Raw genomic sequence first — 104764 nt, forward strand, 5'->3', positions numbered from 1 at the left:
ATTATCAATTACCATTGCCAAACTTTACTCGTAAAATCCATATAAGTTATATGAAAAATACAAACGATATATTATTATTATGATAATGATGTGATCGATTTTAATAAATTATAAATTACATTATAAGTAATCAAATTTAATAATTAAAAACAATTTAATATCAAATATTATACAACATTAATTGAACTTTAATGCTCATAAAAAATGAATGTTATCTTCAAATAAACTTTTTTGTCGAAGTTTAAAAAGCTAGGGAGAAATCTTCAATTAGAATTCCTATTTTTATTTTTTGTTTTGGCCCTGTGGTCGATGCTTCCAAAAACTAATGGAAATAGTTAGTGTTGATGATGCTATTGTCGAAAATTGGAGTAATTTTTACTAGGTACCACAGATGATGACAAACAGAAAAAATAATAAAAATAATAAACATCATACGTCATTCAGAATTTTAAGTGATACTCGTATTATTAAGATGCAATGCTTTTGACGAAAATTAATTTAAATTACTATATTATTAAAGGTAAAGCAAATATTACTTAAATAAAAATTGTAACATAAAGTACACTTTTAACAATTTAGGTTGACAAACCATTTTCATTCGGAATCATTTTTCATACCAATACAATGATTTTATATCATTGAATTCAAATCTTATAAAGCTTTTATAGATACTAGATAGGTATTATTATAATATATTATATATAAGTATATATAAAATATAAATTATATAATATACCGTTATAGATATTATAATATATTATTATTAAATTATATAATAAATAATGCACAAAACTTGCCCAACCTTTTTTAATTATTAAAAATGTAAATTTTTAAAATAGATATTTGATGGTAGTTGACAATACTCGTTGCTACTTGCAAGTTCTGGATATTAGATACAAGTTCTTGTTACTAGTTGAAAATATTTTATCGTTGTTGCAAGTACTTGATTCTCGTTACATGTAATTTGTCTTCATCGCATGTGCATTGTCCTCGTTGGGAGTACTATATATTATATTAAAATATCACATATAACATATTATTATGTATTGTACTGTAGAATAATAATATAATATTAAATTAATATAGCCATCTACGCGTCGATGTACTAAAATTGCCTATACGCCACGGCGTCCAACGAATATATTAATATTATTACTAAACATAATTTAATATTATAATATTACGTTCAGCAAATTTAATCGCTGTACTCGCTGCCAAGTTTATTCACTGCTACCTTAAGATCGCTCAAAGCAATAGATCAAGTCTAGCTTCTATTCATCATAATTTTAACATTCATGCTCGTCCGAAAATAAAGTTTTTTTTTCGGAATGTGAAATAGCCTTGCATATAACCTCAATATGTCTATAGCTACTAACAATACCTATTCGTAACTTACTATAAACAGTAAAAGTCGCACCGTCACCGTGTGATGACTCAATTGGCAATTTCTACAAGCGAATTTTGATAAATAATACTGTTGCACCATATTACATTGTTTGACAATTTCGAGTTTTCAACAAATTTTGTCAAAGCTTGATTTTCAAATACATACAAAAAAAATCCTGCTTATATTCTTTAATATCTAAGAATGTTGAGTAATTTATAATCCAAAACTTATTTGAAACTTTCTATTACATTTTTAAGCTTTTTTATCGAACAATAAATGTTTTATCGATATTTAAATTTAAAAAAAATAATTAAAAACACAATAATTTCTATAAATAGCTCAAAAGCGTTAAAATCTTTTGAATATTATACCACGTATTACAAATAGTTATGAAAAAACTTAGTGAAAAATCCAAGAATCTATATAATTGAATATTCTTTTTTTTTCAATAAAATAAAATCGTTTGTATCAAAAGCTGTTTTTAAGTAAAATTCCCGTTTTTCCTAATATTAGTTTTTTTTTCAATCATTTATAAATGTACATACTTGAAATTGTTTGCTTCTAAAAAAGATAGGTACTAAACTCGATAATCTAATGATTGTTACTACTTGGAAAGGACACAGGTAACAAATAACACACACACATCATTGAAAAATCAATAAATTCATAGCTCAGCTCAAAATGTATTATATATATACGAGGTGAATGGTGATTCATTTAACGAATAACACTCTTCCATCCTATATTTCAAATAAATAAATAAATAACGTTTCAGACTTTTAGTTCATTTCATTCCCACGGTGATAAGTAATTCAAAACACCATTTTTGGAAAATATTTTTTACTATTTTTTATCATTATAATTTCCTAAGTATTTTACTCTTTCAGATGATGACATATATGTACTTTTATATCATATTCCATAGTGGAATATTATTTGGAGTATTTCTGTTTATAAAAATCAAATTTCAAACAATTAGTTTTTTGATTCTAAGGCTTGAATTTTCGACGAGCTGTATCGAGGACAAATATTTTCGGGGTACCTACACCTCCCTGTGGGTACGACCGTACCACACCGGAACCGCTCATCATCAATTTAAATACTTAAAACTCATACACCAATAGTTTAAAATTCAACTTTTATGTACATCAAATACTACGAAAAATAATCTGTTTTGAAATAAGGAATTATAAATGCATGTTAACATAAAAATAAATTAAAAACAATAGATAACGATAAAAAAATTTTCTCTACGACTTAAGATTTTAAAACAATTAGTGACATACGTTAAACGAACCACCCAGTATTTTGCAAAATATATTACCGAAGTACAGAACTATTTTCAAAATACCTAAATTATTGTAATTAAATACCTATGGTACTGAACTACAGTCTACTATAGATTAGCACAAAATTATCAAATCCCAACATCGTAATTATACTAGTATTCATACAAAGGCGTACTGCTCACTCAAGAATCTACCATGTATTTATAGGCACTGCTTAATGGGGGTTTCATCAGAAAGTTAGTATGCAGTTGCTCTTAACGCTGTAATGAATTTTCGGAAAAGCTCGCAATACAATAGTATGATTAGGTAACAATTTGTTAACGGCGCTTGAGATTCTACAAATTGCAATACATATCGAATGCTGTAGTAATTTTTTGTAAGCACTTAACATGAATTGCAGTGGCAGAGACACTGCACCATACCATTTTCATATTTAATAAAAATAATATCATAACTCACTTTAAAATATAAATGTAAAAATAAAAACTCTAAGTTCACTAAATTATATTTTTACTTATAAACTCAATATAACAACCAATATTAAATGATAGATTTAACTCTGTTAATGTTTCAATGTTTGATATCACAGGGAATTGACAAATTTTGTAATAGATCACTCATAATTAATAGGCGTGCGCACGGGGTATGTAGGATACGGAGTTGGTAAATTGAGTCCCAAATGACCCTAACTCGGCAAATTGAGTCCCGGGTAAAAATAGGTAGTAGGTAAGTTGAGTCCCGGAAAAAATAAGGTAGTAGGTAATTTGAGTCCCAGGGAAAAATGATTTATATGCATTTAAAATTTAAAAATATGCACTATAAAATTTTTATTTGTGATTTGTGGACAATTCATTGACTGCATGTATATGATTTTGAAAATAGCAACATGCATTTTTATTAATTATATAATTATTTTTTATGCAATAAAAATACATGTTGCTATTTTCAAAATCATATACATGCAGTCAACGAATTGTCCACAAATCACAAATAAAAATTTTATAGTGCACATTTTTTAATTTCAAATGCATATAAATCGTTTTTCCCTGGGACTCAAATTACCTACTGCCTTATTTTTTCTGGGACTCAACTTACCTACTACCTATTTTTACTCAGGACTCAATTTACCGCTTTCAAAATGTACAACTTATCTCGGACTCAATTTACCTAGCCCCGTAGGATATGCCGCTGCATAGACTGCGACTTCACTTAAAGGACCCATGTTTATCATACCAAAGCATTTTTAATAATATCTATATGTTAAAATTGTTTAAAGACATTTAATATAGGATATAAATACTTAATCTTTAAGAAATAATACAGTTTCTTTTAATAAATATAATTCAAATTTCAAACTACTTATTTCTACAATGCATTGTTTAATATTCTATTGTAAAACTATGTGTGATTTTAGATTTTGAGAGAGCAATGAAGCTAAGTAGTATATTTAAAAAAACTTACATTGTAGAATATAGATCAAATTCTATATGTGGTAAAAGAAAATGTTTAACGGCTCAGAATCGTTTTTAGAATAAATTATTTATTCTTTCTTTTAATTCAATAAAATTATGTAGAACGTATCTTAAGTGCAATAGAGGTTAGGTTTTTTTTTTTTTTTTGAGAGCACCCATTTTTCTTATTGCATAACCTGCGAATTAAGTCTGCGCACTCCTATGAGATCGCTCAATAATATCGAACATATCAGAGTTAAATGCATTTTTAGAACGCCTACTACTCACCATTTAACGCTTTTGAGAAAGAGAGACAAGCCCAAAGCTTAAATTTTGAAAACAAATGTTCTCACCTGAATAATTAAATGTCTAATTAAGATATAATTAATATGTTAGAAGGCCAGAAGGAGGGGTATCCTCAAAATATTGCTTTTAAATAAGGTGGACCTCGGAGGGTCATCACTCCTAAAATTCAAGAACCGCAGACAATGCATTCGGATATGTAACGCCATCTTAACTATTAATTAGATAGCTGATTGTAAATCGACATTAGTAATCGATAAGGCTCGGATAAGTTGACACTATTACACTCGGAAGTCACACTGGAGTCCGTCGATTAATAAAAATACGAGAAAAAAATAAAAATCTTAAACAGCATTTAAATATTATAAAAATTACATTTATTTCTAATCGTAACATTGTCAATAGTATTTATAGTACTCACTATTTTTTTATATATATATATATATATATATATAAATATAATATATTAACATAAATTATTGATTTATAAAATAAAATAATATCGTTGTAATAAATGTTTTGCGTTCGCTTCCGCGTAGTAAGTTCTATATACCTAATAGAATAATAGAATATAGTACCTAATAATATAATATAATAGACGTAAGACTTGTATCAAGACAGGCGGACCGCTAAAACAGTAAAACATCGTAAGATTCATTAATAGAAATTAGAAAATAATATAATATTTAGGTATAACGTGCATTTTAGATACGAAAAAAAAAATAACCTACAACTATATAAAGACTAGATCAGTATTTTAAAATGAAACATTTTTATAATTTTAATATTATACAATTATAATATAATATAATATTTATGATTAGGTACGTAGGTATACATAATATATATTTAAAGATAATTTCTTCTCTCTTATGCCCATAATATTGCGATGGACATGACGTGTGTATACTTTCGCAATATTAATAATTTACAAAGGCCTACCAGTGGACAAAATCATTTCAGTCTTTTCAATTTTTTTTATATATATAATTGAATATATTAAATATTACTCGAAAACCGCATTTATACAATAAGATGTGGGCGTACGATTCATTGACGATACATGTGTCAAATATGACGGGAAAACAAGAGAGTGGGGGAAGGGGTAAATATGTAATTAATTTTAAAAAAAAAATAATAATAATAATAATAATAATGGATAAAAAAAACACAAAGAGGGGTAAGTATAAATAAATCGATATCTTGGTGTAATCATATCTTACAGGTATGGTAAAAATTAACAAATCATTGAGCAACAAAATATGGGCAGTTTAATGGTTTAGGTAGAAATATAAAAAAAGTAAAAAAATTAATCGCGACGAAATAAACACGCACACATACACACACACACACAAACGCTAGCTAATGGTCGTTCAGGATAATAAGTAAAGTCGAAACACGTAAAAATACAAAATACAAATAGGTAGGTACAATAAATTATTGAAATAGTTGTGTGCCGAAATTACTGCTTACGGGAATATCTGTCAACGCACGCGCGTAAGTAATAAAAAAAATGTATAAGTAGAGAACAGGCACTCGGGGTTCGGGACTTGAATAATACTTTACTGCTGTCGATAGCAAGTTTATTATTACATCGTAAGTGGAGTGTGTTTTTATAATAATAACATGAATATAATAATTAACACCCAAAAGAATTGATCACGAAAGGTATAAAAAAAAAAAAACGACGTCGTGAACTTTCCAAAAACCAGTGAAAGCGATAAAAAACATACGTGTAATGATTTTAGTATTAATTATTTTATAATTTACATATTAATTGTTTTTCTTTTTTTTTTTGAGGACCACCTCTACGCTCTTATGTATACTTGTAGATTATTATGTGCAGTTCAAACAATGTGACGGAATGCGTTAAACAAAGGACGATTATGAAGAAACTATTTTTCTATGATTCTAATTTAGTAATTTGTATGCCAAGGCGAAGTACAAACTGTTGATATATGTATTTTTTTTTTTTAAACTGAACGCTTGATGATTGCCAAATGTAATATTAAAGTGTCTCCTCATCCTAATCAATCGCAATGAATCGAAATATTTTCGATATATGCTTGAAAAAGTTGCAATCCGAGAGGCGACCACACATAAGCGATATACCTACTTGATAAATATGATAAGAAAATTTAAGTATTTTCTACGTTCGCTTGTCAAGTACAATAATTGTATGAATTATTCATGGTAAATCTGATCAATAATGGTGAAATATAAAATATTATTATCATTCCAAGATGGTAAAAATTACAATAAAGTTCACCTCTAGACGTTCTTGTTGGTCTTCCATATCGGATATTAGAAAAAAAACGAAAAATCTGCCAACATCGAAGTCACATTACGCATAGGTAATACACGTATATAATGCAAAATGTTTAGGTATACACTTTTTTGTTGTTGTTGTTTTCAAAGATATTATTCTTATAAGAGAAAGTATAATATTATGTCTGTACAGTCAAAACTCAAAATAATAATAATAATAATAATAATAATAACCATAATCATAATCAAAAAAATAATAAATAATTTCGTATAGAAAAGAATATTATATATATATATATAAATCGTTAAAGGAATGTGACGCCGCGGCGCCCGGGCGGTATTTTCGTAGAACAAGCGAGTAATTAAATACATAATATTTATATATATATATAGTATAGTTATATAGGTAGTAAGGTAGTAAGTAGTGCTGCGTGTAGAACAATACGACTACACACACATCAGTGGCGGCAGCTCAGTGGTGACTGGCGACGGCGGGCCGACAAGTTCTATCTCTGTATGACGTTGAGTATGTCCTTGAGGGTGCCGTCCAGTGTCTGGAATATAGTCGAGTGGTCAGTTTGTTGGCGGCCACCGCCCGCGGACCGCATTTGCCGGGACTGCGATTCCAATCTGTTGAGTAGCTCTCGCAGGTGGAACCTGAGGTTCGGTGGCGCGGCCGTGTCGGCGTAGTTCAGGCACGAAGAGTGGAAGCCGCCCACCTTGTCGGATAGCGACAGCCAGCCGGCCGACGTGACGGATGGAGCGGCGCGCAGGGCCCTTAGACTACTGTCCACCGTCTGCCACTGTTCCAAGATGTTGGACGGCGACGCGGCGCCCGGCGTCGCGTATATCGCGTTCGACTTGTTGGTGTTGGTGGTGGTGGTTGACGACTTGGTGGCGGCGGCGGCAGCAGCGGCCGCCGCCGACGACGGCTTCACCGGCACAACCGGCCGGTTATCGTCGTGCGGGGGCGGCCAGACGCGTCTCTCTTTCGCCGCCACCGGCACCGCGACCTCCGACGGCGGGCTCTCACCCTCCCAAAGCTTCTTCAGGCTGCTTATGCTGCCGGTACTCCGACGCTTGTCGTCGCCGTCACCGTCAACGACAGACTCGACCAACTCACCACCGCCGTCTTTTTTCTCGTCGATTTTCACTTTTTTCAACTGCGATTTGATCTCCGCGATGTTGTTGTCGATGCGCTGCAACTGCGGTTGCTGTTGCTGGTGATTGTGGTGATGTTGGTCGTCTTTAGCGACTTGCACCTTCCTGAGACCGGTTTTGAAATCGACCGGAGACACGGGCCGCTGCTGTTGCTGATCGTCCTTGCCCGCAGTGGTCGTTTGTTTCTTGTCGCCGGCCGCGGAGTGATGTTTCAGTTCCATCATTTCCTTCATGATGTCCGGAACGAGACTTTTCACGTCTCTGCCGGCGGCGGTGTCTTCGTCCGACGACGGCGACACTTCGGCAACTGCGATGTTCTTTTTTGACATGACGGGCGACGGTTCGACGACGACGACAGCCGCCGACGCCGATTTTCCGTCATGCTGCAGCCTGTCCTTGCGCGCCGCCGCCACGCATTTCAGTCTGGCCGGTTCCGATTTGGCGCTGTTGCACGAATCTGTCGACGGTTCCCTGTGCCGGAGACTCACGCCGAATCGGAACGTGGACATCTCCTCGTGGTCGAGGTCTTCGGGAGGCGGCGGCGGCGGGAACTCCAGGTCTGCGAGGTTCGGCGGTGCCGGTTGGGCGCGTACCGTCCTCGGCGATGACGGCTGAAAATTCGTCGACGAGTTACTCCTAGTCATATTACCTGGTTGCTGGAATGGCCGGCGCAACGGCATGTTGGTGCTGCGGTGCAGGCTGGCCGGCGGCTTGGCGGTGCTTGTCTCGGCCGACTCGCCGTTGCCGTGCCTCAGCGACTCCAGGTACGCGCCGATGCGCGCACCTTTTGGCAACGTGCCGTACCGGTTGATTGCGCGCTTCACGTTCTGCACTTCAAGCGCCGCGACCTTCGGCGTGTCTAGGTTGCCATTGTCTCTTTGGTAAAGTGGGTGTGACGCTTGGTGTTTGGACGTCTTTTTGGTCAAGGAACCGCGGTGCACTCGGTTTAGCTGCGGTATTTGAGTACATTCGTTTTCGGTTTCCGCCGGTTCGGCACTTTCTTCGCTGGCGCCATCGCTATCGGCCAGGCTGTTCACAACGTTGTGCAGCTCTTTGGTAATTCCTGCAACAATATTTAACGCAAAAACAACATTTAATAAACATAGATTTGAAGGATTGTCCACCAAAGAATTTTCCTAACACCGCTTATAAAATAAAATATTATATGTACAATGTAAAAGATTATGATAGAGCTCATGAGTACTGATCGGAGAAAATGAACAAATAATTGATTTGCAAGAAGCAGACTTTACATAATAATTTATAATGCATGCAAAATAATAATATATTAGTACTATTTATCAATTATAGACCCCCCCCCCCCCACACACACACAAGCTATATAAATCTAATTTTATACATGAAATATTTATCAAGGTTTATGTAAGCTTATGATTTGTGTTAGTTGCTAATCAAATGTCATATTTTTTATATTAAATTTGAAATGTCTTATGTAGATGAACAAACTTTAAAATTTAATTTGATTGATTAATTTATGTATTAAGCCTATAAAGGTAACAAAATTTATATTGACTTAACATTTAATATTGATAATATATTAAATGTCAATTAATATAATTAATAAAAATATAAAATATAAAATTGAACTATTATTTTTATCTTTTTTGTCTTAAACAAACCGTTTGGTGGAAAGTTATCTTCAAAAAAATGTTGAGGAGGAAGAGACATGGCTGCATCATTTTGATCAGCCATAACTGGACCTCCATAATGTGAATCCCTAAATGAACTGCATGATGACAACAAACTGAAAATTTTAAATGTCACAAGATTTTAAAATAATTGTAAGATGGCCAAAAATATAACAAAACTACCTGGTACGTTTGGGTGGAGCCGGGGCAGTTTTTCCACGTTTATTTGTTGGGCGTCGTAATTGTACAAGGCTTCCTTTAACCACTGGCCCACCAAATGTAGACAAATTACGTTCAACTTGTGTAATTGCTTCTGAAAAATATTTTGCATTTGTAAAATATATGTAATAAACTTTTAATTTAAATTATAAAATAATTTACCATTTGACTCCAAAGAGGTACCCATGATATTAGAACTATTTCCGTGAGATTTTTTATGTGATAATTGAGGCGTTGAGCTCCCTTGTAACTGTTTTTCCACCTCTACAATGAATAACAGGCCACTTTTTTAGTACAAATTTTTCTTACAATATACTATTATAAAAATTAAATAATATTTTTACCTTCAATAATATTGGATTCTTGAAACATATTTTCCAAGGCATGATGGATTTCTTTAAAAGTTGGCCTCTCATTTGGAGCCCACTGCCAGCACTGTTTCATTAGCTGATAAATATTTGGTGGGCATCCAGGTGGGCAATCCATTCTAATATTAAGATATGTTCGTTTTATTTTAATCTAAAATTCTCATCATTTAAAAAAATATGTATTTCCATACCTGTATCCTTTTTCTAACATATGATAAACATCAGTTAAATCAACACCAGGATATGGTGACATACCATACGTAGCAATTTCCCACAATAAAACACCAAATGCCCACACATCAGACTATAATGAACAAACATGTTAGTTTAAAAATTAAATTAAAATAAACTAAAAAAAGCATACTTTGGTTGAAAATTTGTTATAAGCCAAGCCTTCTGGCGCAGTCCATTTAATAGGAAATTTTGCACCTGCATGTGCTGTGTAAGTGTCGTCCCGCATTAATCGAGCCAGGCCAAAATCAGCAACTTTAACAAGATGATTTTCACCAACAAGACAGTTACGTGCAGCCAAATCCCTACAAAAAGAAATTATGAGCAATTGACTACAACAAATTAATATTTTAAAAAAATATTCACCTATGAATAAACATGCGACTTTCTAAATAACTCATAGCACTAGCTATTTGAGTGGCCATATACATGAGAACAACTGCATTAATATTTTCCCTATTTCCTTGCCGTAAATAATCCAATAGATTTCCTTTACTCATGAATTCTGTTATTATATAAAATGGTGGTTCTCTAGTACAAACACCTGTACATATTGAATAGAACAAAAAAATAATAATTAAATACAAATATTAGCATGTTAAACTATTATAATACCTAGCAATTGAACTAAATTTGGATGTTTCATTTCCTTCATAATGGCTGCTTCTTCTAAAAAATCTTTGAGTGCCATTGTGTCTTCCTGTAAAATTATTAAATTCATCGTGTTGACCAATGTTGTAAATTAACAATAAATGACCAAATATACAATATACAATTTTATCACTTATTAAAACAATTAATTTATAAAAATTCCTAATAAATATAATGAAATAAGTAACCTTTAAGGTTTTTACTGCAACAGTCATATTATATCGTTTCCAAACAGCTTCATAAACATCACCATATTGTCCACCACCAAGTTTGTGTCTCATAACAATATCTGTCCTATTAATTTCCCACTCATCGGGTTCAGGACTAAGTGCAAACACTGTAGGCTTGTTATGTTTAGGAGCTGGATATAAAAGTTGTGTAATTAGACCATCAGAATGCATTGAATGATGATGAACTAATTCAGCAAGAGTGTTAAAACGACTCTCTGTAGTCACATACACCTAGATATAATATAGTATGTTATAAATACCATTTTGATTTAACAATTTAAAAGTTGAAAAAATGATATACTTTTCCATCAGAAGTATCTTCATTAATGCGATAATGGTAAACACGTCCTTCATATCTTAATGATATAGATCTTTGACCTGGAGAACTTTCGCTTTCCCGGACTAAAAAGCTACCATTTATTCCAGAGCTTAACAAATATTCAGCGGCATTTCTTGATATAGGACCATGATACCAAGAATGTTTCTCCAATGAGTTAACGGGTGTAACATAGTTTGATGGTACCCAACCAACTTGTCCTGGTGATGCATGTGCCTCACACCATTCACCACTTTTGTTGTAAGATAAAATACGAACTTGTTCTCCTAAACAAAATTAATAAAAAGAAAACGTAAGAAACATTATTTATAACTAAAAATCAATAAGTAATTAATTGAAAAACAACCTTTTTTAAGACTAAGTTGGTTATCACCGCCTGCTTGAAAATCATACAAAGCAACAAATAACTGTGGATCATCATCTTCTTGGGATTGCAATAAGTTTTCTTTTGATGTCCATCGAATTGAAGATTCTAAGTTGCTTGAAATTGTACCACCAATAGAGCCACCAGAACTTCCACCACCTGAAGGAATGGTCCCAGGAGGATCACCATCAGGAAGATCTGGTATGTGAGGTAAAGGTCGACTTTGTAATAATGCTTCTGAAAAAATAAATTGTATTTTTAAATTATTAAATAAATTTAAAATACCTAAACATTTAGTAACATTTTTTTAAATAAGTTAGATATAAAAATAGAGTTTTTAAATGAAGTTAAAAATTATTAAATAAATGTAACTAGTATTCACTTAATTTATTAATATGCATTTTATAGTAGATGAAGATGGTAGGTAACTATAAAACAATTTTTATTTATTCAAACAATATTATTTTTAACTGATTCTACAATTAAGTAAAAGGTAAAATTAGGTAAGTAAAAACAAGCAATGTGATTGGCCTACAAAAATAATTTATAAATGTACCTACTCATATCTGTTAGTCAACAAGATTAGTTAGATAAATCTTATGGCTAATTGTAAAGAAGATCAATTTTGTATCTGACTATATCAATCACATTGCACAAAAAGTGATTGTTTTCTTTTGAGACAAAATATATATCAGGATTATTCTAATTTATAGCTTACAATATATTTTATGTTGATATAATATTATATTTTCTGATTGATTAATACCTATAAATCTTTATACATTCTAGTAAGTACATTTTATATCAGTATAATACAGTATAATTTTTACATTATATCTAAAATCTGATCTATTTAATTATCAATATATTTTCCTTAAATATATATATTTTTTAAATTTACAAAATTAACTAGAGCAGAAAATTTCAGAAATTAGTAAGAATCTTTCTTTGAGATGGCTATTACTTTCAAGCAAAATGAAATTATTATCAAGTACAATCACTAAGTATTTACATTATTTCTGTCTACCTACATTTTTAAACGTTATGTGTTTAAAACATTGTACTTAGGTACAAGTTTTTATCTGTATATATGATACAAAATAACAATATTAATATCACCAATATTTTTACCATATATTTAAATTTAATATTAATTATTTTAAGTACTATGTACCTATTTTAATTATTGTTATTGCAAAAAACTATAATTATTTAGTACTTAACATAAATTCAACATATGAGGTAACTATATTCCAATATACATTAAGTAATACATGGTAACCTAATTTATTGTGTTATTTAAACTACCTTTATTTTTCAGTTAAGTAGATCTAATGTAATGTTTAGATTATGCTATTATTTTGATTAAATAGGTGAGGTTTGGTAGGTATGTGATTAAATAATAGGAAGACTTTTTTGGTAATTTAATATTATTTTTGTACAAATCTTATTCTTATATCATGAATTATTCCCCTTAATTTCTGGTATATAATCAAAAATAGGTAAAAAAAAACAAGATATGAATTCAGTAAACAAGTGTCGGTTTATAATTATTACCAATAAACTATTAAATACATATACGTTTAGCTTGTAATAGGTAATAAACCATAAACTTCTTTTTATAGGTACTTAGGTATAAAAAATGTATAATTCATTTGTAGATATTTTGTACATGAATTGTTGAATGTAACATAATCCCCTATCAGTTCTAGATAGATTAATATAAAAATGTAGGTACACTTAAACGTTGTTTATATTTTACAAGTGTTAGTTACCTATTATACTCAATACCTATCAGAAAGTGTGCGTTGTTAATATTGTAAATATTGCTGTACACATATTTTAATACAAAAACACATACAAATGTGTTTCAGATCAAATAGAAAACCTACCATCTTGTTTAAATTTTTTTTATTTACTCTTAACCGTTAACCTCGCACCATGATAAATATTGTAACAGATTTTGATCCAATAGTAGGCATGACGGATAACATTTTATGTTATAAAATAGTATAGGCATAGTGAGCAGTATAGTCACCGATAGAATTTGTGACTCATGTGCAACGCATCTTTAATGACACATACCTATTAATACCTAACAAACGAGAACTGTTGCTCACCACTATGTTCGGTGAATATGTTCAGCCCTTGGTTCTTGCCGTCTTTGATGTTGGAAAACCGCGGCTTGGACCTGATGCTGCGCACGGTCAGCGATCCAGAGGTCAGGGCGCGATCCTTGGTCTGCTGCGCGCCCATGGTTAGAGACCATTACCCGGACAGATGGACGGCGTTCAATCCGCGACGGTGGCGGACACGCATAGGGTAACACGTCTGAGCGAACGTTGGCCAAATACCGATTGTCCGGCGGGGCGCATTGCCGCGAACACCGAAACGGGACGGCCGCAGATCGCACGCACGCAACTTCCGCGCCGACTTAACTCGGCAGTCGGCTGAGAAGCCGCAACAGCGACGGTAACTTGCGCGAGAAAACTCGCGGCGGCCCGACGAACTTTTTACAGATTATTGTCACTACACAACTGCTCGTTGTTATTAAAAAACGTGAATTATTGTTGTTGTTATTGTTGTTATTTGAATGACGTCCGCCGTCAATCGTAGTCACTTGACAGTCGACTTCGTTTGCGGCGATATTGTACTGAAGTACGGTGTCTGATTTTCTTCTCCAGTTTTCTCGCTTATCGCTTATCACCCGTAACACCCGCGTATGCTCCAAGTTTTCGTCTATACCCTGGTTCGTTGTTGATAACCAGTTACAAGACAATCATATGATCACAGAATAGATTAGTCCATAGTGTTAATTCATCGACTAACGTCCAACTGTTATCAAGCTGTCTCCGAGCTAACGCAAAAACTAAATATTTATATTATTAGTTATTACAAAACAGTGCGCAACATAAAGAATTTTCAGATGTTAAATTATTTGTACTTGAATTAAAGTTATATCATAAATTAATTACCCGTACGACTTACATAGTTACATATTCGTATAAAGTTCACTCAAATGGTAAGTCTTGACATCACACGAAGTATATTGTCCCTAATAATATTCGTTTTGTCACTTCACAAATGAATATGATTATGATTTTTGACGCAAATCGATTTTATACTTGCTACCTACCTACCTACTTACTTTGAAAAAACAACTTGTCTTGATAGGGAGGTAATTTATGATTACTAATACTAAAATAAAAATATTTGTTTATTAACCATCATAAATAAAGTTATTAGCTGAAAATCTTATTTTAAAGAAATAGAAATTACTTATCTATTACTAGTTAAAATTCTCAAATTTATCTGATGTTCAACAGGCTTTTACGCCATCATTACTAACTTACATTAATTTTCAAATACTTGCTTTTATTCAACATAAACTTTATATTTAAAGTTGATTTAATAAATAATTATTAGTTCCTTTAGAATCATAATAATGTATTTATTTTTGCTTATAAAAATAAATGTTTTCTGCTGTATGTGTAGATATATTTTTATAGAATAAACAAAAGCTATGTTTCATCACATTTCTAACTTATGAATTTATTAGATTTTATTGATTTTATGCTTCATAATATTTTGACTTTTAATGTTTTTAAGTTATTATTGAAATTGTGTTAGTTGTACTCGTATTAGTCACCTTTAAACATATTCCCAAGTATCTTAAGTTAGGAAAAAAAAGTTGACACAGGTTTAATAATTGTATACTTATTTGTATAACTTATTTTGTTTTGAATGCATACAAAATCCATAATTTTTTTATGAATTGGTTTATATTCAACTCTGTCCTAAAAAAAACTGCAACAAAATATTTGTTTCTCTCACAAAAAACATTTTTAAACTGATTACTTACAACAAGTTAATAATTAAGTGTTTCTTTCAGTTGTGTGCGCCAGTTAAAAGTATATTAGCTTTCCAGTCTAGAACAGTTTGTTGTGTTGCTATAAAATCAAATGGCATAATATATCCAAAACATACAAACTTCGCAATTTCTAAGCGCTATGCTGTCACAGACTTTGTTGGTATTAATACTAAAAGTAAGATTTCTGATTTTATTGACAGATTTCAAATTATGAATCCATTAAATAAGGCTGTAAGTAAACATACCATAATATTATGCAATAAACATGTTTCATGTTATTATTTTAGTAATAACTTTCAATAATTTTTTTAATGTTGGTATTTTATAGAAATATGAAGCAAATAGTTGGATTTTATATGAAAAATTGGTTGATCAAATTCCTTTTGATCAAATCATGACAAGTAATGAGTTTTAAATTAAATAATCTATTCACCTGTTCTAAAAACTATTTTCTTTTTCAGAACTTGACTTGCCAGATACATTTAATTCTTGGTTCATCATAACAGAACTACACTTATGGATGATATTTGTTCGTTTAATGAATGAAGGCACTCGAGGAACAATGATTAGAAATTTTATCATGGAAGCATTATGGAATGATGTTGAGTTTCGTTCTAAAAAATTAGCAACTGTAAGTTTTGTTTGAGACAAGTTTATTTTGTATAACTAAAAAAATATACACATATTTATGACTCATATTATATATTATGTGGTATTATATTACATTTTAACATACAGATCTATTAATAATAAGCTTATATTGTTCGAGAAAAAAAGATTTTATCATAATTTTTAAGTTACGTAATTACTAGTTAACAAAAAGGAACTTTTAACATAATAAAAAATATACTAATAAATAATAATTTTAATATTATTAGGTAAGTTCAGATATTCGGCATCGTCAAATAAAGGAATTGAGTGATCAATTACGAGGAGCATTAGTAGGTTATGATGAAGGATGGCTTAGTAATGATATGGTCTTAGCCAGTATGGTATGGCGTAGAGTATTCAATAAAGAATGTAATGACCCAGAAAAAATTGAATTAGTAGTGAAGTATATCAGGAAACAGGTAAAATAAAAAATATATTAACTCTTATGGTAACTTTGAGTTTCAACATTTTATTTTATATATTGTTTTCAACAGATGTCCATTCTTCAATTGCAAACTTTTGATAGTTTATTTACAAAAAAAGATGTCAAGTGGATAAAATTTATATAGAATTATAGTAAAAAGAAAAACAGTGTATATTATATATATATTACCTAACCTAATTATAAATTAGATATTTAAACGATCAATAATTAATTACGTTTTGTGTAAATCTCACAAAATTCATTAAGTGTGTTGTCAGCAATTCTATCAAAACTGTCAGACATATTTATATTGTCTTGAACTACCACTTCTTGATCGGACTTTCCATGAACACTATTTTCTGCTAAATGTAGACTAGCAGATAAATTGGCTGACAACACATGTTCACTGTCTTCCAGCAAGGTAAATTCCCTCAAATCACTAGAATCCAAACGATCTAAGCTTGAGAAAGTAGCTTCCATAAGATTAGGCTCATTATTGCCTTCTGTTGGACACGGTAAAGGTGTTATAGTGATGGTAGTTGGTGGAGCATAATTTTTTTGAGATGTTGGAGTATGACTACTAAGTGTAGGTAACACTTCTGTAATAGTGCAACCACTTATTGTGCCACAATTAGTTTGAATTCCTGTACAATTTCATTAAAACTATTAAAACGACTTGAAATTAATGTTTAAAAAACAAACAAACAATATTATTTTTGGATAAAATTTGAAATTTTATAAATTGGTGATTTAAATCACAGCCAACATTGAGTATATCAATAACGTAAATATAAATAGCAATAAAATTAATATTCAATTTAAAAAAAAAACTTTTGGGTCTAATTTTTGTAATGTATAACACTGATTCAAATTAAATAAATAAAAAAATTTATAAGAGTTAACTATTGATATTGATGAACTTAAAACAATCAAAAATCATACTGACTTTTATCTTAGTCTTTTTTATCAATTTTCATAACCACAAAGTTTTGTATACCTAGCAGTACTGTATTAACATACAATTTTTGGTCTAATGCTGGTTTAATATTAACTAGTATATATTCTAATATGTATATTTTTTTATCTTCATAATATTCCTACAACGTCAGATAGAAGAAAATTAGTTTACCTGTAGGTGGACGAACAGTGGTTTTCAGTAATGTAGTTTGCCCATACATTGAGTTAGAATTTACATTTGGAAATTGGTATTCAAGTGGTGAAGGTGTTCTTGAGTTATACAGAGGTGAATGCTGACCAAGAACACTTGAATTTGAAAGTGGATATAAACCACTATAAGGATTGGGACTAGTTTCTATACAATAAAAATGAGTGAATGTTAGTTTTTGAACATAAATGTCTAATCTATAGTTCAAACCTGGTTCTTCTTTGATTGGTACAGAAATAGACAATTGGTCAATAACCATTCCATCAATAAAATTAGAAGATTGAGCCATAAGTCCTAAAATAATATAATTGGTAATAAAAACAGTATTTGTTACTATTTAAAAATGACAAAGCAATAGCATGCAAATTTTATTGTTAGAAACACTTACATTAAAAAGCAATTACAATTGGTAAATTAGAAACAAAAATAACATTCTATACATTAGAAATCACATCATAGAGCTATAGAGTACTAAAGATGATAATAAGAAAGTTACTTCAGAAAATCTATTTAGAAAACAAATATACAACTAATACAGGATGGTATACCAGGTGTATCAAATTATATAATTAAAATAAATTCACATTGAGTTCTAAATTGATCTTATACTTACTTTCAAATTATTAGAGCTTGGATAAGATAATTTATAATTCTAATTCATAAACTTGTACAAAAAATTTCTTATCAGAGCTAGATACAAAATTAATAAACCGAAAAATTGTGATCTAGGGGTTCGATCTAATGCTTGAATATTTCACCAAAAATATATCGATGTCTCGTTTGATTTTAAATGAGGGGAATGCAGCAACTGTGAAATTATGAAATATTATTTGTTTTTACATTTATCAAGTTTCAATTTAATTTGGGAAAAATAAATGATTTAAATATTTATGTGCTGCATAAAGAACATATATTTCATATCAAGAATTGCAATACTTGGGTTTTTTTTTTAAATAAAATAAAAACAAAAAAAAAATACACATTATATCCCATCCAGCATATTGAATTCTACTTTAGAAAACCACATATAACCAAAAAATACTCTACCCTACTTTTTACTTACTTATTATTTTCTTAATTTTATTTGTTCATTCTTCTCCTTGTATTTTCACATACTAAATATTAAATAAACTACAAATTTATATATATATATATATAATATACGTATATATACTTGAACATATAAAGAAAAGGAAAGAAACACAATTAGGCTTGTACAGAGATATACACATTATCACATGTTCGTTAAATTTATAAATACTAATATCATGCTAATTAAATGAAACTGACATAAACTGATTGACACCGGCACCGAATAGTAACAATTTTTTTAAATCACCTTACAACGCCCAGGGTTGTTTATAAAAGCTTAATGTCATTTATATTATATTTACTCACTAGGGTCACTCTGTAATTGCCTCAAAAGTTCACTTTCGCTAGATAATTTCTGTCTTTTCCTTTTCAACATGGCTGGATCTATAACGCGCAATAAACAAATCAATAAACATTGCATAAACTTAAAATAATAAAATATATTTTTGAACATTAACTTGGCTTACAATATTTAACTGCAATATAAAAATGTATACCCATAAACAATATTAGAAAAAGAACATGAAAATTATGATCAAAACAAATTACACAATTATTTATATAATGAAAAAAAGGAAAATAAATGTTAATATGTTAATTTATTAAAACTATGGACTAGATCTTAATTTACTCTATTCTTATAATTAAATTATACTCAATAATCTAAGTAATATTTAATTGTTAGTACAAGCAAAATATTTCAATAATCACTGCCAGTCAATAATTAAATTAAATTATTTTAGAACCCTGATACGTTTATTATTTTTAATTTCAACAATTTGTTAGGTAATCAATGTTGAGCAAAATGATGATAGTTAACTTTTTCTTTTGATTACATTATTTAACAGTTGTAACTGTGCCCCCTTCCACAGTGCTATAATACATAGATGATTCGTCAAACTCCGACATGGCTGCATGAGGTGCTACAGAAGTATATAAGGCATAATTTTCTGCTTCTGTTAAAGGAGTGTCATTAATAGGTTCATTGATACTACTATTAGACGAACACATTGATTTACTTCTTTTCCGCATACTCAATAACTTATGCAATAGTTTGATTTTTGATGGTTTTTCTTGCACTGTAGGAAGATATTTTGTTGGTCTAGGATTTTTTTTAACTCTTTTTGGAGGCAATGGTGGCGCAGTATTATTGTCAAACTTTGGTTTAGAACTGCTAGGAGGTCTGGGTGGTAAAATTGACACATCCTCATAACTCTGACATCTTTCAGGTATTGAACATGGATTTTTAAATGCCATTTGAAGACTAGAGTAAGTTCCACGCAAATCTTCACCCATAATCTCTGAAGACGAACTAACTGTATCTTCTTTATTCTCTTTATTAATATCATAACATATTTCCTCGTTGACCTCCATAGGTTCATCTTTAATTTCTACCTTAATATCTTCATCCTCATTATCTTTATTTTTATCGAAAACGCTAAGCGGTACTTTTTCTTCTGGTTGATCATCTGCCCAGTAGTCATTGAAACTTTTTTCTGGTAGCCTATCATATTTCTGAGGGGACATACCTGAATCGACCGGAGTGAACAAAAATGGACGAGCTTCACTAGACATGCCATCTGAAGGTCTTTTTAACTGAATCCATACATTTACTGGACCGTCAATCTAAATTAAAAAAGTAAAAGGAATATTTTGTTTTATGCAGTATGACTAAAATATTAAACTTTAAATGTAATAAATTGTACATTAAAAGTTATACAATTTAATAATTTAAATTTACCTGCAATATTTTATATTTTGGAGTCCTAAAACTAATAGCTACTTGTTTATGTACATCTGAAGCTTGAAAATCAGCATACCCTTCCCAAGTGCATACACCATCTTTTTCCTCAAAAAATCTTACTTGTATATCATCTAAATCAATAGCACATTATAATTAGCCCATTATAAACTTATTTTTTATTTTTATTTTTCACCTTTTGTTACTTTTTCACATAATAATATGATTTCTCTACCACCTACAACTGAAGCTGCTGCATCACTTAATCTACATATTACTAAATCTGACATCGCTTCTAAAAATAATAAATTGAAGATTATATAAGTTACTTAAAATAATCACTGTTGAATGCTAATAATTGTATTAGTTGAAGCAAACTAACTTTTATCATAAATTGGATCTGATACAATTGGTTCAAGGATACTATATTTTCCTTTTTGTGTACCACCAAGAAATGCTTGAAAACACAACCTTACTGCATTTAAGTCAATTGAAGTTGGATTCTCTTTATGTAAAAATCCAGCTGTAAAAATAAATATACATAATGTTCTATTCTAATGCTTTTAAAATATTAGACTTATAACTAGGGCTCTTGGTTTGGTACGTGTATTGATATACATGTGTACACGTTGTCCATACCTTGAATAGTAAAATGTATGAATACCCGTGTATTTAATTACACATTTTTTTGAAGTTTATGTATACGTGTATTAAAATTACCCGTGTTTTTAAAGTCCAGTAGTTTTTATAAACTTTAAATAAAAAAAATTAATTATATTGTCATGTAATTTTGATACGTGGAATACTATTTTTGTGGTATTATTACACTGAGTTTAATGTAATCTAATGTCTTTTGTGATGACGTAATAATTGCCAGTTACAAATAAATTTACCAATTATTATTGTTTTAGTTATAATAATATGTTTATATTAAGAGGATGCTACACAATCATGTTTAGCTCAGTTAGTTTAAAATTTAGAGTGAATCGACCTATTATGAAACTTGATGTTTAGAACATTATCTGTGTTTGTGTGTGGGGTTTTTAAGATAATTCAATTTTGTAGCAAGTTATACTTATATAAAAATGCTCATAACTCACTTAAAAACTAAATTATAGTAAAAAATAAACCACATACAAACACAGATAATGTTCTTACCATCAAGTTTCATAATAGGTCAATTCACTTTTCTAATTTTTAAACTATTGGAATTAAATGTGATCTGATAAGTATACATATTTTGTTATGTTATGCACTTGTAAGACGGAGACAACAAATATGTGTCTAGTGTCATCTTAAGTATAAAATGTTTAATATTATATTATATACACGATATTCCTATAATCCTATATTATACAAAATGGCTTAAGATAATAACATTTATGTTTTTAGTTTTTTTATTTATGTATGTATTTTTAAACATTTAGGTACAGGTTTGTAAAAAAAGAAATTACAGAGGAAAATACCTTAAAAATGTTCAGAAAAATAAACCTACCTAATATTATTTCTACCTTCAAATTTGATTGTAAAAAAAATGATGTATTTTTATAAATGTCTTACTTAAATATTTGTATGATGACATGTGATGGGGGGAGGGGTTATTGTAGGGCACTAACTTTTGGACTCCACCTTTTGGACCTTCTTTGGATCAAGAAAGACGGACATTAAAAACACTTCACATGGGCACACGGATTCTATAATATGAACTTTAAATACACGTGTACTTTGATTACAGACTTAAACAATGTTTTGTTAAATACATGTGAAATAGAGACCTCTACTAATAACTAAATAGTATTTGGATATGTTTAATAATTAACTTACTTCTAAATGGATCTACTCTTATTTCTTCTCGTACTTTGAGTGCCTCATCAATATCTTTTCTTTTTACACACTGTATTCCCAAATTCTGAAAACTAGCTGTCATTGATTCGTTATTGATTTCTATAGTACAAATTCCTCTTTTGCAGTTATCACGTCCTACAAGGTTATGGGGGTGAGGTCTATATGGTCTATCTTTTGTGACACATGATACTACAACAACAGCCCTGCCTTTATAACCTACTATCTGAAAACCAAACCACAAAAATTATTGTCATAAGAAAAAAATATGTGACAACTTAATAAAAATAATTTGTAGTGACATTACTTGAATTGTTGGATAGGTTTTATTTTCAGAGCTACTATTAACTCCAGGTATACTTCCAGCTGATCTTCCTTCACACTCATATCTAAACCTCAAAGCTTTTGAAGCAGGCTGTTCGACAATCTTGATATATGGTGAAGTTGGAGGTCTTCGCCCATTATTTGATGATGGACCGTCCATTTGTTGCACAGTGTCAGTTCTTACGTGCTCTTCAATGACCTCAACTAAATAAAAATTAATTTTGTCATAATAAATTATGGTGATATTGTTTAAGAGTAAATTATTTTAAGATGAGTTAAAATAAGTTAGAAATACATACAGTATCTACATTATCTAATACATAGGTATATCTCAATTATTAGTTATTGCAAATAATAATAGTTATAATGAAAATATTTTTAATATAATATTAAGTTATGGAGAATAATGTTGATATCAGTGCTGAATCCACAATTTATTTGCTCTCAGTAACCCAAGCACAACATACCAAAATTTCGAGCAAAATTTACTTTTAGCAAAAACACAACAGTGTGTTACATTTCATTTTAGTGTGAATTTACTTTATCGAGTTTTAAGGGCATTATCTATGTTGCTACATTAACTCATTTTACAATGTTTTAATTTTCATGCAATCTATAAACATTTCTTAATTGTAATAATTTACATGTCCATGACTTACATAAAGATTAAAAATCATGAAATAACCATCGTAACAATTAAGGTAATGTTCGAAACTTAAATATGATAATTGATGAATTCACTCTAATTCTAAAAGTAACAAAATAGGGTTGTTCCCACTGAACGTTAAATTGGTATGTTTCACCTAAGTCAAAAAAAATAAAACAAGTAGTGCACAGACATCTCTTAAATAACAGTTTAAATAGTTTATATCAGCTGTTTCCAAACTGTGCACTAGGGGCGGCACCACGAGGACATTCTAAGGATACCGCGGTCTAAATAATTTGAAATGTATAGATTTTTTTTCAAAAATTAGTTATTAATGTGTATTTTTTTGTCTTGCCTTTTATAGTATTCATAGCAGGGCACTATGACTATATTTGTTCAAAAAAAGCGTACCACAGAAAAAAAAGTTTAACTAAAATACTTACCTATTCAAATAATTATTTATTTAATGGTAATGATTAAATTATAAGAAACAAGTTGTAACTACCAATAGATACAACAAAATATTAATTTTTAAGTATACTTATGTATCTATCTAATATTACTGATATTACTTACACTGAAGAAAATTAATTTCAGTTTATTAATATATAATATTATATGTACCTATTGAACATCTGTATTTCCATTAGTTTAAACAATTAAAATTATATATTGATTGCAAAAACACAATAATGCACTAGACAATACATGGGTAATTTAACAATGAAGCGTGCACAAGCAATACAAATTAACAGAAAACAAATGGGTACAAATATTTAAAAAAATAAGAATATCAACATAAAGTAAATTCAAAAACAATTAAATACCTAACTATAAGATGAATATTCTTCAGTTATTATTATTATTATTATTAATTAACGCCAATTGGCAATTACATAGTTTTTAATATAATATATACAAGTTTAAAATAATAACATAAATGTAATAAATGTATAAAACTAAGATAGAGAAAAAATGTTTATAATAAAAAATAATAGTTTTAGGTGGTGCACTGGTGCAGTTATAAGTTAATTTTCTGATCATGAAGATTTTGTAATCACAGTATTTTTCAAATCCCAAAAAAATTAAGACCCAAATATTTTGTTATCAATTATAAATAGTATAGGTAGGTATGACTAAAAAATAAATTGAAAATATATGTTTAAAATAAATATTATCTATCTACCTATAATATCAATATAATATATTTGTTTAACCTTTAAATAATGAATAATTCTTTTTTTACTTACTGACATCACTTAGATGGAGATCGGGAATATTAGATTGATTATCATTCAGATCCATAATCAATTGGTTCACAATTTATTAACAATTACAATAACAAACAAGCGCACACATCTGAAATCAACTAAAGTGAGTTACAAAATCATACCAACAAATATGTGCAGTAAAAGCAAATGAACAACATTAACAAGAATTGAACTACGAGTCTATATCAAATGAACGGAACACAATAATAATAGAGAAAACATACACAAAAAAAAATCGCATGCCAGTATAATTGTCACATGAGAGACATGTACACATTAACTAAATACCTACTATGATGAAAAAAAACAAGACAGAAGCCCCGCGCACACGTTAACTAAACAGTACAGTAAAGAAATACAAGGCAGAAACCCCGCATATACGAGAAGGTGGCCGCAACATGCCAGCGTCGAAAATAAATAATTTATTATTCGTTCGTGGAGTGTGCACGGTGTAATTGATATTTTGAAAATTCGATTTACCAGTGTTATGCAGATAAGGGGCATTATTTGTTGCCCGACGATGCGGTTTTCTGTACTCTTGTCTACTCTCTTCCCGGGTGGTAGCGAAGACAACGACGACGACGACGCCGCGATTCGCAGGACTTGTTATAACAGCGGAACAACCAAAGCAGTAAAGTGTAAAAATAAAACTTCAGATGTGCGACGTGAATGAGATACGAGACAAGAAAAAAAAATGAAAACGAGAAAAAAAAACAAAACAAACTGATAATGGAGGGAGAAGCTGCAGCAGCTGGTGATGGTGAGTGGCGACGATCGAGCGCCAAGACGAGCGCGCTGGCCGCTCGAGCCGACGACGCGCAGGGTGCCAAGACCTGTAGCGGAAATAGTCGGCCGCGCAGAGTTCTATGGTGCCACAGTCATAGAAAACTAGGAAAGTGTTTCACAGTGTTTCCAGATAGTCCGTGCCTCCGTGGTAGTCGTCGACCGCCGTAGTGCCGAACAGTCTCCGATGACAATAATATCATGTTATTATAATATTATGATAAATTAATACTTATTTACTTACTAATAAACGTATAGGTAGGTAGATAGGTACCTACGTAAAAATATTTAATTGTGTACATATTGTATTATGTGTTGTCTCATGTGTATAGCTAAACGCGTATAACACCTGCAGCTACGTCCTATAATCTATGTACACACACACATATATGTATATATATGTATATAATTTGATATAAGTACCAATGTTTTAGAATAATAAGCGAATGTTCGATAGAATTCGGAGTGACCGTATCACCGAATACTTATTACCAGATTTGTCTCGGCGACTGGCGACTGCATATAAATAGATGGGTATACTTGACGTTACAACGTGAAAAATAATTTCAATCGTTTCACTTTCAATATAATCAAATGATCGCACGTATGATATAATACTATACTCTATAAGTCTATAACATTATTTTAAAATTGATACAAATTATTATTCATTTTTTTTTTAACCAAATCATAAAAATAATGTTTTTTGTTTTTTTACATTTATATAAATATTGGAAATGATATAATATGTAAAAATAAATATTTTAAACTGGATATTTTCCAATAATTTAGGGAACGCCAAATCCCTTTCCCCCGCGTCTCGATTACCAGCAACGTATTATATTTTCAATTTAACTATGAACAACATTATGACTTCCGGCTAGATTAAAATGCTAGGACGTCGAGATATGCTTACTTTATATAGTCGTGAAAAATGTTCAGCGATAATTAATAAACAAATAAAAATACTGTATTAGAAATTAATAAATTATTATTATTACCTATTGCTTAGCTACTTATAAATTATAATATTATTTTATTCAGTGATACATACGGCATCAAAATTCGAGTGATTTATAATTTCGCATTAAGTATAGGCAAATTTGATTTCCATATAAGATTCAACTGATGTCATTCTTATAATAGATCATAATATAATAATATTGAAGATTAATTTATGTGTACGTACCCAAGGCACATCAAAACACGAATAATATGAATATTATAATTTATAATACTGCGACGTACGTTTTTAAATCAAACAACGCGTGCGAACTGATCGAATAAATTATTCCATTGACCATTATAATGGACCAACCTACCAATTTCATACCTATATAGTATACATATTCTATAATGATTTCTCTATTAATCATTATAGTTTATCACTGCTTGTCCGAATGTGATATGTGAATTAAAATTAAAATATTAAACGATTTAATATGATTATAATATTATAATACCTATCTACTAGCTACTACGCCATCTACTGCAGTCTACAAATTAATGCAGTTTATTCTTTTATATTATAATAATACTGCATAGCAACTTGCGCAACTGCAAAAGTACTTACTGCTAAGTACTAAGCATAAAGAATCAAGATTTTGAAGAAGAATTCGATACTTGTCGACAGAGAATAGTTACCTACAGAGACTCTTATCGAAGTCTAAGTCCGATACATGTCGGTACGTATAGGTATCGCTTCTATACATATATTGAACGTGTAACTTCTTGAACACTCAAAATTAGTTCGAATTAAAAATCTTGTATATTATATCCTGCAAACCGCGTTAGTGCGTTACCTACGTTGATTAATGTTATGTAGTATTGTAGTTATGACAGTTAAGTACATATATTTCTCTAAAGTCTAAATAGACAGAATATTGATAAGGTATCAAATTTTAATTACAATAACGATTTGTTTTTGTTTTGTATCTATTATTATTATGATTAAAAATTATATCAATACTCAATTTATAAATTAATATATTATGATATTTCTATATTGTATGATTTTTAATTATTGTAGTTTCATTAAAATTAACATAAAAATCGCTTTAATGAACTGTGGTAAATTTCAAGTATCTATTGCAGTAGGTACCTAGCTAATACCTATAGGCTATAGCTCTATAGATATAGCCATACCTATAGGTGATTTCGGCATTTAGTCGGAAGGTAATAGGTACACTAACACAGTAACACGTAATGATGAGTAGTGGCTAATGAGTAATGGCTATAATAAATAATAGTACTATTAATAAGAGCTTGACAAAACTTAGTGCATCAACTGCATCATAATGGGCGCAACTAAATATGTTGTATGTACCTATATTAGCATATTGTATAAATTATGTATAACAGCCAAACCGGTATATTTCTACGATTACACTGTACCTAATATTGTACCCATATACCTATTTATACGAATAGGTATATAATAAAGACTTGCCTTTATAATAAACAAGAACGCACACTACGTCACTATACTGCACATCTCATATTGTAAATCGTCACTATTACCTAATGCCTACACGAGTTTAAATAGTTTCACCATACTTTACCGTCTATTACCTATATAAGTTTTCAGGTGCGGACTTGCTAGGATGATACAGCATCCCTTGCCCTAAAATCTATTCAATCTAAAATTTGATCTAATTTGTACAATTTTGTTTGAATATTTGTTGTAACTTGTACCTATATACGATTTTTTCTTATTTTCAATATTTTATATACATAATCTACATATTTTGGATTAGCTCCACACATTTTTATTTGCCCTTTGAATTATGTAGCATCCTGTGCCCTTTTTAACCGGCCTGCGCCTGTAAGTTTTACAAATTTACACTGATAGTAATGATACGCGATTGTGCTTGTGCCTATAGCTATAGGTTATAACTTTTAACTTATAAGTATTAGCTATAAGTAGTACTTTTGTAATACGATTATATATTAATCATTACAATCAAGAATCAACTTAACTAATTGAATACCTACCTATATATATTTTTTTAAACAATTGTAAGTAATATTTATGGTTAATTTTATAAACGTTCAATCAATGGCCAAACGAGATTTTTTTTAAATTGCAGAGTTCATATATAATAGCGTTTAATATCTAAAATAAATTAGCATAATTTCTATGATTTTGCAACGATTAAATAAAATGTAGTTCCCCACACAGCACAAATATATCCAGTGGATGTACTTTTCAGATATCCATAATATCCATTAAATATTTATGACCTTCGTAATCGTAATCATCTATCAGATATCCAAATGCAGTGTCGTGGCGAGGTAAAAGTTACATGTGGGCGAAGTAGACTTAAAGAGGCCCTTTTAAAATTTTTTTTAACTTCTGTCATATTTCTCTATGGTTAATTATAAAGCCCTATGGAACGCGAGGCCCTTTGAGGTGTGAGGCCGTGGGCAATGGCCCACACCGCCCACGCCTAGCGCCGCCACTGTCCAAATGTCCGTTTTTTTGGCATTTTTAGATATGCGATTTCAATAACCATTAGTTATCTGTTTGAGTTAACCATGAGATGTCCTATGTTATCTAATGGATAACCATTTTTAACCAACAAGTTATTATTTATGTACTTATACATATTATTATATCCAATGGATGATAATTTGAGATATTTTTTTAGGTATAAGAATACAGTAACAAATGTAGATAACTGTTTTAATGAATAACAACGAATTTAACATATTCACTTACAATATTTTTGAACATTTAGGTACTTATTATTATACAAAAATAAATAACAAATATCCAGTCTTTGAATTGCGCCTTATCACAATATTATAAAATGAACACATTCACAATTAGCCGATTTCTTTTTTTAAAGATCTTAAAAAAAAAAAAGAAATCGGCTAATTCGGCCTGATATTATAAGAGTATCCGAATAGGATCAACAAGTTAAAGCCCCCACTTTAGTGTAAATTACTATATTGGTGAATAAACAATATAGGAACGGGTGGGCAGTATTGTGATGAACAGTTCACATCCGTTCCTGGTTTTTGCATAGGACTCGACTTTAATGACTAAATTCAATGATAATTCATTATTTGTATACAAAATCGATATTTTTTGTCGAAATTAATATTTTATATTATAGTTTATAATAGTTTATAAAAAAGTCCCTATGTAATTTTTAAGTTTAAATAGGTTTCTATATAATAACAAGTTATGAGAAACCTCGTAAAGCTCAGAGGTGTTTAAATTTAAAATTTGATGCATGCATTAAGTATTATTTGTAAATTACCGAGATGAATTTCGTAAAAATTTAAATTTTTAATCCTTAAAACGCAATTTTTTACATTTGATAGGTATCTAATGATAAGGATTTTTTTTTTTTAGAAATTTCAATATTAATATTGTTATGAGTTATATATAATATATTATATTATGAAAACATTGACAATGTTTACAAAAATAAAGAGTCAATCACGACAATCTAGTCGGTCTTGAATTGTATACGAAATAAACAAATAAAATATTTTAAAAACAAACACAACTACCTAATTAAACAATGATGATATAAATATGAAATAATTAATATATTTTTGTCACGCCTGCACCGAAAGTTTGGTTTTCGACCACGGTTGAAGCGTTGAAAATCAACCTTTTTCCGTCCAGCGAGCGGAAAAGAGGGAATCCCCAAAGTGCCGGACGGAAAAGAGGAAATCCCCAAAAATGCCGGGGGGAAAAGAAGAAATCCCTAAAAGTGCCGACCACCGGGAGTTTCTGGTTGTGCAGGGGATCGCGCCCGGCGGCCGGCACTTTTGTGGATTGATTTCTTCTTTTCCGCCCGGCACTTTTGGGGATTTCCTCTTTTCCGCCCGGCACTTTGGGGATTTCCACTTTACCGCCCGCTGGACGGAAAAAGGACGCTTTCGAACGCTTCAACCGTGGTCGAAAACCAAACTTTCGGTGCAGGCGTGACAAAAAATATATACCTACCTAGGTCCTTACAAAATATAAACTTTTGGTTACATCTTAAATTTATACCTAGTATAACCTCCTAGCATGACGCATTAACATTTAAATAAAAATATGTCTTCCGTGAAATTGTTTTAGTAGAATTATAGTCTACAATTGTTGCATAGATCCAGTGGCGTACCAGGGGGGGGGGCTTAGGGGGCTTCAGCCCCTCCCATTGGCCATGTTTTGGAATACATTTTATATTATAAAAGACAAAGTAAAAAACGGTATTGAATACAACGTATTATCTTTAGTAACAATGACCTAGTATAAGCAAAGCATAAACGTTATGTTTATTATGGTACCGAATACCGATATAGATTTAGCCCCCCCCCCCCCCCCCCCCCATTCGAAAATCCTGGGTACGCCACTGCATAGATCCCTGCATAACCTTTTCCATGAACGCAGTGGCGTGACAAAAAATAGTATGTGTGGCTCGCGGGGGAATGCCATTTCATCAGTCTTGTGCAAAACTGCGAAATACGGCACTCGCCTAGGACACGACGCCCGCGACTGAAATGGCTCAGTTCCCGGCTCCCGCCCTTGCCACACAATATACTATTTTAAAATTATTGAGGAACGAAGAAAGGAACAACTATACCTAGTCTATAATAGTTATCTTAAAGAAACGAAAACCAGTGGCGTAATTTGGAGTTGTTTCTGCGGGATATAAGGTTATATTATCGTCCAAGTGAGGGGGGGGGCTATGCTCCAACAACCTCCTTTATTACTACATATAAGTATATTAGATAAAGTATAAATATATTATTTATGTTATATATTCCGTTATTGTAATAATACTCTTATTAATTAAGATATACTCAAAAGACATTTCATGTTGAACACTTATGCTCAGACTTTTTTTTGGAGGGGGGGGGGGGAGTTACAATTTAAAAAAATCATATGATAAGGCTTATTTGTTTCTTCTTACTTGAAACGCAGAAATACTCCACCAAAAGCAACGCAATTTTCTACATCGTTCGATTATCAGAAAACCTGTAATTAAATATTGATTTAACAATGAATAAATCTTTTTTTTAAGTTCTCTGGTGGTGGGGGGGGGGGGTGAACTCAAGAACTCTCCAGCCATAAATACTACATTTTGCTCAGCCAAGGATGTCAAATTAAACCCATTATAGCCACAGCAGCATATAATCAGAAGGATCACATGGAATTTTCAACAAATTGTAGGCTATTGACAAACTGCAAAAATCGCTGTTGAACCCTTTTGAGTTAACTAGTATTCATCTAATTAGCAAATAAGCGCGATTTGGGGTAGAAACCATGAAGGGACTTAGCCCATCCCATAACTTGTATTAGTAATAAGTCCTTCATTACTTATCTAATCTACATAATTCAGTAGGTACCTATCTAAATTTGAAAAGATTATTCTTTGAAGTTAAAAAAGTTAGGTTCATTATTCATGTGTTTAATGGTAAACTACTATGGAATAGATATTGAATCCGCCCACAGAACATAAAAAAGGTTTAATAATAGTATTACTAATTACACATTACAGATACAATTTCAATTAATCAAGATTTTTTGTATACCAAAGTTGTCCAGTAAAGTTGAGTAAGCATTATTTTCTTTAAGGTTGATTGTTTATGGAGTACCTTGCAATATTAGACTAATGACAAAAAACCAATATTTAACTGGTAAAAAAATATACGGCCAGTTCAAAAAATGTCATATTAAAATTATTAAAATTCATGGTTACAAAATGTCAAGATAATGGTATTTTTAAATTCTTAGAAAATAACTAAATTGGATCAATTTGTCTGAAATTGAACTATATCTTGATTTTAAGAGGATGTTTTTGGTCAATTTGACCTGCAACATACTCAATGTTCACAGCAAGCCTAGAGTTATTTTTTAATTATTCGAGAAGATCTGTTTGGAGGTGCTATAGAATTACATTATATTTAAAATATAATTAATTACTAATTCAATTAAGAAATAATTAAAATGTACACACTTGCACAAATTATTAAACAACTAAGTAGTAAGAATACTCTTTACTCAGAATCAGAATTGTATTATTATTGACACTTATTATATATAAATTAAATAATTTCGACACATTACTTTAATAAATATATTTATTTCCATATAGAAAGAATTAATTATAATTTATACTTGATTACCTAATACAATATACAACATAAACTATAATACATTTTTTTACATCAATAAGATTTTTTTGTTGACAAATTAGGTAGAATTGGTTAAACTAGCCATTAAAAGTTCAATTTTATTTAAAAAGTTTTTACCTTCCATTTTGTCCCACCTAACTTTTTTAAACGAACCTCCCAAATTTTCCCATTTTCTTTCTTTCACCAATTGACCTCCAAAGAAGTCTTTTTTTGGAGAATGTGCAATACCCACACTGACATTGCCTTGTGGTTCACATTTCACAGATATTAACCTGAAGTAAAATGTAAATGATTCATTTTATAAAATAATACGATTATTTTTACAAATATTATCTTTTAATCTTACCTATCTCCTATTGGCGAAGCTAAGAGACAAGAGCTAGCATTTCCCATAGGCTCAACTGGACCTAGACCAAGGTGAGAAGAACTAGCTAAAAATTGCCATCCTTGTGTTTTAGCTACAGACTGTACGCCCATTATTTGATGTTGATAAATCTATTACAGATATGATATTACATATAATTAAACACAAACATAAATAGTTATAAATATTTTTGATAAATTTAAAATAGTTAAGATCTATAATTACTTGACAAAAAATGAGATCTCTTAATTCTTGTGGTTCATATGATAAATACATTACTCGGCCATCTCGGCAAATACATTTTAACGATTTTTTCATTACATGAACAACTAACGAAGTTCGACAAATACAGTCAAATCCGTGTGACACAATAGTAACTTTAACACAAGCTTGAGTTGGAGAGTTCAATGAATTCCAATGTGAAATTATAATTGGGTCTTTAACCTATGAGAAGTACACAGGTTATAAATATTCTTAGTAAATATAATAAAATAAAATTACTTCTTTAGCTAGAGTATCAATAACATATTCTGTACGTAGCCTCATAAAAAAATGTTGAGCTTGTTCTATAATTTGTTCTAATAAAGTTTGACTGAAATTTAAAAAAAAATAATAATAATTTAACTCTTAAATTATATATATATATTTATACTTTTTAGACATTTCTAATAATTCAAAACGATCGGCAGCATTAGGTCCAGCAACTGCACGACGTTTACTTGGACCCAATGGCCCTGAAGAAGGATGAGGAAATGGTTGATGAGTATTTCTGTGATGTACTTCTCTTAAAAGTTGATGCAGAGAGTGTTCTAGTACATGATCATGATCAGTTTTAGATGGTAATATAGTATTAGGGTTACCATTTGTTGAACTATGACATAATCCAATTATTAACTGGATACCAGGAAATACCTATAAAATAATTGAATAGTATGATATACAATTATAATTCTATAAGATAATTTTTTTTTTTTATGTATAATTTTTCATTCACATACTGTAGCTGAAATTTGATTTCCAACAACCATATGTGGTATGGTTGCTTGCAATTGAACTGCTTCTTTGGCAAGCTGATTGAACAATTCTTTACAAAACAATACATTTTGTGCAGCTTCTAATTTTTGTTGCCAATGCATGTCTGGATTAGGAGTAGCTGGAGCTGAACCCAGTAGATTGAATGAAGTGTTAAAAATATTTTCTTGATCTAAAGAATCAAATTTAAAAATATAATTAGTTTTTTAAAAATGCATGAAATCATATTAATACAATAAATAAAAAGTGGCTTGGTGAGGCACGGTCGTACACTCAATCTGCGAAAACGCACTGAGCATACGTACCGGCAGTTGCTAGCTCCCGGATGGGTGACCACCCGGGATTTTCAGCAACATATCCTTGCCATACATACACAAACACGTGTTACAACCCTACCCACTTAAAACCTACAAACAAACCGGTGTTTCCGAATTGCGGACAAAAACCGTAAAAACATGTGAGTTGCGGACAAAATCTAAAAAGGTAACATACAAATTGCGGACACAAATATAAGATACCAACTGCGGACAAATTACCTATTATTATTCTTAAGTCACCCTAATATATATCAATTTATCGAGGCCCTAAATGAAGTACAGACTAGTAGCTATACGAAAATGAATTGTTCTGCAGTGCGAAATTTAAAACGAGCAAAAATAACTATTGAAAAGGAGGCATTTATTAGCAATCAAATTTTGCAATATTCATGTGGTGAAATCTGTAGAATATCATATATACAGGCTGTTTCAAAAAAAGTTTTACCAAAAGATCTATAAATACTATGACGATAATCTATAAGTATTTTATAAACAATTTTTGCTACAAAATTAAAACATTAAATAATTTAACAACATTTTAATAATAACGATTGCTCTTTTACAAGACACAAATATTTTTAACCCTACCTACCAACTTTTTGGTAGCTTGTCCTAAGTCCTCAAAAAGTGGTAAAGGGAAATATTTGTGACCGCAACTCACCTGATTTGAGAATTGTGTTGGAGAAAAAAAACTCTGTATGCAACTAGTACTACGATAACGAAACTCGTGTCCGCAATTGTTATGTTAGAATATTGACCTGAATAATTTCGTCCGCAATTAGTATGTGTCCAAACAAACATACAAAAATAACCCCTACCGGACCACACCACACCCAATGGCCCATGTTGCCGCAGGTTCTCCTTACAAAAATAAATAAATAAAAAGTTTTTATGAAAACTTAAAAACCAACTTTGGATTCAGTTAAGATGTTAAATATATTATAAAATTAATATGATAACAGCTAAAAAATATTACCATGTTTGTAATTTGGTATTATTTTTTGGTAAAGTAAATATGGTTTGGGATATGATGGTAGGGGAAGGTGGGTAGGTAATTTGGTATATTCTTATAAATTAAATAAATTAATAAGTTGTTATGGCACCGCTCTGTAATAAATCTTAGTTTAATGCATGACAAATATTTAATTATTGATAAAAGAAAATGCATTTAATTACCTTTTTGGCATAATACCATTATGTAAGATACTCCTTGTAGTTCAGTAGGTACAGTCACTCTAAGTGCTGATGGAGATTTGGCGATTGAAACATTCTGACTAGGAGAGGATGATGGGCTACTAGAAGAAATTCCAGTGTTTGATTGAACATCATCTTCTGCTTTTGTTACTTCAAACATACCACTTTGTCCAAATTTCGAACCAGCTGCAGACATAAATATTTAATTTATTTATAATTTTACAAATTTTAATGGCACACAATATTTTTTTTATAATTATGTTCTAAATTAAAATGAAAAATGTTATGAAATATTAATTTTTTAAATGTTCAAATAATGCAAGGCCATCCAAACCAACTAATAGGTCAACTACAGTCAACATTTCTTCCAGAAAACCCTACTCGGTCTTAATCGTAATTGGTCCAGAGACTTTCTCAAAAACTGAACATAAATTATTTAAGATTCATGTAAAGATAGCTATACTGTGAGCCTCCCTTTTCACCACTCTATCACTGTTATTCCACCCTCAAATTTACTCATTGTACAAATAGTATAGATTTTAAATATTCAATAAATGTTATTATAAAAAAATGTTTAAATAGCTCATAATTATAAATATATATTTAAATAATATAAAATTAGTTTTTAATACAATATTAATTTAAATCAATATTATTATCAAGGCAGAGCAAACATCTCACACTATTTAACATACACAATAATTAATATGCAATACACATAAACTCAGTGGTCGGGAGTAGTGCTCTTATTATAGCGATGCTATAATAGCATGCTACTTTATTTGTAGCGTCACTATATTAACCTTATATAGCGAAATACTATAATGCGCTAAAAATGTACAGTTAGCATACCAAAAATTATCACTATTTTGTCACTACCTACAATATTTTTGATGATTATTAAAATATCTATGATGATTTGATTTGTTAATTTATATTATGATAATAATGAGTGTATTAGTGAAGTTTTTGGTTTTAATCCATCTTTTTTAAATTTATATTTGATTGTAAAAAAAAAACCAACTTCTAACTTCTACTCCAACTTAAGTTACTATTTTTACCAAACCAATTTCTAACTTAATTATATTTTAACTTGGTTATTTTTTATATTAAGTAACTTAAATTTAAGTAGTTGAAAAAAGTGACTAACTTGTCTAGCTTAGTCAAGAGATGATATCCTAACCCCTTTCTATATGTGATTTCCCATTGATATGTATGTTAAAATGTAAGATACATTTATCTAAATAATAGCATTAGACATTTAAGTCTAAGCTTTAAGATTAGCCAAAAAATCTAAACCTTTTATGATGGTGATATAATAAATCTACTTCAATATAATTTACTATCAAAATTCATGAGTTATCAGATATCATAATATATTGACTTTTTATTTGGACAGCTAAATATTTGTTTAAAATATTAAATTTTGTAATTAATAATAATTTTTTTTTTTATGAAAATAAATTAGTAGTTTGTGGCATTTTGATTTAAGAGGCCTCAACATTTTCTTGCAAAACGAGATCCGGTTCAAGATCTGACACTAAATGAGTAGAAACCTTAAAATATGATAATACAAAAAGCCGAGTGACTATATAAGGTGTAACAGGACTATTTAACAAATTTCCATTATAAATACTATTATATTTGTCAAATAGTACTGTTACATTCTGTATAATGGTAACACAATATTTTTATATGATGATACTATTTTTCATATCAAACAATATCCTATAAGGGGTTAAATTCTCTTTATTTTTTTATTATAATACATGTTAATTTACTTTTTTTATATAAATAATTAACTAAATTTAATTATTTTCCTATTTCGACAGTATTAACCAACAATTTTATGCCCGAAAATTTTTTAATTGCCCTGTACCACACTACCCTTAATGATGGCCCTGATCAACGGTAACTACATATTTACTTTTATTACAATTATAAGGAATTAAATTGAATTAAATTACCTGTTTTATAACTTAGGTCACCAATAATGGCCGTAGAAACTTTTTTTAACCTCCAATTTTGTCGTAATCTTAATAACTCAATATGAAAGTCAGGAGTAGTTCTGTTTCTTATGAATTCATTCTGACTACTTCTTAAACGGTCTACAGCTGACATTATTATATTTGATGCACTAGCTAATGCCTAATTTCAAAATAAAATAACATTAATAAAATAATTAAAAGTTATTATTAAACTAGCATCTTTTATTGAGTACTGTATATTTGTAATGAATTTATGTATAATTTAGAGGTGAGTTTATATGAAAAGTCAAAAAAATCAACTGTATATTTTTTCTACAGTTAAAAATCTATATAATCTTTAGTGGCCAATGATTAAATCTAACTTAACTAGAAATATCATCAAAATCTATAATGAATATTCATAATGTTGATTAAATCATTGAACAGCATATTTAGTTTTGTTATTTTCTTTTTAACATAAGTAAGTAATTTAACTGTTTCAAAATAAATATTATAAAGGAATTCTTGTCATATACAATTTATGATTAAAATGAGTTTCAATAAATTTAAGCACATGCCACTGATGAAAACAACAACAAATTGGAAATGGTCGAAGGTTTCATAAATATAGTATTAAAGAAAATCATCTAATATATATTGTCAATAGATAATCATCCAAGTATATAAACTATATATAGTATAAACTGCCTTGATTTTAATTTTATTTACAACTTACAGTGGTACTAACAGACATTTTATTTTTTAAATAGTAGCAGACATTGATCGGTTACCACTATTGACACTATAAACAATAAGTTGAGGATAGAAGAGTGCATACAAGAATATTATTATTGTATTAATACATCTCAAGTTTGAATTATGAATTTATTTAATGTGGGGTGGTTAAATTTGAAAAAAAAAAAATATATAAATAAGTTAGATTAATATAGATAGCTGTATATTATTGTAGACAAACTTATTATGTATAATATATCAATGTTAATATAAATTAAATATATTTAAGGGAAATACAACAATTAAAATGGTTTGGATTAACCATAAAAATTTGTATATATCTTAATAATATTAATAATAATAAAAGTTTTAAATTTTCACACCTTTTTGCGGAGATAAATTTGAGCCATTGGTTTGGTTTCGATTGATTCAGTAGGGATTGGATCAAGTATCATATATCGTTTTTCTTTTGTAACAGCTAACACATCTGATATAACACAAATCTCTGTTGCTGCTCTCCTTTAGTAAAAATATTAACAAATTAATAAAGTAAATTGTATGAATAATCTTAATGTTATGCTTACTTTAGTTTAGAAACTACTGATTCAATCCATCCAGATACAGGGACATTAGGAGATGGCTCTTTGGATTCTTCTTCACTTTTGGTCTCTACTTCTTGTTGTTTAGTGTCCTCATCAACCTTACTAAAGTCAATTCTCTGTGCAAGCTTTGACAAATTATCAGACATAGACAATGCCCTTTTAAAAAAATAACCAATAAAACAATTAAATTCGTTTTGAACAAGTTTTCAAAATTTATAATTTGAAATTGAACATGCTTACGGTTGATAGATTTCCTGACCATCATATGAAATTTCCTGAATTATATTTTCGGCTTGAGTTTCAATACTTATATTTACACTTGTAGAATACGCCATGATAAATAATTTACGAATATAAATTTAAATTATTAAATAACTAAATTACTAATTAAACTTTAAAAAAATGAATTATAAAAGTTTCAAATATTGTCATTTCATTTAAGATGAAAATTATAAATAAATGTTTTCACCGGCTTCACCAAGCATACTTAATTTCATTCATCGCTCATTATGGATGAACATAAACATGAAGTAACAACAAGCAAGTACCAACTAGATTACCGTCGTATACTCGTATCGTAATATTCGTAATTCGTAATCGTAAGTTTGATTCGAGATTCAGTTTTGAGTACCAAAATGACGACCGATGACTTGGTCGTGAGTAGTGAGTGAAAGGGTGACCATATCGTAAAATGGTAAATACACCGAAAATTAACATTTTTCCTCTGTTATCATTAACACTGATTTCTCACTGATAGTGCGCTACCGGTGGGTTTATTTGGCACATTTAAGTATTTCACATATTTTTACTAGCATCGAGATACAGCATACATCTCGATGACTCATTACAGCTGAAAAATGTCTGTTCTAAAGTAATACGATAAACCGTACTAGTATATTATGATAATTATGTGCTATGTAGGAATTAAAAATATTAAATTTTAAAACGTGTTTAAGTACAATGATCAACACATTTTGGAATCAAAATTAATCAATTAATCTAGGTACTCTTTAGCTTTAAATCTTCGAACCTAAGACATCAAGCTTGTGACCCTGAAAGTGAAACTTATAACAAACTGTTTACTGTTAAAAAAGTCAGAAGCTAGTTATTTTTTTTACTAATGTTTATCAATTTAACAAACTTAATATATTATGTACTTTATTTTGGGTAGATCTGCAAGCTTCTAAAATATTAAGTAACCATATGGATCGTTATTGTTAAATCTTTATAATGAATACATTTTTTTTTTTACTTATAGAAATATATTTTTATTTAGTTACATGATCATTTTAAGGCATACACTTGCTAATGGACTTTATTTTACAATGTTAATTATCTTAACAATTTTAATATTACAAAGTACTTCAAAAAAAAAAGAGGCCAACAACATTTCAATTCATTAGAAATTTTTTAAGAATACCTATGCAGTAATATTTTTGCAGAAGTTTATTTTGGGATGTGATCTTTTGGATAAAACTCAGGTTTCTTTGCTGTATATCATGTGATTTATCAGTAATTACTAGGACTTAAATATAATGTTGGTTCCCAAACTTCAAAATGTATTTGACTGATATTTTCAATATACCATGTAATTCAGTGTTTATCAGTTGATCAATAAACAGTAATTTAATGTATATATGCCCATATTTTGTAGCTTAAATGTTAGAGCAAAATGTATGTTCTATTCCTAAATCAAAAAGCAAAAAAAAAAAATTAAGAAATATTCATTAGTAGCATACAAAAATGTTGTAGTCATCCCGTCTACAAATTGATACATGATGAACATGATAATAATATAATAAGGACTTAAGAACATTAAAAAAAAAAATTAACATTTGTTAAACATTTTTAATCATACCAATAAATACAATGTTATTTAATTTGAATAGTAGTATAATTATTAAATTAATGATGAGTAACTAAAAATATAAAATATATTAATAGGGGGTAGGACTATTAAATAGTATATACCTAAATAAAAATGTAATGAAAAAAATAAAATAAATAATTATTATACACATAAAATTTAAAAAAAAATATTATTTATATATTGAATTCATTATTAATTAACTTTAATAAATATATATTAGATCAAATTAACATTATTACTGTTTTTTTAAAAATATTAAGTTTTATGATTTATAAAGTGTGACTTAAATTATGTATGTAGTCGTAGTGTAAAGACCTACAACATAAATTCAATCAACAAAAAATAATAATAATAAGATTATATTAACTTTAGAAGTCAATAATATGTAAACAATATTTCAGAAACAGTATAATTCAAATAACTTTATAATTATTTTTAATAACTTGAACATAGTACGTTTAAAAGTAACATGAAACTGTGTTCAACTTAATAATTATTCAAAAATTATAAGTCTCGATCATAATAATAAGCCATTAAAATGTAATGGGGAGGAGAACTTAAAATTTTTTTTGTAAAAACAAACATGTTATTATTTAAAGAAAAAAATGTAATAAGAATTACTTAAGGGAACCATAATTTAAATCAATGATAAACGATTTGATAACATCATAAATTCATAACATATTAAATAGATGAATCAATAATAACAAAATGTTGAATGATTAGGCCACATTTGATTTAATTTAGACCCAATAATTTTCTAGTGAAATAAAAGTAAGTCCAGTATGTTCATAAAAAATATTGGAAGATCTATTTTAATACAATTATTACTAATTACTAGTTGGATTATTGGGATCTTTTGCATCAGACTTGGTATGTCGTTTCTGTAAAGCAGCAGTTAAGTCTTGTCTCAATGCTTCTTTATTTTCATCGTCAGCATTTAATGGCACTACACTACGTAAGCCATTCATTATATCACAAGTTTTTCCAAAGTATACTTCGTTCAGAGTATTACGCATTTTATTCTCCATATCCTCAACCATACGTCCAATATTAGCTATATGTGGTGACGAATCTGACACTGGACTGTCCATTTCTGTTTGTCTGGTCAAACTGCCTGCCAGGCTCATACTACCCGACACAGCTTTATTAGTCTGCAACCACAACATAACTGTTGATGTGAGTTTATAATGTGCATTACGACCAGTATTTTTTTCTTGGACTTCAACTACATGTATAGAATCCCAAGTACCACGAACTTTCTTAGATCCATCTCCTACCTTTTTGATCAATATAACACCTAAAAATATTAATTCAAAAAAAGTTATTTATAAATTTTATTGTTTTTATAAGAAAACTTAAAATTATGGTAAGTTGTAATAGGTATTGGGCTATTTTTTTTTTTTTTTTTTTTTTTAATTTTAATTAAATAATATTCAGATAGTAAGAGAGTATAGTAAATTATAAATTAATCATTTTTATTTTTTAATCTGTCAAAAACTGTTTCTACAAAAAGGGAAAAAAATAAGTCAATAAAACAATTAAAATTTCAAAAAAATTTAATCTATTTTAAATTTAATTTATTGAAGTTCAAAAAATCAATAAACTTAGAACGTTATAAGAATACAAATATTTTAAGATATAATTTTTATAAAATTATTATTGTTGTTTTGTTACAACTTGAAACCACATAAATAAAAATGTTTAAAAACTTATTTTTAGAACAATAAGTGTTCATTGAAAAAACAATAATTTGGTAATATGTACACATTATGTAGTTTGTACTTAAATCACTATTATTAATAATAATTACAAGATTGGGTACTATTTATATAAAATTTATAATATTGTAAAGATAATAATAAATTGTTATTACCAGCAAAACCCTGGTCTAAATCCCACAGATAAACAGAAGATACACCACCTTCAAAATACATTTCTCTATATTGATCAAAAGCCATATTAGCGTCTATTTCCAGCTTGCGCAACTTTTCAGTTGGGACAGCACCATCGTCCAGCGGTGGAAAATATGTATTACTCCAAGGTGATCTAGAACGGTGATGGTAGAGCAAAATGATTAATTTATGTCGTTCAAAATATATCATTTATATTATCAATCAACTTACCTGTATGAATCCCCGTCTCTGTTATAATCACAAAGTAAAAAATCTTTGCCAACTTGCTTGTCCCGTATGATTTTTAGTGGCTGATCAACAGAAGACAACAGATCTTCGCACAAACTTGGAACTAGGTCGATGAGATCACTCAAGTGCTTTTCAATTTTTTGAGGCGGTAAACGCCGCATAAGATCCAGTGCACAATCCATTTGAATGTCAGACTAATAAAGGAAAATAATCGAATTTCAACGTCAAATAACCGTTATAATATATTATATAATAATATTATGTTAGATGTGTACCAAAATGATTGTAAAAGTAAATAGACGAGACGTTAACACTTACCATTTTAGGGCTGCGATCACAAACACACGAGAAACAGGTAATACTATAGGACAAACAACCAACCAAAACCGATTGCCAGACGGCAACGAAACTTATACTTATAAGTAATGAATGAAGATGAATATTTATAAATTATAATAATTGATAGGTGCCAATAAAGTATACATTTTTAATAACACAAAATTCTTCGCTTATCATTGGTGTTAATTATCATAGCCACATATAAATATAACCATGGTTCATGATGGTTACTACGCTACTACCTAGTTCATATGATGAATATAGGTAGCGCTAGAATCACTTTTTCGGCAATGGGCCAATGAACATTCCCGGGAACAAATAATATTCCCCTTCCCCAGCCGGCAGCCTCTCGAAGCCCGGAGTTTCTTTGATTTAAATTTTAAACATTTAACATTCAGACTGAGTATAAATGATATAAGTATATGTATAAACTATAAATTTATAATATTATAATATTAAAGAAATTATTAAAATAATAAAATCCAATCTGTATGCTAGAACTTAAATTCAAGTGTATAGCTAACTTAATTCAATTTTATGAATACAAATTAAATTCATTTTGTCACTACATCAAAATTTAAAATGGTACTCTACTATTCTATCTAAAATTACTCTGTAACAATGATCTCAACTTATTTTGTTTTATTTTTCCGTATGTTTTTATGAATAATAGGTGGAGCTATTGATTGTTGTTTAAGAGAGTTTATTTTTTTTATGAATTTTCAGCCATCGGACTGACAATAGGGGCAAGCTGCATCAGGCGCACTTACTTAGTACTTAGTAGGCATTGGAGGGATATAAATATAATATAAAAATAACTTATCACAGCTTATACGACTAAATTTATTACAACATTACTTTTAATATTTATACATGTATATTAATTATTTATTTATATTAAGTATAACAGAGAACAATTCTTTGGTACCTACCATATTTTATTAAATATAATTATTTTTAAATTAAGTAGAACTAAGCTCAAGAACTTAGTTCATTAATATTTAATGGTATGAACAAATCAAAAATGAGAACAAAATTACTTTTAACTATTACAATTTAAAAATCTTTTTTTATGTTTCTTAAGATCGCTGTTTGTAAGGAATGATTGCTTACAATTTTCACATAAGTATGGTCTCTCACCAGTATGAATTCGATAGTGTACATCCAATCCATATTTTTTTGCAAATGACTTCAAACACACATTACACTGATATGGTTTTTCACCGGTATGAATCCTACGGTGATTAATCAATGTAAATGATTGCTTGAACAGTTTTTTACAAACATCACACTCTAAAACTTTTTTATCACTATGTATTTTTTCATGTGAATTTAAGTTTGATTTTTTTGAAAACGTTAGGCCACAAAATGTGCATTTGTAAGATTTTTCCCCAGTATGTGATTTCAAGTGATGATCCAAAGATGTTTTTTGAGTAAATAAGGTTCTACAAATCATGCATTCAAATTGTCTATCATTTGTATGTTGAGTGTTGTGCCTTAATAATAAAGAATGAAACTTAAATGTCTTAGAACAAACAGAACACTTAAAATTTTTCTGTGCATTTTTTTGCAGTTCAATGGATTTAGTATTGTTAGCAACTGGTTTGCTCTCTTCATTCAAATTCAATTTTTTTACCTTAAGCGCCTCCTGGAAAATATTCAAATTAAGAACTCAATATTCCAATAAATTATTCATATAAGTACGCTTTAATTTTAACATATCTAAGACTAAAATATAACATAGGTACTAGCTGACCCTGCAAACTTTGTACCGCCAACAGTCTATTCGGGAAACCAGGTCAGCTAGCAAGAAAAAAGAAAGTTGATAAGTCAACAATTACATTATGTCAAAAAATAACAATTATAAAACACTTACAATTTTTTTAAAAGTCACTGAAAAGTTACAATTTCAGATTTCTTATTATGATACCTACTTATTACATTTTATTTTATTTGTATTTATTCTAAACCAAGATTCATTTTTATTGTAGTCAGTGGCGAAGCCAGAAATCTCCGAAGGGAGGGGCCCACCAGATATAACACCAAAAGCATGCATTTTAGAATATTATATTTAATATTTTATTAAAAAATCACAATTTAAGTAGGTATATTAAAAAATGTACAAATTAAGTACTGTCCATTATTTTGACCAGTCTTGTAGTTGCATTCTCCTGGCAGTTTTTTATGAAAACTTGTACTATTTTCTACGCAGTTACATTTTTTTCCTTATTCATATGTTATTGACCAGCTACACGATTACACTAGGATCACACTACGTTTTAACGGCAATTAAACAGCAACTGAGAAACGTGTGTGGTATTGACGTATTTTCCGGACGCTTAAAGAGAAATGGCCTAGTCTAGAGACGATAATGCATTATCGATTTTATCTTTTGCTATTTATATTTTACTCAAAATCTCAAAACACTGCGTATTTACAATTTACTATTTTTATTTTCGTTTTTTTTTCAATTCATTATTTAATTATTATATAGTATAATATTATAATAAGAGTACTGAGTAATATTGAGTTATACTATCATATATACTACACGGACAAAGGGAGGGGCCAGGGCCCCTCCCTAAATACGCCACTGACTGTAGTACTTTATGGTACACAGTAAGAACTAAGAACCATCCTCGTAAATTAAATTTGAGCTTAGCAACACATTCAGTGATTCATTTTTCTATAATAGAATTATTGTCTTAGTTGAAATAATATAGGTATTAACACTACAAACCTCATTAGATTTTTTCTTTTTTTTCGTTCTTGTTTCCCCAAATATTTTCTTTGATCTACAAAACAGAAACATATAATATTCAATATTCACTATAAAGACGGGCATTGAAAAAACCAAATATATCCCCTAAAATGTAAAAATTCAATAATAAATATACATCACACTATTATTAGATACTTATTAGGAATTATATTATGATGGTGGCGTGGTGCCCGATATCATATCATTAATTAGAAGAGATTTTATACACATATTATACTGAAATAAAATGGAATGGTCTGGGCTTTTAGAATTGTATTTAGAATGGTCACGAGCTTAAAAAGTTAAGTCAGTGTAATTTTCATTAAATATTATCATAATTCATAATACAATTTAAATTCTGAAATCCAGAATTATTGTGTATTAAACTTTAAATTTGTGTTTAATCACTGCACTATAAATTTAAACATAAATGACCTACCTATAATACAAGTAATTGGTTTTATAAAAATAAATTATTGTACTATATACAAAACGTTATAATTATATTATACATGATTGTAAAATTATGATTATTTTTAAAACACATTTTTTGTATAAATTATAATCATTATTATAGGGTTTAAGGACATGCCTACACAGTTATTAGTCTTATACATTTTAATAAATATAATATATTATTTTTTTTAAAGACTCATTTATGATGAAACAAATACAAAGACATTACCTACATACATTTTGCATTCAGAATACAACCAATATAGGACTTAAATTATTAACTTGTGACCATTCATACAAGTTAAAAATCTACCCCAGTATGAAAAACTCTATTGTAATATATTGTTTAAGTAATGGTAGTACAAAATAAAATATTTTTTTTAAAATATTAAACATATTTACTCCACGTTAGTGTACACAGGTTGAATATATTTTAATACTTACTCTGATGAATGATCAGCATCATTAAAAGTTGTAGAAGTTATGGTATTTATATCTAAAAAATAAAAAAATTAAATTCAGTCAGACATTTTACATTAAAAAAAAATAGCTTAATATTTCATAACAAAAATAGTTTCGTACACATATATACTTATTGTATTTCGAAAATAATGAAACATAGCTTCAATCAAAAACAATTTTATTCAATGTAGGTATTAATATCAGTAAAGTCGCAAAATATTTAAATATGACTTTAACAGTTTAACCTAAGGAAATACCAATATTCCTGAAGGTATGAAGGATTACAATAGATTCTTAAGCAGTATTCAGTTAAGCCTGAAACAATCACTATAAATTATACTAACATGAAAAATCTAACTGGTAAAAATAGACAAAGTTTAAGAATATTTAACAAAAAAAATAAGAGCCTATCAAAGGTAGTAATATCAAAATTGTAGTCAAGTGTTTTATTACATTAACCCATTAGTCCATTTCATTAACCTCACTTAGCTCTTACTTTCACTTACTAAAATACTCTTTTATTTTTATTGCTTAACATAATATAATTGCCAAGTTTTGCCCCGATATAAATAAGAGTCTCAGGGTGCATAGCAATCACCAGTAGCTTGGTTGGTCAATATTGACACTCCTGAATATATAAGTATAATAGTATAATAATAATTAATACCAATTATACAAAACTAAAACAATAAGTAATAATAATATGTACTTAATAATTTTAATATTAAAAAATTTACCTTTAATTGCTTTTTTTTTCTTACGTATCCTAATTTCTTTCATGATCATTGTTGCAATTTCTTCTTTAATGGCATCCATTTCTTCTTATTTTACTGGTATCAATAAACTAAATCGATATTCGATACAAAATAATTTGCGTTTATAAATCTGTAATCGACATCATTATTTAACTACTATTTCTTACCAACAACCTAATGAGAATCGGCTCATTAATATAGTACGTGTTCCATAGCACATAACAATAGTTCGTATTGTATGGGACGTGGATATTGCCGTATTGGGTCGTATTTTATTCATTTATTCATTATTGTACACTTGTGTCTTGTATCACAAATTCACAACCACAAGTACCTATAATATAATAATAAACCTTATTTAAAAATTATATTTTAACTGTCTATGGTTAAACCACATTCAATATTACCAAAAATTAAGATACTAATTTTAGATAATTCATGAATTTTAACCATAGAGTTATAATATTGTTCTATGGTTATATATTACCAAAGAACAAAATATTACTATATGATTTTAAATTTTTAACCAGTTAGTACCTATAGATGTATTATATAGATAATAAACTAGATTGATAAATTACTGTGATAATAAAGCGAAGTCGGAGATTTATCAGTCTACTCAGTCTAGTCTACTATCTTTAAAAAAGATTATTAAATTAAATATAATATATTATTATTATTATAAAAATATAAAATACCAACTTTTCCATAGATATAATTTTTTAATATGTACTTTTAAAATTCATAATACCAGTTCCATGCTGTACATTACTGCATTAGGTAGTATAATAGTTGTGAGTAATAGAAGGTGACATTTTTCCGTCAATATAATAAATCCATTTGTTCAGTCTAATATATGGGATATATACTATGTATCTATATATATATGTGATACATCATAATATAATATGTTATAATAAATAATTATGAATATGAACTAATATAATATAATTGAAACAATATTATTTAAGTATTATATAAATCTATAACACAGTGTACTCTGAGTTATTAAAGTTTAACTGTCCTGTTTAAAAAATAGGTCGGCTACCGGCTTCAAACCTCCCCATTACCGATAAGAGCAATCAAGTATATTATCTATAGGCCTATAGCCGTGGTATACAATATTCTGTAGTATTTTTATTTTCGTTTATTTTATTTTCTGGGATATTTAATATTATGTTTTAGCTGTTTCAAATTCTGTAGTATAATTTTTTGCAATTATATATTGTGTACCTATATTATATTCTTTGACGTTGACGCAAGACTGATAACAGATAAAAAATAAAAACATTCAATAATGTTGATTGTGTGTATTTTGTATACCGTTTGAACGTCATGCGATAAGCCGATAACGTGTGTTAGGTTTATTTATTTATGTCCGCACAATTACAATTCACATTAAACAAAATATAAAATCAAAAAACAATTCCTTTGTAGACTTGGGCAGTTGAAAAGTGTCGATTTATGCGGTTTGTCTGGATTCTCTGAAAAATGGACAAGAGTAAAAACTCGTCGGCTAGTCCAACACCAGTGTCAAAGTCAGAGAAAAAGGAACCACTCTCGCTTGAAGAACTTTTGGCCAAGAAAAAAGCCGAAGAGTTGGCCAGGAGCAAGGTAAATGCACTTTCGTTTTGGTCGGTTGGCTTTGTTTGCAGGGTGGCTTATGCAAGTCTTTTGACTTATTTTTCAGCCGGTATTTTTGACAAAAGAACAGCGAGCCGCCGAAGCCCTACGGAAGAGACAAGAGGAAAGCGAATTGGTGAAAAAGAAGCAAGAGGAGGAACGCAAGAAACGTTTAGAGTTCTTGCACCAGGCGGATGGTGGGCATGGAAGTAACAATCACAGAGATGATCGGTAAAAACTACCTTCCCATCATTTAGTTGGACATAGTTTGATGACACATTCATTTTTTTTTCAGAGATCGTGACAGAGACCACCATCGAGACAGAGATCGAGATCGTGAACGTGAAAGGGAAAAAGAACACGACCGACGAGAAAGAGAACGTAAGAGAGATAAAAAAGAAGAGCCTGAAGACAAGGAACAATCTAAAGATAAGGAAAAAGAACAGGAAGCTATACGGGAGCGTTATTTAGGTTTGACTAAGAAAAAAAGACGTGTTCGTCGGTTAAACGATAGAAAATTTGTTTTTGACTGGGATGCATCTGAAGATACGTCAATTGATTATAATGCTCTATACAAAGAGCGTCATCAAGTACAGTTTTTTGGTCGTGGTAATGTAGCAGGTATTGATATTAAAGCACAAAAAAAAGATCAATCTAAATTTTATGGCGAGCTTATGGAAAAACGTAGGACTGAAGCCGAGAAGGAGCAAGAAAAAGTAAGGCTAAAAAAGGTAAAACGAAAAGAAGATAAACAGAAATGGGATGACCGACACTGGTCAGAGAAAGAATTGGACGAAATGACAGAGAGAGATTGGAGAATATTTAGAGAGGACTATAATATAACTATTAAAGGTAATTTTAGAAACAAATCCAGTTCTCAATTTCATTTGAAAGTAATTCCCAAGTAATGATTAATTTTATATTCAAGGGGGTAGAATACCTGAACCTATTCGTAAATGGAAGGAGTCTACAATTAAAAGCGAAATCATGGACATCATCGAAAAAGTCGGATACAAGGATCCTACACCTATTCAGCGGCAAGCTATTCCTATTGGTTTTCAAGTAAATAGTTTAATTTTAAATTTATATTGTATTACATTTCCTATTATTTATAGAATCGTGACATTATTGGTGTTGCTGAAACTGGTTCTGGTAAAACTTTGGCTTACCTCATACCACTTATTGAATGGATTCAGTCTTTACCTAAAATGGAACGAATGGAAGATGTTGATCAAGTAATGATAATTATTATATGAATTTATTTAAATGTATTCAAAGAATATTGAACAAATCGCACTTTAAACTATTATTTTAGGGTCCTTATTCAATTATTTTGGCACCAACTCGTGAGTTGGCTCAACAGATAGAAGAAGAAACTTTAAAATTCGGACAACCATTGGGTATTAGAACAGTAGTAGTAGTTGGAGGTTTGTCTAGAGAAGAACAAGGATTTAGATTACGATTAGGATGTGAAGTAATTACTAATTAAGAATTAACATATTACAATACAATTCGATACATTCTTACTACTTTTATCTTATTTTTACGTTGTTCTGTAGATCGTAATTGCAACACCTGGTCGTTTGATTGATGTTCTGGAAAATAGATATTTAGTTTTGAACCAATGCACATATATCGTGTTAGATGAAGCAGACAGGATGATAGACATGGGTTTTGAACCAGATGTACAAAAGATTTTAGAGTACATGCCGGTAACAAATTTGAAACCAGATAACGAGGATGCTGAAGACGAGTCCAAATTATTAGCAAATTATTATTCAAAAAAAAAATATAGACAGGTATAATTAAGTTTAATAAATGAAAAACATTGATGACTTATAACTTTGTTGACTTTATTAGACTGTGATGTTTACGGCTACCATGCCTCCGGCTGTAGAACGTTTGGCCAGAACATATTTACGTCGTCCTGCTGTAGTTTACATTGGATCCATTGGTAAACCTGTAGAACGTACGGAACAAATAGTTCACATGATGAGTGAAAATGATAAACGTAAAAGACTTGTTGAAATTCTCAGTCGTAAAGTTGATCCTCCAATTATTATATTTGTCAACCAAAAGAAAGGTGCTGATGTGTTGGCTAAGGGTCTGGAGAAACTTGGGGTAAATATGATGTTTAATTATAAATTTACATTTGTGAATACTATGGCTCAAAAATTAAATAGATTATATTAATTCTGTTTTAGTATAATGCATGTACACTTCATGGTGGTAAAGGACAAGAACAGAGAGAGTTTGCTCTGGCAAGTCTCAAAGGTGGCCAAAAAGATATTTTGGTTGCAACTGACGTGGTTGGTCGTGGTATTGATATCAAAGATGTGTCTATGGTCATAAATTACGACATGGCTAAAACTATTGAAGGTAATTTAATTGGTCATCTAATATGCTTTAAAAAAAATGTATGGCTAACCAAAGAAAACAACTAACATCATAATTATTGGATTTTACTTTTTTTTTTCTCTAGATTATACTCATCGTATTGGAAGAACAGGTCGTGCTGGAAAGACTGGAGTGGCAATTTCGTTTTTGACAAAAGATGATTCACCATTGTTCTATGATCTCAAACAAGTCATACAAGCTAGTCCAGTATCAACTTGTCCTCCAGAGTTGGCAAATCATCCAGAAGCTCAGCATAAACCTGGCACTGTAATGATGCCCAAAAAGAGGCGAGAAGAGAAAATCTTTGCTTAATTTTAATACCATTTTAAAAAAAATTCTTATAATTTAAATATAGGTACTCAAATTATAAAAAAATATTTTATTTATTAAAAATTTATTTTTCATCCCATTTATTTGTAAGAATACCAATTTTTGGATTAGCTAATCTATTCTCGTCTTGATATAATTATATCACATATGATTATCTTGTATTTTTTACTGAAATACAAGATATGATTAATTGTATTAAGTATCAAGAAATTATTTTATAAAGAAAATCATTGAACTTTTTTAAACAAAATAATTTTACTCACATAATGTAAACCTTTGCACCCCAGCCGGAAATAGTATCACGATTGCATGCACTAACCAAAGCTTGCGATATAGTTTCAAATAGTTGTTCTTCTTCCATATCGGGCTCCTAAAGAGCTTCACAAAGACCGTATAATTGATTTGAACTAGTACTTCTCACCACAAAGTTATAGGAATTTGGAGTTATTTACAAAACCTATTAAATTCATATCACACATTGCCATATCCGCTAAGATATATGATCAATAACATTTGGAAGAAGGTACTACCGATACCCCCAAGTTGATGACATCCACCGAGCTGAAAACTGCTAGCTGATGTGGCGGAATCAACTTGAGATCCTATACTCCTATTTAAGACCTGCACCTTTGAGGGTACTAATGTTGGTACAGGTGGTGTGGTCTTGAGGTGACCATTCTTATGATTCCTTTGATAGGTGTTCAAAAAATTCTTTGATGAAGGACAACCTTTATAGTTAGCGGTATGTGCGCCAGAACATAACACACATTTCGCTGGCAGTTCCGAAGATTTGACACAGTCCATGATGTTATGGTTGTTGCCGCATTTGACACAACGTGATGATTCACTAAAGTAAGAGTGTGACCGTATCGTTGACGTTGTTTGCATCAGTGGCGTGCCCAAGGGGAGGTTAGGGGTTAATCCCCCCCCCATTGGCTTTTTTTTTGTTAACTTCAACTTATTAGATATTACCATAGACATATATAAACATTTATAAATGGATATGGATATTACTTTTAAAATTATCAGTAATAAGTTATTGCTTATAAATTATTTCCCATTGGCTATTGCCTATTATAAACATTCACTATACGGATTATACTGATTAATAATCATTAATTAATAATCAGTGATTATAGATCAGCGATTATGTATTCATGTTCATGAGCAATAAATCTTCTAAGTAATAATTAATAATTAATTATGTTTATGGTAAGATATAAGATAGAATGATGGATCATGCTTATCACGTAGACTAAAAGTATAAATATAAATTTTCGTTTGGAATAACGAATAACTAAGTTGTTTTTAAGAATTATTTTTCTTTTGTATATTAATTATTTTAATAAAGATTATAAATGTTTTTAGTTTAATGTTATCATTTTATTTCAACAATAGTGTATAGTGTGTGGCTATTTAAATTAATTCTAATTGTAGAATGATACTCAATATGCATGAATGTACATAATATTATGTTTAGCAATTTTTGTGTTTGGATAACCATGATTAATTTAAATGTACCTACTTTTACTAAAAAATTTATAACATATATCCCTCCCCATTGAAATTTCCTGGGCACGCCACTGGTTTGCATTGAGGAGTGTAACGGGATTGATGCGGTTTTTCGACAACTATTTTGGAGTTAAGGTGGTAGGATAATTGGAAGATGCTCCTGTTAAAATCTATTGCTTCTAGGACAACGGTGAATAGTGGTAGAGCCGGTTTGCTAATTCGGCGGCGGACGTTTAGCACACTTATGATTGAGAAGCCCAAATCCGAGAGGGCCTTCTCTATATCTTCAACAGGAATAGTATGATGCAAATTGCGGACAAACACTTTGAAAGGGCGGATATGACGGGGGTGCCCACGTATGGCATTCTAAATCCGAGTCGTTGCAGTAATCGACAAGCTTACAGTAACCATCAAAATTACAAGGTTTGATAATTATAGAGGAACCCTTGGCAGTAGCCGTAAAGCCATCGGCACTTACCAGAGATATAAAGTCTGCTTTCAACGAGGAGTAGTTAGTAACGTTACTTATGACAATTGGCGGTGCTGGCATGGTCGTAACACCTTGACTTTTTCATCACCGTGGTGTTTTACTGGTGTCGTACTAGGTTTATTATGCTGAGCCTAGGGGGAAAGGGACAATTTTGTGGGCCGAAAGCCAGTTTTTCAGGGTGGTTAGAGGCCCCCGTGTATGTAAAATAACTACGATAATTGACGGCGAATAAACGATACGGGACCGGGTGGCAGTATTGTGCTAAACATTTCCCACCCGTTCCATCTTTTTGAACGGAAAAAAAAAAAAAAAGGTGGAAAGGGACATTTGTCACTGGGTGCCATACCTTGGTAAAATCAAGAGACATTTCGAGCTTGAAAATCTACTGTTGGTGATTCCTCAACTTATATTAGTGCCCCTAAGCTCCAAAAACCTTTACACAGGCGCACAGGCCCTGTGTAGACCGTCTAATTAATGTATCCAATTAATTAGATAGGTATTATAGATCAAATAAATCATATTAATGATACTTTTGCCAATTTTAAAAATATACAACTTGAATTTGTATTGTAAAATTGTTGTTTTCTTTTTGTTACCTATTAAATTTTGTAAAACTTTAACTTGCTCCCCCCCCCCACCAAGGCTAACTGCTAATTGCTTACTATTTAATATTAGTGATAATGATTATAATTTTAAGAGAGACCCGTCAAGTCTCCGCTGCACTACATGCAATTACAAATAGGTACTTAAATTTATTGACTACCTATTGTCTATGCATTGTGTTTACCCTATAGATTTTATAATACAATTGATTGAAGTTGTACTAGTAAGTAGTAAGTAGTATATAAAATCCGTATATTACCGTAATTTGTTCGTAAGTTATATTTATAATAAAATTACTAGACATTTCTATTCGAAACTCAATAACAACATTATATTTTTTAGCTAATCCCATGATTTCTTACAATATGTCTTAAAAAAAAAAAGGAATTTAGGGTATGATCTGATCAGACTGACCACCACAATACCACATGGTACATATTATATTAGATAATGAAAGATACTATGCCAATAAGTAGTGTAACAAAAAAGCGTCTTACAGTTTACGACTTCTTAGTGACCGCAATCAGCATAAATACATGGTATTTTATGCAAAAAAATATAAATATTATTTCATTGCTACAATACATACAGTCCTTAAATGTCAATAAAATCTTAATTTTTGAACATACAAATGGAATGATAATATTTTGAAATATAGGTATTATTATTTACAAAAAAATGAATTATTCTAATCGTTATTTGTTGATAATAAATAAAATAAATTGCATTTGAGTAAAACTTCTTAAAAATTATCTTTATATGATAAACTATTATTTAATAAATAACAACGATATTGAACTAAGTACCAGCCTATATTATAGTATAGCTTTATTTAATAATTAAAAAAAATTTTTTAAATTTTAAGATATATTCTGAAATCTGATTTTTTTAACTCGTGGTTTCCAGTATGACGGATACAATATTATAAGACATTGTTATGATCTGAAACAGAATTTAATTTAGTCTTTGTGATTTTCAATTAGCATAGACGCATATAGTTTGTAATTAGCTATATAAAAAAAACTAAATTAATACGTTAGCGAATAATTGTAAGTTAACGATTTTTTTCGGTGAAGCTTTTATCACTAAATCATTGGCATTATTCATCTGCATCGTTGATAATAATAACTTTTTAAATTGTACATCCATTTTTGTCCAATCACAAGAATATATTCCAGTGTTAACGGATCGCATCTGCAAAAAAATACTTGTAATTATCAAACCAAGTTGGAGTCTATAATGAGTATTAATGATTTACTTTAATATTCATACTGTCAAATAAATAACAATATAAATATAAGTGTAAGCACATGTAGAAAGTTGATGACGCGAGCTTGATGATTGTAAGAACTGTATGCGATTCCTTTGACGAGCAAACCTTTTTAAAAAGTTTATTCATATTAAAATTAATAAATAAATTCATGTGTTATACCTACACGGTGAATCTTTTCAATTACTAACTCGTTATTTTTAATGTACTAACTTGACAACTATAATTTTTTTAAATTTTATACCTATTATTCACCCGTAGTTATATATATATTTGATGTTTGTCTGTTGAGATTTTAACTTAAGATTATTTTAATTTGACACTTATTAGATATATATTTGTTGTTTTATCACTATATATTAACTTGTACATTTTTATGTATGTGATCAATTTTTAAAATTCGATGTATTGTTATTTGTTTTTTCAAATAAAAACTCCATTTTTCTACAGTAAATTATTTAGTTGATAAAATAAATTTCTAGTTTGAAATCTCATCTATCTGATATATGTAAACGTCTTGTTTGATGTTAGATTAGCCAACCTAACTTAGTTAACACTTTCGCAAAATTTTTATTTATATTATGTGAAAATATATGACAATTTTATATTTGGCCATTTGGGGTTCCATAAAAATATGGTGAGAGGTGAGAGGGGTGCTTAAACGAATTATGGTCGAGGATCACTGATCCAACGAAGTAAGGTCCGTGGTATTATGGTAATTTAGGTGTTTGGAAGGTATGGAGATCTGTGGTGATTTGAAAGTTAAAGTAATTTATTTATATTAATCTATTAACATCTATAATAAAATGCTCAAAGTATATATAAATAAATAATAGATAGATCCAAAATTAAAATATATTTACTTAATATTTTTATAAAACCATTTTTAATGACTTTTATCCTCAGTAACATTAGTAATAAGTTGTTCGAATTTTGAACTACGTGCATTACATTTTTTTTTAAATTACCCACCAAAAAAATTCCATTAGAAAAACAAAAATTTATATTGTCACAAGACATTCTTTTAATTTTAATATGAAAAAATTTTTAAGAATTTGTAAATTTGGTCTTTAATAGTAAATTTCAAAATTTCAAAAATTATTTGAATAAAAATTACCTATCAAATGAAAAAAAATATGATGAGCAATAGTTGATGAATCATTCTGTTTAATAAATAATAATTTAGATGTATTTATTTTATACACAGTTCACACAATCAATTAAATGTATACTATACTTAATCGGTAAACGGTAACAATGGTAACATATTATATAATCAACGTTAAAGTTAAATATTATATGTACATACCAGTATTAACACATAAGTCACAATTATGAAACATGTTGATATAATAGCAACGTATGTTAAAACAATAGGCCGCACAATTGAATAAAATAATTTGATTTTCCTGAAAAAAATCATGCTTTATATTTGCAATAAGTATATTCGATTAATCAAATACAATTTTTCGATGTCCAATAGCTAGGTTCTGTTGAAGTCAATATAGAAATATTAGAAATTATTGTATTAAGTGTTTCATATACCTATATAATATTAATCATATTAGATTAAAAACTACTATTTCAAATTATTGAAAACTATTTAAAAGTGTCAACTATGAAAAATTTTAAAGTATATTATATTGTTCGAATCAAATATAGTAAACGGAAATCGTTTAAAATATTCAAAATATTTAAAGATTTATATTGTATTTTTGTTTAATGAAAATATCTAGTATAAAATATAGAACAAATTGTCCAAGGTAATAAACAAGTGTATAAAAAAGATAAAATAATTCAATGGCATGATCAGGCCCTTCAATTTTTTTAAATATGAACGTGGAGTAGTGCAATCATATCTGCAGCACAAGAAAAACTTTTACAAGTTAACACAGATGTCGGGACATTCAGCACAAATCAGCAAAAAACCATTTGCAAAAAAAGTTTTTGATTTTATTTAAAAAATAAAAAGTGGGAGTGCCAGGAAATGATTTTTTAGAAACCATGGATGATAGAATTCAGATAAATAGATAACAAATTTCGAAATAAGTTAGATGAAACTTTTTATAAAGTAGGTACCTATGTTTAATTTTATTGTAATCATACGAAGATCACGTCACTTGCAGTTAAATAAGTAGTTATTGGAAGTGTCAAGTGGTACATATATTATTCGAAAGATATATTTGAAGTTAGCTACAAAAAGAAAGATAATTAAGCATACATAGTAATTACATACAGTTGATGGAGAAAAAAAGTTATGTATACTTATCGCATTTTTATATCGACTCGACACAATGCATGGAAATGTGTTATAAAATCATATTATGAATATTATGATCACATTTAATGTTATATTTTGAACGGAATTATTAGTTGTTCGAACAACATCTTGTCAAAGATTATTATAAATTTATAACTACACCTTTTATGCATGTAGTATATACTTAGTACTTAATATTTTTGAATTTGATAAGTGTTTTTTGTATTCTTAATAATTATATAGAAGATTTACAGAAACAAGAATGTTTTATAGGTACCTAATCAACGAATATCTAAATAATTTCAGATTTCAGTCAATAAAATGAAAGATTTAGAAGAAACAAATGTTGAACACATTCTATTTTAACTTCTAAAAAATAATATTGGAATTGATTACAATGTTGTATTAAGAGGGCGCAACACCCATTTTGTCTTAGTCTTACAAATGCGTCTAACATACCAAATTTACGCTCAGCAGTTCACGTTGACTTCGTTAGCTTAAAAATTAGAATGAATAGACCTATTATGAAAATAGATGGTTAGAACATTATCTGTGTTTTGTTGGAAGTAATTTTACGACAATTTAGTTTTTAAGTGTCTTATGCACTAATAACATTTTAGAATAAAAATGCTCATAACTCACTTAAAAAAACTGAATTATCGTAAAATTACTTCCAACAAACACAGACAGCGTCCTCTTAATAATAATTATAGTTATACAATCAAAATAATACTTTTATTGCATTGGAATTAGGAACATGAAGCTCACCTATATACGTACTTAATTGAAAATGGCAAATCTTAGAAAAAGTTGACGATATCATTATGTCAACCTGAATCATTCTAATAAATAATAATGCATAATGATAAAATATTCTAAATACAATTTTATTTTTTATGGCTTATGGGTATAATATCTATACATTTTTCTTCATCATGACTTTCATAATTTGAGCAATTTGGCTTATCTACTTTGTTAGATGTACGGCATTAGGTATACGATGTAAAATTTTAATTCAACATTTTTTTATCAATAATCGATAACTGTTGATGTTTATAACGTGCTACTAATACTTACAGATTAAGTTGCAGTTGATCGTCAAGAATTGACTTAAAATCTTCATAATATACTGCAAATAATTTCTAATTAGTAATTATTCATATAATAATAATGCTTACTACAAAATATAGCTTTTTATACGCAATAATTTATAATTACCTATTAATATAATAATTTTAATAATGGTCAGTGTTTAATTAATATTTAACGAATGGTAAACGTATATCTGTTATGTTTTTAACTGAATCAAGTTAATAGAAATCGGTCATTAATTCATTATGATTTTTAGTGAATATCCATTATCCACTGAGAGACATTTTATATAGTTGTCGCTTGACAAGAAATTAATAATAATTACAAATTGAGTTATAATTTATTACGCTACGTAAACTCAGACATACCAATATTGTGGAAATAAATTAATTTTTTCCAGAATTGTGAAAACACACTGGGATAAATATAATTATTAATAATAATAATATATTATAAACGAGGACATTTTATATGCAGAAATATTGTATTATAATCGCGGGAACGAAGTGCCCAGTATTGTGCAATGAAGTTACGTGGGGTGTATTCTAAAATGTGATTAAAAAAAGGTAAAAACCAAAAATAAATAATCACTACAATGAAATAAAAAACAGTAAAAATTATATTGTCCTAGATTTGCAAAAAATAATTGCCGATGAAATTATAAAGAGTGCCTTACGTTAGAAAAAAACATCATATTTTTTGCAGTGGTACATATCCTATATAAATACTATGTTAAAATGTATTATAATTATACATTTCGTTGCATTCGTTTTTTCAATAAACGGTTTTACTGTTTCAAAAATTATAAATCTTACCTATTTGGGAATTGTCTTCGTGTCCAATGTTTTTGAATGCCCGAGTGAGGACTTCCTGTTGGGCGATTATTGCCCAACAAAAAGACATTAAAAGTATGTCTGGTATGATCATAGCGTACATAGTAAATATTGCTACCATTACTTCCGTAAAATAAAATATGAAATAATAATGATTGTAAGTGTACGTAGATACAGGATAACGCAAGTTCATGATGTTCTGAAAGCGGACATTTTCATCTTCGGGCGTTGTGAACGCCATGACCACGAGAGGAAATAGAATCCATTGTGACATCACTGTCGACGAGAATAAAAAGAAGTAATTGGTGATTTTAATCGTTCTGTTTCGGTAGTCGTCAAGCACGTTTAAATTTTTACAACACTGTTTGCTCTTCAAAAAATCAAATCGTGAAACGCTGAACACATCGTGAATGGCGTTTACGTTGTGCAAAAAAATACAAATCCTCCAATAGCATAAAAAAATATTAATCATTACAAATATTACTACAAAGAAATCAGTGTAACTCAGCTTATCGTCCATCTCGACGAAAAAGCCCAACGCGCTGTAAACGACAATGCAATTGACAATTGATCCGTAAAGAAACAGTAATAGCCGGTAAGCGTTACAGTTGAAAATCTTTGTACCGTCCGGATTAAATATGTGATAGAACCGCGACTTAATCATTAGTTCTACGTTGATGGCAAATTCTTCGACCCTAGACTTGTCCATTGAGCGTAGTTTAATAATTCGTATACGCAATCTGTAAACAATGTAATGATTAGAGCGTGCAATACATAATTGGTAATTAACTATACGAACAAAAAACGATTCTGATCGGAAACTGTGTGCCTGTATATTGTGTCTAAGGATATTCTATAAATTATAATAGCACTATAACAGCTGAACCCGAGCACTTCGTAGCCCGTTAAAAATCCTACCTCTTATATGTCTCAGACTGTTTGTTAAATTCGTTACCAGTGATTATGCTAGCATTGTATTTTTATACATATAGATAACAGTTATAATATGCTAAGTAATAATCTTACAACGATATTCGATTTAGTTTATCATTATGTAATTTTATTCGTTTTATCGAGAAAAGTCTGGCAATTCAAGGATTCAATTGAATGGTATTTATTGAGCTGCATTTGGATACACAATATTTTTTGTTCTTCCTTCTTGTGTGTATACACAAATACATTTTTCCGACGCCTAAATCAATAAATAAAATCAAAAAAAAATCTCCATCGTAAATTTCAAAATGTCTGTTTTAGCACCTCTCGTATCTGGTATTGGTAGTAATGATCCAGCACGATGATAGATTTGACCTTGCACTTTGAATGTTGGCATGCAATTTTCGAGCACAATATTCGTTGTCCCGAATAATGTCATTCGGAAATTGGAAACATGAATTGTATTTGCGGATGTTCGCTAAGAAATGTTTCGATATGCTCGTGTCGCCTGATACCAACGTTGATAAATATGGTTAGTGTGGTGTATGTAAATTCTGGCAATTTTACTTTTTCGCCAGCACAGCTCATACCTGGTGCCTTATTCTTAAATTTTAATGTTCTACAATATATGCATAATTTTCATCCATTTTTTCAATAACCAAACTTGTATGAATGCTGTAATTATAATTAACATCATAATGGAATGTACTATGATTCAAATCTCTATGATTTGTTTGAAAATGAGTGATTCGTGTTTATCGAGCGTGAAGTTGTCTGCTGGTTTCCAATCTTGCATCTCGTTGCTCAGTTGTTTCAGATGAACGGAATCGAGCTTGATGATCTCTGGTGGTTCCTAATATTGCATATTATCTTAGCTCAATTGTTTCTGAAGCTCGTATTGCCATTTTCTTTCGTGCATAGAGGCGTACGACTACCGATCGATCTTTTTTTTGCGAGGTATAATTTTTTACGGACTATGAAGTGCAGTCAACAAAAATTCAGAGATATGTTATAATAATTATAAGAAATTTTCAAATATATAATTATAATAAGTAACCATCACTAATAACTGATTATTATATAGAGCGACTTATAGGATTTTTATTAAATTTTGGTTTTGAAACGAGTTATGACTTTATGAGTATTTTGTTTGTACCTACATTTAAAACACTCACAATTCGCTTTAAAATTGAGATATAATATAAAAAATTTATAAGATGCATTACTTAATAATTTCATTTTTAATTTCACAAGAGGTCAAATCACTTTATTTTTTTTAATAATTAATGGGGCAAACGTGATATTCTTAATACACAATTTACTATAATGTTACGCACTTGTGAGAGAGACAAAAAATGTTCGTCTTATTAAGTTATAAAAAAGTGTAGTATACAAAACATGACCTTAAAATATTGTAAAGTGATATGCATTAAAACTGTAAATTATTAAAATGTGCACAAACTATAAGTATGCTTTAAAATGATTCATATACTTAACTGCATATTAATGAAACGTATTATTCTGCATGTGCATGATAAGCATTTAATTTAGATTAATTAGATTCATAGATGAAGTGTTAGAAAGAGGAATATTAACACGCCTATAATATATATTATATTTTATATTATGATTCACTCCTGTCTTTGCTATTATTTTCTAATAAAAATGTAAAATACTTAAGTACCCATATGGGGTTATTTTTATAAACAATCTAGTTTGTAATACACAGAAAAATAATTTATAATCTGTTCGTGATAATCATTTATCAGTTATATTCTCTGTTTAATCATAATCATAAACATATTATTATTGCCCAATCACCGTATTATTATGCAGCAATGACAAGACAATATTCATACAAAATTTTTAGGTACAATTTATTTAGGAACATAATGTAGGTATAATGTAGGTATTCTTATTTATGCATGCACACGTTTGTTTCATAGACACCTAACATACAATAAATTCACTCTAAGTCTCTAATGTAGTAAAATTATTATATGCTATTTTTGGAACGATATCTTAGCATAACAATAACCTAATCAAGGTTTTGCGCGAATAAATTTGATTATCAACATATACAACTATAAAAGCTACACGAAACTCTCTCTGCTGTGTATCAAGTGTAGAACAGTGTCCCTTGTCATTTAGTAACGAGTAAATCACTACTCACTGTAATTTATAATATTATGTTAATTAATTTAATAATGAAATTGTATGCGAGAAACGATTTCTGGTATGGAAATGAGTGGGTAAGCTGTATACCTATAATTAAACTACTTTAGAACGCCAACATGGGTGAAATCTATAACATTATAAAGACTTTAGGTATAAAATTAGGTTTTTTTTTTTTAAAATTAAAAAACGCTTATAACTAAGTCTAAAACTGAAATACCAAAATAAGTCTAGATAGATATTAAGATAATATGTATTATACTCATTGTCATTATACTCACCTTTAAATTATATAATTATGAATCCACTAAAAATAACTAGAGGTAAATGAATTATTCAAATAAAATTGAACGTAAAATGTCTTAGGTATGTGTAACTAATAAGACGAAGAGACGACATATGCGGGTACTATGTTTTTAGAAGCCATCTATGGATAGTTATATACTTGTTTTTTCGTATTTTCTTAATTCAGTATTGGTAGTTTGATCTAAAAACACATATTACATCGTATCATTGCTCCGCTTAGAATCTAAAGTTAATGGACAATAGCACTAAAATCAAACATGAAGTGAACACTTTGTATTATACTAAAATAATTGTTAGCGAAAAAAAAATCTCCTGGTAAACTTATGAAAAATAAAATAAATATTTTATGTTCGTAATAGATACCTTACAAAAGTTGTAAAGAATATATTTACGTTAAAACGCTTTATTAAACTTTAAAAAATTAACACACGCCACTCTCTGATACACAAGAATTGAATAATATCATCGAAATGTGTTGATGTGGTATAAAAACGGCATGTATTATGAACAGTAATATTATAAAAATAGTTCAGTATAAATAAATAGCATAACATCCCATTTCATTAAGTCGAATAGGTAATAGTATAGCAACCTATTTAAATACGAACACATAATTTTAGCACATTTAAGGTGTTTATATTTTATATAAATTTCCCATGTTTTAGAATAACACAGTTATTAATTTTATACACAACATATAATTATATTACAACTGGGGTGGACCTAGGCGGGAGTTTGGAAGGTCAGCTGACCCATAGTTTTTTCATTAGTAAAATGTGGCCTTTCAAAATGACAAACTTCGTAACAAATTTTTATTTGAAAAAAAATATGTACAATAATCAATAACAAATTAATATAATAATCTTAATTTATAAAATGCATACAGACTCAAGTATTTTTCTATAAAATTATAATTAAGAGTTATACACTTATAATCATATTATATAATGTATAAATACATTATGTGTATTATAGACGCGAATACCGAGTAATGAAATATAAATAATGAGTACTTGATCGTATTTGAAATCGTATTTGAACTCATTGACTTAAATAATGTAAGTACCTAAATCGAATAAAAATAACAATTAATTATTTCCTGTAGCTTGTGAAATTTAAAATTTACCTAACAATTAGTTATGATTTGTGTTATATACGCAAATAGTTGTATTGAATGTTGGTATCAAAATTTGATATAAATAATATGTACCCACATCACGAGCTTCCTGTTCTAAGGTATTAAGCATTTGTTAATATATATATTATTGTTTTTTTGTACTCAATTTTTGAAGTTTCCAAACGAATTTCACTCATTTTATTTTTGGTTAAAATTCTATGTGTATTTGAGGTGCTTTAAAGTTACGTTTTGACAATTGCAAAATTGCAATGCATTTTATATAAGCACCAAGGATTCCTTTTACAGTACATATGACTCAATTTATTCATTAATAAATATTGTATAAAATCTTATGTAAACTACTTAGGGCCAGTATATTCTAACTCTATGGAATGTATTGTGGTGTTTTTTCTAAGCATATTCATCCACATTTTTCCCTTCAATAGAACATTTATTTAAATTCTGATTCTTAGAATTTTAAAGTATACATAAAGGCCATATTTTTGAATTTCTGATATTATTTCTACTTAAGAAGAGTTTTGTAGTGATACAAACTTCAATTTTTCATATAAGAATACTCCCCAATTTTTATTTAAAAAAAATAATAAACATCAAAAATATAAAAATATCTTATGGTCATAAATAGCGTAACATTTCGGTGATCTTTTAGATGCTGAGCGGAGCGAAGAATGTATTGATTTTACCATGATGTGTGTTTTAAAAAAAATTTTTTTTTTGTGTCTGTCATCACGTTTTGGGGCAGTAAAAGTGCATCGATTTTCGACTTCAGTACTTTATTAGATCAGAAAGTGAATCTAGTTGGTACTTTGGGGGGTCAAAAATAAAAAATTCTCAATATTTTTATAAATAATCGGGATAAACAAATTAAAAATTAAGGGAAAAACGAGAAATTTTACATATAATCAGTTTTCGACAAAATCAAATTTAATTCCATCCATTACGACATCCCCGACTTATCCGCTTATTTAAATTAAAAGTAGAAAAAATTGTGGGAAATCTTCTAATAATTACTAATATAATTAGACACGGAAAGAAAAACTCTTATAAATTCTTGCTAGCTTGATAAATATTGTCGAAATTTAAAGTTTAAATGCACATTACAAATAATCGAGTCGATGTATCTTTAATAATTTTTAACCACCATTAGAGAAGTTTATAGTTGACCTAACCTTGCAATACATTTTAAAACTTTTATATTAAGTAATAATGTATTTACTGAGAATAACTATAAGAAAAATTTACAAAATTCGAATGATGTTAAAAGGCTATAAAATATAAATAGCTCAAAATATTTCGAAAATGTTACCATAGTGTTTCATTTGTTTGGAAAATGCTAATATAAACGTTTGGTGAAAATTCCAAGTGCAACTGAAATTAATTTTTAAGTTACACCAAAATAATGAGATGGATTTTTTCAAAAATCTAGGTAACATGAATTATATAGATAGTTGCAGGTTCAATTAGTTCAATCATCGATCTTAAATTTAACACATCCATTATACAAATATAAATTATTATTAATAATTTCTATTTCATTAAATGCATATTTTTTGAGTTTATTACGGAGGTTTTTAGCCAATTTAAACTCCTATGGGTAGCTAAAGGGTATCTCACACATTCATTTTTTTCGGCTCACGAAATTATATTTATATTATGCCATTGATAACAGCTTACAGTTTGGTTAATAATGATAAAAAAAATATTTTTAACATGAGTAACCCCAGGTTGGACAGGTAGTTGACGTTTATAATTCAAAATGCTTTAAAAAGTTATTAGTTTGCTGGTTGCTTTTGTTGGGGGTGCTCGTATTATTGTATTTGAAATAATATTTACCTATTATAATGTGCATTATTTTGTGGTCAGGCTAGGTGCATCATTTTATTATTATTATCAAACATTCTAACACCTGCCCATAAGACATAATTCATAACTCATAAGTGATAATATATTAATATTTATAAGTCATCATAACCATATATATTATATATTACATGTATCATATAGGTACTGCCAAGGTATTATGCATTTATGCAGCGCAACTGAACTTAGAAAAAATATTAACTTACCCGGATATATTATTATTATTATTATGTACATTTTGATAAGGTTTTTATTTGTTTTAAATATTTTGTTTTCCTTAAAATATCTTATTTACACAACCTTCAAATTATTGTTTCGTTATAATATCATGTACAACCGCGCAACACGTAGACGGTGATGGGTACATCGAGTGTGCGATGCTACTAGCGAATGCACAGGCGCTTAATGAATCGAAATAAAACATCAACCGACGCGGATTAAAAAAAAAAAAAAACACAACAAACTGGTCTGTCCCCACTACTCATATTATTTTAACTAACCGCGAGAAGAGCCACGACTGAACGTGATCTGCTTCTGAGTACGTTTGCACTGCGGCGGCAGTGACGCACGATCACTCGCACAGCCGCGAACACGGTTCACCGACACCTGCCAACAATATCATATTGAGTGTTACTCGGCCACGAAAATATTACACTCGCAGGTATTTAATATATTTTTATTATCATTATTATTTTTGTTGCTGTTATTATTTATAGTGTGCAAGACATATATTATTATAATATCACAGAATAGAATAATAATATGTAACACGATATAGGTATATACGCGCGAAAGGGATGTCAATGAGAATTAAAAAAAATAAAATAAAAAATATTATTTGAGTTTTATTTCGATGATTAGATCAAGTGTATAGCGTATTATTATTATTATTATTACCAAACGAAGTATGTATATAGTAAAAGTATAATATAATATCTTCAAGGTTTAGATTTCTAATAATATTGGTATATCCCGATAGGATCCGGGTATAGGATACCCCGCTACACTGACGATCGAAGAAGATATATCTACAACGAATAAAACCGCATTAAAGTAACCTATTTATTTCTTACAGGCTTAATGCAAATAAAAATACTTTTAGTTAATTAAGTTACACTATAGTGGATAATACTTATGGATGATTTCGTTTTCAACCAATACATTTTTGAAATAAAATTTAAAAAATCGGAGTTGAATGCAGCCTGTAGGAAGTTCTATTTTTTTGATTAAAAAAAAAAATAGTTTTAAAAACCCAACCATTCCTGTAAAATACTTTTTTTTTAATGCAATACCTCCACCAGTTATTACCATCATAAAATACGTCATTAAGATGATTATTCATTACCTTTGTGGAACAATTTTAGGACAGCTTTTTAATGAATGTTACAATATTAGTTAACCCAAACCATAGAATTTGAATCAATAATCCGATTGCAAACAATAATATTGTTAATGTAACTATACCCATAGATACTTAATATAATGTATCATATAAAATGTAAAATGTATCATGTTTTATAATTTGAAGCAACAATATTCTCGTGTTTGATCATTAATTATTTTTATAGAGAAACGCCTAATCAAAATGATTGTTCTTATCATTGCACTATGCGCGTTTGTTACTGAAATTAACATTTTAAATTTAACTATTTTATGTTCTATTTAAGTTTAAATGAATTGAAATATTTAAACATCTATTGCTAGTTTTAAGTAACTGAAAAATAAATTCATTAGGACTACGTGTAGGTTTTTAATTAGTAGCACCTATTTATAATATACCTATATGATGGTAAAGGTATTTAAACTGACATGTTGCTTAATATTTACATAAAAACATGTTCGAATTTAATACGAAACTCGTTTTAGTTTTAAGTTATTCTCGTGTTGACACAATACTACTAGGTATAGACATTATAATTATTGAATAAACTATTTACATTAATATTATTGTAATGTACTATTGATGGTTAAATAAAAGAATTTTCATTTTATTGTATTTCTGTCTTCTGTGTTGACAATAGTTATTGGTGTAGAGAATAAAATTCCCCCTCCACGTACTATTAAAATGGAAAGTTTATTTATATTAATTCTTCATGAATTTAAACATAATTTAAAAGTTACATGTTATAATGAAATTTTCCGTCTCGTTAGCAGGTTTAACGTGGCCTTGTGAGAAAAATGTTTACTAGTATGTATGTCTTCTCGAAATTAATACGTGATTATTTGAACCACAAACTTCTACCAGCATATTTAAAATTACGTACAACAGTTATCTGAATAAAATTAATCAAAATATCAAAATATGTGAAGTAAATGTTAAAACACGATCACACGTATAAACATAACGAATTATGATATTATCAGTATAATTACAATTATAATGGGCTTATATTAATCATGTGCTTTGTTATAGAAATATCTTATATAATATTAAATACATCAATCTATAGTATCATCGTACGCATAAATGTGTGAAGATATAAATGAAACATTGAATATGCATTATTATTGTTTATTAGAATAATGATTTCATTATCTATCCAATAAACTGTATAAATATCTATATAAGATCGTTAAAAATCCAATTGTTCGTATTATGTTTAATGCCTAGTAATTAAGAAAACTATAACTTCGCAATTAATTATAATATTAAAAATCAGATATAGGATGTGTTATTATCAATCGCAAAAATCAAATGGTTTCGCTTAATTATTTCAATATCAAAGGTCAAATGAATACCTAATAATCTATGCACCTAAAACCTACATATTATAGTAAACAAGACTATAGGTATGAATGATGAAAACAAAATATTGTCAGAGGTCAATGTCTTTTCCACATGGCCTCAATTTATTATAAATTTATAAGATTTACATTACCTATTTCGTACACAAATCGGTACATTTTGTGTATATTTACGAGTATCTTCTTATAGTACGGTAGATACATTAACACGTACATATTATAATATAATAATGATAATAAAAAGAGTAATTAATTGTCTTGATGAACTGATGTGTTCATAAAAATACATTTATCTTTTTCAACTATATTTGTTGTATCAATAACACAAACTATTTTAAATCTATTAAGATATACGATTGGTTATGATTTATGACAAATTTGTAAGTTAATTAGTGTTTTATTTATATGAATAAATTAAAATGTATTTTCTATTTAGCTGAGAGTTATTATTTAAATAGGTAAATACTAAAATACATTAATTGTAAGTGTTTAAGGAATCGTTGAGGTCCATTTAAAATACCTGCAGTGGGTACAATAATATGACTTTATTTTTAAAAAGTTATAAATATTGTAAAACGTTCTATATTTTTTAATAATTTATGATGAAAGACGAAAAATAAAATAATTAATACATAGAAAATAGTTGTAGGTATGTCGAATTTTGTTACTAATTTGACCGTTTTCAAATGTTAAGTAATAAAAAGTAATATATATTTGTGTCGCTTAAATTATTTAAATATTAATCGTGTTGTTATCTATATTTAGGTGTTGAAATGTCCGTTTATCCGATACTGTTGCACGCAGGAGCGTGCTTGTGGTATGTTTTCTTTTGGAACAACTTTTTAAGCAATGGCAGTCATCAAAAAGAGAGTGACTGGGATCCAAAGTACCGAGACATACATGAAATGGGAACTAGGTTTCTCACCAATTGGAATCTAGTAAATACATTAATTATAGTTTGACTTTTATGGATAATATATTTTTTATTATTGTAAATATATTAAGAGTCGGCAACGTTTTTGAAAGAGCCATTTTGTCTAAAATTTAACAAAATCATGATGTTCAATGAGCCTCATTGGCTTTTTGTAATCATCATTATTTTTTATACGTGCCATTATTGGTGTAGGTAAAATTATAACCTATTTTATAAATGAAAATTAAAGTTTTATAAAGAAATCTTAAAATTATTATGAATTGAATTACTAAAATGTTTATAAAAATATTATCAAATTTAATCAGAAATAAAGTTTATTTAATTTTTATAATATAATATAAAATTTATATTATAAAGAACGTAAATATTTTGAATATCATTCGAAGAAAAGTGATAATTTTGTAATTAAAATTCTATGTGAAGAAAAAAAATCTTGATGTTGATGCGTATCCTAAACAGTCGCTGGTTGCCCACTCCTGACATATTATAGGGTATTCCCTCAAAATATACACGTACATTTTCATATAAATACGAAGCTTAATAATGTTTGAAACTTACAGTTTATTCAGACGTTGTTTTTTGGCGGCTGTTTGTTTAACGATTTAATGAAAATATTGAACGGTCCCAACTGGTTGAAATTAGGATCAAAATTTCAAACTCTACTCTCGCTGAGTTTTTCGTCGATATTACTGCCAACTGGAATCGTAAGTTTCATTTTTTAGATTTATTTAGTGTATTAAATTTTAAATATCCATGTCCTATACACGTAAGCAAAATATAATGTGTACCTATCTATTTGTATAACCTAGTCATAACGTAATAATGAATTATTGATAAGTTGAATAATTTCTACACGGATTTGTTATAACAATATTTATAATCGCATTGAGCATATTTTTTTGATAAACCATGTTTAATTATGATTATTATATTTTATCAGTCACATTAATTTTTTTATATATTGTAATCACTATTCATTATTTAGTGCAAACTATATAATAATACTCTATGATACTATAAATGTGTAAATGTTTGATCAATAAAATATAATATGTCCAGTGTTATATAATAATAGTAATTATGAATAAATGAAAGAGGGTGTTTGCAGACGTACTTTTATTTTCAATACAATGAGAAATATTAAATACAATTATTTGATAACTTTTAAGTATATATCAATTCAGTATAAGTATTATTATTATAATAAATATTTATATGTTTTAGTTTGTGTGTGTCACATTTTGGTTAATGTATGCTTACGATCGTGAAGTTGTCTACCCGAAAGTAGTTGATAGTTACATACCGTCTTGGCAAAATCACGGAATGCACACGATTATTTTACCACTTATACTGGCTGAATTATTTACTACCAGACATAAGTTCCCTTCGGCCACAGCTTCACTGACAATATTTTTGGCATTCGTAATTAGCTACGGACTTGTGTAAGTATATAGTTATTACCGTGGAAGAGTTTAAAAAATATAATTAAATATTGATTCATACATTTAATTTGATTTTTAGTTTTTTGGAAACATACGTGGAAAAAGGACGTTGGGTGTATCCTTTATTCGACCTGTTTAGCTTACCGACTTCATTGGGTATCATGGTTATTTTACTTTTCAAACTACTGTCGTTTTTATTTGTCGGTATATTCATCCAAAACATGTACTGGGGTAAGTACAAATCCAAAATGTAAACTTTTAACATATCGAAGATTGAACCTAATGTATATAATAATAATATTTTATTTATTACGGAAATAAATTCCAATTAGAGTTTTTTTTCTGTATAATATGTATATATATATATATATATATGTAAGTTTATCATGGGTGGTCTACCGGTTATGAAAAATAGGATTCTAAAACTGGTGGTTGGGCTTGAACGAGTGATAAGATGTTTTGTACAAAAACCGAAAAAATTGGCCCAGGATAGTTAAAATAAAATATAATAAAGAATAATATAATATAACGTATTTATAAATATATTATAATTATTATTATACTGTTTCGTATGTTATATTAATAATATGATGTAATTATTTCTGATACCTACTGCAGGTTGTTCGATAATTGATACAATTAGATTATATATTATAATTATTAATTATTATGTATTTATATATGCTGAGCATAAATATTTTGTACTGAATATTCCTTTATAAGATATTTCTTGAAATAATCAATAATTATAATGATGTGAAGTATTTTGCATGATAGCAATAGTAGTTTATACCTATATAAGGTAACATACAAATTCATGATTAAAAATTAATCTTATCAAAAATTTGAATTACATTATAAATATTTTAAATGATATCGAATAATATAATATGTAATGTGTATGATATTTAATTAATTAATATTTGTTTGAATTTTGCAATAACTATGAATACATTATTTTGTATGTAATAAGAATAACCATAGTTTTTACTTTTCGGTTTTGGAATGAATATCTATACGATGCACCAGGGCTTATTACATATTATTTTGGACGAATTTAAACTTTTTTAAACTCAAAATTATTCTGAATTATACTTGTGCCTTGTGCAATATAATATAAGAGCTTTCAGTGGCACACACAGACATTTGTAATGGAAGAAGTTATAGATTAAAAATTAAATCTAATTTATACCTATTTATATTAAAATATTTTTAAAATTGAATTCGTTTTTATTTGTATATAACAAAAAAAAAAAAAAAAAAAAAAACCCAAGAACACTGAAAACTCCCCCCATGTATGTACTCTAGTGAGAACTTGAAATGTATCAGAAATATCATCACTTGCAGCAGTGCAGGACGTTTACAATTTATTTTAATCTTTAAGCATTTTGTACAACAACGTTTAAATAAACTTATAACACATATTTCTTTAGCTTCAAACTGAGTCTGAGTGTTTTTTATTATAATATCTTTCTATAATATCGTCTCTTAGATTTTATCGACTTGACTATTCATGAAATTTTAAATATTTACACATTTTGAAATTTGTTTTATTTTATATTAGTTCAGATGGATTAAAAGCAAGTTTAATCATTGTAAAATTTAAATAATAATTGAATGGTTAAAGTAAAACATTAAGATAGTTAGATTTAACCAAAAATTTAATATTTTTAGGAAAAGAAGAAAAGAAACGACACAGAAAACCTGTTAAGAAATCATCCTAATACAAATATAGTACAAATTATGTCTTGAATTATTTCAAAAAATATATTATAATTTAATATAATATATTAATATTTATAATAATTATGCAGTATGCATATAGCTTTTACTATTATGATTCAAAATCTCATGTTTTGGTAAATATTATTAATGATAATAATTGTATTTAAATTTTGTTAGTAGGTATATATAATATATTACTTACCTAATATTTTAAATGTATATAGTGTTATTTTTATACTTATTTGTTTTTTGTGTACTTAAATGTTTTATTGAATTTATTCCAGGAAATAAATACATTATGAAATAATGTATTATGTTGTATTTCAAACATTTATGATATTAAAATAGTTGTACATAATTGAAACACCCTAAATAGGTATAATATTTATGAAAACAAAGATATTTTTTTTTTAACTAGGTACAAACTTTTATGTACAACGCAATGAATATATAATATTATATAACTATCTAATTAATTGTATATGTATATAATAGCTAATCATAACATCCTATAAGAAATAATTCAAAATATGTATTTGATAGTTTAAGTAAGTATTAAAAAGTTTATTACATATTAGGACTCTTACTATTCATTTTTTTTTTTTTATGAAAATTGCCAAGAGACTAAGCCTGATTTATACTAATGGTATTTTGTATTTATTATTTACAAATATTTATTAACTGTATTAGGTACTGAATATTTATCTAAATATTCTAAATTTTAAAATTCTGTAATAAGTATATGATTGAGTATTTTTACAATTGTAAATTTTATCTTAAAATGCTCATAAACCGCTTTAAAGCTAAATTTTAAGCTAACAGAGCTAAATATAAACTACCGAGCTTAAAATTTACTATGTTACGTACTTGTAAGAAATACATGCGGGTGTGGCGTCCTCTTAAAAGATAAATGATAATACTATAAAATACATTATCATATTATGTAATTTTAAAAATCTTAAAATATTATTAAACTGCCTACTTTGGGGATAGTGGTGGATCCAGAATTTAATTTTAAGGAGGGCCCATAGTCCAAAATGCTTTTTGAATCTCAAAATAATAACATAATTATATTTAATAATGGTTTCTGCTGTACGGTATTTACAATATAAAAATAAATACCTATCTGAAATGTTTTGGTCACTATAAATTTACACATTACACTTGTCCACATTTACAATAGAAAAGTCGTTTTTAAATAGTAATGTTCATTATCCTGCAGTTTAAACATTTCACGCCTATTAAAATATGTTTCAAGAAATTGTTAAAAATGATATTATGCAAAATACAATAGACGCAGCGAATTGTGTGTGAAACAAATCATAAAATAATAAATAAATAATTGTAATACTAATTTATTTTGCCAGAATACAGTTTAAACAATCTTAAGATGATAATAATAATAATAATTCTAGCTGCCCTTCTTCCCAATATTGCCCGATACTCTATATAGACCAATAGGCCCAAAAGGCTAATAGGACCCGAGTAAAATATATGTATTTTTAGTAAATATATTTGTAAAAAAAGTAAATCAATAGACAATAATTAGCAATTCTGAATCTACTTACAGGAGTTGAAAAATAAGATATAAACTATAAGCATCCTACAAGTCTCAATCAATTTATTGATAGAACTTTTATTCAAAGTGGTCTAGTACTTTAAAAGTCTATTACCTAACCTCGGACGAACATTCATATTTAGTTGTATTCTATTATGCTGACTTTGCCTGTGGAAAAAATATAAAATATAACTTATAATGCTTTGTATAAGTTTTCATCTTATACATGCTTTTCTCTTATAACTCTAATAAAGATTCGGTTAAGTAGTTTTTGAATACCTATATGTAACTATGTAAGTTACAAACCATTTAAATTTTTGTTTGAAATATATTAAAAACATTAATTAAGTACCTATGCGTATACCACTATGAACCGGCAACGATTGCTGGAATTAATTAAATAGTATTGACGTTTGATAGTTAACGAAGAGCTAACTTAAATATTGTCGATCGTAAGTCATCCGTCAATGAACCTATCATATTTTTATCGTTATATAATTATTATTTGTTACTATAATAAGCATATATAGGTTTTGGAATAAAACTTCTCCTAAAAATAACCAAAACAGATCTAAAAATTGAATTTTCAACGCAAAACTAATGCCCTTAATAACCTTTTTTGTTGTTGTGCAATACTGCAATTGTGCATATTTCGAAAACTATGGTTTTCACTGTTTTCAGAATGTTTAACACTCCTTTATATCAACTAAAATCAAATTTAATACGAAAACAAAGTATACAGAATTTAAGCACGATACAATACTGTAGTTATCAATTTTACGCATTAAATGCTATTCTTTTCGACCAAAAGTTATTTTTTTTCAGATTTATCGACTTTGTAAAAATGATAATAGGATTGGGCTGAAAACAGTTTAAGCTTAAATTATCATCTATTATAAGTCGTCACAAGATAAAATACATATTAAATTCCCAGTTTTTAGTTGTGATTTTAATTCCTTTTTTTCAATGATATTTATTTACCTGATGATTTTTTAAACATACGGTTTATTTCCAAATTGTTTATAATCTCTGAATTTTATCAGAGCTGATGCGAAAATAATTTTAAATCAAGAATTATTTTCTTTAAGCGGTATACTGTAATATATGTGGGAGAACTATATTTGTGTCATTGAGTAAGACCCTCTAAAAGTCTAAAGGTTTACATAATATATGTAAAAAAGATAGGAAAAATATTTTTACGAAATATTTGCGTTTCCAAACGTTACCTTGCAAAAAATTATAAATATTAGAACTATCGTTTATTTTTAACAAACCATACCTATAGCGTCGTTACGTAAATAATTACTAACTTGTGATTACAATACATAACCATGAAGCATTAAAACTTAAAAGTTTAAGACCTTAGAAAAATGCTGTAATCGAATAAATACTGTGTAAATAACAAGTCATATAACATTATCATAAAACAATTTAAATTTAAATTTATATATTTTTAATGCACATAATATTTCCATTTATTAATTTAAATAAGTGCATTTTTTATGTATTATAAATTTTTAATTTATAACTCCGATATGTTTTCGCATGGTCACAAAAGCACCTTGGTATGTCACTAATGCCGCTTTACATCAAGATCTCAAAGTCCAATCCATCAACCAAACAGCAATTTCATTCTACTCAAGACTTCACTGCAAAATGCAACGCCACCCAAACAAATTAATATCCAATCTTTTGCTCAAAACACCTTCCCGGCAACCTTACCCGCCGACTTAACAGAAATTGGCCCAGAGATCTTATCTAATAATTCCATTATATTCCATTATATATTCTAACTAGATTTAAGAATCATCAAAAGGTGGCTCAACTGCTGTGAGCTTCCCTGCATCGTCCCATCATTGTCATCCTTCCATCCAATTTACTCATTATACAAAAATTGTATAGATTGTAAATTTTTCAATAAACGCTATTTAAAAAAAAAAAAAAAAAAAATTATAACTCATGGTTGAATACCTCTATGCGGACCTAAAATGTATTGTATTATTATGACAATATTTCGCATTTAACAAAAAGAATGTACGCACCTAGGAATTTGTTTTGTTAAAAAAAAAAAAATGTTAAATTCAAATAGGTGATGTAAACAAATGCAAATGTTTTCGTTTATGATGGTACCTATTACAAACAGATAACATTAAAATCGTTTAAATATAGGGTGAATTTGTATTTTGCACCAAAAACAAAGTATGCATAATTTGTATCATTGTAGGTAGTCAAAAATAGCGAATTTATAATTTGCACCAAAATAAGTATCTCTGTAACTATTCAATTTTTCATCGGTATCGTCGTTCACGTCGGGAATCAACGGGCCCGAATGATAATAATAACAATTCACCAAATATATGGTATATATAAGGGATTTATAATTGCCCACCGCCTTTATCTGGTAATCCTTTCTTCCAACCAATGTAACATAATTTGTTTTTTTTTTTTTATTGTTTACATATTATTATTTTTATCAATATTTTTATATTATTTTTACAACTGACTAACTTTGGTTATTATAATAAGCCTATATTTAAACCACAAATATAAATTGATACTTATAAAATTGATTACTTACAGATATATAGCTCAGCGTAAGCTTGTGTTGGGAGATGAGTGAAGTTCTAAACAGAATCGTAATTTATGTTAAATGTACCAATACAAAACATTATATATTTTAATAATATAATCTAATTTTTTACCAGTTTTTTTAAATAAAAACCTAGCAAAATAGGACCCGTTTCGCTCAAAGCCATTTTAGTCGTTTTCAAATTAAGTTGACAATGATTTTTAAATAATTAAATAGGGTTGTATATTGTATTATATAATATATATATTATTATTTATTTAAAAAAAAAATATTACACAATATCATAGATCATTGAATATTATTATTTTTTACTAAAATTAATTAGTCATCACAAAATACATAAACTAAAATTATTATTTTTTTAAATTTCTACACATACTTTTTACAAACTCATACCTATTAATTTGCCAGATCTGTATAAAAGTATATGTTTTTGTACCTATTTTCGTGTTCTTCCTTCATTTTTGTCTTTTGTTTTTTTGGGAATTTCAACGCTATTCGTATTGATATATATTTCTGTCTAAGATCTCTAGATGTCGTTGCATATAACATTTAACCAATTTATGATTATAATGGAGAGTTAGAATAAAAGTGAATAAATATTGTTTCGCTTAATTGTTGTTTTTCTTTGGGTAACGATAAATGAAACTCAAATATTATTTTAAAATAGTTACTAGGTATGAGTTTGTAAAAATTATGGGTAGAAATTTAAAAAAAACAATAATTTTTCTGTACGTATTTTGTGATGACTATTTAATTTTAATTAGTTAATAATCTATTATATTGTGTAATGATTTTTTTAAAAATAATTAATATTATAATACATACCTATTAAATTCTTTAAAAATCATTGCCAACTTTATTTGAAAACGATTAAAATAGCTTTGGTCGGAACAGGCCACGCCTAATCTATCATACCAACCCCCACAATTAGAAACCTTTTAAGAATTATTATACAATGGCCTATGTTGCCGCGGGTTAATTAATTTAAAAAAGTCAATATTGACGTACCGTTGAACGGTTTAAATAGGTAAATTTATGACTGAATATTCTGTATTTTTATCTTTCCATATACCAATACATAATTAATGTATTATAGAAACTACTAACTAGTACATATAGGTACTATCGAAATAATAATTGATTTTAATTTTGATGCAAATTACAACTCATTTTTCTTACTACCTGAGATGCGAAAATTACATATTATCCACCTATACTTATAGGTGGAAATTACAAACGCATCTTAAAAATGGTGATGCAAATTATGATATATTTTAAGTTAATTTTGATGCAAATTAATTACGTCCAGTATAGGTACTATCAGTGTAGTTCATATCATATTATTATCTCAAACTTCTATAACCTCCCCTCGCCTCAAACGAGTCTATGCTTAAAGAGGAGTTGCAAGCATGTATCATACGACATACATGACGTGTATTAAAATGTAATAGTGTAAATACTAAATTATATATTGTTTTGCTAAATAAAATTATTATTATTTTTTTGTTTCCGGCCTTTTGGACCACACATTCAAACATAACTGCCTCCATCCTTCATGATTTTGTGGCAGCATATGCCAATCTCTTCCTCCGGCAGTAAAACTGCTACATCCTTCCTGACACAATCCTCCCATCGCATTCGAGGTCTTCCTAGTGGTCTTTTCCCTCTTGGATTCTCTTGTAAGACCGTCTTTGTCAAAGCATCAGGTTTCCTCCATACATGACCTGCCCATTCCAATCTTCTTCTTTTTATCTCCTTAACTATATCCGGTCTGTTATATAGGTGATGTAACTCCTCATTGTGAAATAAAATTAAAATTATTATTATGTTCAATTACAATTTGAAGTTAATATTTATATGATTTTATGCACTATGTATTGACGATTATAAACATAATATTATAAATTATAATATACATATTTTAATCTTGTAGTGGACACATTTTGTATAACTGTATAGTGTTATAATACCTATAGAAGTATACCTACCTAAACGTTCCGATAAGTGAGAACAGCGAGAACATTTTAATAATCAATGTTCTTACATTATTTATACACACATAAAGTGTGATAAAAAATAAATATAATTTTCACAAATTTTAAATAAAAATTAGTCTGTTGGTGGTTCATTTAACTGATGACTGAAATTTAACTGCGTCATTAAATAAACAAAACTATTGAACGATTATACAGGTATAATATAGGTATTTTATATGTATATTTTTTATGTTCTGCTCAATGTCATTCAATTTGTTGCAGTCAATTATATATAATAATTAAAAATACGTTCATAATTAGTAATTTGTTGTTGATATTAACGATTATATTTTACTTTACTAATATAAAATAATTTTTTATTGCACTATTATAATATAGTTGATATAGGTACTATGTTCCCGTAACAGATTAATATATTTTAATATTTTATTGATTTATAATGATTAGGTATACAATTTATAATACTCAAACATCAAACGGAGAAAAATTGCCACGTTATCGCCAAATAATTGTGAATTTTTATTGAATAAAACACACGGGGTCATCAGCTGTAGTTGTCATTTTCAGTATACTTTTAATATTGTATTGTGTTACATAATTTGTTAAACTTTTAGATACTTGCTACACTTGACAAACGGTGAAATATAGTTAAAATATTATGTAAATATAAATTTAGTACAATTATAATATCAGCAATCAGTATATTATTATCATACACAACATTATCATGTATAGGTTAGGTAATAGGTATATTATGATGCAATGCAAAGTGGGTATTTGTTTAAAGCCAACCCGATGATGATAACATAATTATTTAGATTAATCGCAAATTCAAATAAGCAAATAGTCTGCGTAAACAGTACGTAGACGTATTTATTATTATTATTAATAATAATAATAATAATAATAATTTAGTATAGAACATATACGGTAAAGGTACATGACCTATGCAGATTAAGTGCTTCTTAATTATTGCTTTGAACTGAGATAACTATATTACAGACCTCGCCGGCAGAAGTGTTATTTAAATTTATTATTGAGGTATTGTAGATTATTTTTCTATCCCAAACTCATCGAGTTCAATATATGTATATATATATATATATATATAGCTACACAGATTTATAATATAAATTTGTGTGTGGGTAAATTACACTGCAGGCACACTGCACACTCAGAAATCGGCCAGATTAATCGTTAATTACAACAGCAGATTTATAATAATATCGCAGGTAAGCTAAGTAGACATTTTTTAATTGCCTTGAAGCCCGTGGCGGGTGACGAGCACGGTTTTTTATTTACAAATTACTACAATAATATCCATTCAATTAAAATTATTATTTATTAAATAGGAATATTTACATACTTATTTATCGGTCCTTTTACAATTTATTACCGTAGAAATTAAACAAAGCAACTCTATAATGATTATAAAAAAAAAAATACACACTTGCTACTGCATGAACAAAATGTAGACAATATCATAAAAAATGTATAGAATTATTGTATTATTTACTTAATTAAGTTAGATTATTTTAGTATTTATTTATAATTTTAGTTTTTTATTGTATCATATTCTATTACAAAATTGTAATTATTTAATTTATTTTAACCGTTTAATGAATTTATATTTAAAATTTTGAACTCATGGGCCCCCACACGAACATGATGTTTAGTGGTTCCATTATCTTCTTGAGGAATGAATAAAAATAAAATAAATAATATGCATCAAGACAAATATAGTTTTGAGTCGATTAACGATCGTATATAATAAATATATTATTGTGCAGATAAGTTACCTAATTACCTAATAGAAATATTAAACGCAGGAGTGTAGCACGGTAGGGGGTGGTGACATGCGCTTGGTGGGCTGTTTCAGTCTTTCCTGTTATGTAGCCATGTAGGTATAGCCTATAATAAGCTGCAGTCGTCAAGAGTAACACATTAATTGTAGCGACGCTCTTTATTTGTAGTGATTGACGTATAGCGTCGCTACATTACGCCTTATATGTAGCGAAATACTATAGCGCGCTAAAAATGTACGGTCTGCGTATCGAAAATTATTTTTTATTTTTTTCGCTACCTACAATATTTTTGATGATTATTAAAATATCTATATTGGGTTTAACCGACGATAACGAACGTATTTACGTCCATGTCCTCTTAGTTTAGCCAGAAATCTATCCATCCGTAAATATGTCCTATAGATCCACAGCCACCCCACGTAGTTAAATCTCGTCCAAACATCCGCAGTGATTATGAATGTCAAATCAGTACAAATCACAAACATTAGTTTTCAATAAGAACCTTTTTTTTTAAAAATAAAGTGGAACAGTAGCACCCTTTGTTTAGACAATACCTTTTGAAGTATCTCACTACATTTGAAAAAAAGTAGCGATTGCGGTAGCCAGCTATTTTTCAGAGGGAGTAACTGTAGCGTTAGCGTCCAACAAAAAACATGTAGCGTCAAGTTAAGAAGGATCAATTCGAGTTTTTCGTACCCTATACAGTCAGGAAATTAATTTTTGAACTTATTTTCAAACGAAAACATTATGACGAATGTCATTCATTATCCGGAATGTTTTTACAGGGCGGTCTGGGAAAATGGGAAAATATGAAATAACTTTCAAAGAAATAAAAATATATTAACACTTTTTTTTATTGAAAATAGACATTTATTATATGTTATTAACCTTTGGGTTAAAATTCTTAAGTTTTGGACTAGGTATGGACACATAGGCGGTCCCAGGAATTTACATTAGGTGCAGCACATTAAATTATAGTATACACATAGGTATTTACATATATCCCAAATTACCAATATCATTACCACACATATAAATACATACATACACACACACACACACAAATAAACATTTTATTCCATTTTTCTACTTGGACTTTTAAATCTTATTTATTTTTATAAAAAGTTATGAATAATTATAATTAATATCATTTGTCAACTGATAAAAAAAAACCTTGAGGGCGGTCGAAATGTCAAGTGCAGCATAGCCTGCAGTGGCTGCACCCGTAGGACTGCCTATGTATGGACAGTATGGCGTTCTCTCGTTATCATATTGTGCAGTTATATTTCGTGGTTTGGTGACATTTAAATTGGCCAAGATCACTTGTCTTAACGGTGTGTGATATTTTCTTGTGTGACAGCAAAGTGTATTCTATAACTCATTCTACAACAATTGATGAGTTGAAAATTCTTATTTAATGAAAAGTTGCTGCAATTCTCAGAGGGCAGAGAGACATAGATGCAAATATGGGATAAGGGCTAATACTTCGCTATAATAATAATAATAACAATAATATTAATTGCATTTAAAGAAATACATTATACTAATAAATTTATGAATGATTGTTTTCAAACCCAACTATTCTTGTTTATGTGATGAGGTTAAACAAATTTAAGATAATTATATTAATACAATCTTTTTAAATTTATTAATTAACTAAAGTTTAATCAAATAAATATTTAATAATATTATTATTATTGAGACAGAACCACGTTAGGTATAGTGCAATTGATAAATATAGGGTTTTATAAACAAGTTTTTATCTTGAATTTAACATACTATTTATTTTATAATAATCATAATTATTGTAAAAATGTTTTATAGGAATATAATTTTTTTTTTTTTTTTTTAGGGGGAACCCGTGGCAACATATACCATTGGGTGTGGGGTGGTACGCTAGTGGTTATTTTGTGTATTTGTTTGTAAGTTGTTTAGTTGGTAGGTTGTAACACGTATTTGTGTATGTGTGGTAAGGATATGTTGTTAAAAATGCCTGGTGATCACCCATCCAGGAGCTTGCAGCTACGGCCGGTACGTACACTCAGAACATTTCCGTACGACCATACCTCAATAAGGCACAATATAATATTGTATGCATAGATTTATACATCTACATTAAAAATATTAATTTTTTTCGAATATACCAAATTCATTATTAGGTATAATTATTATTTATTTTAAATACTCGTACTTACATTTCTTATTTTTTCAATAAGTAGAAAAATTATAGTTAAAACTGTCACTTTTAAATTGATAAAAATATAAATTTTTAGTACCTATTGTAGTCTTTGAATGAGATTTTTTTAATTTTAGTATACCATACTAGGTACCTATATGTTTTATACAGTATATCAGTTATTGAATAAAAGGATTTTTTAAAGACTATCCCTAGTAATAAACTATAGTATTTCCGAGAAAACTTAAATCTCAAAGTTATATGCACCTTGCTACAGAGAGAAGATGGAATTAGCCATGCACAACATCAGGGTTTGATAATTAGATGATTCATATACATACGAATCACGAATAAACTCCATATTATTTAATAAGTATGTACATTAATTTCAATACATATTATGATGTTATATATTTGAACTCTTCAATGACAATGCAATGTAGTTTGTATTTTTAATTAATACAATAATTTCCGAATACATTTGTTTATTTTATTTAGAGTTGATTTATATATTTTCCCGTTTTCTTGGAACATCCTGTATATAATGCACAGTATGCACATAAACTCCCATTGTCGCGGAAACACTATTTTAATTTTTAATTTATTTTTAACAGCATTATATTTATTTTATATGCTGGTTGAGTAGTGGTAGACTTCTTATCTAATTTTAGATAACTTTTTTCTATTCGCACTTACAATGTAAGCCTTTAATTATTAAAACGGTTAACCTTTTATAGTGATTATATTGTATGAGTGTAAATGGCAACGACTTCAGATGAGTTTATACGGAAAACGACCAAACATCCTGTACACAATATATATTTAAATGTAATTTGTTTTTTCATTTCGAATATCACGACGTATAATATATCATGCGATTTTACGAATATCTTGAGCTGCAGCTCACACACACATACACATAGCAAACACAAAATGTATTTAATAGCGTGATGTGAATAAATTTATAAACACAAATAAATAAATAATATAGTAGGTAATATAGAGGTAGGTAGGCACTAAACACGCGTGTTATACGATAATACTACGCACATCACGTGATTGGTCGGTTGCTTCGGATCCAAAGACCGCGGTACAAAAATATTATTATTACGACCTCCGCGTCCGTCGCTGCGACGAGCCGATCATTTCGGTCCGACATTTGCACGATGGTGTCGGTCAACAGCGGTGCTCGGCAACCGCCCGCGGCCATCGTCCGGTTCGTCGTCCATGGTACGATAGCGTGGCTGTACTTCCATGTCATGTGGATGGCCAGTTCCATTGACTGGGACTCGATCGTGTTCCCGACCATTAGCGAAGTGGGAAAGTTCATGTCATTCATGCTCACCATGTGGACACTGGTGAGTATCTATACTGGCTACCTTAGATTGTTGCGTGTGTTATACTTTAAAGGTATTATTAAGTATTATACAGAGTGATTGGTTTGATGAAAGAGCCCCTTCAATAAGACAATAACTGTAACTACCTTCAATAATCTCTTAATAAACTATTGACGACGACGCATAATTTTAAAAACAATAATAATTTATATTTTTACTATTTTTTATCTTCGTCATTTTTATCTTTATTCAACGATAACGTGTATTTTTGATTCCTACCTATAAAACATAAATATTACATCTGTTTTGTTCAACAATGCTTGTTCCAAAGACTATAATATTGTCGGAGTATTCGATACATACAAATCGAATTTTGGACAAACAATTTATCAGTTAGTTATAAGTTCTGAAGGTTAAATAAGCGAAATGGTATAATGCAAGGGACAAGGGTACACACTGATTAGTCCACTACTTCGTTCATCTATACTTTAAATACTTACAACTGACTAATAAACTACGTCTTGTTGATTCAATTTTTATGGATCGAAATAATTAGAATGGTATTTAATTTTGATTTGACTTAATTTAAACTGTTTTGATTCACTAGGAAAATTGAAATATTGTTTATTTACTAACTATTGATGATAACATTAATATTATTTTTTAGTATTATTATCATATAATTTAATTTTATAATATATTGTTTTGAACTTACATTTTAATGTCTAGTCAACGTTCTAATAATTAATAATTAATATTAATCATATGTACTTTTACACTTCGTCGAGTGGGGTTACCTATTCTAAATAGTTAAGTAAACATAATTAATTAATCAAATTTTCAAATTCATAAGAAAAATGTTTAATAGCTCCCATATATTGTGCGTTTGTGAAGTTTGTTTTCGAGTGTGGAGCCGTTGGTAGGATCCAGCTACTATTCTTGCGGAATTATTCAAGTATAGAACGCGTTTAACGTTTAACGCAAGTTTCTTAACTGTTGATATTAAAAATTGATCACCGAAGACAGGTATAAAACCCATGACCAGTTATGTACCGGCTTGGCTTAAATACTTTAGTTCACAGATGGCTTAAAGCTAATTAAACTTTTCTCGGGTGTCTTATTAATGGTAATTAGTATTTAAGACTCTGTCGTACTACTTATATAGATTACATTTAAAGTATCATCCTTTCATGTCTGCTACGTGTATTTATTTTTCATATATACTTACTTAAGTACTATAAAATATACATTCAACACTGATATTGTCAAAAATTAGTCATTAAACGGAATCATGAGTATAGTCAAAATCGAAAGTCTCCATCTTATATCTACCTAGACCAAGTATACCAAAATTCATTTTCATAAGCTCCAATTTCCTATCGTTAACAAAAATATAAGAGTAAATTGATTTTTTTATCGAGAGAACATATAAATTATGTTCTCACCATTAAATTTGATAATTTTAAGACTGGTGCAATTCATTTTAATATAAAAGATAACCACACACAATTGAAACAGCTGAACTTACACATTTTAGTGCGTTTTGCGCTAATAAATCAGAGGCAAGTTCTGTCAAGTAAAAATAATATATAAATGGATAATGTGACATTTTATCGAAACAGGATTAAGCTGACTATCTAAAAATATTATCCATTACACGTCCATATCATTAAATATTGTATCATTGTTTTTGCATTCAAACGATTAACTTCAGAAGAAAGAGTATCACACAGTATCCAATGTCCATGTATATATATATATATATAATTTTAGTTTAATAAGTATAGTAACTATTAAAGGAGCTAAATACATCATATTCATGTCTCAGTAGGTTGTCCCAGTAGGTTAGGCGTAGGTATTTTAATTTAGGGATGGCAGAATCGAACCCCGTCATATAATAATAGCGGGTGTACAACTGCAGTGTATAATTTTTTGATTTTTTTTCCTGAAAAATTCTCCATATGAACTCTATACGAAGTTAGTGTGATGAAAATAGGTGATTGCACATAGAAGTCACAAATGTGATGGAACATAGACCATTGCCTTGTGACATCGCATACACTAACTTCACAATACCGGGCATTAAGCGTCACTGATATGTTTCAGAGAATTCTCTGAGTAAGAATTACAAACTTCACATATATCTCAATGTGACTACTATGAAATTTCTATGAAAACATATTTTGCACACAGGGATATATATAAACAGAATTGAAATGATTGGTCAAAATAATTTTTAATAAAGTTATGTGAATATAAATTAATTGTAAATATTTTTAGTGGGTATGATATTGATTATCTAATGAGTATATACATTTTGATATTTGATTAAATAGATTAACATTTAATAGAACACCAATATTTATGATTCAAGTGATTTTCTTGACCAATTCTAGTATTATACGTAAGAAATACATTATATTTTGTAAATTTTTTTCATCTGGAGATACTAGAAATGTGTTCCATTATTGAAGAAAAAAAGCACTTAATTTGATTGCAGGATAAATTACAAAATAGGTACCTACTTAGTCACTTACGTATTTAGGTAGTGTATATGAAAGATTATTAGCAAAAATATATATTCATAAGTTGTAGGGCCAATTATTAACAGCCATAATGTTCATAATATACTTTTGATATGGTTTAATCGAGAGATATTTTTATTACGCATTAGTAAGGTTAATTAAATATTGCCAGGAAATTAATTAAAATTGTTTATTGATAAAAAAAGCTTTTAATGATTCAGTAAGTTTATTATCAAATGAATAAATCTTTTTAAAATAGCTTTGACATATAACAGGTAGGCATTTAATATTTATGTACAATTTTTAACTGTCAGTTTTTAAACAATTAATTGTACATTAATTATACCTGTTTGCGTAGGGGATTTAGGTTCTAAAACAACACTCATGTATGCATACAACATGCAGGTATTAGATATGCACCAAAAATAACTACATGTAAAAGGATATATAAAAAAAAATATTAGATTAATTAAGCGTGTTACAGAAGTTACAGTACTGTTGAAATAAAGTAGGTACCTGTGATAATATATATATATATATAAATACTAATATATTTTAAGTAATTTAAAATTGTAATGTTTTCAACACCTAAAAGCAATAACTTTTATGCTAAAACCATTATTTTTGTATGTTTTGATTTTTAAATATTTCACTAGATATTGCAATTATTATCGATGAACATACTTAAACTTTTATGATTTTCATTGGCTATAAATGACGAAAGTTGATGAGCAAATATTTCGAAATCTCTATAATTTTTCTATGAAACTGTGAAGAATAGATCTAATTTTCTATATAGACATAATACCTAGTTTATTCTAAAATTATTAGTATTTATTGATTTCTGTATATCCTAAATGTATTAAATTCTTAGTTTGAATGTATGTGAGTTTATATTAAAATTTATTTCACTAGAGTTGCAATTAATTTAGTGGATGATTTTCGCTCGAAATATTGTTATTCGCAAGTATAATAAGTAATAAGTATGGTATGATCCATTTAAGAATTGTAAATTTATCTTTTTATTGTTTGTACAAAATGTGTAACCAATTTAAAATTAAACAATCTGGTGTTTAGACAGTGCTCACATAAATAATAAAAACACAAATACCAACAAAGCTAGCTTAAATTAGTTTAAATAGTGTGTGGCGGTTGGCTTGTTTATTTACATTGCTAAAACCTATTTAATTATTATACTATGTCTATTATTATTCAAAATACGTTTTAATCGTTTTTTTTTTTTAAATTTTAGGCATGATTATTATTATTTCAGACTGTAGTACCTACGTATTTAGATTTGTGACATATACAAATATTATTAAACTCAGATTATGTTAACAATTTACGATTAATTATCTACTGACATATTGCGAGTTGCCTATTATAATAAAGTGGTATATACAATACACTGTTCGAGTGCATTAATTGATACTGATAATTAGACAGCCTTAATTAATATTGATACATTAAGTCTCTAAACTAGTTTAAACACTAATACAGGTATATGTAATGTTAATGTTGATTTACTACTAAAGGTGTGATTCATAATGAAATTGAACTTATTCCTCCAAGTGAATATATATTAATTCATGTAAATTATAGTGTTATGTGAGAAGTTCCGATGCATGTGTCTGGAATTTAAGGAATTTTCATAACAAGGGTTGTGTAACATTAACAAACCAAGAGGTAAAGCACAGGCAATAATTCAACACAGTATCAAGAAGAAAAATATATTAAGACCATAGAATTTACAATACGCGTATCATGATATAGTTTGCCGTGCCATGTATCTAGTTTGAAATATGTCCGAAAATAATGGTCTCTGAACTGGATCAGCTCTTTAATAGTTACACATAAGCTATAAATCAGAATTTAATAACAATAATCGATGAAAATGACAATTTCCGCCTTTTCCAAGGTTCCCAATTATTAGTATTATTACCGCGCTTAGTGCGCATTTTCCTGTACTACGATTACCAATATACCAAGTCCACATAAATTCGTCTTTTTACTGTTTGCAGATTTTATCTGAAGTGTTCGTTTTTTATTTGATGTGCCTATTATTATTGAGATAAGAATAAATAAAGATATATATAAGAATATAAAGATAAATAGATCGGATTTTGCCTATTTCGGGTTTTTCGAAAACATGACTCGATTTTTCGTTTGTGGTGTATTTGATGTTATGTTTCTTATCTGCATTAATTGTAAGTACACAACCTAACTAGACGAGTTTACATTTTCAAATAATTTATAACTACATTTTTGATACCCTTTCATAATTACTGGGTTATTAATGAACATTAATGTTCTTAATAATTCAATAACTTATCTCATATTCATATAATAAAAATATAATAAATTACTTATGAGTAATAAGTGCGTCTAACAATAAGAAAAAAATAATTTAAACAAAAACAAAAGAGTACATGTAATGTAGGAAGATATATACGCGTATGGATTTTCTAGTTTGATTTCATAATGATATTAACAAGATTATTAATTAATAATATTTAGTTATAATTTCGCAAGGATAGAGTTAGATAAAAAATACTTTGATTACCCCTGCGAGAACGTTATACCCGCTAAAGGTTGGTCCGTCTTAAAAATGCACAACATGGCAAATGTTAAGGGCATATGTTCAAAATTATCCATTTCACACTTTTATATTTGTGTTAATATTAATGTATTATCAAATTTAAAGGTAAGAATATTATCTATGGCCCCATTACAATTGACGATTTACAAATGTTTGTAACTTACTTTAAAATTAAAATATCAAAACAACCAACGTTTAGTGATCTATATAATATTCAGATAACACTTATTGAATTTTATGCAGGAATACGATTGAGAACGGTTATTATTGGTGATACCTTTTTTAGACCCTTTTGGCTATTGCGATTTAAAACGCTCAGTTTTTATTTTTCCACGCAACGTAGCCAAACTTTGCCATATAAAAGTCAGCTATGGCTATCCTATATAAATATATACGACTCTTAGCACTGCTCACACACTGTCTATATGACATTCGCTATCATAATTAGATAATTCATTTATTCATTAATAATGATACTTCATCTATATAAATACAACGATAGCGAATTGTTTGCAACGATTAATCAAAATATATACTTTCGTATTACTCAGTAAGTACGTGATTTCCCGTGTTGTGCTTTGTGCCAAATATATTTTACGTTATAAAATTAATATTTTACTTAAATAAAATGGAAAATAACCAAGAAATAAGACTTATTACCACCTCTGAACGTGGTGAAAATTTAATTGTTTTTAACAAACACAAATACCGTTTCATTAGACGGAGAAAAGACAATATTGAGACTAATGATGTTTTTAAATATAGAGATCAATAATTTATTTATGTACACGACGAAAAGAATTTAATTTCCATTACGACTAAAGATAATCTAAATTTTGTAGTGAATTGCACAACTTTTTTGGCTGACGGTACTTTTGATTTTGCACCAAATCATTTTTTACAAATGTATACTATACACTGTTATCAAAATAAATATTATGTTCCACTTGTTTTCTTTTTCTTAGAAAATAAATCAAAAACAACTTACATTGACATGTGGAATTATGTGGTATTATTTCATTTTTATTTTGATTTGAATATAGTTCGGCAATGTTGCACTTAATTTCGTTCTCAATAGTACTGTTTTTTGGCGCTTGTTAGCGGTTATTTCATTGTTCCATTTCGAGTGATCTCAATCGTACGTTTAAAAAGGCCGAACGTTCTTAATCGTATTACAGCCGAATTTTAAACGTCGTTATAAATGTATAAACAATGCCTAACGTTTAAAATTGATTGAGTATAGCAATGGATAAAAATAAAAATAAATTGGCGACTGAACATAACTTTTGGCGTTTCTACACTTTTTAAGCTAGTGATATAATTTGTTTTAATTAGAAAAATACTTAACTAATTAATATATTTTTCTGAAATTGGCTGTTTGTAATATTCATTTGTTCAGATTGTTTAATGATTTTCATATATAAAAATAAAAATAATCTTGGTGGTCAGGGTAATTGGTCGATACTTTTGCTTTTTCAGTAACATTTTTTGAAATTTAACTAGTTTTTAAGTTATATAATATGTTATTTATACATTTGAGTTTAACACTTTAACAGTAAGACACATGACGTGTATGAGTATCGCGCAGTTAGAATTATTGCAATTCATAGAACATATAGATGTATTATGTATTAAATACCTATGCATGTTGCACTTTGCTGTAATCTTGTGAAAATTATAAAAACTATTGTTTATATTATGTTTTAGATCATGCATCTAGGATTTTTCATGATAGCTACAGCATTGGATTTCTTTGAATTGATGCCAAAATCTATCATTATCGGAAAATTGGTCAACAAAATTCGAGAGGTGAATGACTTCTTTTTCATGACTGTGATGCTGCCAATATCTATGGTAAATACGTACTGTTTTTTTCTAGTACCTAATATGCAATATTAAATTAATGTTGGTATAAATGCTAATAATTAATAAATCATATTAAATAACAATATAATATCTAATAAAAATAAACATTGTATATTAAATGAGCCCCCTGAATGGGAAAATATACCTAATTAATTAATTTAATCAATTCTAAACAAAAACAAACCAATTGAGTCCTAGAATTATTTCGAGTAAAATATAAAATTAATTATTTTTATTATTTGGGACCATTAACATGAATATTGCTGTGTAGTTTAACCTAATCTGCCCCAGTAACTAATGGTGAACGTTTATATATACATATCAAAAATATTTATATTACTATTATCTGTGGCTACTTGCTACCATAATATTATATAAATAAATACATGCATGTACGAAAAGTTTTTGGTAGCTATTGAAGTTTTTAAGGGAGGTTTAGCCACTAAAGTCACCCCATAATTTCGCCTATGCTTAAACTATTAATTAGAACAAAAAAAGCAGTCTTGAATATAGTATTTCGAGTACAGTATTTGGAATACTTTGAAAATATTTTTCTCAAAAGTATTTTATTTCTATTGTAAAATACTTTTAATTAATAATCATAATTGTTTTCTTATTTTTCTGGAAATTTTTAAATATTATACATATTTGAATGATTACATTTTATATGAGGGTGCTAATTTTAAATTTTCTCGAAGTAATGTTTCATTGGTTTAATATTTAAAAAAAAAGTATTTTAAAAGTATTTGGAATAATTTATTCGGAAGGCTCTTTTCATGAAGTATTCAAATATACACATGTATTTCGACTGCATTTTTTTATAAGTATTCGAGTATTTATTCCAAATTCTTTATAAAAGTATTTAACCCTCGAGTCTGCAAAATGGAATTAAATCTTATACAACTTAATTATTCATCCTTACATACTAATTTTGTATTTTCGTTTGTTTATTAAAAATTGAAAGAGTATATTGATATGATATCAAACGCTATGACACAAATAAAATTCTCTTCTATGTATATGTAATTTGAAAAATTGCTAAATCTACTGTATAAACAATGTAGGTACTCGTTACATAAGTTTTTCCCGTGAGAAACCGTTTCCCCATACAATATCGTTATTACGCAACAACCATATTGCCATATTGTTGGTACTGACCATTTTTTATAACTCGGACTGTCATTAGAATTGCCTATATTAAACCCCTTAAATGTATCTGTCGACCTCACCAAGTTTACATATTATTAGCTTACTAAATTATTTGTTCATATGATATAGCGGTATAAGCTATTAGGTACTGCACATGGACATGGGGTAGGCTACCCACCCACAACCCTTATACAGTAATTTCAAGCGATGGCTAATAAAGTTTATAATTTAAATAAAAATAGCTGTTATACATCGCAATAAAAAAATCACGAACTAAGGAGTAAGGACTGAAAACAGTGAACTAAAACGTTGTTGGTTCGGTTAGATACCTTGTTAAATTAATAAATATATATCCAACAATAATTATAAACTCAAATAAACTTAATTTGATAAATGATTAAAAAGTTTTGTTTGAAATAAAATAAGGTGGGTATAATAAGAATATTAAAATATCGTGGCAATGAAAATGTATATTTATTTTTTAGCCCTTTACATCAAAAAGGTCGCCGACCCCTGTTGTATTACATTACGCCAACAGTTAACGCGTTATTTGTATAATATTATTATGTTACAGTGCGTGTGTAGCGGTTTTTGGTCTGCATGGGTATTATTTAACGACATTATTTATCCATCAGCTGTAAACAATGTCGTACCAGTATTTATCAATCACGTGTCGCATACCACTCCTATTTTCGTTGTGTTTATTGAATTGTGTCTCTGTTATCATGCATCGCCAAGAGTGAAACCCTCCATTGTCAGCCTCGTCTCCGTCGAAACTATTTACCTATTAACGTAAGAAACTGTCTATAATATACGTAATATTATAATATGTTATTATTTATTACAGTCGAGTCTTGATAACTCGAATCTCGAGGGAAATAATATTGAATTCGACTTATGTAATTTTTTTAAGTTGATATTACGTATCTCAAATACAAGAATGTAACATTTCGGGGCAAGAAAAAAAAATTTGAGTTATAAAGACTCGACTGTACATTGTAATTTGTAATGGTATATATATAGGTAATAAATAATATAGTAAGTATATATTTAAATATATGTATATAAACTAATGTAATAGAGGATTAAGTGATTTGACTTTTGATTAAATTAGGCATTTTGAATAATCTCCGAGTATCACTGAGCGAAAAATAGTTTTGAATAAAAATGTGTTGCACCATATAAGCCAGAAGTTCTCAAACTTTTATTTTCACGTACCACACATGTGTATTAAGAATATCAATCATGTACCTACCGCTTATGGCTAAAATATAACTTCAAAATGTCAATACGTTTATAAAAAATATCTTTATGTGTACAAAAATAATGAATGTAACAGTATTTAGTAATAAGTACAAAAAACATAAATGCAAAATATTAGTTCCATTACAATTAAACTACCGTACGGCCTTCTACGTATTCTATCATGTGCGCAATTCACCAGCGTAAAATAGTTTGAGAATCACTGCTATAGGTACATATATGCATGTACAGCAATAAAAATTAAATACCTGTAAATAGCGCCGGATACATTTTGTAGTAATCATTACAATTAACGTAAAATTGAAAACTGTACAAATAGTTCCAAATAAATCTCATTTGGCTTATTAAAAATTACATATCATAATAGAATATTATAACATAGAAATAAAACGATAAATACGTAAATTATATTAAAAATAAGACTACACTCAAATACTATATAAATGATACATTGCGGAGAGTTCTATATTATTAAATAAATTGTCTCGTAATGATAAATTGAGCGGAAATGGAGTTGGGGTCTTGCAGGTTGTCAATAAATATTATTTTGTATTACCGTTTGTCGTGATTTAACTTCAGTAATATAATATAGTCTAACGTATCACTGCGAATGATATAATATACATTACGAAAATGCAGAAGATTATCCCTACTAATTTTTTTTACGGGAACGGAAACGATTATTTAGTATTCAATGACTAATAAGGGGCTACATTTCGCAATATAATAAACACACGTTGCATAAGAATGTAAAAACATTCGACAAATAGTTGATACAAATCTCTTAGGTGATGGAGTTCAGTAGAATTAAGTTTTTGAGTAATTGATTTCATTCATTTAAGTGATTTTTTTACTGTCAAGGTAAAAACATTCTAAACGGCAAGTTTATATCAAAATAATTAAATCTAATTTTAATTAATTTGTTCATTAAATTTCTCAGTTGATTTCACAAAAACTTCCAAATACTTAAACTTAAAACTTACTGAGTGAAAAATACCTAAATCTAGAAGAGTTCTTTCCTGTTAAAGATTATTTTCTTTTAATAAATTGAATTGAATTGGTTTTATGAAAGCTTCAGTTATTGATTTCACGTTTAAGTATTTTTCAGGAAAAAAACTCAGCCGATTCCGTGATCTCCTTGATAAAAATTAAATTTTTAAGAATTTTGTTATTATTTTAATTTTTGATAAATGTCAATGTTATTGGCAAGGTTCATTGCCATTAATAATAATTATATTGGCGTATTCTTCTTGAATTACATCGTATGCAAGTAGACTCGCGACCTACCTTATGATTACTCACACTGCAGTGTGTACTTTAACTATATCACTTTTGATGTGGGTGTGACACCCAACCAGTGAAAAATCAGTTTGAGTTTAGATATATTTATAAAAAAAATGTATTTATTAAAATTAAAAACTATATCTAATACAATCGCGAACAAAGATGACAGATCCAAAGAAAGGGCTAAAGCATAAACCTTTAAACTAGTTTATATGTCTATGTGTTAAAGCCATCCTCACCATTATTGAAATATTATTTCTCCAATTTTTTATAATTCCTCGATTCCTGATAATATGTATATTTATTTTTTATGTCATCAGGATGATCGTATTGCGAATTCAACACGGCAGATGGGTGTATTTATTGATTGATATTTACGTAAACACAATTCCAAAATTTATCGTTGTGTTTTCGTTCCTCAGTTACATCATACCTATTATCTTTTTGGTCAGTTGTCTCAGATTGAATAACCATATTTGGGGTGAGTTTGTTACAATATACTTTGTTATTTACAACTTTTTTGACTCACAGAGTTTCGATAAATCGAATCTCCCGGAGAAAAAATAATTTAAATTTATCAAGTTATTTACATCTAACATGACTAAAAAATCTGAATGATATAACTAATAAAATAAATATACAGACATAGGTACAGTGTGTATTCAACGACTAAAGTAGGTAACACAAAATATGTTGAACACATGACCACCATGAATTTCATTAGGTAAGGTTTATACTGCATTTTAATTTTAAATTTTTCAAAAATAAGTGTAATATGGCTTTTTGTCTGTATGCAGTAAAAAACCAAAATTAAATACGTTATCATACATTTGAAATGTTTTGTATTAACTTTATCGTTGAAGATACATGCTTATAAATTTAGACACAGATAGACACATACTGCACATCACACATAAACGGAGTAACAAGAATAGAATTGCACTCAAACTTTTTTTTTTTTCATTTTAGGTATAAAAACTAACGGAAGCGTTTCCAAAGACGTTTCTTTCGGACGTAATAAAAAAATTACGTGAAGAGGAGCTATTCCTACCTGTGATCTTGCTGAAATTTTCTCTGAGAGCATTTTTATATTGTGTATAATAATAGTTATGCACATTATATTATTGTAATAGTTTTATTTTGACTTAGGTAGTTAGTAAATGGCCATCCAGACTACACAACAAGATTATATTATAATCTACAGTCTCGAATAAAAAAATAAAAACCGTTTAATACATAATACATTTTATTATGTTACACGCGTATTTCTTCTATTCTTTTTTTTATGCAACAAGCATGTTTAATTTAGTACATAGATATACAATATAATTTACGTTTTATGGATAATGTACCTAATGGTCTCAAATGTGTTATTTTTAAATGTATTTTATACAATTATATATTTTATATGTAACTGCGTTAATTGTCATCGATTTTTACGATCACTGAAAACGAAAACAATGCACATAAGTAATCTAATCCTTGTTTTTTTTTCGAATAAGAAATGTACCTATCTATTGCACCTATCTACCTGTATTAATGTGTTATTTATTTGTTATTATTTATTAAGGGGATAAAACCGTAAAGAGGTAAAAGTATGCAGAAAGATTTTTAAATATCCTGCATATTATATAATATAATAGTCAATTTAATAACAATTGAATATACTCGTACATATAATATCGGAGTACAATATTATTCATGAATATTGGATCAAAATTAACTAATTTGTTTCACGACAATGTACTGTTATGCCACAATTTTTTTCTGTGGAGTAGTTATATTGTTAAAAAAAATTTATGGTGTCCAAAACCTTAAGAATACACTTAAAAAATTATACAAATTATGAAAAATTATGCACGAATTATTTGCAAATTAATTTATTTCTGTATGATATAATAATAAACGATATAAAAAATAAAACGAATGACTATCAACCAACTCGCATTAAGTTAGGTTCAATCTCAAATAATACCTGTAACAGTTAACTATTTTTATAAATATACAAAATTACGATATCGCATATTATACAAAATACAAACATATCATACATAGACGATAGACTGACAAACCATGTCAGAATCGTTTTAGTTATACAATGAATATTTATCTCCACATTGAATTCAAATTTAACATACCCATATTACAGTGATCCACTGGAAACCTAATGTTCAGCAGAACCATATATGTACCCATTAGCCCAATTTAAAAAAAAAAATGACATGTATATTATATAAATTTATATATTGATGTGGTTATATTATATTTTAGTGAAGTTTATGAATCACCGAGATTCTATATGGGAGACAATTAAAATATAATACGAAATAACGAAATACCTGAACATTGTCGGATAGACAACTGCAATTGCATATTAACATTTTTAATTCTTTCTATACAAGGATGAAAGGAGGCTATTAGTTTATTTTTGGAAGGGGTTGGAATGTACCTAACCTATGGTGGAAGATGAACATAACTTTCGTGATAATAATATAATTATAATAACAGTGGAGAGTCACAATAATCAGCGCGGAAAACGCGGGAAAAACCACCGGAACACACACGGGAGAGTCACGTCGTATTATAACGGTGTGGCCCGCAAAATTTCTGTTTGCATCGTGACAGTTGTTCGACAGTCGCAGACTAAAGGTAAAATAACAACGGCGGGACGACTTGCAATACGTCAATACTATGCGACCGATTCGGTCGGCATTGAACGTCCGAACATCGATTTCAAACGACGCTGCGCCGTCGCCAAAACCGTCTGTCAGAGTGTCGTTAAATCGTTCCATTTCCGTAATTCCATAACACATTTCCGATACAGGTGCACAAAAACACCTTTCGTCGGTCCGACAATCATAATCGAGACAATTATATAAATTAAGTGATAATACGTAATTTAAAGACAATCGGAGCACCTTCGATCGCGTACACAATATCTATAATTGTATAATTATTTGAATAGGTACCTACTGAAAAATCGAATTTTTGATATTCTAAACACAGTACTGTCTGTGGTACAGATGGTAAGTATGATTAACGCCGTGTGTGATTTTAAAGAACAAAATATCAACAATCGAAATTATAGATAAATAGATCTTACGATAAATTATGTTGCGATAGATGACAACTAACGTGGTATTTCCAATCAAAATTAATTTAACAGAATATGATATCCGCATATATTTCAAATTATAATTAACTCGTATTTCAAATTACACATTATTATTGGCTATCGTCTTTACTAGAGAAGCATTTTTTGAAAAGTTAGTTCGACTTACTGGTAGACGTCCCACACGCCTGGTGTTACCAGGAATACCAAAGTCGATTTGTTCTAACAACTTGGGGAGTTGGGTGCTGCGTCGTTGGTTCCCTCAGTTAGTCGACAGTCCATAAATAAATCGACAACTTGAAAAATCGTTTCGATATAAAGATTCTAATCTGAATATTATACATCGTATATAAACTGTAATCGTGGAGTTATATTTAGCTGATAACTTTCGAAGCTCAGAAAACGGTTCTAGACCCTATAAAATCATCGCATGTTACCTAATAGAGGTTATAATAATGTCACATATTATATGCAACTATACAAAAACCAGTGGGTGGCTTGGAGAGGCGCTCAATCTGCAGAAACGCACTTAGCGCACGTACCGGCATCAGTTGCTAGCTCCCGGATGGGTTAGGTTAGGAATATATCCTTGCTATACACAATACACATACACAAATACGTGTTAAAACCCTGCTACCTTACAAACCTACAAAAAATGCACAAAAATAACCCCTACCGCACCACCTCACACTCAATGGCCTATGTTTCCGCGGGTTCCCCCTATAAAAAAAAACCCAGTGGCGTTGCTCTGCTGTATCGCCTATATCGTAGGTTTCATGTGTAGATGGACTATATTGGATGTGATAATACGCATCATATAATGAAAATATAATGTCGATGATATTTCACTGCTGCCAAAGAAATACAGATCCTGATCATAAAATGTGTCAGCTATTTTTAAGAACATAAACATTTTTTCTTTCTAGATAGCTGTTACATTTCATTTATTCTGTGGTAATACGGTACTATTTTTCGAAAAATATCGCTTATCTCTCTTTGTTATAAAAAAAGTTTGTAAAAAAAAGTTTCGTCATTGCCATTGCCATGTAATGGGAACCAATGTTAGAATTCTTTTGTAAATTTTAAGAGGGATATTTCAGATATCAGATGAAAAGCGCGCGTCACGAAAAAAAGAACAATGTCAAAAAAATAGGATAAAATAAAAATCAGAGAAAAATCAGAGAAAAGAATAAATTAAAAGAGGATCTTGACAAGAAATTAAAAAAAACATAGATTATAAAATGAACAAACAGATGAGCTTGAATGTTAAGATATTGGTTATATGACGAAAAAATTGGATAATTGCTACGTCTTTTAAAAATGAAAGCAGAGATTCACAAATGCTTGCCACAGAAAATGAATATATATTTATGAATATGTTTCTTTGATGTTTGTCCTCAATAAACTCAAAAACTACTGAACCGTTATGAATTAAAGTAAGATTAATAAATTCCTTGAGATTCAGTGAGTGTTGGTGATATATTTTTCCAACCCTTGGGTGAATTAGGCATGAATTTAGATTTAGTTCTCGAAAATCGAATATTTTTATAAATTTAAATTTAAACATGATTACCAAAAGTTACATATTATAATATTACTTTAATACAATTAATAGATATTTAGCATATATGTAGATAGTTGACAAATATATATTTTAAAAAAAACAACTCTGAAAACTAAATACTTATACAAACACAAATGTTGTAATGCTACACATATTTTTGATGGTAACACATATAAAAACTGGTAAAAGATTTAAGCATTAAAGGTATCGCAAATCAAATATAATTAAGAATATTAAGATTGGTAATCGTTTTTATGATGTGTTTAAATAAAAAAAATATGTGTTATATGAAAAAAGCCAATCATAAATGTAATCATTGCAATAATATTTTGTTCACAAGCATTTAATTTTCATATTTGTTTTTTTTTTTTTTACATATTTATAAACTTTTTATATGTCAAATGACTATAGTAATATTATTGTATTCGGTTACAGATAGTTTTTTTGAAGGGAGTTGGCCCAAACTGGGTCCCCAGTGTAACTTTTTGACGAAAGGGATTCTAATCCAAGTTTTATTTAACATTTTGTCTATCATGTACGGTCCTCTTGAGTTTACAAGCTTCAGGACAGAATAACATTGTGGGGCCTAAAATGTTATCGTCACCAGTTCAAACAATACACTTCAAAAGTACAGTCTTTTTGACTATAGAACAATATTCATTCTGCGGCTTGGTGTGACCCGGACACCCGGTGTCTACGCTTAGTTGCTTACGCGCCCTGAGTGTATACACCACACGGCATTGACAGCTCCCAGATGAGTAACCGCCTGGGATTTTTAGCAATGAAATCCTTGCCACTTACTACGCAAACATTATTAAGACCTGCATGCATGCAATTTGAAAATTACATTATTAAACTCCTTGAAAACTGTCCCCTTAAAATATGTAGATGGTGGTTAGGATACGCTAAAAAAACTTAAAAAACCTTAATTTTCATTAAAGATTTTTACACAGTCATATAAAATACAGGACTAAAATTATATTCAATTATAATAATTTTTCGCATTTTTAACTTTCTAAAGGTGAGAAAATTTTTAAATTGGTACCTAATAACAAATTGCTAATTTCTTATTCATCTATACTAAATTGTATAACCAATCGCAACCCTACGCGTATGATCAACAAAAATATATTTATATTAAGAGGACGTGATATCCACATGTATTGTCTCCGTTTTACAAGTGCATAACATAGAAAATTTTATGCTCAGCAGAACATGTATAGCTGTGTTAGTTTAAAATTTAGGATGAATTGATCTCTAATAAAATTTAAAGGTAAGATTATTATTTAAATAACCTCATAGGCTTTTGATCACATTTTAATTTTGATGCGAGTTATGAGTATTTTAAAATTGTAAATAGTTTATACATCTTAAAATACTCATAACTCGCTTAGATATGTTACGCTTAGCAGATAACGTTTAACTCAGTTGGTTTAAAAATTAGAGTACATTGACCTACTATAAAACTTGATGAAAACTTAGTTTTTAAGTAAATTACGAGCATTTTTATTTTACGCTTTTTTTATAAAGGCATACCTTGCTACAAAATTGAACTATTATAAAAGACCCACGTACAAACTCAGACAACGTTCTTAACATCAAGTTTCATAATAGATCAATTCGTTCTAATTTTTAAGCTAACGGAGCTAAACGCGATATGCTATGGCTAAATTTGCTATGTTATCCACTTATAAGATGGAGACAACAAATGCGAGTGTTACGTCCTCTCAATTATTATTATAGTTAAAATTATATTTATAATTAAATGATTTATTCGTATTATTATTATGTTAATTAAATCGAAAAAATAATTAAAAGATTAAATTATTTAAAATATCTATACTGTCAAACGAGAAAACGTTTAGCGGCCCGTCAAGAGAGTGAAGACAGGTCTTTTGTTCATCCTTCCGCGATACCCTGCCAAAGTGCGATCGGTGGGAGGGTGTTAGAGTGTCTGGATAAAACCATATAATATTAAAATAGCACAAAAGGGAGTAAATGTTTTAGAAATCATATATCGTAGCTAAGAAATACTAACATAAACATTTGGTGAAAATGACAAGTGTCTCAATGATGACAAGTGATTATTATATAGCAAAAATCAATTTTAACGAAAACTGCGGGTTTTGTATATGAATAATAAACTTCTTAATTTATTTTGAAAATTTCTGGGAATTTGGTTGAAATAATCTATAATTATTCAGTAACTAACATCAAAGTTGATGATCAAAGCATTTTTACTGAATACTACTTCAGAACATAATGACAAACACAAAAAACAAAAAAAAAAAATGTTTGAAGAACAAACATCTGAAAACCATAACACAATATATTCATTGTTACAAGCACGAAATTAAATATTAGAGTTTGATAGTTATATGAATCACATTAATAAAGGAAAATTACAATTTTTTGATTATTATTAGACGATACACACCTAACGACTTTTATTTATTTTTTAGGGTTTTTTCACCATTTTCACCATCAAATAATGCGATGATTATACACTGTAATTTTTTAATGAAAATCTTGTAAGTATTTCTATATAATAGAGATACCTTATGTACAAACCGATAATAATTGAAACCGTTATAATATTATAGGTAGAGGTAGGTATAGACAATCTCGGAAACAGGTCTTAAACTATTATAAACGATTATAAATTGGAAAGGTTTAGTGAAAAACAATGTGCCTGCAGTTGGCCAAAGTCAAATTACTATTATTAAAATATAAATTCGTAGTTTGTATTAGATTGCCCTTAAAAATTTCACGATCAAATCATTCGCATAGCCTAAAGTGTCAGCGAAAGTAACTATATATACTTTTCATTTTATTTCTCGCTTTTAATTCCCGTGCATTTTATTATTATTATTACGATACTCTGCAGCAGTGTACAACAGCTATTAATTTATTAGAAAATTATTGAACTGTATATTATGCTCTGCGCGCGCGTCAGACACACAAAATTACCGATCGGTTATTATATTTGTTATTACACACAGAAAAAAATATAGACATGTATGATTATAATTTTATTATTATTTATGCATAGAAATAGTATATAGATACGCGCACAACTTATAATTATACAGTGCGATAGGTATGTACTACGTAGGTATACGGTATACGGTATACGGTGTAGATGCATAAACATGACGTTATAGTATATACTAACGGTTAAACACACAATTTCTCAGACGTAATTCGACATTCGCCTCTAAGATTATTGGGGACCTGACAATAAAAACGAAATTTAAGTTTACGCAAACACACACACACACACACACACACACACACACACACACACACACACACACACACACACACACACACACACACACACACACACACACACACACACACACACACACACACACACACACACACACACACACACATCTTTGTGTGAATTCGACCTATGACGTTGAATTGTGCATTAAGCCGGAATCCCAATAACATTATTAAATTGTTAAAAAATAATAATTTATTTTACAACACATACAAGAAGTGATGTCAGGGTGGTATACGGAGGGGGGGGGGGTTGTCCATCTCTCTAGGAGTTTTTAAGAATTCAATTTTTCCTCATATTTATACCTCTTATATTACATAAAAGATGTCAGATAATTTTTTCTTTTCTAAAATTTTAGCATTTTACTCCAAAATTCTTAGACCAATATGGCACTTGTCGCAACTATAATATATTTCACATGTAATAATTTTATAAATTAAACATTTTTCATTAATAACTGAGGTAGATAACATCACAGCACGATACCGATACTAAAATTTTACTGGAGCACACGAAATTAGGAGCGTAGGAATTAACTAGATTAATCCCCCGAACTCATGTTGATTCAATTCAACCATTGCAATTTAAAGGGTACGTCTTATATATAGCACGTCGATTGGTTGATTGATTAATCTACTAAACTAATATATTAGTGAACACCGTCGTGTATCATAATATTTTTCAGTATTGTATTATTTTTAATATTGAGTAATGTTATTGAGAAATAATATAACATCACTATTCAATTTAATATCAAGAGTATAATTATTGAATATTTGTCGGTGGTCCCGGATAATAAAAAACCTATATCTACATAAACAACTTGTTGTCTACATCATTAAGTGAAAATGTATTTTTATTGGATCAGTTAATCAGTGAAAACTTTCACAGAATAAAAATAGATTCGTACAATTATTAGAAATCATTTTCATACAAAAAATCATTAAAAGCTAATGTATTGAGAATAATATATGTATTGATAAAATAATACACATGTTGATTCAGCAAGCAAGCTTACCCCCTTGTATTTTTCAATAATGGAGGTTTTTAAAATTTTAAAATTCTTGAGATTTCTTTTTATTACTTAAGAAAATACCAGGCGAGATGGAAACGTTTGTTT

At 28.8% G+C, this 104764-nt stretch overlaps 10 protein-coding genes across 17 annotated transcripts; 4 read left to right on the forward strand and 6 right to left on the reverse strand.

The window, feature by feature from the left end:
- Positions 1–4784: 4784 nt before the first annotated feature.
- Abl (tyrosine-protein kinase Abl) lies at positions 4785–14604 on the reverse strand. Of its 2 annotated transcripts, none has more exons than XM_089222441.1 (13): positions 14029–14604; positions 11891–12145; positions 11509–11810; positions 11166–11438; positions 10942–11026; positions 10693–10870; positions 10460–10631; positions 10287–10399; positions 10072–10214; positions 9890–9991; positions 9692–9818; positions 9500–9624; positions 4785–8922 (listed from the first exon to the last, which is right to left on the reverse strand). In XM_089222441.1, the coding sequence occupies exons 1-13, from the start codon at positions 14162–14164 to the stop codon at positions 7205–7207; spliced, it is 3729 nt and encodes a 1242-aa protein (XP_089078567.1). In that variant the 5' UTR covers positions 14165–14604; the 3' UTR covers positions 4785–7204. The 2 variants fall into 2 exon arrangements, with proteins under 2 accessions (XP_089078567.1, XP_015370634.2); XM_015515148.2 differs by having other exon boundaries at positions 9692–9821; positions 14029–14603.
- Positions 14605–14714: 110 nt separating this feature from the next.
- Uqcc1 (Ubiquinol-cytochrome c reductase complex assembly factor 1) lies at positions 14715–17082 on the forward strand. 2 transcript variants are annotated; one of them, XM_015515150.2, is made up of 6 exons: positions 14715–14930; positions 15801–16010; positions 16108–16180; positions 16241–16410; positions 16658–16849; positions 16925–17082. In XM_015515150.2, the coding sequence occupies exons 1-6, from the start codon at positions 14928–14930 to the stop codon at positions 16997–16999; spliced, it is 723 nt and encodes a 240-aa protein (XP_015370636.2). In that variant the 5' UTR covers positions 14715–14927; the 3' UTR covers positions 17000–17082. The 2 variants fall into 2 exon arrangements, with proteins under 2 accessions (XP_015370636.2, XP_015370637.1); XM_015515151.2 differs by having other exon boundaries at positions 14717–14930; positions 15801–15954.
- Positions 16884–25764, reverse strand: LOC107166474 (embryonic polarity protein dorsal-like). The gene is made up of 12 exons (XM_089222442.1): positions 25416–25764; positions 24915–25023; positions 23002–23222; positions 22677–22920; positions 21235–21375; positions 21049–21147; positions 20853–20986; positions 20641–20737; positions 19418–19495; positions 18230–18313; positions 17984–18166; positions 16884–17498 (listed from the first exon to the last, which is right to left on the reverse strand). The coding sequence occupies exons 2-12, from the start codon at positions 24967–24969 to the stop codon at positions 17083–17085; spliced, it is 1752 nt and encodes a 583-aa protein (XP_089078568.1). The 5' UTR covers positions 24970–25023; positions 25416–25764; the 3' UTR covers positions 16884–17082.
- A 7025-nt stretch (positions 25765–32789) lies between these two features.
- MED17 (mediator complex subunit 17) lies at positions 32790–39647 on the reverse strand. Its single transcript, XM_015515143.2, has 11 exons — positions 39313–39647; positions 39055–39228; positions 38854–38989; positions 37736–37916; positions 35751–35954; positions 34224–34429; positions 33878–34137; positions 33727–33817; positions 33451–33669; positions 33208–33356; positions 32790–33133 (listed from the first exon to the last, which is right to left on the reverse strand). The coding sequence occupies exons 1-11, from the start codon at positions 39405–39407 to the stop codon at positions 32920–32922; spliced, it is 1929 nt and encodes a 642-aa protein (XP_015370629.1). The 5' UTR covers positions 39408–39647; the 3' UTR covers positions 32790–32919.
- A 2009-nt stretch (positions 39648–41656) lies between these two features.
- Positions 41657–43589, reverse strand: cpb (F-actin-capping protein subunit beta). The gene is made up of 4 exons (XM_015515142.2): positions 43405–43589; positions 43069–43280; positions 42819–42991; positions 41657–42242 (listed from the first exon to the last, which is right to left on the reverse strand). Exons 1-4 carry the CDS (start codon positions 43405–43407, stop codon positions 41773–41775), a joined length of 858 nt encoding a protein of 285 aa, XP_015370628.1. The 5' UTR covers positions 43408–43589; the 3' UTR covers positions 41657–41772.
- A 787-nt stretch (positions 43590–44376) lies between these two features.
- LOC107166477 (uncharacterized) lies at positions 44377–48915 on the reverse strand. Of its 4 annotated transcripts, none has more exons than XM_015515161.2 (6): positions 48593–48915; positions 48027–48193; positions 47842–47948; positions 47087–47138; positions 46166–46220; positions 44377–45073 (listed from the first exon to the last, which is right to left on the reverse strand). In XM_015515161.2, the coding sequence occupies exons 3-6, from the start codon at positions 47918–47920 to the stop codon at positions 44468–44470; spliced, it is 792 nt and encodes a 263-aa protein (XP_015370647.1). In that variant the 5' UTR covers positions 47921–47948; positions 48027–48193; positions 48593–48915; the 3' UTR covers positions 44377–44467. The 4 variants fall into 4 exon arrangements, with proteins under 4 accessions (XP_015370647.1, XP_015370646.1, XP_015370644.1 ...); XM_015515160.2 differs by having other exon boundaries at positions 48562–48915; XM_015515158.2 differs by lacking the exon at positions 48593–48915 and adding an exon at positions 48267–48514.
- A 149-nt stretch (positions 48916–49064) lies between these two features.
- LOC107166476 (putative ATP-dependent RNA helicase DDX23) lies at positions 49065–52288 on the forward strand. 2 transcript variants are annotated; one of them, XM_015515153.2, is made up of 11 exons: positions 49065–49212; positions 49297–49473; positions 49550–49713; positions 49778–50334; positions 50411–50544; positions 50598–50717; positions 50798–50956; positions 51042–51281; positions 51343–51603; positions 51687–51861; positions 51965–52288. In XM_015515153.2, the coding sequence occupies exons 2-11, from the start codon at positions 49351–49353 to the stop codon at positions 52189–52191; spliced, it is 2160 nt and encodes a 719-aa protein (XP_015370639.1). In that variant the 5' UTR covers positions 49065–49212; positions 49297–49350; the 3' UTR covers positions 52192–52288. The 2 variants fall into 2 exon arrangements, with proteins under 2 accessions (XP_015370639.1, XP_015370641.1); XM_015515155.2 differs by lacking the exon at positions 49065–49212 and having other exon boundaries at positions 49223–49473.
- A 2779-nt stretch (positions 52289–55067) lies between these two features.
- On the reverse strand, positions 55068–67109 carry LOC107166471 (uncharacterized). 2 transcript variants are annotated; one of them, XM_089222909.1, is made up of 8 exons: positions 66888–66932; positions 63659–63864; positions 60252–61009; positions 59422–59473; positions 57394–57493; positions 56073–56192; positions 55850–56008; positions 55068–55756 (listed from the first exon to the last, which is right to left on the reverse strand). In XM_089222909.1, the coding sequence occupies exons 3-8, from the start codon at positions 60976–60978 to the stop codon at positions 55703–55705; spliced, it is 1212 nt and encodes a 403-aa protein (XP_089079035.1). In that variant the 5' UTR covers positions 60979–61009; positions 63659–63864; positions 66888–66932; the 3' UTR covers positions 55068–55702. The 2 variants fall into 2 exon arrangements, with proteins under 2 accessions (XP_089079035.1, XP_089079036.1); XM_089222910.1 differs by lacking the exons at positions 63659–63864; positions 66888–66932 and adding an exon at positions 66982–67109.
- A 96-nt stretch (positions 67110–67205) lies between these two features.
- On the forward strand, positions 67206–73838 carry LOC107166472 (androgen-dependent TFPI-regulating protein-like). The gene is made up of 6 exons (XM_089222911.1): positions 67206–67342; positions 70192–70364; positions 70921–71064; positions 71585–71802; positions 71882–72033; positions 73477–73838. The coding sequence occupies exons 2-6, from the start codon at positions 70200–70202 to the stop codon at positions 73524–73526; spliced, it is 729 nt and encodes a 242-aa protein (XP_089079037.1). The 5' UTR covers positions 67206–67342; positions 70192–70199; the 3' UTR covers positions 73527–73838.
- A 10951-nt stretch (positions 73839–84789) lies between these two features.
- On the forward strand, positions 84790–97158 carry LOC107166463 (androgen-dependent TFPI-regulating protein-like). The gene is made up of 5 exons (XM_089224032.1): positions 84790–85014; positions 91825–91971; positions 93707–93924; positions 96000–96160; positions 96649–97158. Exons 1-5 carry the CDS (start codon positions 84823–84825, stop codon positions 96711–96713), a joined length of 783 nt encoding a protein of 260 aa, XP_089080158.1. The 5' UTR covers positions 84790–84822; the 3' UTR covers positions 96714–97158.
- The last annotated feature ends 7606 nt before the right edge of the window (positions 97159–104764 follow it).

This window comes from Diuraphis noxia, unplaced genomic scaffold (assembly GCF_037042655.1).
Source record: "Diuraphis noxia isolate RWA-SAM2 unplaced genomic scaffold, SU_Dnox_SAM2 contig0003, whole genome shotgun sequence".
NCBI classification, from domain to species: domain Eukaryota; kingdom Metazoa; phylum Arthropoda; class Insecta; order Hemiptera; family Aphididae; genus Diuraphis; species Diuraphis noxia.

Coding starts and splice junctions, on each gene's coding strand:
- LOC107166477 (XM_015515161.2), bottom strand. CDS start 47,920: ATGGATGCCATTAAAGAAGAAATTGCAACAATGATCATGAAAGAAATT. Junction 46,221..47,086: donor GATGCTGATCATTCATCAGA/GTAAGTATTAAA, acceptor TCTGTTTTGTAG/ATCAAAGAAAATATTTGGGG. Junction 45,074..46,165: donor AAAAGAAAAAATCTAATGAG/GTTTGTAGTGTT, acceptor AATATTTTCCAG/GAGGCGCTTAAGGTAAAAAA.
- Uqcc1 (XM_015515150.2), top strand. Junction 16,011..16,107: donor TGAATCCATTAAATAAGGCT/GTAAGTAAACAT, acceptor GGTATTTTATAG/AAATATGAAGCAAATAGTTG. Junction 16,181..16,240: donor TTTTGATCAAATCATGACAA/GTAATGAGTTTT, acceptor TTTCTTTTTCAG/AACTTGACTTGCCAGATACA.
- LOC107166471 (XM_089222910.1), bottom strand. CDS start 60,978: ATGGACAAGTCTAGGGTCGAAGAATTTGCCATCAACGTAGAACTAATG. Junction 59,474..60,251: donor CGAAGACAATTCCCAAATAG/GTAAGATTTATA, acceptor AATTATTTGCAG/TATATTATGAAGATTTTAAG. Junction 56,193..57,393: donor TGACTTATGTGTTAATACTG/GTATGTACATAT, acceptor CTTTTTAAAAAG/GTTTGCTCGTCAAAGGAATC.
- MED17 (XM_015515143.2), bottom strand. CDS start 39,407: ATGGCGTATTCTACAAGTGTAAATATAAGTATTGAAACTCAAGCCGAA. Junction 34,138..34,223: donor GAAATCAAATTTCAGCTACA/GTATGTGAATGA, acceptor ATTATTTTATAG/GTATTTCCTGGTATCCAGTT. Junction 33,670..33,726: donor TTGATACTCTAGCTAAAGAA/GTAATTTTATTT, acceptor TACTTCTCATAG/GTTAAAGACCCAATTATAAT.
- LOC107166476 (XM_015515153.2), top strand. CDS start 49,351: ATGGACAAGAGTAAAAACTCGTCGGCTAGTCCAACACCAGTGTCAAAG. Junction 49,474..49,549: donor AAGAGTTGGCCAGGAGCAAG/GTAAATGCACTT, acceptor CTTATTTTTCAG/CCGGTATTTTTGACAAAAGA. Junction 50,545..50,597: donor CTATTCCTATTGGTTTTCAA/GTAAATAGTTTA, acceptor TATTATTTATAG/AATCGTGACATTATTGGTGT.
- LOC107166463 (XM_089224032.1), top strand. CDS start 84,823: ATGGTGTCGGTCAACAGCGGTGCTCGGCAACCGCCCGCGGCCATCGTC. Junction 85,015..91,824: donor TGCTCACCATGTGGACACTG/GTGAGTATCTAT, acceptor ATTATGTTTTAG/ATCATGCATCTAGGATTTTT. Junction 91,972..93,706: donor TGATGCTGCCAATATCTATG/GTAAATACGTAC, acceptor ATTATGTTACAG/TGCGTGTGTAGCGGTTTTTG.
- LOC107166472 (XM_089222911.1), top strand. CDS start 70,200: ATGTCCGTTTATCCGATACTGTTGCACGCAGGAGCGTGCTTGTGGTAT. Junction 70,365..70,920: donor TTCTCACCAATTGGAATCTA/GTAAATACATTA, acceptor TGAAACTTACAG/TTTATTCAGACGTTGTTTTT. Junction 71,803..71,881: donor GTAATTAGCTACGGACTTGT/GTAAGTATATAG, acceptor TTTGATTTTTAG/TTTTTTGGAAACATACGTGG.
- Abl (XM_015515148.2), bottom strand. CDS start 14,164: ATGGGCGCGCAGCAGACCAAGGATCGCGCCCTGACCTCTGGATCGCTG. Junction 11,811..11,890: donor CCAACTTAGTCTTAAAAAAG/GTTGTTTTTCAA, acceptor AATTTTGTTTAG/GAGAACAAGTTCGTATTTTA. Junction 9,992..10,071: donor AGAATCCAATATTATTGAAG/GTAAAAATATTA, acceptor TATTCATTGTAG/AGGTGGAAAAACAGTTACAA.
- LOC107166474 (XM_089222442.1), bottom strand. CDS start 24,969: ATGGATCTGAATGATAATCAATCTAATATTCCCGATCTCCATCTAAGT. Junction 20,738..20,852: donor CAAAATATAAAATATTGCAG/GTAAATTTAAAT, acceptor TTTTTAATTTAG/ATTGACGGTCCAGTAAATGT. Junction 19,496..20,640: donor GTTCACTCCGGTCGATTCAG/GTATGTCCCCTC, acceptor TGCGCGTTATAG/ATCCAGCCATGTTGAAAAGG.
- cpb (XM_015515142.2), bottom strand. Junction 42,992..43,068: donor AGAGACGGGGATTCATACAG/GTAAGTTGATTG, acceptor TCACCGTTCTAG/ATCACCTTGGAGTAATACAT. Junction 42,243..42,818: donor TTTAGACCAGGGTTTTGCTG/GTAATAACAATT, acceptor TAATATTTTTAG/GTGTTATATTGATCAAAAAG.